General features: G+C 41.8%; 1 pseudogene; it reads right to left on the reverse strand.

The window, feature by feature from the left end:
• Positions 1 to 20,787: 20,787 nt before the first annotated feature.
• Positions 20,788 to 110,954, reverse strand: LOC132649981 (uncharacterized; annotated as a pseudogene).
• Between the last annotated feature and the right edge of the window lie 33,225 nt (positions 110,955 to 144,179).

Genomic DNA, 144,179 nt, shown 5'->3' on the forward strand with positions numbered 1-144,179 from the left:
TTCCATTGTGATGATGTTATTCTGTTATGATGTTATAATTCTTAGTACCATTGTGATGTCATAATACCCTTGCAATGTCACCATAGTAGCTTTGTGAAGTCACAATGTATTTGTGATGTGCGAATTGTACCATTGTGAAGTCATAATGCCATTGTGATTACATCATAGTACCATTGTGATGTCATAGTACATTTGGAATATCTCACTACTACCATTGTGATGTCACAATTAAAATGTAATGTCATTATTCTCTATTGATGTCAAAATCGAACCATTTTGAGGTCACGATGCTGTCATACTAGCACCATTGTTATGTCATAACACCCTTCCGATATCACAATAGCAGCACTGTGATGTCATAATAGTACCATTGTGATATCTCAAGTCAATGGTAATGTCAGAATTCTCTAGTATTGTCACAAACACAAAATTGTGCTTTCACAAAAGATCGTGATGTCCTACTTGTACCACCATTATGTCATAATACCCTTGTGATGTCCCAATACCTTTGCCTATATTGTGATGTCATAATGCCATTATGACTACACAATTGTACATTTTGATATCAAAATACAATTGTGATGTCACAATAGTACTATTGTGATGTAACCATTCAATTGTAATGTCATAATTTTCCAGGGATGTCACCATGAAACCAGTGTGATGTCACAATGAGATTGTGATGTCCTCCTAGAACCATTGTGATGTCACAATATGATTGTGATGTCTTACTGGTAATGTTGTGATGTCACAATATTATTGTGATGTCATAATTCACTTCTGATGTCACAGTAGTAGCGTGGTAATGTCACAGTTCAATTGTAATGTCATACTTCTCCAGGGATGTCACAATGAAACCAGTGTGATGTCACAGTGAGATTGTGATGTCCTCCTAGAACCATTGGGATGTCATAATTTCATAATACGTTTGTGATGTCCTACTAGTTCCATTAAGATGTAATAAACCTATTCCCATGTCACAATGTCTTTGTGATATCTTAGTAGTACCACTGTGATGTTATAATGCCTTTGTGACTACAGAATAGTACCATTGTGATGTCATTGTTCATTTGTTATAACACAATACTACCATTGTGATGTCATAATTCAATTGTAATATCCTAATTCTCTATTGATGTCACATTAGTACCATTGGGATGTCACAATAAGATTGTGACATACTGGTGGAATAATTGTGGTGTTATAATTCCCTTGTGATTTCACAATATTAGCATTGTGATGTCACAATATCGTTGTAACATCCTAATAGTATCATTGTGACATCATAATGGCATTATGATTAGACCATTGTACATTGTGATATCATTATACAATTGTGATGTCACAAAAGGACTATTGTGATGTAACCACTCAATTGTAATGTCCTAATTCTCCAGGGATGTCACAATGAAACCAGTGTGCTGTCACAATGAAATTGTGATGTCCTACTAGAACCATTATGATGTCATAATATCCTTGCGATATCTCAATAGTAGCATTGTGTTCTCACAATGTGTTTCTGATATCCCAATAGTACCATTGTGATGTCATCATGCCATTATGACTAGAGAATATTACCATTGTGATATTATAGTACAATTGTTATGTCACAATAATACCATTGTGATGTCACCAGTCAATTATAATGTCATAATTCTCAATTGTCACAATCGAACCATTGTGATGTCACAATACGATCGTGGTGTCCTACTAGTACCATTGTTATGTCATAATAAACTTACGATATCACAATAGTAACATTACGATGTCACAATGTCTTTGTTTTATACTTATAGTACCTTTGTGATGTCATAATACAATTGTGACGAATGAATAGTACAATTGTTATGTCACAGTACAATTTGGATGTCACAATAGCACCACTGGAATGTCACAATAGGATTGTAATGTCATAATTCTCTAGGGATGTCACAATCACACAGTTATCATGTCACAATAGGAACGTGATGTCGCACTAGTACTATTGTTATGTCATGATACCCTAGCGATGTCACAATAGTAGAATTGTGAGGTCACAATATCCTTGTGATATCCTAATAAGACCATTGTGATATCATAATGCCATTGAAACTAGAGAAGAGTTCCATTGTGATGTCATAGTAAAGTTTTGATGTCACGATAGTACCATTGTGATGTAACAATTAAATTGTAATGTCATAATTCTCTAGTGAAGTCACAATCGAACGATTGTGATGTCACAACGTGATTGTGATGTCCTACTAGTACCATTGTGATGCCACAACATGATTGTGATGTCTTACTGATAACGTTGTGATTCTCACAATATTATTGTGCTGTCCTATTAGTACAGTTGTGATGTCATAATTCACTTCTGATGTCACAATAGTAACATTGTGATGTCACAATTCAATTGTAATGTCATAATTCTCTGGTCTTGTCACAATCAAACCATTGATATGTCACAATACGATTGTGACATCCTACTAGTGCCATTGAGATGTCGTAATACACTTGCTATGTCATAACAGCAGCATGGTGACATCACAATATCTTTGTGATATCCCAATGGTACCTTTTTTCATATTAGAATGCCATTGTGACTAGAGAATAGTACCATTGTGATGTCATAAGACTACCATTGTGATGTCACAATTCAATTAAATGTCATAGTTCTAGAGTGATGTAAGAAGCGAACCATTGTGATGTTACAATACGTTTGTGATGTCCTACTAGTACCATTATGATGTAATAATCCTCTTGCGATTTCACAATATTAGCATTGTGGTGTCACAATGTCTTTGTGATATCCTAATAGTACCATTGTGATGTCATAATGACCTTGATATATCATAATATTCTCATTATGATGTCACAATGTCTTTGTGATTTCCCAATAGTACATTTCTCATATCAGAATTCGATTTTGACTAGAGAATTGTAACATTGTGATTTTATATTACAATTGTGATGTCACAATACTACCATTGTCATGTCACAAGTCAAATGTAATGTCATAATTCCCTAGTAGTGCCCTTGTGGTGTCCTACTAGTACAATTGCGGTGTCCTACTAGTAACATTTTGATGTCACAATATCATTTTGATACTTCACTAGTAGAGTTGTGATTTCACGGTATGATTTTGACGCCCTGCTTGTAGAGTTGTGATGTCATAATTTCCTTATGAGGTAACAATAGTAGCATTGTGATGTCACATTGTATTTGTGATATCCTAATATTACCATTGTGATGTAATAATGCCAGTGTTACTAGAGAAGAATACAATTGTGATGTCATAGTACAATTGTTTTTCACAATAGTACCATTGTGATGTCACAAATCAATTGTAATATCATAATTCTCTAGTGATGCCACAAGCAAACAATTGTGATGTCACAATACAATTGTGATGTTCTACTAGTACCATTGAGATATTATAATACCCTTGTGATATCACAATAGTAGCATTGTGATGTCATATTGTCTTTGTGATATCCTACTAGTACCATTGTGATGTCATAATACACTATTGATTTTACAATAGTAGCTTTTTTACTTCACAATATCTTTGTGATATCCTAATAGTACCACTGTGATGTTATATTGCAATTGGACCTAGAGAATAGTACTACTGTGTTGTCATAGTACAATTGTGATGTCACAATAGTACCTTTGAGTACCATTGTGATGTCACAATTCAATTGTAATGTCATAATTTTCTACTGATGTCACAGTCGATCCATTGTGACATTACAGTATGATTTTTATGCCTAATAGTACCTTCGAGATGTCACAATTCAATAGTAACATCATAATTCCCTAGTGGTGTCCCAATAGAAATATTGTGATGTCACAATACAATTGTGGTGTCCTATAAGTAACATTGTGGTGTCACAATATCATTGTATAATCATACAAATAACATTATAATATCACAATACCATTGTGCTATCTTGGTAGTACAATTGTGATGTCATAATTCCCTTGTGATGTCATCATAGTAGCATTGTGATGTCTCAATGTCTCTGTGATTTCATATTACCATTGTGATATAAGAATGCCATAGTGACTAGAGAAGAGTACCATTGTGATATCATAGTTCAATTGTCATGTCACAATACAATTGTGATGACTTACTAGTAAGATTGTGATGTCACAATAGTAGCATTGTGATATTACCATGTCTCTGCAATATTCTCATAGTACCATTGTGATGTCATATTGCCACTGTGACTAGAGTACAGTACCAATGTGATGTCAACGTACAATTGTGATGTCACAATAGTAGAATTATCTATTGATGTCACAATCGTACCATTGTGATGTCACAATATGATATTGACATCCTACTAGAACCATTGTGATCTCATAATACCCTTGTGATGTCACAATAGTAACATTGTGTCATTATATCTTTGTGATACCCTAATAGTACCATTGTCATGTCATAATGCGATTGTGCCCTGAGAATAGTACCATTATGATGTCAAAGTACAATTGTAATGTCACAATAGTACCATTTTGATGTCCTGATTCCATGGTAATGTCATAATTTTTTGTGAAGTCACAATCAAACCCTTGTGATGTCACAATATGACCACGTTATCCTATTTGTTCCATTGTGATGTCATAATACCCTTTCGATGTCACACTAGTAGCATTGTGAATTCACAATATCGTTGTGATATCCTAATAGTACTATTGTAATGTCACAATACTATTGTGACTTGAGAATAGTATCATTGTGATGTCATAGTACGATTGTGATGGGGCAATAGTACCATTTTGATGTACAAATTCAATTATAATGTCATAATTCTCTAGGTATGTCACAATCACAGCATTGTGATGTCGAAATATGATTGTGATATCCTACTAGTACCATTGTGATGTCATAATACACTAACGATATCACAATAGTAGCTTTTTGAAGTCACAATGTTTCTTTGATATCCTAATAAAACCGTTCTGATATCATAATGCCATTGGACTGGACAGTAGTACCATTGTGACATCATAGTACAATTGTGACATTGCAGTAGTACTGTTGTGATGTCACAATACCATTGTGATCTCTTAGTAGTATCATTGTGATGTCTCAATTTTCTTGTGATGTCACAATAGTAACATTGTGATGTCATAATGTCTTTGTGTTGTTCTAATAGTACCATTGTGTAGTCATAATGCCATTGTGACTAGAGAATAGTACCATTGTGATATCAAAGTACAATTGTGATGTGACATTGATGCCATTGTGATGTCACAAGTGAAATGTAATGTCATAATTCTCTAGTAATGTCACAATTGAACCACTGTGATGTCACAGTACGATTATGGTATCCTACTAGTAATATTATGATATCATAATATGATTTTGATTTCCTAAATGTAAATTCGTAATATCAAAATACCATTGTGCTGTCTTGGTATCACAATTTTAATGTCATTCTTCCCGTGTGATGTCACAATAGTAGCATTGTGATGTCACAATGTTATTGTGATAACCTAATAATACCATTGTAATTTCATAATTCATTTGTGATGTCACAATTGTACCATTGTGATGTCACCATTTAATTGTAACGTCATAATTCTCTAGAGAAGTCACAATGAAACCATTGTGATTTCACAAAAGGAATGTGACATCCTGCTGGTACCATTGTGATTTCACTCTTTCCTTGCGATGACAAAATGGTAGCCTTTTGAAGTTATAATATCTTTGTGATATCCTAGTAGTGCCACACAAACTCAAAGTGTCGTCTTTGTAGCATGACAATGGTCATGCTGCTAGATGGGAGATACGTTTCCCTTGGAAATAGGCTCCCTGGAGGGCTCTGGCAAAGTGTTGCCCCTGGCCACCTAAGCCAAAAAGACATACACCGAGATTCCTATGCTTCCTCGGTTGCGGGGTTGGATTAATGAGGTTTTTGTTGTTTCTCTACGATTCTTGGAATAGCACAATTAACTATTCAAGGAAACACATTTCTGATAGATTATTAAAAGCTTTAGCAAGAATAGAGTGGAAGAAAAATAAAATCTTAGGAGAAATAATGAATCAGATTCAGTATCAGGAATTGCTTGTGGAAAATCCAGATATTATAGGTAATGAAAGAGCAAGAGCTTTAGGTCTTTCTAAGGAAATATTTCATCAGGATCTGTCAAGATAAATGCTCTGCGTATTCCCACTGCAGTCATTCATGGCAGGAAGCATTACAAGATTAGGGGAAAATAGCGGGCTCCTCCTTTAGTGAGAGATAGCATGGGAAAGCACAAACCTACTGCAAAACCATTACCATACACAGGTGTTTATGATGAAGCAGGAAGAAGATGGGTAAACATAGGCAGTCAGAAGGTTTTATATTATACTACGTTTTATGGACAGACTGGCTCGAGCTCGTCTCCCTTGGTGCCTTATCTCTAAGGAGGATAATAAATCTTTAGCAAGACAAATGGGAGGAGACCCCCTTGGTGCCTTATCTCTAAGGAGGATCGTAAATCTTTAGCCGACTTGGCTTGGAGAACCATAACAGCCCCTGGCTTAGTTAGTAACAATAAAACTGCATAAATAACCACGAGTTTGAGGTTTTATGTCCTTTGTTTGCTTTAATTAAAAGCTTTTAGGCCAAGATTTCTTGTGGGCACTGGTTACACTTTCGATTTAAATGTAAACTTTGTATTGTTGGTAAAAGTCTAAATGATCCTGGAAGTATGCTAACTTCAAGGTGTTTCTTTATGTAATCACTATAAAAGTGTAAGCTTGACTTCAGTAAATTGCAGCAGATTCAAAGCCTTCTTGGTGTTGTGTCTGTCTGTCATCACCGAACCCGTGCCTTCCTGAATATCCAAATCCCTGATTCTCCCGCGGTTGTGGGACCCGACTGGGTCTGTCCGTGGCATAGTAGTACCACTGTGATGTCATTATGCCATTGTCACTAGAGAATAGTACCATTATGATGTCATAGTACAACTGTGATTGCACAATAGTACCATTGTGATGTCACAATTCAATTATAATGTAATAATTCACTTGTAATGTCACAATCACACTATTCCGATTTCAGAGTAGGACTGTGATGTCCTACAAATACGATTGTGATGTCATAATTCCCTTACAATATCACAATACTATCATTGCAATGTCACAATGTCTTTGTGATATACTAATAGTACCATTGTGATGTCACAATGCCTTTGTGACTAGGAAATAGTACCATTGTGATGTCATAGTACAATTGTGATGTCATAATAGTACCAATATGATGGCACAATTCAATTGTAATCTCATAATTCTCTAGTGATGTCACAGTTGAACCATTGTGATGTCACAGCATTATAATTATGATGTCCTTCTAGTACCATTGTGATGTCATAATACCCTTGTGATGTCACAATGTATTTGTGATATCTTAATAGAACCATTTTGATATCATAATGCCATTGTGACTGGAGAATAGTAATATTGTGATGTCATAGTACAATTCAGATGTCACAATGCTACTGCTGTGATGTAACAATTCAATTGTAATGTCATAATTCCCTAGTCATTTCACAATCAAACAATTGTGATGTCACAATATGATTGTGATGTCCCAATAATACCATTGTGATGTCATAATAAACTTGTGATGTCAGAATAGTAGCGTTATGATGCCTCAATGTCTTTCTGATATCCTAATTATACCATTTTGATGCAATAATGCCATTGTGACTAGCGAATATTACCATTCTGTTGTCATAGTACAATTGTGATGTGACAATACTACCATTGTCATGTCAGAAGTCAATTGCAATGTCACTATTCCTACTAAAGTCACAAGCACTTCATTGTGATGTCACAATGTTTCTGATGCCCTACCAGTACCTATGAGATGTCACAATTAAATACTATTGTCGTAATTCCCTAGTGGTGGCCGAATAGAAATATTGTGATGTCACAATATGATTGTGGTATCCTATAAGTAACATTGTGATGTCACAATACTATTGTGATACTCTACTAGTAGAGTTGTGATGATCGTCCTGCTGGTAGTTATGATATCATAATTTCTTTGTGATAGAACAATAGTAGCATTGTGATGTCACAATGTATTTGTGATATCCTAATAGTACCATTGTGATGTACTAATGCCATTGCGACTAGAGAAGAATATCATTGTGATGTCATAGTGCAATTGTTTTGTCACGATAATACCATTGTGATGTCACAATTCAATTGTAATGTCATAATTCTCTAGTGATGTCAAAATCGAACAATTGTGATATCACAATCTGATTGTGATGTTCTACTAGTACCATGTGATGTCATAATATACTTGCGATATCACAATAGTAGCATTATGATGTCATCTTGCCTTTTTGATATCCTAATAGTAACATTGTGATGTCATAATGCCACTGATAGTACCATTGTGATGTCATAGTACAATTGAATGTCACAATACTACCATTGTGATGTCACAAGTTAATTGTAATGCCATAATTCCCCCGTAATGATACAATTACACCATTGATATATCACAATAATATTTTGTTGCCCTACAAGTACCGTTGAGAAGTCAATACTAACGTCACAATTCCTGAGTGCTGGCCCAATAGAAATATAGTGATGTCACAAATCAACTGTGGTGTCCTACTTGTAACGTTGTGATGTCACAATACGATTGTGATACTCTACTAGTACCGTTGTGATGTCACAATAGGATTGTGGTGTCCTACTAGAACCATTGTGATGTCATAATACCCTTGTGATACCACAGTAGTAGCATTATGATGTCACGATGTCTTTGTGATTTCCTCATAGTACCATTGTGATGTCATAATGCCATTGTGAGTACAGGATAGTACCATTGTGATATCATAGAGCAATTGTGATGTCAAAATAGTACAATTGTGATTTCACAAGTCAATTGTAATGTCATAATTCCCTAGCAGTGTCACAATCATACCATTGTGATGTCACATTATGATTGTGATATCCTACTAATACCATTGTGATGACATAATACCCTATCAATTTCACAATAGTAGCTTTTTTGATGTCACAATATCTTTGTGATATCCTAATAGTACCATTGTGATGTTATATTGCCATTGTGACTAGAGAATAGTACCACTATGATGTCATAGTACAATTGTCATGTCACAATAGTATCATTGTGATGTCACAATATGATTGTGATGTCTTACTAGTAAGATTGTGATGTCACATAGTAGCATTGTGATATCACAATGTCTCGGTATTATACCATCGTGATGTCATATTGCCATTGTGACTAGAGTACAGTACCAATGTGATGTCAACGTACAATTGTGATGTCACAATACTAGCATTATCTAGTGATGTCACGATTGAACCATTGTGATGTCACAATTCAATTGTAATATCATAATTTTCTACTGATGTCACAGATGATCCATTGTGATGTCACAATATGATTTTGGTGTCTTATTGCTACGATGTCTTATTTCCATTGTGATGTCACAGTAGTAGCATTGTGATATCACAATGTCTTTGTCATATCCTAATATCACCATCGTGATGTTATATTGCCATTGTGACTAGACTACAGTACCATTGTGATGTCATAGTACCATTGTGATGTCACAACTCAAATTGTAATATCATAATTCTCTAGTGATGTCACATAGGAAGCATTGTGATATCACAATAAGATTGTGATGTCCTACTAGTACCATTATGATTTCATAATTCCCTTGTGATGTCACAATAGTAGCATTGTAAGGTCGCAGTGTCTCCGTGATATCCCAATAATATCATTGTGATATCAGAATGCAATTGTGACTAGAAACTAGTACCATAGGATGTTATAGTACAATTGGGACATCACAATAGTACCATTGTGATGTCACAATTCAACTGTATTGTCATAATTCTCTTGTTAGGTCACAATCGAACCATTGTGATGTCACAATACGAATATGTTATCCTATTTGTATCATTGTGGTGTCATAATACCATTGCGATGTCACAATAGTAAGTAGCATTGTGATGTCACAATGTCTTTGTGATATCCTAATAGTACCATTGTAATGTCATAATGCCATTGTTACTAGAGAATAGTATCATTGTGATATCATAGTACAATTGTGATGTCACAATTGTAATGTCACAATTCAATTATAATCTCATAATTCTCTACTAATGTCACAGTGATACCATTGAGATGTCACAAGACAATTGTGATTTCCTACTAGAACCATTGTGATGTCATAATTCCCTTGTGATGTCACAATAATAGCATTGTGATGTCACAATAACAGCATTGTGATGTCACAATATCTTTTTTGATATCCTAATAGTACCATCCTGATCTCATAATGGAACTGTGACAAAACAATAGTACCATTGTAATGTCACAATAGTACCATTGTGTTTTCATAATTCGCGTGCGATGTCACAATAGTACCATTGTGATGTCAATATTCAATTGCAATGTCATAATTGACTAGTGACATCACAATTGAACAATTGTAATTTCACAATATGATTGTTTTGTCCCACTAGTACCATTATGACGTCATAAAACCTTTGCAATGTCACTATAGAAGCATTTTGATGTCACAATAACTTTGTGATATCCTAAAAGTGATGTCATAATGCCATTGTGACTTGAGAAAAGTACCATTTTCATGTCATAGTACAATTGTCATGTCACAACAGTATAATTGTGATGGCACAAGTCAATTGTAATATCATAATTCTCTAGTAATGTCACAATCACACCATTGTGATGTCACAATACTATTTTGATGCCCTAATAGTACTAGTGAGATGTCACAATTCAATACTAACATCTTACTTCCCTAGTTGTGGCCCAATAGATATATTGTGCTGTCACAGTGCGATTGTGGTGTCATACTAGTAACATTGTGATATCACAATATGAGTATCATACCCTAAAAGTAATTTGTAATGTCACAATATCATTGTGCTGTCTTGCTAGAACAATTGTAATGTCATAATTCTCTTGTGATGTCACAATGTCTTTGTGATATCCTAATAGTACCATTGTGATGCCATAATGCCATTGTGACTAGAGAACAGTATCACTGTGATGTCATAGTACAATTGTTATGTCACAATATTACCATTGTTATGTCACAATTCAATTGTAATGTCGTAATTTTTACTGATGCAAAATCGAACCATTTTGATGTCACAATAAGATTGTGATGTCTTACTAGTACCATTGTGATGTCATAATTCCCTTGTGACATCACAATAGTAGCATTGTGATGTCACAATGTCTTTATGATATCATAATAGTACAACTATGCTGTCATAATGCCATTGTGACTACAGAATAGTACCATTGTAATGTCATAGTACAACTGTAATGTCACAATAGTACTGTTGTGGTGTCACAATTCAATTGTAATGTCAGAATTCTCTAGTGATATCACAATCCGACCATTGTGATGTCACAATATGATTGTGATGTCCTACTAGTACTATTGTAATATCACAATTCCCTTGTGACATCACAATAGTAGCATTGTGATGTCACAATGTCTTTTTGATATTTTAATAATACCATTGTGATGTAATAATGGCATTGTGACCAGAGAAAATTACCATTGTGATGTTGTAGTACAATTTTGATGTTACAATAGTACCGTTGTGATGTCACAACTCAATTGTGATATCATATTTCTCTAATGATGTCACAATCGCACCGTTGTGATGTCACAATACAATTTTGAGGTCCTACTAGTACCATTGAGATGTCCCAATTCAATGGGAACAGCATAATCCCCTAATGTGGCCCATTAGAATTATTGTGGTGTCATATTAGTAACACTGTGATGTCACAATACGATTGTGATATTCTAAAGTAATAATGTAATGCCACAACATCATTGTGCCGTCTTGGTAGTACCATTGTGATGTCATAATTCCCTTGTGATGTCACAATAGTAGCATTGTGATGACACATTGTTTTTGTTATATCCTAATAGTACCATTATGATGTCATAATGCCATTGTGACTAGATAATTGTACCATCCTCTTGCCTCATCCTTCCTGCCTTTTCCCTCTTCCCTCATCCCTCCTTCATCATCCCTTCTACCTCATTCTTCCTATCTCATCCCTACTCTGTCTCATACCTATCTTCTCTCATACCTCGTGACTCCTCCCTTCTCCCTCATCCCTCCTTCTTCATCTCATCCATACTGCCTCATCCATCATCTCTAGTCCCTAATATCTCCTCCCTTCTCCCTGCTTTCTCTTCCCTTCTCCCTTTCCTTCTTCCTTCCTTCACCTTCCATCCTCCCACTTCCGTCCTCCCTTCTCCCTCCTTTCTCCACGTTTCTTCCTCATCTCTGCTCCCTCTTTCCTACTCCCTCATCCCTCCTTCCTGATCCCTTCTCCCTCCTCCCTCCTCCCTCATCCCTTCTCTCATTTCCCTCCACCCTCAACCTTCCTCAAACCTCCTTTCTCTATCATCTCACCTCCCTTCATCCTACTGCTTTATCTCTTCTCCCTCTTCCCATCTCCCTCATTCTTCACCCTCATCCACACTACCTTATACCTCTTCCCTCATCCCTTCTGCATTTTCCCTCCTTCCTATCTCTCCTTCATCTCTCATCCATACTCTCTCATCCTTCATACCACTTCCCTCATCTCTCCTCCCTTCTCCTTCACTCCTCACTCATCCCTCCTCTTTCATCACTCCTTCCTCATACCTCCGCCCTCATACCTCCACTCTCATCAATTTTCCTTCATCCATCCTCCATCAGCTCTCCTCCCTCCTTCCTCATCCTTCATTCCTCCATTATCTGCCCACACCAATCACTCTTCCTTACTCCCTCTTTCCTCCTCCCTCCTCCATCAACCCTGATGCCTTTTCCCTCCTCCCTTCTCCCAACTTCCTCCGTTCTCATGCATCCTCCTGCTTACCTCTTCCCTCCTCCCATTGCCATCTTCCCTCTTTTTTGCTCCTCATTGTTCCTCCCTCATCCATCCTCCATCATACTTCCAACCTCATTCCTCCTCCTCCTTCCTCCCTCACCAGTCCTCCCTCATCCTCCTATTTCATTTCTCCCCCATCATCCCTTCTCCCTCATCCCTATACCCTTATCCCTCATCCAACATCCATCATCCATCCACCCTCACCCATCCTACCTCTTCTATCTTTCATCCTCTCCTTCCTCATTCCTCATTCCTCCTCCCTTCTCCCTCATCCCTTCTCCCTAATCTCTCCTCCATTCTCCCTCCTTCCTCATCCATTCTCTTTTTCCTCCTCCCACAACTCTCCCCCACATGCCTCCTCTGTGATCTCTCCTTCACTCTTCTACTTTATTCCTTCTCCTCCCTCCCTCATCTCTCAACCATACTCCTCATACAACCATACTCCCTCATCCCTTCTGCATTTTCCCTCCTCCATCATCCCAACTTCATTATTCCTCCAACCTCATCCCTACTGTCTCATCACTCCCTCATCTCTCCTCCACCTTACCTCCTCCCTCCTCCCTCATGCCTCCTTCCTCATCCCTCATCTCTCCTGCCTCATCACTCTTCCCTCATTGCTCCTCCCTCATTCCTCCACCCTCCTCAATTTTTCCTCATCCTTCCTTCCTCATCTCTCCTTGCTCATCCCTCACCCCTCATTCCTCTTCCATCATCCCTCCTCCCTCATCCCTCCTCCATCACCCCTCATCCCTCTTGCCTCCACCCACATTTCTACTCCCTCATCACTCCTCCCTCATCTCTCCTCTCTCATCCCTACTCCATCATTCCTCCTCCCTCATTCAACCTCCCTCATCCCTCCTCTCTCATCACCCTTCCCTCATCACTCCTCCATTCCTCAACCCTCATCACTTTTCCTTCATTCCTGCTCCCACATCTCTCCTCTCTACTCCCTCATCCCTCATTCCTCATCCATCATCTCTCTTCCATCATCTCTCCTTTCTCATCCATACTCCCTCATCCCTTATCTCTCCAGCCTCATCTATCTTCCCTCATCTGTCCACCCTCTTCCTTCCCCCTCATCTCTTCCCTCCATCTCTCCTCCCTCATCCCTCTTACATCTCCTTCCAATTTCATCCCTCCTTTATGATCCTGCTCCCCCATTTCTCCTCCCTCATCCATCCTCACTCATCTCTCCACCCTCCTCCATCTTCTCTCCTCCCTCATTACTCCACCCACTTCTCTCCTCCCTCATCCTTGTCCCTCATCCTTCCCTTCCTGCCTTATCCCTCCTCCCTTATCCCACTTCCCTCATCCCTCATCTGTCATTTCGCCTCCCTCATTCCTCCTCCCTCATCAATGCTTTCTCATCTCTCCTCGCTCATATCTCCTCCCATCTGCCTCAAACCTTGTCCCTCCTCCCTTCTCTCTCATCACTCCTCTGTCATCAATTCTTCCTTCTCCCTCATCTCTCCTCATTCATCCCGCCTCATCAGTCCTCCACTCCCCTCATCCATCATCCTTCCTCTTCTCTCCTCCCTTCTCTCACCTCCCTCTTATCTTGTCTATTTTTCTTCCTCCCTCAACTCACTTCCCACATCCAGCCTCCATCATCTCTCTTCCCTTCAACTTCTTTCTTTGTTCCTTCACTCTTCTCCCTTCTCCCAACCCCCTCACCCACATCCAAGCTCCCTATGTTTCTTGCTTCATCCCTCCTGCCTGTTTACTCCTCCTTCCTCCCTTATTCATCATACATTCAACCTCATCCTTCCTATCTCTTCCCTCCTCCCTCATCTCTCCTCTATTATTACTCTTCCCTCATCACTCCTTCATCATCTCTCATCCATACTCCCTCATCCATCATGCCTCCTCCCTCACCTCTCCTCCCTCATCTCTCCTCCCACCTCCCTCTACACTAATCACTCCTCTCCATCCCTCATCTGTAATTCCTTCTTCCTCATTTCTCATCCCTCATCTCTTTTCCCTCATTTCTCCTTCCTCAGTCCTTCTCCCTCATCCCTCCTACTTCATCTTTCCTCCCTCATCAATACTCCTTCCTCCCTTTTCTCTCATGCCCCTCCCTTACCCCTATTCCCTCTTCCCTCTGTCATATTCTTCCTTCATTCTTCCTTCTTCTTTATCCTTAATCCCTCATCACTCCATCATCCCTCATCCATACTCCCACATCCATCATACCAGGTCCCTCATCTCTACTCCCTCCTCTCTCCTCCTTCTTCCTTCCTCCCTCCTTTCTCATCTCACCTGCCTCCTTCCTCCGACTTCATCCTTCCTTCATTATCCCTCTTCCCACCCATCTCATCCCTTCTCCTTCATCACTCCTCCCTCATCTCTCCCCCTTCCTCCCTCATCTCTCCTCCCTCCTTCCTCATCTCTTCTCCATCTTCCCTCTTACCTCATCTTTCCTCCCTTATCTCTCTTCCATCTATCCTCCTCCTTCATCTCTCTTCCCTCCTTCCTTATCTCTCCTTCATATTACCTCCTCCCTCATCTCTCCTCCATCTTCCCTCATCACTCATTCCTCTGACCTCATATCTCCTCCCTCATTTGTCCTACCTAATTCTACATCCCTCCTCCTTCATACCTCCTCCCTCAACACTTCTCCCTTATTTCTCCTCATCCATCCTTCCTCCTCCCTCCTCTTTTATCCCTTCTCCCTCCTCACTCCTCCCTCATCTCCACTCCCTCCTCCCTGCTCCCTTCTCTCTCTACCTTCTTCCATGATCAATCCTTCCTCATCCCTTATACTTTCTCCCTCATTCCTCCCTAATTTCTCTCTCCTCCCTCATCTCTTTTCTATCCTCCATCCTCTGTCATCCTTCCAAACTCATTTATCCTCTCTCCTTTCTCCTGCTTCATCTTTCCTCCCTTTTCTCTCCTCTCTCATACTTCCTCCCTCTTCACTCATCTCTCCTCATCCCTCTTCCTCATACTTCCTCCCTCCTCACTCATCTCTCCTCATCCCTCCTCCCACATACCTCCTCCCTCATCACTCCCACTTGATCTCTCCTCTCCCATCTCTCCTCTCTCTTCTTTCCTCCATTATTCCTCCTCCCTCCTCCACCATCCCACCTTTATCGTCCCTGGACCCTTATCCCTCTTTTCTCATCCCTATGATCTCATCTCTCCTCCCTCATCTCTCTTTCCCCTATCATCCCTCATCTCCCTCCCTCCTCTCTCCTTCATCATCCTTCCCTGTCTTCTGTCCCCCCTCTTTTATCCTCTCTCGTGTCTCCTCCCTCATTCCTCCTTCCTCCTCTATCCTCCCTCATCTTTAATCCCAAATCTGTCCTCTCTCATATCTTGTCCCTCATCCTTCCTCACTCATCCTAACTTTCTAATCACTCCCCCTACACTGTTCTCCTGCATCGCTCCTCCCTCCTCTCTTCTCCCACATCCCTAATCCCTCCTCCATCCTCTCTTTTCACTCTTTCCTCATATCTTCTCCCTCATCTTTTCTCCTTCATTCCTCCTCACTTTTCCCTCCTCCCCATTCCTCCTACCTTACCAAATCTCCTTCACCCCTCCTCTCTCATTTCTCCTCCCTGAACTCTGCCCCCTCATAATTCATTCCTCATCCCTCTGCCATCCTCTCTCTTCCCTCATATCTCATCTCTTCTCCATCTTCTCACCTACTTCATGCCTATGACCTTATCCCTCCTCCCTCATCCTTCCACTCAACTGTCCTCCTTCATCTCTCCTCTCTTCCTTCCTTCCTAATCCCTCCTCCTTCATATTTCCTCCCTCCTCTGTCCTCCCTCTTTCCTCCTCCCTCTACTCTCCTCCATCATCTCTCCTCCCTCCTCCATCTTCTCTCCTGCCTCTTCCCTCATCTCTTGGCCCTCATCCCTCCTACCTCATTCCTCTACCCTCATATCTACTCCCTCATCACTCCTCCCTCATCTCTGATACCTTATTTGTCTTCCTTCCTCTTCTTCACTCATACCTCCTCCCTCATACCTCCTCCCTCTTTCTTCCTCCATCATCTCTTCTCCCTCAGTCCTCCTCCCACATCCCTCCTTCCTCATCTCTCCTCCCTTGTCCATCTCCCTCATCCCTAAACCCACCTCCTTTCTTCCACCTCCCTCATCTCTCCTAGATAATCCCTCTTCCCTCATTCCTTTTCCCTCCTTCATTCTTCTTCCTCTCTCTTCCCTTATCTCTCCTCCCTCATCCCTCCTCCCTCACATCTACCTCCTCCCTCTCATTTACCTCCTCCCTCTTCTCCCCTGTATCATTACTCCTCACCCCTCCCTCATCTGCCCTCATTCATTCCTCTGTTCTCGTTCCTCTTCTCTCATTCCTCCTTTTTTCTTTCTCCTCCCTCATCCTTTTTTCTCATCTGTCCTTCTGCATCTTTCCTCCTTAATCGATCCTCCTTCATGCCTTTCCCTCCTCCCTAACCCTAAACCGAATCTGAACCCTTACTACAACCCAAACCCCAACCTGAACGCTAACCCAAACATCAACCCTAATCCTAACCATAAACCTAAATTTAACCCTAATGCTTATCCTAACCCCAAACCTAACCATAAACGTTACCCTAACATTAATATTAATTCCAAACCTAATCCCAACTTGAACCCTAAACCTAACCCTGTCCCAAACCCTAACACTAACCCTAATCCATACCCAATCCCGAAACCTAACCTGGACCTAACCTGAACCCTAAACCTAACCATAACTATAACCCTAACACTAATGCTAAACCTAACCCTTATCCTAATCCTAATCCAAACCAGAACCCTAACCATAACAATAACCATATTACTAACCTGAACCCTAAACCTAACCCTAAATCTAAACCTAATAAGAACATGCAACCAAACCATAACCAGAACCCTAGCCTAACCATACCTGAAACTGAACCCTAACCATAACCTGAACCTTAACACTAAACCTACTCCTAACACTACCCCTAATACCAATCCTAAACTGAACCCTAACCTGGGCCCTAACAGAAACCCTATCCCTAAAACTAATCCTAACCCTAACCCTAAACCTAACCCTAACCCGAACACAAACCTGAAACCTAGACTTAACCCAAACCGGAACCCTAACCCTAACTTAAACAGAACATTAACCCTAACCCAAACACAAATCTGTACCCTAGCCCTAACCCTAACTCTAAAACTAAACCTAACCTGAAACCTAACCCAAACCCTAACCCTAAACCTTACCCTAAATAGGCACTTCCTAAATATATACTTGAACCAAACCCAAACACTAACCAGAAGTCTAAAAAGAAACTAAAACCAAACCCTAACCTTAATCCTAACCATAATCCTAATCCTAACAATAACACTAAAGCAATTCTTAACCCTAACTCTAATCTGAGCCCCAAACCCAAACACTAACCCAAATCCTAAAAAGAAACCAAAACCAAACCCTAACTCTAACCCTAACCCTAATATTAAGCCTATTCCTCACCCAAACACTAACCTTAAACTTAACCCTAACTGAAAACTTAACTGTAACACTAACCCTAAAGCTAATCCTAACCATATCCTTAACTTGAACCCTAACCATAAAAAGAGCCTAACCCAGCCCAAATCTGAACCCTAACCAAAAACAGGACCATACACATAAACCTAAACCTATCTCTATCCCTAACTCTAACCCTAACCCTGACTGGAGCCTAATCCAACCCGAATCCAAACCCTAACCCAAAATGGAACCATATCCATAAACCTAAACCTAACCCTAACTGTAACCCTAACCCTGACCCGAACCCGAACCCGAACCCGAAACCTAATTCTAACCCTAACCCTAACCCAAACCGTGAACCTAATGAGAACATGCACACAAGCTCTAACCAGAACCATGAACATAACCCTAGCCTAACCAAACCCGAATTTAAACCCTAACCTGAACCCTAAACTGTAACCTGAACCCTAACACTAAACCTACTCCTAACACTAATCCTAATCCCAATCCCAAAGCAAACCCTAACTGAGCCCTACCACAAACCAAATCTCTGACCCTAACCCTAAATGAACCCAAACCCTAAACCAAAAATCAAACCTAAACCTAACACAAATTCTAACCCTAACCCTAACCCTAACCCTAAACCAAACCCAAACAGGAATTCTAACCCTAAACCTAAACTTAACCCTAACCCTATCTGGAACCTGATCCCTAAACCTAAATGCTGCACCCTAATCACAAACCTAACCCTAACTGGAACCCCAACCCAAACCCTAACCCTAACCAAACCCAAAAACTTGACCTAACCCAAACCCAAACCCAAACCCTAACTCTAAACCTAACCCTCACCCTAACACTAAAATTAAGCCAAACCCTAACCCTAACCAAAACCTATCACTAACCCTAACCCTAACCTTAACCCTAATCCTAACCTTAACCTTAACCTTAACCTGAACCCTAACCCAAACCCTAACCGTAACCCTAAACCTGAATCTAACGCTAACCCAAAATCTAACTTAATCTTAACCCCCACCCTAAACCGAAGCCAAACTAGAACCCTAACCCTAACCCTAAACTGAACCCAATCCTAACCCTAACCCTAATACTAACCCTACCCTCAACCAAACCCTAACTCTAACCCTAACTTTTACCAAACCCTAACACTAATTCTAACCCTTATATGAACCCTAAACCGTAACCAAACTATAAACCTAGCCCTAACACTTACCCTAACCCGAACGTGAGCCCAAAACTGAACCCTAAACCTAACTCTAAATTTAAATGTAACCTTAACCCTAACCCGAACCATAACCCTAACACTAACTGTAAACCTACTCTGAAACCTAACTCTAACTCTAAGCCTAACCCTAACCTGAAACCAAAATCGAACCCTAACCCAAACCTGAACCCTAACCCTAACAGTAACCCTTACCCTAACCCTAACTCTCACCCTAATCTGAAACCTAAACCTTACCCTAACCCGCAGCCTAATGCAAACTCTACCCCAAACCCGAACCCTAACTCTAACCTAACCCTTACCCTTACACTAACCCTAAACCTAACCCTAACCCTAATCATCACCCTAACCCTAACCCTAATCATAACCCTAATCCAACCCTAACCCTAACCCTTACACTAACCCTAACCTGAACCCTAAACATCATTCTAACCCTGACCCTAACCCTAACCGTAAGATTCAGAAGTTCTCCTTAGAAACACAGACACTGGATTCCAGAAACCAGCTCCCTTCTCCGAGTCTCCAATAGGAAGAAGGTGTTTCATGCCTTCCATGGTCACACTTGTTTTCTCTTTTGGACTGAGTGGATACCAGGGAATACTTGTGGCTCAGCCATGCACAGTGGACTCCTAAGCAGAAGAGATCTTCCACACGCCAACATAATGCCTGCATCATACTCAGTGGATCCCACCAGGCATTAGAGTGTTCATGGGAGTAATTTTACTCATGTGCTAAGCATCCTCAGTGCACAATTGTCCTTCCTGCCCTCCACAAAAAGCAGACCTCTCAGCAGTGATGTGGTCGCACGTTCTGCTCTGCCCTCTGTACACATTGAGGCTTAAATGTCGGCAACCTGATGCACGCTCACATTCCAGAGTGTTGCTTTTCACTTTAACAACAGACCTCACACCTCAGATTTGCTTCTTTGATTTGAGTCATTTTCATTTCACCAGCATTTTTGCTGGTTATTGGGAGTTGGTGTGATTTGAACACATCATCTTAGGAGGCAGAGTTTGGGGTGTGAATATCTTTAAAGAAGAAACACAATGAACAGTCAGGGAAGATTTTATATTCAGACAAAATCTCAAAATCAAAGCTATTTTATTTTAAATAGAAAACTACATCAGTGTTGTGTAGGTGCAGGGCATTTGTGCATGGAGTCACCTGGCACACTTTCCAAACACTAACACTCTCTTCTCAGACCTTCTGATTGGCCTGTTTGGAAGGATGCTGCCATTCAGATTCCTCTGTGGTTTCAAGGATCATAATCGCACCAAGGAGTGACAGGGTGGTTGTCTGGTGACCTATTGGGGGCACATGAGCACTGTGCTCATTTATCAGCCTGCTTCCTTTCCTGGAAATATGGGTGGAAAGTAAAGGGTGGTTTTGCTGTAGAGATCTGCCACACAGTTCCAGATCACAGAAATAATTCTACACAGGCTACTGAGGACCAGAATGAAGACAGAGCCCTTGCAGCCCGGTATTGGAATCTCATGGACGGGGCTTTTTTGATGCTGACCCTAATGCTGCTGAGCAAAATTCAGGTGAGATGGTCTAGTTTGGGTTGACAGGGCTGTGCACCAGATTTCTCGTCACAGAAGTACAGATGTCAAACTCCTGATGCAATAAGCTTCCCAGAGTCCGATGTACAGAAGCTGAACAAGCTTATCTTCAAATTCCCACAGGTGCCAGAATCTGCTGCTCACAATGATTATCCCAAACCCCAAAGACAGGAGGCTACAGAGAAGTCAGCCAGTCTCCAGATCCACTCCTTTGCCCGAGCAAATCTGAACATGAGATAGAACAAGTGTAATATCAAGCTGGGGACATAACAAAAGTGTGGGAATACTTATAGATCATGGTGTACAGAGCACTTAATCCTCTCAGTGGTCCCTGCTCTTTCAATATTCTACTGAAGTGGTCTGTATACACTATTCAGGTCCTACACCATAGATAAATATGCATAAAAGGCCTTGATATATATGACTCTGGCAGGAGTCCCGACTGTAAGGGGGTTTGGACACTATTTGACTGTACACCTCACATGCTGCTCTGTTTCTATTTGATGACTAGGAACCTCAAGACTTAGAGCGAATGGTAGAATAAGCATTTGTAGTCTCATTGATGGTCACTCTTACTGCATCCTTTTTTGCAAAACACAACGATTTTAAATAACTTTAATGCATGTTCCAAAACGGGGGTATGTGCAAATTATTGTAGTGGATGATCGCATGACCTTAACTAGAACAGTTTCATATCTGTTTAACCCTTCAGAAGAAAGAAGCCAAAAGAAACCTAATGTTCACAGTCTGCTCATTTATGTAAAACACACACACACACACACACACACACACACACACACACACATACACGACTTCTTTAACCATCTGAATATATATCGTAATCATGCACAAAAAATGATGGTGGGTTGAGCAGGTAATGGGGATGGTACCATCATCATCCCTTTCCTATTTTCTCCACAGTGTTCATTTCTAGAGAGAGTTACGTGTGATAGTTCACAATTAAAACAGCCTGAGCACAAAATTAAACTTTTGCTTGTAACTGGACAGATATAAATTGGTATTGGAGTGATGATCACCTACTGTGTGTGAGGTGCCAAGTTCACAGCCCAGGGTCACAGAACAATATGTTAGTGAAAGATGAGGAATCATGGATATGGGCATTCTGTTTCTGCTCTTTATTCAGTGTTGCACCTTGATAAAATTGGCTTCATTTGGATGCAACACAGAATGTATGGAGAACCACCGACATCTTTGACGAAATACTTACACTTCACAATAATAGTATGAAACACTTAATTGGATCTTCCATCAATTCATATCTTTGACTGTAGCAATAAGGAAAATGATAAAATCATGCTGGATGTGCTGATAAGTCATTTACAGAAAGGAAGGGGTTGAAATTCCTCAGTAATTCTAGTATTTATTTGCATAATGCCATTACCCTTGCACAGGCAGAATTTTAAGGGGCCTACAAAGGAGATTTATTTGCAGTAGACACTATCTACCAGCTACCCAGTGTTCCAGAATCTTCTGTGTCTTGAGCTTCCTAAAAGGGGGAAGGCAGTAGATGCGTTGCTTGGGAAATTACATCAACAAGGTGGGTGTACAATAGATGGTGTCTTCGGTTCTCCCATGGGCCTTGTCTTGCTGAGGCAGGTCTGAGGCAGAAGACAGCAGGGGTAGTGTGCTTTGAATCAGAAAAGAAATTGGGGTGGAGAATGATTTCAGGTCAGACAGATGAGCTTCTGTGGCAGACATGGGGTCTGCCTTGGCTGAACCCATGCATTTTGTAAAGAACCAACAGAAAGTCTTCATACTTCATATTTTGTGTTTTTACCTTTTAGTGTTGTCACTGACATGATCCGTTGGGAGGATTCAGTCATTACCTCCTCTTCTAAGTCACGGGAAATCTGTGTCAGGGAGAGTGTCATCCAGAGAGTGGAAGGTTCTGAGTAAGAAGTTCTGTCAGTCACATGCTCCTGCCCAGCACCAAGCCGTGCTGCAGGCTCTCCACATTTTGAATTCCTATCTCATGTTTTGCTTCATTTGAAAATACTTTTTTAACAGTCCAGGAGATTAATGGCCATTCACAGTCACTCACACACTTACTAGCCCCACTTTATACAGCTAATTCTCATCATCAGTGTCAGTGAGTTACACACATATGTGGTCAATTCAGGCCCAGGAGCCTTAATATTCATACACAGGCTTTCCTGGCATCTATGATGTTCACCAGGATGTCCTCAAATGGAAGGGATGTTCAAAAGTAGCCCAATCTATACGTCACAGGTCATCTTTGGCATTTTCAGTCCTAGGATAGTGAAGGTGGTTAATGAAATCCACCTGGAATATATAAAAGCCTTACTTTTTATCTCTCTTATAGGAAGACCAAATATTAGTGACTGCCAACCTTAAGAGAACCAAGTTACTGTAAAGATTCTTTTTATTTCACATCATTGACAAAAACTTTAAAGATTTATCGAAATGTTGCCCATTTTCCCCAAAAACACTTATGGCAGTATATGTCAGATGCCAAAGCTGTATTGTATGCACAATATGCTCAAAATCCTTAAGATATAAATCCACTTTTTTATGCTTGTAATACACAGTTTCCCCCTCAGACCCAAGTTTACAATGTGTAGACTATGCTTATTCTCTAATATGTAAATGATACACTAAATATAAAAAACTGAGAAAGCTGATTAATTCAAGTTAATACGATGGTGTGCCAAAAAGACAAAAGAACATCACGCCTGAAGACAAAACACCCCCAAGAAGACATAAAAACCAAATCCTGCACAATCGACATTCCATGTAAAAAAAGCCTGAACAAAGTGTCAATGTGCTACACAATTCCATTTCTGTGTGGGAACGTGTAGATTTGATGCACCACTGTCATTTTTACAGTCTTTGGCACTCTCGTTTCCACATATCCCCTTGCTTTGAGATGATGAACAACTGCTACCAAATCACCAATCACCGAAATTCCACTGTAGCTTAGTCTGAGTAAAATCCATCATAGAAGTATTCCATTGTTCTGGGCATGATGACACCATGTCTCTCTTGCGAGGTTTCCTCCTCTGTGCAAACCACAGATGAAGGTGTAATTCTGGACTTGAACTGCATGGAAGAGACAGTGAGGTCTGCCTTTCCATTTTCTTCACATGCCTGCAGATCTTTCTCAGGCACTCAGACACTCATGTCATTGTGGCAACCAATCATATTTGAGGTAGAAGCGCTTTCACCATTGGCCCAAGTTGGTGATGTAGGGGACCCCACTGATCTTGATGGGGTCAACTGTGGACCATGTTTGATTGCGATGGTGAAGATCAAAAAGTTGACATCGATCCATGAACACTCTCAGATGTGGTAGTCATGAAGAACTTCCTCCTTGGATGGCTGCTAAGGTGGAAACTAAGGGATTGGTGGCTGAGCCTTACCCCTTTCTCCTGTTCTACAAGGGTTTCTGAGGTGCCAGTGTGTGAACACAGCCTCAACTTCAATGGCCTCATCGGAAGGAAGCTCTCCGGAGTCACCCAGGTCCAGCTGAGGACAGAGATCTATGATGCCCATCCCTGATACCCTCTTCCCCGGCCGCATACCACCTTTAATGTGCCCACAAAATGGAACTCATGAGAAGCACATGTGCCCTTGAGCTGGAGAGCCTGGGGAGCTGTTTAAGGGCCCATCATCAAGTTTCCTCAGGGTGTCTCTATCGGCCACCAACTCTGACATGTTCACACAGTGAGCCACAGTGAACAGGCTTATGTTGCCATGAGTACAAGGCCGAGGTGACAGTTCCAGAGCAATGACCAGGCTCCAATGGGCACATGTGAGATCTCAGAGTGAAGTCTTTAAGATCAGTTCATCATGTACCAAACAGCCGCTATGGCATACTAGAACAAGGTGTAGACCATTCGTGGTTGTCCACCTGACCACATCTGAAACTAAGGGACCAGTCACATCTCTGAGGATTTGGTTCCTTTATGAAATCCCTTGAAATACAAAGACTTATTTCTCATTAAGATCTCTGAGGTAAGGAGTTATGACGTTAAATAGACATCATTTGAGATAAGCAGCCCCCTTTAATCTAGACCACACATGTGCTGGTTGCCTACAGAAAGGACACAGACCGAAGCTTGTCATCGCTGTTTTCTTCTGCTCACTCCTATAGCAGTCCACTCCCTAACTGGCATTGATGCTCACTTTTTGATTGCAGAATATACTGCCATCTGGCTGTGACATGCAGCATTTTTTTTCCAAAACACCTACTGTGTTCTTAGACATTCTTTTGGTAGACAGCCATTGTTGGAAATGCTGAGCTACAAACTGTAAGTCACTCTAATAAATTGCCTTCATAGACAGATAGAGAGGTAGATAGATAGATAGATAGATAGATAGATAGATAGATAGATAGATAGATGAGACGTAGATATAGATAATAGATAGGTGACAAAATGAGAGATTATAGGTAGATGAATGATAGATGATAGATAGATAGAGATAGATGACAGATAGAATATAATAGATGGAGGATATATGATACTTGTAGATATTTGTAGATACTTGTAGATATTTGTAGATATATAAAGACTGATAGATCATATATGGAGGCATACACACATACCTACACAGACACACGACAGAGATCTAAATCCTGACATTATAAAGATCCCTGTCAAATAAACACGTGTTGATAGAAGTTATTCTAGAGTAAAAGTGAGATATTTTTTAACATCTAGCATAGGTTTTCCAGTTTGCTACAGCTGTAGCTCCTGCACACTTCTCCCGTCACTGAAGCAACTCAGGGAAGTGCAAAGTGAACTATAGGCCTGCAGTGTAGACTGTTCTACAAACATAAACAGACAAATACATTTGGTCATCCTGATTCACCAATGGTGAGGGACAAGGGATGCATGTAAAACAGAAAATGAAGGTGCTGGGGGATGGCTTTTTCCTCATCAGAGAAGGAACTTCGGGGAGAAAAGTAGCTGATCTTCTGAGGCCAGGGACATGGCAGGGGAGGGTGGGCAACCAATGACAGACCCGAGGAAGAGCCTCAGTCCCTGGGAGCAAGTGACAGGGTATGTGTGTGTACTTAAAGACACAGGGCTGCCAGTCATACACACCTCGAGCTCACCCCACCATTCTTATTGTTGGAGCTTCATGCTGATCCCTGACATGGCAGACGGGGTTCGGGGAATCGCACATCCTCATGTTCAGGGTAGAAGCCACAATGATGGCAACTGCAGGGCTGTCCTCACCACCACCCGGAAATTGTTGTGTTGTGTTGTATTGTATTGTATTGTATTGTATTGTATTGTATTGTATTGTATTGTATTTTACTTTACTTCATTTTATTTAATTTTACTTTATTATTTTCTTTTTTATTCATTTTATTGTTCAGTGGTAGCCTCACTCCTCCATTCCATCCCCCCTTGACTGTCCCTCACAGAAGGGGAGCCCCCTTTCCCACCCACTCCAGCTCATTAAGTTGCAGCAGGACTGAGCCAGGTGTGCCCACTACGGGAAGTTATCAAGAGGCTGCCAGTGAGTCCCTGTGCCATGCTGCCTTCTAGTCCACAAGCACAGTGAACACAGAAGGCTGAGGCTGCGACATCACATTAAGGGCCCTGGGTGGGGTCCTTGCCTGGTCCCTGGATGAGGCCACCAGCCCGGCCCCATCTTTACCCTGGTTAGGGGGCTCTCTTGACCTTCGTGATGAGCTCCTGTCATCTCTGTGTACTTTTCCCTTTCCTCTCACTGTCCCCAGGGCTCCCTGTGCCCACACCCACTCAGTATCTCTGCCCTGAGGTGCTAGGGGCAAAGTGTCTCAGAGTATGACTGACAGACCCCTGATTGCACACAGCAGGGAGATGTTGGTTTAAAGACTGTGTGGGAGAATGGCTGTTGCCTCCAGATGCAAGGAGACTGGTCTAGTTAGGGGTGTCCTCCTCAGTCTGTCCCATTTGCTGCCAGGTCACTCTAATCAAGGCCTCCTCACATCCTCCCAGGGGCCAGCCATGACGCTGGGGGGGGGGTCTCCAGCCTGTCAAAGGGACTACCCAAACCTGGGTTCTAATTTCTTCACAAGAATCTGTCTTCTCTACCTCTCTGCCCTCGATCTCCTTCTCTTTTTTCTCCCTCTTCCCTTTTTTCCTCTCTCCTCTCTCCCTCCCTTTCTAAACACTTTCTCTCTTCCTCTGTCTCTCCCTCTCTCCTTCTATCCCTCTCTTCCTCTCTCATTCTCTCCCTCTCTTCCTCTCTCCCTCTCTCTCCCTGTGTCTCTCTCCCTGTGACTCTCCCTTTCCCTCCTTCTCTCTCTACTTCTATTTCTCTTTCATGTTCTTCATCTCTCTCCCTCTCTGTTCCTCCTCCCTCTCTCCCTCCCTCTCTCATCTTTCCCTCAGACTCTCCCTCTCCCTCTCTCTTCCTTTTTCCCCCTCCATCTCTCTCCCCCTCTCTTTCACTCTTTCACTCTCTCCTGTACTCTCCTTTCTCTCTCCATCTCTCCCTATCTCTATCCCTCTCTCTCCTCTCTCTCCATCTGTCACTTTCTCTCTCCCACTCTCCCTCTTGCTCCCTCTCTCTTCCTCTCTTTCCCTTTCTCCTCTCTCCTCCCTCTCTCTCCCTCTCACTCCTTGTCTCTCTCTTTCCTTCTCCATCCCTACCACTTTCTCTCCCTCTTCCTCTATCCCTCTGTCCCTCTCTTCCTCTCTCTCTCTCCCTCCCTCTCTGTTGCTCCCTATCCCTCACTCTCCCTTTCTTCCTCTAGCTCCTTTCTCTCCCTCTTTCTTCCTTCTTCTCTTGCTCTCTCTACCTCTCTCCCTCCCTTGATCCCTCTCTTTCTCTCTCATTCTCTCTCTCCCCCTCCCTCTCTTTCCCTCTGTCCCTCTCTCACCCTCTCTCTCTCACTCAGTCTCTCCCTTTCTCCATCTCTACCTTTCTCCCTCTCCCATTCTGCAACTCTCTCCCTCTCTGTTCCTCTCTTCCCTTCCCTCTCACTCCCTCTTCTCTCCTCTCTCTCCCGCTTTTTCCCTCTCTCACCCTCTCTCCCTCCCTTTCACCCTCTGTCTCCCTCTATGTTTATGCCTCTCCCCCTCTCTCTCCATGTCTCCCTCTCCCTCCCTCAAACTCTCACTGTGTCTCTCTCCCTGTGACTTTCTCCCTCTCTCTTCTACTCTTTCCTTGTCCATCTTTCTCCCTCTATTCCTCTCTCCCTCTGTCCTCTTCGTGTCTCTCTCCCTCTCTTTTCCTCCTTCTCCCTCTCTCTTTCCCTCTCACTATCTCTCTCCCTCTCACTCCCTTTCTTTCTCCTTCTATCTCCCTCACATTCACTCTCCCTCTCTTCCTCTTTCTTCCTCCCTCTCTCTTTCCCTCTCTACATCTCTCCATATCTCTTCCTCTCCCTTCTCTCTCCATATTTGTTCCTCTCTCCCCCTCTCTCTCCATCTCTCACTCTCTCTTTCTCTCTCTCCCACTGTCTCCCTCCCTCTCTCCTTTCTCCCTCCCATTCTCCCTCTTTTACTCTCCCTATCTCCCAATCTCTCTCCATTTCTCTCCTCTATCCCTCTCTATATATCTCTCTTCTCTCTCACTCACTCTCCTTTTCTCTCTCCCACTGTCTCCCTCCCTCTCTCTCCTTTCTCCCTCCCATTCTCCCTCTCTTTCACTCTGTCACTCTCTCTCTCCCACACTCTCCTTCTCCCTCTCTCCCTCTGTCTCCCTCTATTTCCCTCTCTCTTGCTCCCTCTCTCTCACTCCCTCTCTCTATCCCTCCCTATACCTCACTCTCCCTCTTTCTCTACCTATCTCCCTCTCCCTCTCTCTTTCTCTATCCCTCCCTCTTCCCCTGCCTCATGCTCTCTCCCTGTCACTCCCTCTCTCCATCTATCTCTACCTCTCTCTGCCTCTCCCCATTTCTCTCCTTGTCTCCCTCTTTCTCTCACTCTCTCCCTCTCTCACTGTGACTCTCTTCCTCTCCCTTTCTCTCCCTGTGTTTTTCTTCCTGTGACCCTCTCTCTTCCACTCTCTCCTTGTCCATCCCTCCATCCCTCTCTCCCTCTATTCCTCTCTCCCTCTGTCCTTCTCTTCCTCTCACTTTCTCTCTCTTGGTTAAACTTCCCCCTCCTCTGCATCTCACTCCCCTTCTCCCTCACTCTCTCCCTCCCTCTCTCTCCATCTCTCTTCCTCTTTCTCTCTCCCTCCATCTCTCCCTCTCTCTTTCTCTCTCCCTATCTCTCCATTTTCTCCTCTCTTCTTCTCTCTTTCCCTCTCTTTTTTCTCTCTCTCCCACCATCTCCCTCCCTCTCTCCCTCTGTCTTTCTCATTCTCTGTCTCTTTCCCTCTGTCCCTCTCTCCTTCTCCCTCACTCCCTCCCCCTCTCTCTCCCGCTATTCCTCTCTCCATGGCTCACTCTATTCCTCTCTCCCTGGCTCACTCTGTTCCCCTGTCTCTCTTCATGTATGTCTCCCTCCTGCTTTCTCCTTCTATGGCTCTGTCTCCCTCTATTTCCCTCTGTCTCTCCCTCTCTTTTCCTCTCCCTCTCCCTCTCCATCTCTCAATTTCTCTCCTCTATCCCTCTCACCTTCTGTCTCTCCCTCTGTCTACCTCTCTCCTTCTCCCTCTCTCCTCTCTCTCCATCTTTCTCTCCCTCTCTTTTTCTCTCCCTCTCCTGTGTCTCTCTCTCTGTGAGTCTCTCTCTCCCTCTCTCTCTTTCACTCTCTCCTGTCTGCCTCTCTCTCTCCATCTTTCTCCCTCTCTCTCTTTCTCTCTCTCTCCTTATGTCTCTGTCACTGTGAGTCTCTCTCTCTCCCTCTCTCTCTTCCACTCTCTTCTTGTCCATCTCTCCCCCTCTCTCCCTTTATTCCTCTCTCCCTCTGTCCTTCTCTTCCTGTTTTTCTCCCTCTCTGTTTCTCCTTCTCCCTATCTCCTACTCTCTCTTTCTTTCTCCCTCCCTCTCTCTATACCTCAGTTCCTCTTTCCCTGTCTCTCTCTTTCATCCTTCTCTCCCTCTCTCTTACTCTCTCTCCCTCACTCTCCCTCTCTCTTTCTCTCCCTCTTTCTCCCTCCTATTGTCCCTCTCTTTCCCTCTGTCCCTCTATTTCTCTTTCCTTAGCTCCCACTATTCCTGTGTCTCTCTTCCTGTGTGTCTTCTGCCCACTTTCTCCTTTATGGTTCTCTCTTCCTCTCTCTCTCTTTCTCCCTTTCTCCCCTTATCTGCCTCCTCTCTCTCTCCCCCGTCTCCCTCTGTCCCACCCTCACCCTCTCTCTCACTCCCTCTCTACTTCTCTCTATCTCTCCCACTCTTTCTTTCTCTTCCTTGCAGCACCACCTGTTTCCCTCTCTCCAATTCTCTCCCTCTCCCTCTGTCCCCCCTCTCTTCCTCTCTGTTCCTCCCTATCCCTCACTCTCCCTCTCTATCCCTCTGTCTACCTCCCTCTCTCACTCTTTCTCTCCATCTCTCTCTCCATCTCTCTTCCTCTCTCTCCCTCTCTTTCCCTCTCTCCAAATCTCTCCCTCCTTATTCCTCTCTCTCTTTCTCTCCCTCTCACTCACTCTCACCCTGTGTCTCCCTTTCTCTCCCTCTCTCTTTCCCACTCTCCCTCTGTTACTGCCTGCAGCAACACCTGAATACTGCCTGAGTGAGAGCTGTGGGGGTGGGGTGGGGAGACAGACAACACAAGGAAGACACCAAGTCAAGGTTTCTGATCAAGGTGCCTTTTACCAAACATACAAGCAGCACTTATAAAGCAAAGGATCACAAGCAATTTTCTCATGGTAACAGCTCATCTTGGCAAAGCATCCGAGGAGTCACTCAAGGTTACACAAAGTTTACTGTCTGGTCCCAAGGGCTGCATGGAGTTTGTTATCTAGTTGTCATGAACAGAACACCCGCTAGAAAAGTTGCCAAGGTCAGTCTCTGAGAAACTGAACTTTAAGTGAGAAACATGTCTGCCAAGGCTAGGAGGCAAAACTCCATTAACCAGACTCCTTCATCCCTCTCTCCATATCTCTCCCCTCATGCCCTCTTTGTACATCTATCCTCTCTCTCTATCTCTCTCCTACTATCCACATCTCTTCACTCTCCCTTTCTCTCTCCCTCTGTCCTCCTCTCTCTCTCCAACCATCTCCCAACCTCTCTCTCTCTTTTTCTCCCTCCTTCTCTCGCTCCCTCTATTCCTCTCTCCCTGGATTCCTCTATTCCTGTGTCTCTGTTCCTGTATGTCTCTCACCCACATTCTCCTTTATGGCTCTCTCTTCCTCTCTCTTTCTCCCTCTGTCTCCCTCTATCTCCTTCTCTCTCCCTCTGTCTGCATCTTTCTCTCTCCCTCTCTTTCTCCATCTCTCGATTCCTCTCACTCTTTCTCTACTTAATGTATTTCCGCCTCTCTCTCTCTCCTTCTCTTTCCCTCTCAACCTCACTCTTCCTTTCCATCTCTCTGCCTCTCTTTCCCTCCAAGGTTCTCTCTAACTCTCCCTAGCCTCCTCTCTCCCTCTATCTCATCCACTCTCTCCCTCATTCCCTCTCTTTCCCTCTCTCCATTTCCCTCTCTCTCCCTCACTCTCTCTGTCCCTTCTCTCTTTCTCTCTCCCTATCTCTCCATTTTTCTCATTCTCTCCTCTCTCCTTCTCTCTCCCTCTCCCTCACTCTTCCTCTCTCCATCTCCCTCTGAGTCTGTCCCCCTCTCTCCCTCTCTTTCATGTGCTCCAGCTCTCTCTCTCTAGATACCTCATTACCTCTTTCCCCTATCTCAACCACCCTCTCTCCCTCTCTTTCCCTCTCGCCCCTCCTTCTCTCTCTAGCTCTCTTGCCCTGTTTCCCTCTCTCTGTCTCTCTCCTCTCTTTCTCTCTCCCTCTCAATTTCTTTCTCCCTCAACATCTCTCCCTCTCTCTTTCCCTCTCTCCCTCTCTTAATTTCTCTCCCTCCCTACTTCTATCCCTACCTATTTGTTCTTCTCTTCCTCTCTCTCTCCATATCTCTTCCTCCCTATCCCTCACTCTCCCTTCCTCTCTCCCACTTTCTCTACCTATCTCTCTCCATCTCTTCCTCTCTCCTTTTCCCTCCATTTCCCTCACACTTCCTCTCCCCCTCTTTCCTTCTCTCCCTCTCTCTCCCTCTTTCTAGCTCCCTCTCTACCTCTCTCTTGCACTATTTCTCCCTCAATCCCTCTCTTTCCCTCTCCTCAACACTCCCTCTACCTCCCTATTCCTCTCTCTCTCCCTCTCTCTTTCTCTCTCTCACTCTTCCTCTCTCTCTCTCTCCTTCTGTCTCTCCCTCTCTCTGTCTTTCTTTCTTCCCCCTCTCTATCTCTCTTCTGCTCTCTTCCTGTCTCCCCCTCTCGCCCTCTCCCTTTCTCTCCCTCTTTCTCAGTGTGTGTCTTTCTCCCACTCCCTCTCTTCCTGTGCATCTCTCCCTCTGAATAGGTCCCCCTCCCTCTCTTCCACCCTGTCTATTTCCATCCCTCCCTCTCTCTCTCTCTCTATTCATCTCTCACTCTGTCCTTCTCTTCCTGTGTCTCTCCCTCTATTTTCCTACTTCTCCCTCTCTCTCCCCATCTCTCCTACTCTCTCCCCCTTACTCCATTTATTTCTCCCTCCCTCTCTCTGTCCCTCTCTTCCTCTCTCCCTATCTCTCTCTGTCTCTCTATTTCTCCCTTCTCTCTCCCACTCTCTCTCTCCCTCCCTCTTTCTTGCTCCTATCCTGCCTCTCTTTCCCTCTGTTCTTCTCCCCTTCTCTCTACCCCTCTCTGCTCCCTCCCTCCCTCTCTCTCTCTATTCCTCTCCCTAGCTCCCTCTGTTCCTGTGTCTCTCATCCTGTGTGTCTTCTGCACACTTTCTCCTTTAAGTCTTTCTCTTACTCTAACTCTCCCTCTTTCTTCCTCTATCTACTTCTCTCTCTCTCCATCTGTCTGCCTCTGTCTCTCCCTTTCTCTCTCCCTCTCTCACTCTCTCTCCCCATCTCTCCCTCTTTTCCTCCCTCCTGCTTTCTCCCTTTCTCTAGTTCCCTCTCTCACTCCCTCTCCCCTTCTCTCTTCCTCTCTCTCCCTCTATCTCCCACTCTCTCTCCCTCTCTCTAGCTGCTGCTCTCTTTCCCCCTCTCCCTCTGCCCCTCTCTTCCTCTCTGTTCCTCCCTCTCCCTTACTTTCTCCCTCTTTCTCTCTCCTCTCTCTCTCTCTCTCAGCCTCTCACTTTTTCTCTATTTCTCTCTCCTCACACTCTCTTCCTCTTTACCGCTTTCTGTCCCCCTCTCCCTCTGTCACTCTCTTCCTCACTCTTCCTCTGTTCCTCCCTTTTCCTCTCTTGGTCTCTCCCTCTTCCTCCCTCTTTTTCCCTTCCTCTGTCACTCTTTCTCTCTCTCTCCCTCTCTGTCTTTCTCCCTCTATCTCACTCTCTCTTCCCCTCTCTCTCCCTCTCTCCCCCTCTCTTCTTCTCACTCCCTCTCACTCCATTTCTTTCTCCCTCAATCTGTCTACATCTCATCCTCCCTCTCTCCCTTCCTCTCTCCCTCTCTCCTTCTCCCTCCCTATGTCTCTCTCACTGTGTGTCTCCCTTCCTCTCTATCTCTCTCCCTGGCTCCCTCTCTCTCGACCCCCTCTCCCTCTCTCGTCCTCTCTCCTTCACTCTCCCTCTTACCCTCACTCTTCCTCTCCCTCTCTCTCCACCTCTTTCCATTTCTTTCCCTCCCTAATGCTCTCTCCCTCTCTCTCTGTCTCTGTCTCTCTCCCTTGCTCCCTCTTTCCATCTCAACCACTCTCTCTCCCTCATTCCCTCTCCTTCCCTCTCTCCCTCTATATCCATCACTTTGTCTGCCTCTCTCTTCCTCTCTCCTCTCTCCTTCTCTCTTCCTCTATCCCTCACTCTTCCTCTCTCCATCTCTCTATCTCTCTCTCCCTCTCTTTCCTGCCCTCCAGCTCTCTCCCTTTCTCTCATTCCCTCACTATCTCTCTGCCTCTATCTGAAACTCTCTCCCTCTCTTTTCTCTCTCCGTCTCACTCTCTCCTCTTCCTCTCTCCCTCTCTTCCTCTCTCTCCATTTCTTTCTCCCTCAACTTCTATCCTTCTCCCTCCCTCTCTCCTTCTATCTCTCCCTATTTATTCCTCTCTTCCTCTCTCTCTCCATATCTCTTCCTCCATATCCCTCACTCTCCCTCCCTCTCTCCCAATTTCTGTACCTATATCTCTCCCTCTCTCTATCTTTCTCCTTCTCTCTCCCTCATGCTTCCTCTCTTCCTCTCTCCCTTTCCCTCCCTAGCACTCTCTCCCTCTCTAGCTCCCTCTCTATTTCTCTCCCTCTACCTATCTCACCCTCTATCCCTCTCTTTCCCTCTCCTCAACACTCTCTCTCCCTTCCTATGCCTCTCTCTCCTTCTCTCTCTCTCACACACTTCCTCTCTCTTCCTCTGTCTGACCCTCTTTCTCCATCTCTCTTCTGCTCTCTTCCTGTCTCCCTCTCTCTCCCTTTTTCCCCTCTGTCTCAGTGTGTCTTTCTCCCACTCTCTCTGTGCCTCTCTCCCTCTAACTAGCTCTCCCTCCCTCTCTTCTACTCTCTCCTTTTCCATCCATCCCTTTCTCTCCCTCTATGTTCCTCCTTCTCTCTCTCTTTCACTCTCTCCCTTTCTTTCTCCCTCCCTCTCTCTATAGCTCACTTTCTCTCTCTGTCTATTTCTCCCTTCTCTCCCTCTTTCTTCCTCTCCCTCACTCTCCCTCACTCTCTCCCTCTTTCTCCCTCCTATTATCACTCTCTTTCCCTCTCTTCTTCTCTCCCTCCCTCCCTCCCTGTATTCCTCTCTCCATAAGCTCCCTCCATTCCTGTGTCTCTCTTCCTGTGTGTCTTCTGCCCACTTTCTCTTTTATGGCTTTCTCTTCCTCTCCCTCCCTGTCTCTCTCCCCCTCTAGCTTCCTCAGGCCCACCTTCACCCTTTCTCTCTCTCCCTCTGTCCCAACCTCACCCTCTCTTTTACTCCCTCTCTACCTCTATCTCTACCTCTCTCCCACTCTCCCTCTCTCTTCCTCACACCCCTCTCTTTCCCTCCCTCCAACTCTCTCCCTCCCTCTCCCTCTGTCCCTCTCTCTTCCCCCATATTGCTCACTCTCCATCTCCCTTCATCTCCTTCTCTCCCTCTGTCTCCTTCTTTCTCTCACTATTTCTCTACCTATCTCCCTGCCTCTCTCTCCCACTCTCTCCCTTCCTTTCTCCTCCTTTCTCTCCCTCTCTTTCCCTTTCTCTAACCTTCTCCCTCCCTATTCTTCTCTCCTCTCTGTACTTCTCTCTTTCCCTCTCCCTTTCTCTCCCTCTCTCAGTGTGTCTCTCTGCCACTGCCTTTCCCCCTGGCTCCCTCCCTTTGACTATCTCTCCCTCTCTCTTCCACTCTCTCCTTTTCCATCCCTCCTTCTCTCTCTCCCTCTATTCTTTTCATCCTCTGTTTGCCTCTTCCTGTGTCTCTCCCTCTCTGTTCCTCCTTCTGCCTTTCTCTCTCTTCCTCTATCTTCACTCTCCCTCTCACTCCATTTCTTTCTCCCACACTCTCTCTCTTCTCTCTTGCTCTCTGCATTTCTCTCCCACTCTCATTCTATCTCTCCCTCTCTTCTTACCTATCCCTCACTCTCCCTCATACACTCCCTCTCTTTCCCTAGTTCCCACTTTCTCTGTCTCTCTACCTCTCTCTCTCTCACTCTTTCTCTACTTATCTCTCCCCCTCTCCCTCTCTCTTTCTAACTCTTTCTATCTTTCTCTCTCCCTCTCTCTTCCTCTCTGTGTCTCTATGTGTCTCTTTCCCTCCCTGCTGCTCTATCCCTGTCTCTCCACCTCTTGCTCCTCTCTCCCTCTATCTCAACCACTCTCTCCTGCATTCCCTCTCTATCCCTCTCTCCCTATCTCTGTCTCCCTCTCTTTCTTTCTCCCTCTCTTCCCCATGCTTCCTCTCTCCCTCTCTCCCCCTCACTTTCCCTAGCTCCTTCTCTCCCTCTCCTTATCTTTCCCTCTATCCCTCTCTTTTCTTCTCCTCAACTCTCTTACTCTCCCTCTCTCTCCCTGTCTCCCCCTCTGTCTCCCTCTCTTGGTCTTTCTCTATCTCCCCCTCTCTCTCACTCTCTCCTTTTCCATCCCTCCCTCTTTCTCTCTCTCACTATTACTCTCTCCGTCTGTCCTTCTCTTCCTGTCTCTCTCCCTCTCTGTTCCTCTTTCTTCCTCTCTCCCTCTTTCTCCCTCTCTCTCCTACTCTCTCCCTCTCTATCTCCCTCTCACACCCTTTCTTTCTCCCTCCCTCTCTGTCCCTCTCTTCCTCTTTCCCTATATCTCTGTATCTCTATTTCTTTCTTCTCTCCAACTCTCCTCCTCTCTCTCTCTCTAATCTCTCCCTCTTTCTCCTTCCTATTCATCCTCTCTTTCCCTCTGTCCATCTCTCCTTCTCTCTCTCCCCTCTCTCCTCACTCCCTCCTTTTCTCCCTCTATTCCTCTCTCCCTAGCTCCCTCTATTCCTGTGTCTCTCTTCCTGTGTGTCTTCTTATGGCTCTCTCTTCCTTCCTCCCACTCTCTCTTTCCTTTCTCTACCTTTGTCCACCACTCACCCTCTCTCACCCCTGTCTTTCCTTCTGTCCCACCCTCACCCTCTCTCTCACACCCTCTCTACCTCTATCTCTTGCTCTCTCCCTCTCTCTTCCTCTCACCCCCTCTATTCCTCTCTCCAATCCTCTCCCTGTCTCTCCGCCTGTCCCTCTCTTGTCCTCCATATCGCTCATTCTCCCTCTCTCTATCCCTCTTTCTCCATCCGTCTCAGTATTTCTCTACCTATCTCTCTGCTTCTCTCTCCCACTCTCTCTCTTGCTTCCTCTCTCCACCTCTCTCTTCCTCTCTCCCCTCTCTCCCTCTCTTTCCCTTTCTCCAACCTTCTCCCTCCCTATTCCTCTCCTCTCTCTACCTCTCCCTTTCTCTCCCTCTCTCAGTGTGTCTCTCTGCCACTGCCTCTCCCCTGTCTCACTCCCTGTGTCTCTCTCTTCCACTCTCTCCTTTTCCATCCCTCCCTCCCTCTCTCCCTCTATCCTTCTCTTCCTTTGTCCACCTCTTCCTGTGGCTCCCCCTCTCTGTTCCTCCTTCTGCCTCTATCTCCCTCTCTCCTTCACACTCCCTCTCAATCCATTTCTTTCTCCCATACTTTCTTCTCTCTTTCTCTCCATTTCTCTCCCTTTCTCCTTCTGTCTCTCCCTCTTTGTTCCTCTCTCTCTTCTTATCTATCCCTCACTCTTCCTCATACATTTCCTCTCTCTACCTCTCTTTCCCTCTCTCCGGCTTTCCCCCTCTCTCTAGCTCCCTCTCTCCCTTTCTCTCTCCATCTCTCACTCTTTCTTTACTTATCTCTCCTCCCTCTCTCTCTTCCTCTCTCCCCTCTCCATCTCCTCCCCTCTCATTCTCTACCTGCTGTTCTCTCCCTCTCTCTGGGCCTCTTGATCCCTCTCTCCCTCTATCTCAGCCACTCTCTCTCCCTCATTCCCTCTCTTTCTCTCTCCCTCTCTCTCCGTTCCTCTCTCCCTCTTCCTCTCTCCCTCACAATCCAATTCTTTCTCCCACACTCTATCTCTTCTCCCTCCCTCTCTCCATTTCTTTAGCTCTCTTCTTCTATCTCTTTCTCTTTGTTCCTCTCTCTACCTTTCTTCTTACTATTCCTCACACTCCCTCATACACTCTGTCTCTCTACATCTCTTTTCCTCCCTCCCGCTTCCTCCCTCTCCCTTGCTATATCATAATAGTAGCATGGTGATGTCACAATATCTTTGTGATATCCCACTAGTACCTTTCTCATATCAGAATGCCATTGTGACTAGAGAATGGTACCAGTGTGATGTCATAGTACAATTGTGATGTCACAAAATGATTGTGATGTCCTACTAGTATCATTGTGATTTTATAATAGCCTAGTGATGTCACAATAGTAGCTTTGTGAAGTCAACATGTCTTGTGATGTCCGAATTGTACCATTGTGAAGTCATAATGCCATTGTGTTTACAGCATAGTACCATTGTCAGGTCATAGTATCTTTGTGATATCACAATACTACCATTGTGATGTCACAATTAAAATGTAATATCATAATTCTCTAGTGAAGTCAAATTCGAATGATTTTCATGTCACGATGGGATTGTGATGTCATACTAGTACCATTGTTATGTCATAACACCCTTTTGATGTCACAATACTAGCACTGTGATGTACTAATAGTACCATTGTGATGTCTCAAGTCAATGGTAATGTCATAATTCTCTAGTATTGTCACAAACACAAAATCATGCTGTCACAATTGATCGTGATGTCCTACTTTTAACATTGTCATGTCATAATACACTTGTGATGTCCCAATAATAGCATTGTGATGTCCCAATACCTTTGTGATATCCTGATAGTGCTATTGTGATGTCCTAATGCCATAATGATTAGAAAAGAGTACCACTGTGATGTTATAATCCTATTCAGACTAGAGAATAGCAACATTGTGCTTTCGTAGTACAATGATGTCCTACTATGGTGCCCGAAATGTTTTTGCTAGCCTCAACCCACCTCTTCAGGTTTTATTTTTAGAACTCAGTAACAGAATAGCTTGCTCAGCATTTCATGTGCATTTTCTCCCTGGTTCTTCTCACTAGCTGAATCCCATGGCCTTTTCCCCTGTTTAAGATTCTGTCCCTCTACCTTCATTGCTTATCTCCAGAGTCCAGTCAAAGTTCTCCCCAGCTTTATAAGACATATTTCAAACATGTAGGTTCCTGGAGAATATTTCAGTCTGTTTGAACTGCAAAAGTATTATAGCCCTTAAGCAACAGGAGATTTACTCTGTTTTATATTTTTTCTGGTGTGTGTGTACAAATACTTGCATACATGCACATATAAACACATATCAGAGAGAGTGCTGGAGTCAGGGGACAACTTCCTCTCCCTCCATGTATTTTTTCTTTTTAAAGATTTATTTATTTATTTACTTATTCATTCATGTATTTATTTATTTATGATGTATACAATATTCTATCTGCATGTACACCTGTACACCAGTAGAGGACACCTGCACACCAGAAGATCTCATACTAGATGGTCATGAGCCCCCATGTGGGTGCTGGGATTTGAACTCAGGAATTTAACCTCTGTGTCCTGTCTGCAGCCCCTCTACCATCCATTCTAGGGATCCACCTTTGTAGTCATGTTAGTGTGGCAAGCACTCTTATCCCAGGAACCATTTTGTCTGCCCTGTTTTGTTTTTGACACTATTTCTGCATAGCCTAGGATAGTCACCAACTTGTTTTGTAATCCAGGTTGACATCAAACTTTTGATCTTCTTTCCCTCTTTCACTTCAGTGCTAGGATTATAAATGTTGACAGCTGTAGTCAGTTTGATATTTGCCTTGTTTATCTATTTATATATTCAGTGTAATATATATGGATATTTTGCCTCAAGGTAGCTCTGTCCACCACATGCAAGTCTGGCAACCAAAGAGGCAGGAAAGGGTCTTAGCTTCTCTGGGACTGTAGATAAAATTGTAAGCCACTGAATGCTGGGAATTAAACCTGGGTCCTCTGGAAGAGCATTAAGCATGGAGCACTCTCCAGACCAATAGTGGCTTCTGTGTTATTTTGTTTGTTTGTTTGTTTGTTTGTTTAATGTTAGAGACTGGTTCTCCATGTAGCCCTGGTGATTCTGGGCTCAATTTGTAGACCAGGCTGGCCTTGACCTCACAGAGATCCACCTGTCACTGCCTGCCAGAGTGCTGGGATTAGAGGCATGCACCACCATACTTGGCAGTTTCAAGTCATTTTAATATCCCCCCTATTTCAAATCGGGGGTCTTGAACCCTATCAGAGAATTGGACAGTCTCCATTGTGGAGCCAGTAAGAGGACTCAGGCCTAGGAAGAACATGAACATCTTCTATGGAAAAAAAAGGCCTCTCTGGTCTTTATTATTTTAGAGACCAGTCCTCGTCAGCTTGGCTATCCTCTGCCCCTCAAGAGACTGGAGGTGTGTACTACTTCCTTTCCAGGAAGAACGCTGGAAAAAAGTATGCTTACATATACACGTGTGTCTGTGTGCATATATGTCACGTGTGTGCTGGTGTATATGGTGGCCAGAAAATGGTGTTGAATCCCAGGAAACTAGTTTCAGGTTGCTGTGAGCTGCTCAGCTGTGGCTGAGAACAGACCTCAAGTTGTCTGCAAGAACAGCAAGTGTTCCTCATCACTGAATTTTCTCTCTTAATGGGCTTTCCATTCAAAACAAGAGTGTTAGAAGTTTCAGACTCAGCAGCCTGAGAGTGGCTTATGGATGATTTTTCCTGAGAAACTCTGCTTAATCCAAGTGCTTCTTAAATCTGCCTCTTGTTCATCTTCATCTTATAGACAGTGCAACCAAATCTCTGAGAAACTAAAGCTCAAAATTCTCAGAGCTAGTCAGGATATTTTGTTGTTGGACCAGGTGCTGTGGTGCCCTTGGTATTCTAATCTTGAGGCCCAGCCCAAGCTTAGGGGCCTGCTATGGAGAACAAGGGATGGCCATATTCAGGGAACTCTAGTTTGCCTTGGAGACAAGTCATGATAGCATAGGGCAAAAGATACTGTCTTAGGAATTTAAGGGATATTCGGGGGCTCTGGGGCAAAAAGGGGCCACTATGTGCTGAGACTAAAAGCACAGAGGCAGGCAAGGAAACAAATACCATACCTTTGCCCTTCCCTAAGTGTGTGTGAGGGGATAAGTGCTGCCAGCTCAACAGAAAGGGTTGCTCAGGTGAGGAAACTGAGGTTGTCGGGCGCTCTAGCCTGCCAAGTTGATGGGAGCAGAAGCTCCACCACAGGGAAACCTGAGAATGGCGCCCATGCGTCAATTCTTTTGCCACAGTCACGTGTCCCAGGCATTCTGCTTGGTGCTTTCTATGATGGTGCCAGGCAACTTCTCCATCGGCTGGCAGCCCTCTTGTTGATCCATGCCCAGTGGGCAGCGCCAGGACCTGGACCAAGCTTGGTCAGTGTAGGGCTGCTACTGCTGTGGGGCTCAGCCACCTGTGCTGCCTACCAGGGCGGTGGGCCGAAACCTGGAGGGTCGGGGGCCCCAGTTCCCTTGGGGGAGGGGGGCTTGGGAATCCACTACCTGGGGCGGGCCACTGAGTGACAAGATTCAGGCAGAGAGACCTGCCCGACACCCATGGTGGGTGGTGGGGCTGCAGGAGCAGGGTTGTAGCAGGCTTCCATAGGGCAGGGTCAGGACTCTGGCTGAGCATCCATCTCGGGTGGAGGTCCAAGAGCCCTGTGTCCTGGGATTGGGCAGTGGGGTAGAAGTGAACCTGCCTTTCAGTCCGAATCCCTGGGTGCCTCAGATGCAGAGTCCTGAGATGTGCTCACTGCCTGCTTGTTCTCCCAGCCTAAACCTTGCTCCAAATCAGTCATAGGTCTAAGTCACGCTCATGCACCACAGCGTTGTGAGTCATTTTTGCTGGATGCCTGAGACAAAGGTTTGAGGAAAAAGGCCTACAATGCCTTCTGAGTCAAGCAGGGCGGTATTCAGGACCCTGTGTTATTGGTAGGGCGATGATCCTCCTCCTCTGTCTTTCCACGGAGACCCCTCTGAGCCTTCTGTGCTCTTCTGGACTCGCTGTTTACTGCTTCTCGAAAAACACAACTGCACCTGGGTATGGGAGCTCATGCACTCTACTGAGGCAGGAGGATTGCCATGTGTTGCCAGTCCAGCCAGAGCTATGTAGTAAGGCCCTGTCTCAAAAGAAAAGCGGTACTAACAGCTCTTGATTCTTAGAGAACAAATGGTGGCATGTTTATACAAACTTGAGACAGGTGATGCTAAACATGACAATTCATTGTCTGGATTGAAACCAGATAGTGGGGTAGAGCATTTGAATGAACAAGGGGAACCTGTATACATCCCAAAAGAACATTATACCAATAAGGAATGTTAAAAATTAAATGCAGATATAGCTCTGATAAAATTATGATCATTTTCTCAGGTGCTTCAAATCCAGAATAACTGAAGATTATAGCCTTAAGTTTCTCTAGTTTGGGAACCAGAGAGATGAGGCAGTAGTTCTTGCAGAGGATTTGGATTTGATTTCCAGTATCCACGCAGCAACCTCACAATAGCCTGTAATAACTGCAGTTCCAAGGGATCCAACAGGTTCTTCTGGCCTTTGGGCAGCAGGTACACAGGTGGTATACATACATGCTGACACTCATTCACTCTCACATAAAGAAAATCTTTTTAAAATCTTGAAAGAAAAAGCAGGGCCGTTGTCCATACTCAGATTGCTCAGATTCTTTTTTTTTTTTTTTTTCAATGCAGTTTATTCAGGAACCTTGAACAATCCTCGGACCCTGGGGAAAGCCAGCCCACAGCTTAAATAGCCTCTGGGTAGCCAACCCAGGCGTGCCACGTGGGCAATGCAGATAGGTCCACATACATGGAAGCAAGCCAGATCCTGGGCCTTAGCCAAATGTGGAGTTGTTCGTGACAGAGAGCATTCACCATCGGGAAGGTGGAAGGCGGAAACCAGCTCCATCTTTAAGGCATAGCATTCCGCAGCTCTCTACAGTTCCCCCTTTTTGTTTTAGACGCATCAGGCAAGAGTAGAGGTCTGATCTCTGATATTAGAAATAAATTGGGACTTTGTACCGATGTTCATTTAGGTGTCATCCACCCAAAGAGCATCAGACCCGTCCGATACCTTTTTCTCAGAGGCGGGACCTGGGGCATCAACCCGCATGCAATCAGACATGCTCTTCTCTGGGTCGAAAGCGGCTGACCCTGAGTGCAGTGCTTAGCCTCGCATCCTGAGTGTATCATTTTAGCTTTTTATGGTATCCAACCATGCTTGGGGAGAATGTTCTGCTTCAATGGCTGTAAAGGCCTGAATGATCATGGCTGCATCATACTGTTGTGAGACTCTAATCTTGCATATATACCACAGGCAGATTGCTTAGATTCTTAATTCTTTTTATCTTGAAAATGTTTGGGGTTTTTAGACAAGATATTACTGTGTAGCCCTCCCTGGTTTATCTGAAACTTACTCTGTAGACCAGGTTGTCTTCTAACTCACAGAGATCCGCCTGCCTCTGCCTCCCCTGTGCTGGAATTAAAGGCTTGTGCCACCACCACCTGGCTAGATTCTGAACTCTTAATACATCCAAGTAATAGTGTGAAGAGTCTTTTGGCTAGCTGCAGCTATTTTCCATGTTGAACTAATTGTAATGGTAAATGATTTGTTACTTCTTAAGTTACCTGAAATAATGAGAACTGAATTTAAATTCCATCTAAGTGCCCTATTTTTTTAATTGCTTAAGACTTTCACGTGAAAACCTCATTTGTCCTTTGATTTTCTAGTTTCACATGTAGGTCATGGTACATGCAGCATCTTAGATGCAGCATCTGTTCAAGCCATGCATCTGATACTAGCAGCTTGTGGGATTTATTATTTTGAAGTAGAAATTGTCAGTAAGGGAAGAAATGGGTAATTGTAAATTTTGGTTGCCATAACCATTTTTTATTCCTGGATAATTATATTTGAAATGTTTCATCAATACGTATGACATAATTTGAAAGGTATAATCTTGAAATCTTGGTTTTGGAAAAATCGACTGTAAATATTACAGTACAACAGATTGGTTCTGTTAAGTCATGGTTTAATAGTCTTTCTGGCAGGGTCATTAGTAAAACTGAGAGCTGAGGTTTAAGCAATAGAGTGGCTCATTTTTTTCTGAATTCTGCTGAGAAGCTGGATCTTCTAAAACTTGCCAAGCCAAAGCTGGTGCGTGGCTTATAAGTATTTGAAAGGGCTTTGGGTTCACAATCTGAGGTATAACTTGGAAGGTGGATTGCTTCTAAGTTCTTGAGTCAGAGCTTCCTAGGAGGTTAGTGTGTGGTATGGAAACTTCAGAATGAAAACTCTGGTTGATTGTGGAACCAAATTTCGTTTATTATTTAGTCTTAGAATTGATGTGCTGTGATATGGATGTGCATCAGAATCACTTATGGGACTATTACAGTTAGTTTTGGACCTTAACCAAAATATTCTCAATCAGAATTTTCTGTGGTAAAGCTTTTGTAATGGTGTAGGCATCTTGAGAAAGATCCATGAAGAATTTTGGTGCATATCCCTAGTTAAGAATTAATTCTCTAAATTCATAATATTTTCTGATACTTCATTGGAATATTAGTGTCATTTAAAAAAAAAAACAACATAGGATCATTTGTACAGCTACCAAAATATTGCACTCTTAAGGTAAGTTAACCTGCATTTGAATCCCTCTTGTTGAATTTTCTGTGTTTAATTAACCAAAGCAATTGTCCAATACATCATTGTTCTCTTTTCTGGATATACTTTGCCAGTAGTGTCAAAAGTAGAAGGGGAAAGTTTGGGCTATTCCCAACACTTCTTAACTGTTTTGCCAAGGTGATAAAACTAAACATAAAACTAGAGATTCCCAAGAGAAAGCCTAACCTTTTAGGTACATAAGAAACTCCTATTTATTCTGCTCCACAATGCTGGCACTGCTCATGATGATTCCTAGGTTTCTCTATAGCTTTCATTCTATGTGTTCCTTCTATGAAGGATTTCAACCTCATGTTTTCATGGCTACAAATACCCTGAGCCTTATATCTAATTTTATGTCTCATTAATTCCCTTGAGCTCCAGTCAGACAGATCTACGAAGATGTTTGCAATTGAGTCTTCCACAACCATTGAATATAGCCTGTTTGAAATGTTTTTTTTTTTTTTTTTTTTTTTTTTTAATGATGGTAGAAACTTGAGGATTTCTAATCTTTATCTTTTTCTTGGTGTGTCCACTGCCTGTCCCTTAGTTGGGTCTTGGTAATTTATCTCTGGAGTCCCAAGGTGGTTGATAATTGCCTTCCAGGTGCTCTCTGTTTGTAACTCTTAACAGTGTATTTCTCAGATAGAGCTGACTTGGGTCTGTCTCTCCCTTAAAATCATTTGGAAAAGATGCTTTGGGGCTAAAATATGAAACTTTTTACCAGAGTAATTTATGACGTGACCATCCTGTGTAATTTTTCATTCTCATATGTTTGTATCCATGATTTCTCATCCTTCTTTTCCTTTGATGTTTAACATTGTATGTATTTTGCATATAGTAAAATTGAACCCTTTTTGGTATAGAGTTCTGTGAATTTTTACAAATATGTGCAGTCCTAACCACTATACCTAGTGTACAAAATATTCCATCCCTCTGTCCCTTGGTAGATGGTTCATTCCAATCTCTAACCTGGCAACCACTGATGTGTTTTATCCCTATAACTTTGCTTTTTTTAGAATGGCATATACATGAAATCATAATATGTAGTCTCATAATTCTGCCAGAATCTGCTCTACATAATCCAAAATGAATTAAAGATTCATCCTTGTGAATCAATATTTTAGAGAATAGACTCATTTCTATTGCTGCAGGTATGAATGATCAAACCAATATGCTGGCCCACTCCCCAAATGAAAGGTAGGTTTCCACAATTACAAATATAATCATTAGCAACATCTATAAGTGCATTTTCTTTTGTAAATGTAAGTTTTCATTTCATTTGGGTATATGTGAAGGAACAAGACTGCCAAATTGTAGGTAAAAGTATTTTTAACTCTGAAAGGAACTGTGAGATCATTTTTGCAAAGCAGCTAGAGTGATTTGCCTTTGTGCCCACAGTGTGTGACTGTTCTTCTTGATCTGCCTCTTTGTTGTGTTGTCAGGGATTTTCCTTTTTTATTTCTATTTTTTCAGCTCTTTAAAAATTATTTTGGTGAAGTACACAAACTTCTGTGATATTTTTATGCACAATACCATTATTACTTTGTCCTTATTCTTCCTGCTCTCATGTTGTTTTTTCTGTTGTTCTTTTCTTTTTTTTTTTAATTGTTGTAATGATGTCTGGGTTTTCCAAATGGCTTGTTATAATTCTCATCTTCCCTTCATCTATAAGGTATTTTTTTCTCTCCCTGATTGCACATGTGGGCTTACGTTTCTGGTTCTTTGTACATGGTTGCCCTTTCCTTTTCCCCCAGAGTTAGCTTCAGGACCTCAATTCCTCTGTCTCAGTCAAACTAATCAGTTTTTAAGTCCTAGATATGGGGTATATTTCTGTCACTGCCTCTTCGCCAATATAGCATGTCTCCTTTACATTTTGATCAGGCATGTACCCTTGTAATTGGTGCATATACCCTTGTAATTGTCTGCAAATTACTGACTTTAAGGTAGGGAATATTCCAAACTAGTATTCAAGTGAGTGAAGAAATGAATGGTTTTCTGTCTCTACTTCTGCCACTTCTAAAATGGCACATAAACAGAATTATATTACCTTCTAAGTAGCCTCTTAGGTGTGGCATTTTCAACCAAGCATAATGCATTTTAGATGAAAGCTTGCAGCATCAAACAGGAGAACTGATCCCTTTTTTGGTGATGGCATATGTGCGCAAACTAATTATCTTACCACTCTGCAGTTTTCATGGAGAGATGTGTGCCCATCTGTTTATTTCACTTTAAATAGACTTTTCTTTAGATAATGTTTATTTAAGAATGGGACAGGTAAACTTTGGTTTCAGGATCCTAATTTCCACATGAAATGAAAAAAGTTTAGTGTGTTTACCTCTTTGGACAGTAAAAAAGAGCAGGAGGATCTTGTGTTAAAAGTGTTGCATGTAAAAATGTTGCCCTTATTCTGCCCTGTGTATGCTCTAGGTCTGTTGAGGAAAATTAGGAACATGACTAATGGTGGCTATTTTTTTTCTGTGTAGAAAATAAGGCTTAAAGGGAATTTGTTTTACTACATGAAAGAATGTTTAATTTTCTAAGTTACTTTTTCTTTTAAACTGAGCATAATTTTTATGTATATTCATAAAAGAGCATAATTTGTAAGGACTAGTTAGATGTTGTTTTTTTTTAGTTTAAAAATAAGTTGTACACATTTCTTTACAAAATACTAAGTTGTATTCTGTAATGACTATATTTTTAGGAGATAAATTAAGGTGTAGGTCTTTGTGTTTTTATGATTGATCAGTGACTGGTGAGAAATTTCTGAACATGACTTTATCTTATGAATGTAATTTCAGCTCACTTATTTCACTTAAGTTTTCAGTTATGCATGCTAAGAGATACAGAGGTAGTACAGAAAATGTTAATTGAAAATGTGAGAGATAATAACATTTTTTTTGAAAAATTTTAGTTATAATTTATGCATATGATGTTTTTAACTCTCCAAAGAAAATATTGATACCACTGTTTGACAGTGGTTATGGAAAGATTTGCCAGTTTTTCTGTTTGTATTCTATTCCACAATTTTTCTGTTGGCTGGTACTAATATCCCCTCAAAGTGTTCCTTTTATGATTATTGACTTTAAAACCTTTTTTTTTCTTTTTGATGGTTTTTTAAAGTCAGGGTTTCTCTGTGTATCCTTTGAACTCACTCTGCAGACCAGGTCGGCCTCAAACTCAAAGATGCTTTATTCCCAGCCTCATATGCTGGGAATAAAGCATGTGCTTGGCTTTAAAGACCATTTTTTTAATGAAGAGTAGAAAATAAAATTTCTAGCTAGCTTTGGCAAGATTAGAAAAGAAGGAAGGACTGGAGAGATGTCTCAGCAGTTAAGAGTGTATACTGTCCTTGTAGAGGACCCTACTGCAATCCCATCACCCATGTCAGACATCTCACAACTGCCTTGTAACTCCAAGTCCATGGGTTTCAGCACCCTCTTCTGGCCTTCTCAGACATTGACTCAAGTGCACAAACTCACTTTCAAGCATCCATATACACTGATTTCAGTAACAAAATTGGAAGGGCACCTTCAAGTTTCAGTTGGTTGTCATCAACAAATGAATGCTCACAGAGGTTCATATGAGTAAAGATAGTAATATAGCTAAGTAGCATGTTTATCAACTTAATGTGTTTGATGGATACATTGTAGGGTTAGATGTTTGTTGAGTCTAAGCAGCATTACATTTTTCATGGTTGTCTTATCTGCACTTCCCAGTGGGCTTTCTAACAGGCAGTAGAAACTCTGGAAACCTATCCAGGTTAGTATTCAAAAAGTGGAGTGGGTTAGGACAGAGAGAATTCATTAAGGAAAAAAAATTAACTCTAAATTAAAACAGTCTTTATTGAATGAATATTGAGATCATACGTGGGGGAACTGAAGAGTAGTTCTGGCTCAAGGAAGCACATGTATCAACAGAATAGAATATGCTAGTCCTTTAAGAGTAGTAAGAATTTGAGACACTTTGTTGGAAAAAATACTCCAGAAGATGGGAAATGACTAAGGCATTGTCAGGTAGAGAATGAACCCCCGTGCTCTTTGACAGAGGCATTATGGCTTAGTGTTACTGGGGATTGAAATGGAAACTGCCAGAAATAAGAATGGACTTAGATCTGGGAGAACCTTGATGGTAGTTGTAAACTCTATAGGCAACAAACAGAAAACTCTTATTATTTTTAATAAGAAAGTGAGAGGCCATCCATACTCAGCAATTCCAGCTGGTGATAGGGAAAGAGTAGCATGTGTGTGTATTGGCATTGTACAAGCAACTAGAAGAGTGTGGCCTAGGAGCAGATTGTGATAGAGATGAAAAGGAAGAGTGTTCGTGTGCTGATGACCTGTTATTCGTGTGCTGATGACCTGTTATGCATCACAAAGTAGGGAAGAATTAAGGCTTGATAAGGATGAACACAAGGTTGTAGACTTTGCTGAAATAGGATCTCTACTGTTTGGAAACTTATAGGAAAGAGAAGAGATAGACATGTAATACATAATCTAGTATAAAATAGTAGTAATACAGATGAACAAACTGAAGTACAAAGAAGAGGTGGTGACCATCTGTTGGAAGGCTGTGGTGATCAGGGCAGGATAGTTAACATTTAACAGTGCAGAATAGGAAACAGGTAAACATTGGGCTCTGACTGCCCTGTCCTTCAGCCTCCTTCACACACAGCTATAGACAAGGTACTCATGAATTTGAACTGTGTGTGGTCGTGATACCTTTGCCTTGAAGAGAGGTAGAGACTGAAGGAGTTCAAGGCTAGACTTCCTCTACATAGTGTCACTGCCAGCTAGCCAGAATACTATTGTAAGACTCTGCCTCAAAAAATAGTAAAACCAGCCCTTGGTTTCATTGATTCTTTAAATTGTTTTATTTGTTTCTAATTGATTGATTTCAGCCCTGAGTTTGATTATTTCCAGCTGTCTACTCCTTTTTGGTGTGTCTGCTTCTTCTTTTTCTAGGGTTTTTAAGTGGGCTATTAAGTTGCTTGAATGAGCTGTCTCGAATTTCTTCTTGAAGGCACTTAGTGCTATGAACTTTCCTCTTAGCACTGCTTTCATTGTGTCCCACAAGTTTGGGTATGTTGTGTCTTCATTTTCATTGAGTTCTAGGAAGACTTTAATTTCTTTATTTCTTCCCTGACCCAGCTGTCATTTAGTAACAAGTTGTTCAGTTTCCATGTGTGTGTAGGCTTTTTGCTATTTCTGCTGTTGAAGTCCAACTTTATTCCATGGTGATCAGACAAGATACAAGGGATTATTTCAATCTTCTTATGTCTGTTGAGGCTTGCTTTGTGACCAACCATATGGTCTATTTTGGAGAAGGTTCCATGAGGTGCTGAGAAAAAGGTAAATTCTTTTGTGTTTGGGTGTAAGGTTCTGTAAATGTCTGTGAGGTCCATTTGATTCATGACCTCTGTCAGAGATATTGTTTCTTTGTTTAATTTCCATTGTGTTGACCTGTCCTTTGTTGAGAGTGGGGTGTTGAAGTCTCCTACTATCAATTTGTGAGGATCTATATGTGGTTTAAATTTTATCAATGTTTCTTTTAGAAATGTGGTTGCTCTTGTGTTTGGGGCATAGATGTTCAGGATTGTGATGTCTTCCTGGTGGAGTTTTCCCTTGACGAGTATGAAGTGTCCTTCCCCATCTCTTTTTATTAATTTTGGTTGAAAGTCTATTTTATCAGATATTAGAATGGCTACTCCTGCTTGTTTCTTGGGTCCGTTTGCTTGGAAAGTCGTCTTCCAACCTTTTACCCTCAGGTAATATCTATCTTTGTGCCTTAGGTGTGTTTCTTGTATGCAATAGATTGCTGGGGTATGTTTACATATCCATTCTGTTAATCTGTGTCTTTTTACTGGAGAGTTGAGTCCATTGATGTTGAGAGAGATTAATGACCAGTGGCTGTTAGATCCTTTGATTTTGATGTTGGCTGTGGTCATCAGGTTGTGTGCTGGGTTGCTTTTTGTTTTACTGTAGTAAGGTTAATTATTTCCTGTGTTTTCTTGACAGAAGCTCATTTTCTTGGATTGTATTTTCCCTTCCAGTGTCTTCTGTAATGCTGGATTTGTGTGTAGGTATTGTTGAAATTTGTTTTTGTCATTGAATATCTTGTTTTCTCTGTCTATGAGGACTGAGAGTTTTGCAGGGTATAGTAGCCTGGGCTGACATCTGTGTTCTCTTAGGGTCTGCATGATATCTGTCCAGACCCTTCTGGCTTTCATAGTCTCTGTTGAAAAGTCAGGTGTGATTCTAATGGGTTTGCCATTATATGTTACTTGGCCTTTTACCCTTGCAGCTTTTAGTATTTTTTCTTTGTTCTGTATACTTACTAATATGATTATTATGTGGTGGGAGGATTTTCTTTTCTGGTCAAATTTGTTGGGTGTTCTGTAGGCCTCATGTATTCTTATTGGCTTCTCCATTAACTTGGGGAAATTTTCTTCAATGATTTTGTTGAAAATATTTTCTGGGCCTTGGAGAAGGGAGTCTTCTTTTTCCTCTATACCTATTATTCTTAGGTTTTGTCTTTTCATATTGTCTTGGATTTCTTGGATGGTCTGTTTCAGGAATTTTTTTGGATTTAACATTTTCTTTGACAGGTACATTGATTTCTTCCATTGTATCTTCTACACCTGAGATTCTTTCTTCCATCTCTTGTAATCTGTTGGTTATGCTTACCTCTGTAGTGCCTGTTTTCTTCCCTAAATTCTTCCTCTCCATTATTTCTTCCATTTGTGTTTTCTTTAATTTTTCCAGTTCTATCTTCAGGTCTTGATTTGTTTTGTTTACTTCCTTCACCTGTCTGATTGTATTTTCCTCTTTTTCTTTTATTTCCTTCAACTCTGTTCCTATTACTTCTTTCAGTGATTTAATTATTTCTTCTCTGAAGGCCGCAAACTGTTTGGGTGCTTCCTCCCGTATTTCTTCACGGATGGCCATAATCTCCTTGTCTTTAACTTCCTCCATTTCTTTACAGATAGCCATGATCTGTTTGTTTTTATCTTCCTCTATGTCTTTACATATTTTATTTGTTTCCTCTATTATCCTCTTCATTAGCATAGATGTAAGGTCATCTTCTTGATTTTCTATTGTGCTGCGTTGTCCAGGGCTGTTTGCTCCTGGATGGCTGGGTTCTGCAGATGCCATATTCCTCTGTCTTTTGCTGGTTGAGCTTTTATGCTGACCTCTACCCATTGAGCTGTTTTAGGTTTTGGCTGTTAGTTTCTGTGCTTCCTGGAGTCCTGAGGTAGGGAGAATCCTCTTGGCCGGAAGATGATTTTTCCTGAAGGTGTCCTCCTCTGCTTTTTTGGTTATGGGCACTGTATGGCCAGTGTTTCTTGGAATTGCCACTGCTCAACTCAGGTGTTTAGCCCTGAGTAGTAGCCACAAATGACATAAAGTACCTTGGTGTAACCCTAACCAAGCAAGTCAAAGACTTGTATGAAAAAAAATTCAAGTCTCTGAAGAAAGAATTAGAAGAAGATATGAGAAGATGGAAAGATCTCCCATGTTCATGGCTTGGCAGGATTAACATAGTAAAAATGGCCATCTTACCAAAAGCAATCTACAGATTTAATGCAATTCCCATCAAATTGCCAACACAATTCTTTACAGACCTGGAAAAAAAGAATTCTCAACTTCATATGGAATAACAAGAAACCCAGAATTGCTAAAACAATCCTCTACAATAAAAGATCTTCTGGAGGTATCTCCATTCCTGATCTCAAGCTGTACTATAGAGCAACAGGTATAAAAACTACATGGTTCTGGCATAGAAACAGAATGGTGGATCAATGGAACTGAACAGAAGACGCAGAAATAAACCCACACACTTATGGACACCTGATTTTTGACAAAGATGCCAAAACCATACAATGGAAAAAAGATAGCATCTTTAACCAATGGTGCTGGTCCAACTGGATGTCTACATGTAGAAAAATGAAAATAGATCCATACTTATCACCCTGCACAAAACTGAAGTCCAAGTGGATCAAAGACCTCAACATATAAGCAGACACATTAAATTGGCTAGAAAAAAAAAAGTGGGGAATACCCTAGAACTCATTGGTACAGGAGAAAACTTCCTGAACAGAACACCAATAGCACAGGCTCTAAGAGCAACAATCAATAAATGGGACCTCATGAAACTGAAAAGCTTCTGTAAAGTAAAGGACACAGTCATCAAAACAAAGCGACTGCCTACAGATTGGGAAAGATTCATCACCAACCCTTTATCTGACAGAGGACTCATATCGAGTATATATAAAGAACTAAAAAAGCTGAAAAGCAGCAAACCAAGTAATCCACATAAAATATGGGGAACAGAGCTAAACAGAGAATTCTCTGTAGAGGAATATCAAATGGCAGAGAAGCACTTAAAGAAATGCTCAACCTCATTAGGCATTAGGGAAATGCAAATCAAAACAACCCTGAGATTTGACTTTACACCCATGAGAACGGCCAAGATCAAAAACTCAAGTGACAACACATGCTGGAGAGGTTCTGGAGAAAGGGGAACCCTTCTCCACTGCTGGTGGGAGTGTAAACTTGTACAACCACTCTGGAAATCAATCTGGCGCTTTCTGAGACAACTACTTTCTCAGAGAAATAGCGTTTCCTCAAGATCCAGCCATACCACTCCTAGGCATATACCCAAAAGAGGCTCAAGTACACAAAAAGGACATTTGCTCAACCATGTTTGTAGCGGCTTTATTCGAAATAGCCAGAAGCTGGAAATAGCCCAGATGCCCCTCAACTGAAGAATGGATGCAGAAACTGTGGTACATCTATACAATGGAATATTACTCAGCAATGAAAAATAAGGAAATCATGAAATTTGCAGGTAAATGGTGGGACCTGAAAAGGATCATCCTGAGTGAGTTGTCCCAGAAGCAAAAAGACACACACGGTATATACTCACTCATATAAACATACAACATAGAATAAATCCACTAAAATCTTTACATCTAAACATACTAAGCAAAAGAGAGGACCCTGACTAAAATGTTCAATCCCCATCCTGAAAGGCAAAGAGGATGGACATCAGAAGAAAAAGAAAACAGGAAACAACCTAGGAACCTGCTACAGGGGGCCTCTGAAAGCCAGAAGAAAACAGGAAACTACCTCGGAACCTGCCACAGAGGGCCTCTGAAAGCCTCTGCCATGCAGACTGTGAAAACAGATGCTGAGCCTGATGGCCAAATGAAGGGCAGAGTGAATGGAATTTTATATAAGAAGTGGGAAATATTAAGAGCTGGAATGGACAGGAACTCCACAAGGAGAGCAACAGAACAAGAAAATTTGAACACAGCGAACTTCCCAGAGACTCATACTCCAACCAAGGACTATTCATGGAGATAACCTAGAACCCTGACAATGCATCCACTTCTGATGAGAACTGATAGACTAAGATCAGAAAGAAGGAGAGGAGGACCTCCCCAATCAGTGGACATGGGGAGGGGCATGCATGCAGATAGGTGGAGGAGGGTGGGGATGGGAGGGGAGGAGGGAGGGGAAAAAAAGTAAAACCATGTATTTGTTGTTTCAACAGTTTACATATACTTGGTGCTTGTCTGCACTCAGTTGGCAAGGTAAGAAGGCTGGCTTATGTGCTTGATACAGAATGAAATTTCAGTAAACTGGAAGAACAGACTCAGTTGAGTTTACTGGTGAAGGAATGGATTGTTTGAGTTCGGGCTGTGCAAGGAAGGAATAAGATCTATAAGATGAAAGACTCAGGCCAAATGAGAGATTTGTGTATTGTTATTTTTAGTAAGACTTAAGAAGAGGTGTGTGTGGGGAGGTTTGAAGTGGATTTGCTAAAGTTGTGAAAGGTAAATGACATGATGAAAGATGACTGAAGAGAAGGAAAACTTCTTGGGAGTGTTTGTGTGTGTGAACTATGTATCTGGTGTGTACAAAAATACAAAATGTCCTTGGCAAATACATTACCTGAGCCCACATGGACAAGAGTAAACTTTTCTTCAGTCCACTGCTAGAACTGTGAGGACTACAGAAATTGAATGAGTAAATTATAGGCTACAGGCTTTGGGTACTTCCTAGTCTGTTTTTAAGAAAGATTTTTTTTTATTGCATTTATGAACTCACAGGGACTGTTACAGTATGCACAAAACCTGCAAAAGTTATTGCTTGACAAAATTCAAGCCCAGAGAAGTAGATGTGGACACACCATCCAACTCCTAACCAAGAAAATGTTTGCAATTGATGCCTCCTGGGAAATGGGGAAAATCAGTTTTCATCAGTAGAGTGACAGTCAGTTTATATCAGTCACACTCCAAGGCAGGTTGCATCCTCAAGAGTAGTTGGGTAACATGAAAAGTACTCTGTGGTGTTTTGTTTTATTTTAAGAGATGCCCCGGCCAGCAGGGGTTCAATAGGTCCTAATGAAGGGTGAAATGAATGGGGTGGGAACAAGAGACTCGAAGAATGGGGACCATGACAGTTTGTCTGATCAAGGCCTCGTTTATTTGAAAGTTTTAAACAGTTTTATAGGGTGAAGGATAGTTTATTACTGCAGAAGATAGCAAAGTGGTTTATGGTTCAAGATTCATAAACTGCACCTGCAAGATACCGTAAAAATGTTTCTTTAAGATATCTCAAAGATGCTCCAAGCCTAACGAGCAGATGTTCTCACATAAATCTATCACCCTTGACCTTAGGTCATAGTGCAGCTGTTGGTAACTTTCCACTAATTGGCTTTGACTCCACTAAATGGCTTTGGCTTCACTAGTTGGCTTTGGCTCCTGGCAAAGAGAGAGAATGGGTACAGGAAAGGATCTGGGATGAGTTTGGGGAGGGAAATATATATGATCAAGTATGAAATTATTTTAAAATAATAAAATTATTTTTGTTGAATTTAGTCTGTGGCGTGTGTGCATGCACGTGCATTTGTGCCATGTCCTGTGTGTGGAGGAAGTCCTAGCACTTGAGGGAGTTTGTTCTTTCCATCACATGGGTCCTAGAGATCGAACATATATGGTCAGTATTGTGGCCAGTGCTTTGGTAGTCCACATTTTTAATTGGCCATCCAGCCCTTTTCACTGTGATACCTTTATCTTTTAAAATATTGCATGTATTTATAGTAATATATGCGTGTATGTCTATGTGGGCATACATCTACCACTTGATATGTGTAGAGACAAAAAGACAGCCTACAGGGGTAGACTCTCTTCTTTTACAATGTGGGACCTAGTGGTTGAGCTCAGTCATGAGGCCTAGTAACAAGAACCTTTAACCACTCACTAGCTTGTTGGTATAATGTTCTTTTGGAATGTATACACCTTACCCTTGTTCATTCAAAAGCTGATTTGTCTCCCCGACTCTCTGGTTTCAGTCAGGACATTGCATTATAATACTTATTCTAAGCATCACTTGTCTCAACTGTGTTTAAACATGTCAAAATAAGACAACCAGCCACAATGTTGAGCAATGCAAAGGAAGCAGGAAGAGAAGGAGGGAGAAACCAGTGGACAGGAATGTGTGGGAGTCAGAGGAGGAGAGCAGGGCAGGGGGCTAGCTGGGAGAGAGGTCTTGGACTGATGTGGAGAGATGGACCAGACCTAAGATATCATTAAAAGCAAGTATAATGTGGGAAACCTGAATGATACAAACTATGTGGGCTTGGAGGTTTAGGACTGAACAACTATTGCCCAGAATTATGATCTAGGTTAATTAAATAAATCCCAGTTTTGCGTGGTTATTTAGGTATATAGCTGTTTAAGATCAACAACAGCATTACTAAAAGTATATCAATAGTAAATAATAATCACCACATACAACACTAGCTCTGTTTTTATTTTTCCCCTTAGGGCCAGGTGTGGTGGTGCACACTTTTAATCCTAGCACTTGGAAGGCAGATACAGGCAGATCTCTGTGAGTTCAAGGCCATCCTGGTCCACATAGCCAGTTCTAGGCCAGCTAGGGCTACCTAATGAAACCCTATTAAAGACAAACAAACTCCACAAACTAAAACTGAAATAATTTTAATTAACACACCAAATATTTTCCATTACCATTATCCATTTTCATACATACTTAGTTTTGATTGTTGTCCCTCCATCACAGCTTTCTGCCCCCGCCCCCATACCCTTCCATACCCAGTAATCCCCCTTTTACTTTTGTAGCTTACATGCACTACTAAACTTGATCTTCTATTAAGTTTCTTCTTATGTCTCTCATTGGTCCCTTTCTGGCTTACATATTACCCCCACATAAGTGCATTATAAAAATCAAAAGATAGGGTTTGCATATGAAAGAGAGCAAGTGCTGTTTGTCTTTCTGAGCAAGAATTATCTTATTTAATGTAATTTTTCATTTCCATTCATTTTGCTTGTTTAAATCAAATTCCATTGTGTATTTGTACCATATTTTTAAAAATGTCTGTTCATCCCTGGAGGGATATTTAGCATGATTCTTCTTAATGGCTTTTGTGAATGTAGCAGCAATAAGCATGCACTGCTGCAGATAGGGTCACCTGGACAATACAGGATCACCTAGACATGACAGGTAGAGCAAGACATGACAAGCTCAGCTGGAGACAGCCTCAATAGAGACTAACTCAGCAGGACATAAAGGTAAGCTGGAGACAGGCTCAAATGGACATGACAGGCACAGCTGGACATGACAGTCTCAGTGGGACATGAGAAGGTCAGCTGGACATACCAGGCTCAGCTGCACCTGACAGGTTCCACTGGACAAGACAGTGGACAGTGGACAGTGCTCAGTTGGTCATGCAGGCTCAAATGTACATGACAGGCCCAGCTACAGACTAGCTCAGCTTGAGACTGGCTCAGCTGGAGATAGGCTCAATTGGTCATGACAGGCTCTTCTACAGATGGGCTCACCTAGACATGACAGGCTCAGCTGGACATGACAGGCTCAGTGGGATATGACAAGCTCAGCTGGAGATAGCCTTAATGTGATAAACCCAGCTGGACAAGGCAGACTCAGCAGGACATAAGATCAACTGGGCATGACAGGCTCTGCTGGATGTGAAAAGCTAAGCTGAAGACAGGCTCAGCTGTACCTGACAGGCTCCACTGGACAAGACAGGCTAAGTTGGACATGCAGGCTCAAATGTACATGACAGGCTTAGCTAGAGACAGGTTCAGCTTGAGACTGACTCAGCTGAAGACAGTCTCACCTGGACATGACAGGCTCAGAGGGACCTGACAAACTTAGCTGGAGACAGCCTCCATGGTGACAGACTCAGCTGGAGGTGACAGGCTCAGGTGGACATGGCAAGCACACTGGACATGAGAGTCTCAGGAGTAGTGAGGATCTACTGGACATGACAGGCTCTGCTGGATGTAAAAAGGTCAGCTAGAGATATGACAGGCTCAGCTGGAAATGACAGTCTCAGTTGGACATGCCAATCTCAGCCAGACATTTTATGCTCAGCAGGAGATAGGCTCAGCTCTACAGGACAGGAGGCAAAGCTTGACATGAGAGCTCACCTGGAAAGTTCAGGCTCACGATGTACAATTGAGTAATCAAAATGGCATGATAATATCACAATCAAACTGTTAGGATGTCACAACCATATTGTGACATCACAATGCTATTATTGTGAAATCACAAGGCAATTATGATATCACAATTGTTCTACCAGTACGTCAAAATCTTATGTGACATCACAATGGTACTAAGGTCACATAGATAGAGAATTATGATATCACATTTGAATTATGACATCACAATGGTAGTATTGTGACATAAAAATTGTAAAATGACATCACAATAATACTACTCTGTAGTCACAATGGCATTATATCATCACAGTGGTACTATTAAGAAATCACAAAGACATTGTGACACCATAATGCTTAGATTATGACATCGCACCAGGATTATTACATCATAATGGTACTAGTAGGACATCACAAATGTATTGTGACATCACAATGGTTCAATTCTTACATCACTCTAGAATTATGACATTATAATTCAATTGTGACATTACAATGGTAGTCTCATGACATCACAATGGTACCATTCTCGAGTCACAATGGTGTTCTGATATGAGAAAGGTACTAGTGGGATATCACAAAGATATTGTGACGTCACCATGTTATTATGACAGAGCAAGTGTTTTATGACATCTCAATGGTACTAGAAGGATATCACAATCGTATTGTGACATCACAATTGTTCGCTTGTGACATGACCAGAGAATTATGACATTACAATGGAATTGTAACATCACAATGCTACTATGGTGACATCAGAAGTGAATTATGACATCACAACTGTACTAGTAGGATATTGCAATAATATTGTGACATCACAACGTTACTAGTAAGACATCACATTCATATTATAACATCATAATGGTTGGAATGCGACATCAGTAGAGAATTAGGACATTATAATTGAATTGTGGAATCACAATGGTACAATTGTGATGTCACATAAGAAAGCACAATTGTACTATTCTCTAGTCAGAATAGGATTATGGCATCACAACGGTACACTTTTCTAGTCATAATGGCATTATAACATCACAATGGCACAATCAGGATATCACACAGGTATTGGGACATCACAATGCTATTATTGGGAAATCACAAGTATATTATGAAATGGCAATCATACAAGTAGGACATCACGATCAATTGTGACAGCACGATTTTGTGTTTGTGACAATACTAGAGAATTCTGATATTACCATTGACTTGAGACATCACAATGGTACTATTAGTACATCACAATGCTACTATTGTGACATCGGAAGGGTGTTATGACATAACAATGGTACTAGCATAACATCACAATCCAATCGTGACATGAAAATCTTTATAGTGAATAAAGATTTTATAATGAATAATTTTATAGTGAATTTGACTTCACTATAGAATTATGACATTATATTTTAATTATGACATCAAAATGGTAGTATTGTGATATCACAAATGTACTATGACCTGACAATGGTACTATGCTCTAAACACAATGGCATTATGACTTCACAATGACTTCACATTGGTACAATTCGGACATCACAAGACATTGTGATTTCACAAAGCTACTATTGTGACATCGCGATTGTATTATGACATCACAATGATACTAGTCGGACATCACAATCATTTTGTGACATCATAATTGTTCCATTGTGACTTCACTAGAGAATTGTGACAGTACAATTTGATGGTCTCATCAGAATGGTACTATTGTGACTTCCAAACAATATTATGATATCACAATAGAACTCTTCTCTCGTTACAATGACATTATGACATCACAATCGTCCTATTAAGATATCACAAAGACATTGTTCCCTCGCAATTCTACTATTGTGACATCGCAAGGGAATTATGACATAACAATGGTACTAGTAGGACATCACAATCATATTGAGACATCACAATGGCATGATTGTGACATCACTAGAGAATTATGACATTTGATTGAATTGAGACATCACAAAGATACTATTGTGATGTCACAATTGTACTACGGCATCACAATGGAATTATTCTGTACTGACAATTGCATTATGACAACACAATGGTACTATTAAGATATAACAAAGTTATTGTGACATCACGATGCTACTATTTTGACATCACAAGGGTATTATGACATCACAAGGGTATTATGACATCACAATGGTACTAGTAGAACATTAATTTCGTATTGTGACATCATAATGGTAGGATTGTGACATCCCTAGAGAATTATGACATTACAATCTTATTGAGACATCCCAATGGTACAACTATGACATCAAAATTGGACTATGACATAACAATTGTACTATTCTGTAGTCACAATACTATTTTGACATCACAATGTTACTATTCATATAAAACAAAGACACTGTGCCATCGCAAGTGTATTATGACATAACAATGATACTAGTAGTACATCACAATTGCATTGTGACATCATAATGGTTTGTTTGTGACCAAAATAGGGAGTTATGACATTATACTTGACTGGTGACATCACAATGGTATTATTGTGACATCACAATTGTACTATGACATCAGAATGGTAATATTCTCTAGTCACAATGCCATTATGACAATACAACGGTACCATTATAATATCACAAATGCATTGTGACATCAGAATGCTACTATTGTGACATAGTAAGGGTTATATGACATCACAAGGGTACTAGTAGGACAGCGCAAAGATATTGTTACTTCGCTTTCCTACAACAATAGAGAACTATGACATGATAATAGACTGGTGACATCACAATGGTATTATTGTGACAAAAAATTGTACTATACCTTCACAATGATAATATTCTCTAATCATTTTTGTATATGACATCACAATGGTACTATTCTGTTATCAGAAACACATTGTGACAACACAATGCTACTATTGTGATATCGCAAGGGTATTATGACATCACAATGGTTCTAGTAGGACATCACAGTCACATTGTGACATCTCACTGGTTTTATTGTGACATTGCTAGAAAATTATGAACTTACAATTGAATGGTTACATCACAATAGGTCTGTTGTGACATCACAATTGTATTATGATATCACAACGTACAATGGTCTAGTCATAATGGCATTATGATATAACAATGATACTATTAGGATGTGACAATCATATTGTGACATCACAATGCTACTATTGTGATATCACAAGGGAATTATGATATCACAATTGTTCTACCAGTACGCCAAAATCTTATGTAACATCACAATGGTACTAAGGTCATATCGATAGAGAATTATGATATGACATCACAATGGTAGTATTGTGACATAAAAATTGTACAATGACATCACAATGGTACTGCTCTGTAGTCATAATGGTATTATAACATTACAGTGGTACTATTAGGATATCACAAAGACATTGTGACACCACACTGCTACTATTGTGACATCGCAACAGGATTATTACATCATAATTGTACTAGTAGGACATCACAAACTTATTGTGACATCACATCACAATGGTTCGATTCTTATATCACTCTAGAAATATTACATTACAATTGAATTGTGACATTACAATGGTAGTCTTGTGACATCACAATTGTATTATGACATCACAATGGTACCATTCCCTAGTCACAATGGCATTCTGATATGAGAAATGTACTAGTGGGATATCACAAAGATATTGTGACATGACCATGCTACTATTATGACATAGCAAGGGTATTATGACATCTCAAAATTACTAGTAGAATATCACAATCATATTGTGACATCACAATTGTTCACTTGTGACATGACCAGAGAATTATGACATTACAATGGAATTAGGACATCACAATGCTACTATTGTGACATCAGAAATGAATTATGACATCACAACTGTACTCTTAAGACATCACAATAATATTGTGACATCACAACATTACTAGTGATACATCATATTCATATTGTGACATCACAATGGTTCTAGGAGGACATCAGTATTGATTTAAGATATTACAATTGAATTGTGACAGCACAATGGTATTATTCTCTAATCAGAGTAGGATTATGACATCACAATGGTACTATTTTCTAGTCATAATGGCATTATGACATCACAATGGCACTATCAGGATATCACACAGGTATTGGAACATCACAATGCTATTATTGGGATATCACAAGTGTATTATGACATGACAATGGTACAAGTAGGACATCACGATCAATTGTGACAGCACAATTTTGTGTTTGTGACAATACTAGAGAATTATGACATTACCATTGACTTGAGACATCACAATAGTATTAGGATATCACAATACTATTAGGATATCACAATGCTACTATTGTGACATCTGAAGGGTGTTATGACATAACAATGGTGCTAGTATGATATCACAATCCCATTGTGACATGAAAATCTTTCGAATTTGATTTCACTAGAGAATTATGATATTACATTTTAATTGTGACATCACAATGGTAGTATTCTGATATCACAAATGTACTATGACCTGACAATGGTACTATGCTCTAAACACAATGGTATTATGACTTCACAATGGTACAATTCGGACATCACAAAGACATTGTGACTTCACAAAGCTACTATTTTGACATCACGAGGGTATTATGACATCACAATGATACTAGTAGGACATCACAATCATTTTTTGACATCACAATTGTACTATGACATCACAATGGTACCAGTGGCATTCTGATATGAGAAAGGTACTAGTGGGATATCACAAAGATATTGTGACATCACCATGCTACTATTATGACATAGCAAGGGAGAGGGAGGAAGCGGGAGGGAGGGAAAGAGATATAGAGAGACAAACTGTATGAAGGAGTGTGAGGGATAGGTAAGAAGAAAGAGAGAGAGAGGCACAAAGAGAAAGAAATAGAAGGAGAGAGCTAGAGAAATGGAGAGAGGGAGGGAGAAGAGAGAGTGTGGGAGAAAGAATTGGATTGAGAGGGAGAGTGAGGGAGTGGGGAATAGAAGAAGAGAGAAAGGAGGAAAGATTGGGAGGGAGAGAGAGAAAGAGTGGGAATGAGGGAGAGAGAGTGGCTGAGATAGAGGGAGAGAGGGATCAAGGGGTCCAGAGAGAGGGAGGGAACAGCAGGTAGACAATGAGAGGGGATGAGATCGAGAGACAAGAGAGGAGAGAGGAAGAGAGAGGGAGAGTGGGAGAGATGAGATGGAGAGAGAAAGGGAGAGAGGGAGCTAGAGAGAGGGAGAAATCAGGAGAGAGGGAAAGAGATATAGAGAGAGGGAATGTATGAGGGAGATAAGAAGAGAGAGAGGAACAAAGAGGGAGAGACAGAAGGAGAAAGGGAGAGAAATGGAGAGAGAGGGAGAAGAGAGTATGGGAAAAAGAAATGGGTTGAGAGGGAGAGTGAAGGAGAGAGGAAGAGAGAGGGAGATAGAGGCAGAAGGAGGAACAGAGAGGGAGAGACACAGGAAGAGGTGGACAAAGGAAGAGAAGGATAGAGAGAGAGAGGGAGGGAAGGATGGAAGAGGAGAGAGTGGAACGGAGAGTCACAGGGAGTGAGACAGGGGAGAGGCAGTGGCAGAGAGACACACTTAGAGAGGGAGAGAAAGGGAGAGAGAGAGAGAAGTATAGAGAGAAAGAGAGAGGAATAGGGAAGGAGAAGGTTAAAGAGAGAGAGAGAAAGAGAGGAGGAGAGAGGAATAGAGATGTGGGGAGAGGTAGAGAGAGGGAGAGATAGTCAAAGGGGGAGACAGGGGAGAGGAGTAGCAGAGATACACCCTGAGAGAGGGTGAGAGAGGGAAAGGGAGAGAGAGAGGAAAGAGGAATAGGGAGGGAGAAGGTTAAAGAGAGAGAGAGAGAGGAGGAGAGAGGAAGAGACAGATGGAGAAAGGAAGAGAGGGAGGGGGAGCTAGTCATAGGGAGAGTGGCACAGGGAGAGTGGGAGAAAGACACACTGAGACTGAGGGAGGAAAAGAGAGAGAGAGGGAGACAGGAAGAGAGCAGAAGACAGATGGAGAGAGAGGGAGAAAGAGGGTGAGACAGAGGAAGAGAGAGGGAGAGTGTGACAGAGAGGGAAGGAGAGAGAAGCATAGGGAGGGAGAGGGAGAGTGTTGAGGAGAGGGAAAGAGAGGGATAGAGGGAGAGATAGGGAGAGGGAGAGAAATAGAGAGGGAGCTAGAGAGAGGGAAAGAGTGCTAGGGAGGGAAAGAGAAAGGGAGGGAGAAAAGGAGAGAGATAGGTAGAGAAAGTGGGAGGGAGGGAGAGTGAGGGATAGGGAGGAAGAGATATGGAGAGAGAGAGGAAGAGAGGAACAAATGGGGAGAGATAGAAGGAGAGAGGGAGGGAGAGGGAGAGAGGTTGAGGGAGAAAGAAATGGAGAGAGAAGGAGAGAGAGTCTGAGAGAGGGAGACAGAGCAAGAGAGAAATGGAGGGGGAGAGAGAAAAGAGAGGGAGAGAGTTTCAGATAGAGGCAGAGAGGTAGTGAGGGAGTGAGAGAAAGGGAGAGAGCTGGAGGGCAGGAAAGAGAGGGAGAGAGATAGAAAGAGATAGAGAGAGAGAGAGGAGAGAGAAGAGAAGGAGAGAGAGGAAGAAAGAGTGATGGAGACAGAGGGAGAGGGAGAGAGGGAAAGAGAAGGAATGAGGGAGAGAGAGTGGTTGAGATGGAGAGAGGGAGCAAGGGAGAGAGAGAGAGAGAGAGAGAGAGAGAGAGAGGGAGAGAGAGCATTAGGGAGGGTAAGAAAAGGAAAGAGGTGGAGAGAGATTGAGAGGAAGAGTGAGGGTGAGAGGGAGAGAGAAGGAGAGAGGACGAGAGAGGGAGAGGGGGTCCAGAGAAAGAGTGAGCCAGGGAGAGAGATAGAGAGGAAGTGGGAAAGACATAGGGAGGCAGAAGGAGAGAGGGACAGAGAGAAAGAGGGAGGATGAGATGTAGACAGATTGAGCGAGAAAGAAATGGAGTAAGAGGAAGAGAGGGGAAGAGAGGGGGAGAGAGGGAGAGAGAGGGGAAGAGAGAGTGAGATAGAGGGAGAAAGAGAGAGAGGGAGAGAGATAGAGAAAGAGTGATAGAGGATGGGAAAGAGAGGGAGGAAGAGGGAGAGAGAGACAGGGAAAGGGAGGAACAGAGAGGAAGAGAGTGACAGAGGGAGAGGGGGAGAAAAATTGGTAAAGAGGAAGAGAGGGTGAGGAGAGAGAAATAGAGAAAAAGGGAGAGAGAGGCTGAGAGAGAGAGAGGGAGAGAGAGAAAGAGGGAGAAAGTAAGGGAGAGTGGGAGACGGAGGAAGAGAGAGGAAGAGAGGGACAGAGGGAGAGAGGAAAGGAGAGCAGCAGCTAGAGAGGGAGAGAGAGTGGGAGATAGAGAGAGAGGAAGAGAGGGAGAGAGGGAGTGAGAGAGGGAGCTAGAGAAAGGGAGAAAGCAGGAGGGATGGAAAGAATGGGAGAAAGAAAGGGAGAGACAGAGGCAGACAGATGGAGAGAGAGATAGAGAAGTAGATAGAGGGAGAAAGAGGGAGAGTTAGAGTAAGAGAGAGCCATAAAGGAGAAAGTATGCAGAAGACACAAAGGATGAGAGACACAAGAATAGAGGGAGCTAGGGAGAGAGGAATAAAGGGAGAGAGGGAGGGGGGGAGGAGAGAGGGGGAGAGAGAAGGAGAAAGAAACAGAGGGAAAGAGCGGCAGGATAGGAGCAAGAAAGAGGGAAAGAGAGAGAGAGGGAGAGAGAGAGGAAGAGAGAGGAGGAGGGTTGGACAAGGAGAGAGTGGAAGAGAGAGAAGAGAGAGAGGGAGAGAGAGACTCACAGGGAGAGAGACACAGGAGAGGGAGAGAGAAAGAGAGATGGAGAGAGACAGAGGGAGAGACAGAAGGTGGGAGGGAGAGAGGAGAGATATTGAGAGATGGAGAGGTAGAAGGAGAGGAAGAGAGAGGGAGAGACAGAGGCAAATAGAGGGAGATAGAGGGAGACAGAGCCATAGAAGGAGAAAGCAGGAGGGAGACATACATGAAGAGAGACAGAGGAACAGAGTGAGCCAGGGAGAGAGGAATAGAGTGAGCCAAGGAGAGAGGAATAGCAGGAGAGAGAGAGGGAGGGAGAGAGAGAGAGAGAGAGAGAGAGAGAGAGAGAGAGAGAGAGAGAGAGAGAGAGAGAGAGAGAAAGAGAGAGAGAGGGAGAGAGGGGAAGAGAGGGACAGAGGGATTGAGAGAGAATGAGAAAGACAGAGGGAGAGAGGGAGGGAGATGGGAGAAACAGAGGGAGAGTGAGGGAAAGAGAAGAGAGGCTAAGAGAGAGAAAGAGAGGAGATAATGGAGAGATAGGGAGAGAGGAAGAGAGAGGGAGAGATGGAGGGAGAGAGAGGAAGAGAGAGAGAGGGAGAGAGTGAGGGAGAAGGGGAGTGAGATGCAGAGAGAGAGAGAGGGATGGAGGGATGGACAAAGAGAGAGTGGGAGAGGGTCACAGGGAGAGAAAGGGAGAGGAAGAGAGAGTCAGTGAGAGAGAGGGAGAGAGAAAGAGAAAAAGAGGGAGGTGAAGAGAGAGAGACAAGGAGAGAGATAGAGAGATAGAGGTAGAGATAGATGGAGAGAGGGAGTGAGAGAGAGGGAGAGAGCGTGAGGCAAGAAAGAGGGAGGGAGAGAGAAAGAGAGGGAGTGAGAGGGAGAGCGAGATAGGTAGAGAAAGAGGGAGAGTGAGGTATAGGGAGGAATAGAGAGAGGGAGTGAGAGAGAGGGAGCGAGAGCAAGGGAGAGAGGGAGATAGAGGAAGTCAGAGGGAGAGAGAGAGGAGGCGAAGGAGAGTATGGGAGAGAGAGAGTGACAGTGAAAGAGAGGGAGAATGGGAGGGAGAAGGAAGGAGAGATACAGTGGGAGAGAAAGAGAGGGAGAGTGAAGGAGAGAGAAGAGAGGTATATAGAGAGAGATAGAGGAAGGAAATGGAGAGAGATAGGGAGATACGGAGAGTAAAAGAAAGGGAGAATGGGAGGGAGAAAGAAGGAGAGGGAGGGAGGGAGACAGTGGGAGAGAGAGAGGAAGAGAAAGGGAGTGATAGAGGGAGAGAGGGGGGAGAGAGGGAGAGAGGAACAATGACAGAGAGAGAAGGGAGAGGGAGAGATATGGAGAGATGTAGAGAGGGAAAGAGAGAGGGAGAAAGAAAGAGGAAGAGAGGGAGAGAGAGTGTGAGGGAGATAGAAGGAAAAAGAAAGGGACAGAGAGGGAGAGAGGTAGTGAGAGGGAAAGAGAGAGGGAGAAGGAGGAACCAAGAGGGAGAGAGACAGGAAGAGGACAGTGGGAGAGAGGAATAGAGGGAGAGAGATGGACAAGGAAAGAGTAGAAGAGAGAGGGAGAAAGTCACAGGTAGAGAGACACAGTGAAGAGTTTGAGGGAGGGAGGGAGACATAGAAGGAGAGTGGGAGAGGGATAAACATAGAGGGAGACAGAGGGAGAGACAGAGGGTGAAAGGGAGGGAGAGAGGGTGAGAGAGGGAGAAAGCAGGAGAGAGAGAAGGAGAGAAAAGGGAGTGAGAGGGAGGGGAAGAGAGGAACAGAGAGGGAGAGAGTTGCAGAATGGGAGAGGGAGAGAGGTAAAGATGGAGAAAGGGAGAGACTGAGTGAGAGAGGGTGAGAGAGGGACAGAGGTAAAGTGAGGCAGGGAGAGAGAGTGAGAGGGATCAAGGGAGAGAGAGAAAGAAAGAGAGATCAAGAGAGAGTGAGAGAGGTGTAGAGAAAGTGATCGAGGAAGGAAGAGAGGAGAGAAAGGAGCTACAGAAAGAGAGGGAGAGAGGGAGAGAGGAAGAGCGAGAGAGAGTGGTAGGGATGGAGAAGGAAAGAGATAGAGGGAGTGAGAAGGAGAGAGGAGAGAGGAGAGAGGGGGAGGAGAGAGGGGCAGAAAGGGGAAGAGAGGGAGAGAGGGAGCAAGTGAAGGAGAGTGGGAGAGAGAAAGGGACAGATGGAGAGAGAGGAGAGAGGAGAAAGAGGGAGAGATGGTTGGGGTTTGGGTTAAAGTTAGGGTTAGGGTTAGTGATAGGTTTTGATTAGGGTTAGGGTTTGGCTTAATTTTAGCGTTAGGGTGAGGGTTAGGTTTAGAGTTAGGGTTTGGGTTGCAGTGCGGTTTAGGTCTAGGTTTTGGGTTTGGGTTAGGGTTAGGGTTAAGGTTAGGGTTGGGGTTTGGCTTAATTTTAGTGTTAGGGTGAGGGTTAGGTTTAGAGTTAGGGTTTGGGTTCGGGTTAGGTCTAGGTTTTTGGTTTTGGTTAGGGTTAGGATTTCGGTTGGGGTTCTGGTTAGGGTTAGGTTTGTGGTTAGGGTTCAGGATTTAGGTTTAGGGATCAGGTTCCAGATATGGTTAGTGTTAAGGTTAGGTTTAGGGTTAAAATTCCTGTTTGGGTTTGGTTTAGGGTTAGGTTTGATTTTTGGTTTAGGGTTTGGGTTCATTTAGGGTTAGGGTTAGGAATTTGGTTTGTGGTAGGGCTCGGGTTAGGGTTTGGTTTGGGATTGGGATTAGGATTAGTGTTATAAGTAGGTTTAGTGTTAGGGTTTGGGTTACAGTTGAGGGTTCAGGTTAGGGTTCAGATTCGGGTTTGGTTAGGCTAGGGTTATGTTCATGGTTTGGGTTAGGGCTTGTGTGCATGTTCTCATTAGGTTCACAGTTTGGGTTAGGGTTAGGGTCACAGTTAGGGCTCAGGTTTGGGTTCGGGTCAGGGTTAGGGTTACACTTAGGGTTAGGTTTAGGTTTATGGGTATGGTCCCATTTTTGGTTAGGGTTCGGATTCGGGCTGGGTTACGCTCTGGTTAGGGTTAGGGTTCGAGTTAAGGATATGGTTAGGATTAGCTTTAGGGTTAGTGTTACAGTTAAGTTTTCAGTTAGGGTTAAGTTTAAGGTTAGTGTTTGGGTGAGGAATAGGCTTAATATTAGGATTAGGGTTAGAGTTAGGGTTTGGTTTTTGTTTCTTTTTAGGGTTTGGGTTAGTGTTTGGGTTTGGGGTTCAGATTAGGGTTAGGGTTAAGAATTGCTTTAGTGTTATTGTTAGGATTAGGATTATGGTTAGGATTATGGTTAGGGTTTGGTTTTAGTTTCTATTTAGAGTTTTGGTTAGTGTTTGGGTTTGGTTTAAGGATATATTTAGGAGGTGCCTACTTAGGATTAGGTTTAGGGTTAGGGTTTGGGATAGGTTTCAGGTTAGGTTTAGTTTTAGAGTTAGGGTTAGGGTTAGGGTTAGGGTTAGGGTTAGGGTTAGGGTTAGGGTTAGGGCTAGGGTACAGATTAGTGTTTGGTTAGGTTAATGTTCTGTATAAGTTAGGGTTAGGGTTCAGGTTCTGGTTAAGTCTAGGTTTCGGGTTTGTGTTCGGGTTAGGTTTAGGATTAGGGTTAGGATTAGGTTTAGGGATAGGGTTTCTGTTAGGGTCCAGATTAGGGTTCAGTTTAGGATTGGTATTAGGGTTAGTGTTAGAAGTAGGTGTTGTGTTAAGGTTCAGGTTATGGTTAGGGTTCAGTTTCGGGTATGGTTATGCTAGGGTTCTGATTCTGGTTACGGTTTGGTTGCATGTTCTCATTAGGGTTAGAGTTAGGGTTAGGTTTAGGGTTCAGGTTAGTAATACGGTTATTGTTATGGTTAGGGTTCTGATTTGGATTAGGATTAGGATAAGGGTTAGGTTTAGCATTAGTGTTAGGGTTATGGTTATGGTTAGGTTTAGAATTCAGGTTAGGGTCCGGGTTAGGTTTCGGGATTGGGTATGGGTTAGGGTTAGTGTTAGGGTTTGGGACAGGGTTAGGCTAAGGGTTCAAGTTGGGATTAGGTTTGGAATTAATATGAATGTTAGGATTATGTTTATCGTTAGGTTTGGGTTTAGGATAAGCGTTAGGGTTATGTTTAGGTTTATGGTTAGGATTAAGGTTGATGTTTGGGTTAGGGTTCAGGATGGGGTTAGGGTTATAGTTAGGGTTCAGATTCGGTTTAGGGTTAAGGAGGAGGGAAAGGCATGGTGGGGGATCGATTAGGGAGGAAAGAAGCAGGAGGACAGGTGAGGAAAAAAGATGAGGGAGGACAGAGAAAAAAGGAAGAATGAGAGAAGAGGAATGAGAGCAGAGGAATGAATGAGGGCAGATGAGGGAGGAGTGAGGAGTAATCATAGAGGGGAGAGGAGGGAGGAAGTAGATGGGAGGAAAGAGGGATGAGGGAGGAGATAAGGGAAGAGAGAGGAAGGAGAAGGAGGGAGGGAAAAGGAATGAGAGAAGAGGGATTAGCTAGGAGAGATGAGGGAGGTGGGAGAAATGAGGTGGTTTATGAATAAGGGGGATGGACAAGTGAGGAGAGATAAGGAAGGAGGGATATGGTAGGAGGACTGAGGGAGAAGAGATGATGAAAGAGGAAAGAGGGAGGAGGTATGAGGGAAGAGGTATGAAGGACAAATAAGGTATCAGAAATGAGGGAGGAGTGATGAGGGAAGAGGCAGGACAGAAGATGGAGGAGGGAGGAGAGATGATGGAGGAGAGTGGAGGGAGGAAGAGAAGAGGGAGGACAGAGGAGGGAGGAAATATGAAGGAGGAGGGATTAGGAAGGAAGAAAGAGAGGAGAGATGAAGGAGGACAAATTAGAGGAAGGATGAGGGAGAGGGGATAAGCTCATAGACATGAATTAGGTGAGAAGATGGAGAAGAGATGAGATATGAGGGAAGAGAGAGGATGGCAGAGGGATGAGGAATGAATTATGAGGGGGCAGAGTTCAGGGAGGAGAAATGAGAGAGGAAGGTTGAAGGAGAGGTGATGAGGTAGGAGGCATGGGGAGGAGGGAAAAGTGAGGAGGAATGAAGGAGGAAAGATGAGGGAGAAGATATGAGGGAAGAGTGAAAAGAGAGGATGGAGGAGGGATTAGAGATGTGGGAGAAGAGAGGAGGGAGGAGCGATGCAGGAGAACAGTGTAGGGGGGGAGTGCTTAGAAAGTTAGGATGAGTGAGGAGGGATGAGGGACAAGATATGAGGGAGGACAGATTTGGGAGTGAAGATGAGGGAGGATAGAGGAAGAAGGAGGAATGAGGGAGGAGACATGAAGGAGGATAGATGAGGGGGAGAGAGGACGGTGAAGGATGATGAAGGAGGGAGGAGGGAGGAGGGAGGGGGATGAGGGATGATAAATCATGAAGGAGAGATGAAGGAGGAGAGATAAGATCATAGGGATGAGAAAGGAGGGATAAGGGTGCAGGGAAGATGAAGGAGGGATGGTGGAGGAGGGAGGAGGAATAATGGAGGAAAGAAGAGAGAGGAGAGATGGAAGAGGAGAGATCAAGTGGGAGTGATGAGAGAGGAGGTATGTGGGAGGAGGGAGGAGGAGAGATGAGTGAGGAGGGAGGAAGTATGAGGAAGAGGGATGAGGAGAGATGAGTGAGGAGGGAGGAAGTATGAGGGAGGAGAGACGAGGGAGGAAAGATGACGCAGGAGAAAGGAGAGTGGATAAATGAGTTTGGAAGGATGACAGAGGATGGAGGATAGAAAAGAGATGAAGGAGGAGAGAGAAATTAGGGAGGGATGAGGGAGAAAGGATGAGGGACAAGGAAGGATTGATCATGGAAGAGGGTAGAGAGAGAAGGGAGCGGGGAGGAGGGAGTGGAGATGAGGGAGGAGTGAGGAGGGAGGAGGGATAAAAGAGGAGGGAGGATGGATGAGGAGAGATAAAGGAGAAGTGGTAAGGGAGGAGGTATGAAGGAGGAGGGATGTGGGATTAGCTAGGACAGATGAGGGAGAAGATATGAGGTCAGAGGGATGAATGATGAGGGATGAGAAATGAGGGAAGAGGGAGGAGAGATGAGGGAGGAGGAAAGATGGAAGAGAGATGAGGGAGGAAAGATGAGGTAAGAGGGAAGATGGAGGAGAGATGAGGAAGGAGGGAGGAGAGATGAGGGAGGAAGGAGGAGAGATGAGGGCGGAGTGATGAAGGAGAAGGGATGAGATGGGTGGGAAGAGGGATAATGGAGGAAGGATGAAGTCGGAGGAATGAGGTAGGTGAGATGAGGGAGGAGGGAGGAAGGAAGAAGGAGGAGAGAGGAGGGAGTAGAGATGAGGGAGCTGGTATGATGGATATGGGAATATGCATGAGGGATGATGAAGGAGTGATGGGGAGTAGGGATGAGGGATTAAGGATAAGGAAGAAGGGAGAATGAAGGAAGAATATGACAGAGGGAAGAGGGAATAGGGGTAAGGGAGGGGAATGAGAGAAAAGGGAGGAGGGAGTAGAGATTAGGGAGCTGGTATGATGGATATGGGAATATGCATGAGGGATGATGAAGGAGTGATGGGGAGTAGGGATGAGGGATTAAGGATAAGGAAGAAGGGAGAATGAAGGAAGAATATGACAGAGGGAAGAGGGAATAGGGGTAAGGGAGGGGAATGAGAGAAAAGGGAGGAAGGAGTATTGATGAGGGAGGAAAGATGAAGTAGGAGGGATGAGGGAAGATTGAGGGATGAGAAATGATGGAGGAGGAATTAAAGATGAGGGATGGAGAGGAGTGATTAGTGTAGAGGGAGGTGGGAGGAGAGATGAGGGAGGAGGCATGATGGATAAGGGAGTATGGATGAGAGATGATGAAGGAGTGATGAGGGAGGAGGGATGAGGGAAGAGTTATAATAGAGGAGAGATGAGGGAGGAGGGAAGAGATAGGAAGGATGAGGTTGAAGGTATGACGAAGGAGGGAGGAAGGAGGAGGAAACAGGCAGGAGGGATGAAGCAAGAGGTATAGGGAGCTTGGATATGGGTGAGGGGGTTGGGAGAAGGGAGAAGAGTGAAGGAACAAAGAAGGAAGTTGAAGGGAAGAGAGATGATGGAGTTTGGATGTGGGAGGAGAGTTGAAGGAGGAAGAAAAAGAGACAAGGGAGAAGGGATGTGAGAGAAGGGAGGAGAGAAGAGGAGGGATGATGGATGAGGGGAGTGGAGGACTGATGAGGAGGCAGGATGAATGAGGAGAGATGAGGGAGAAGGAAGAATTGATGACAGAGGAGTGATGAGAGAGAAGGGAGAGGGACAAGGTTTGAGGCAGATGGGAGGAGATATGAGGGAGGAGAGATGAGGGAAGTGGGATAAGGGAGGAGGGATAAGGGAGGAAGGGAAGGATGAGGGAGAAGGATGAGGGAGGAGAGAAGTGGGTGGAGGAATGAGGGAGGAGAGAAGATGAGGAGGGAAGAGAGATGAGTGAGGATGGATGAGGGGGGAGGTATGGGGGAGCAGGATCATAAAGGAGGGATGAAATTGGAAGGAGATGTAAGAGGGATGAGGGAGGATAGATGGGAAGGAAGAGATGAGGGGGAAGGAAGAGGGTGGACAGATGAGGGAAGATGGAGTAGGCTGGAGAGATAAGGGAGGAGGGAGTATGGATGAGAAAGGAGGGATGATGGAAGAGAGATGATGGATGAGGAATGAGGGATGAGGGAGTATAGAGGAGAGATGTGTGAGCAGGAATGAAGGAAAAGTGATGAGGGTTGAGGACTGGAGGAGTGATGAGGGGAGGGTGATGAGAAAGGAGGGATGAGGGAGATTGAATGAGGGAGGAGGAATGATGGAGTAGGGATGAGAGAGGAGAGATGAGGGAGGAGTGATGAGGGAGTAGAAATGTGGGTGGAGGCAAGAGGGATGAGGGGTGATGAAGGAGGGATCAGGGAGGAGGGATGATGGAGAAGGAATGAGGGGTGACGGATAAGCAAGGAGAGATGAGGGAGGAAGGATGAGGAAAAATTGAGAAGGGTGGAGGAATGAGGGAGGAGCAATGAGGGAAGAGTGATGAGGCAGGAGAGATGAGGGAGGAGGGATGATGGATTAAGGAGTCTAGATGAGGGATGAGGAAGGAGGCATGAGGGAGAAGAGAGGAGGGAGGAGGTAAGGTGGAGGAGAGATGAGGGAGTGATGAGATAGGAGGGATGAGGTTGGAGGAATAATGAAGTTGGGATGAGGGAGGAGGGAAAATGCAGAAGGGATGAGGGAGTATGGTTGTATGAGGAGTATGGTTGAGAGATGAGGGAGGGAGGAGAAGGAATAAAGTAGAAGAGTGAAGGAAGGAGAGATCACAGAGGAGGGATGTGGGAGGAGGGTTGTCGGAGGAGGAAAAAGAGAATGGATGAGGAAGGAGGGAGAATGGAGGAGAGATCAGGTAGAAGGGATGAGGGAGAAGGGAGGAGGAATGAGGAAGGAGGAAGGAGAGGACAAAAGAGAGAAGAGGTAGGATGGGTGAGGGTGGATGGATGATGGATGAGGGATGAGGGTATAGAGATGAGGGAGAAGGGATGATGGAGGAGGGATGAAATATGAGGATTGGGGAAAGAGGGATTATGGAGAATGGATGATGTAGGAGGGAAGATTCTGGAGGGATGGGGAGGAAGGAGGAAGAAAGATGAGAGAGGAAGGAAGAAGAATGAGGGATGAGGAAGGACCATTGAGGGGGCAGAGAGGAGCGAGGATGGTGGGGGGAGTAGGGAAAAGAGAGGAGGGAAGTGGGAGGATGGATGAGGGAGGAGGGAAGAGAGACCAGGGAGGACAGAGGAGGGAGGATAAAAGAGGGAGTATGGAGGAGTGATGAGGGTGGGATGCTGAAGGAGGAGGAATGAAGGAGGATGGAGGAGGGATTAGGTAGGATGGATGACTGAAGGAGGATGACAGAGGAGTGATGAGATAGGAGGAATGAGGTTGGAGGAATAATGAAGTCGGGACGAGGGAGGAGGGAAAATGCAGAAGGGATAAGGGAAGAAGACTGAGGGAGCATAGTTAAGGGTCAGGGATGAGGGAGGAGTGAGGAAGGAGAAGGGGTAAAGTAGGAGGATGAAGCGAGGATAGATGATGAAGGAGGGCTGTGGGAGGAAGGCTGTGGGAGGAGGGAAAAGAGAGAAGGGGTGGGGAAGGAGGGAGAAAGGATGAGGGATGAGAGAGGAAGGATGAGGGAGGAGGGAAGAGGAATGAGGAAGAAGAGAGGAGGGAGGAGAGAAGAGGAAGGAAGGGTGAGGGTGGATGGATGATGGATAAAGGATGAGGGAAGAGGGATTTGGGAGGAAGCATGAGTGAGGACTGATGAAGCAGAGAGATATGGAGTGATGAGGGTGGAGGTATGATGGAAGACAGATGATGGAGGAGAGATGAGGGAAGAGGAATGAGAGAGAAGGGAAGACAGAGGAGGGAAGAAGGATAAGGAAATAGGGAGGGAGAAGGGAGGAAAGAGGAGGGAAGAGGGATGAGGAAGTAGGGAAGAGGGAGGAGAGATAAAGGATGTGGCATAAGGGAGGAGGGAAGAGGGATAATGGAGGAGGGAGGAAAGATGAGGAGGAGGGAAGAGGGAGGAGGTGTGAAGGGGATGAGGGAGGAAGAATGAGGGAGGACAGGTGAGGGAGGAGGGATGAGGAGGAATGAAGTTGGAAGTACGATGGAGGACGGATGCAGGAGGAACAATGAGGGAGCAGAAAGGAGGGAAGATGGCAATGGGAGAAGGGAGGAGGATTCATGAGAAAGGAAGAAGTTGGGAGAAGGGAGGAGGGAAAAGATATCAGGGATGATGGAGGAGGGAGGAAGAAAGAGGGAGTATGGAAGAGTGATTGGTGTGGGCAGATAATGGAGGAGGAATTAGGGAGGAGTGATGAAGGAGGAGGGATTATGGGGAATGGATGATGTAGGTGGGGACATTCTTGAAGGATGGGGAAGAAGGAGGAGGGTGGAGAGATGAGGGAGGAGGGAGAATTGATGAGAGGAGTGAGGATGGATGAGGGAGGAGAGAAAAGGGAGGACAGATGATGGAATACAGATGAAGGAGGAGAAATGAGGGAGGATGGTTGAGTGAGGAGGAATGAGGTGAGAGAGATGAAGGAATATGGACAAGGGAGAAGGGACAATGGAGGGAGGATGAAGTTGGAAGAATGATAGAGGTGAGTTGAAGGAGGAGATATGTGGGAAGGAGGGAAGAGGGAGTATGGAGTATGGAGGAAGGAAGAGGGATAAGGGTGGAGAGATGATGGAAGAAGGATGAGGGAGGAAAGGTGAGGGAGGAGGGAAAATGGATGAGGGAAGATGGGTTGGTAGGAGGGAGGTGGGAAGAGAGAAGAGGGAGGAGGGAAGAGAGAAGTGAGATGGAGGGGTAAGGATGATGGAATTGATATGAGGAAGGAGAAATCAGGGAGGATGGATGAGTGAGGAGGGTTGAGGGAGCAGACATGAAGGAGTAGGGATGATTGAGTAGGGATGATGGAGGAGAGATGAGGGAGGAGGGATAATGGATGAGGGAGTGTGGATGAGGGATGAGGATGGAGGAATGAGGGAGGTGGGATGAGTGAGCAGGTATGATGGAGGAGAGTTGATGGAGGAGGGATGAGATAGGGATCAGGTTGTAGGGATGATGAAGGGATGAGGGAGGAAGGAAAAGGCAGGAGATATGAGGCAAAAGGTTTGAGTGAACCTGGAGGAGGTTGAGGGATGATGGTCAAGGGAAGAAGGTGAAGAGGTAAAGCAGGAAGGTGAAGGGGGCGAGATGAGGGATGAGTGACATTACTAGAGAATTATGATGTTACAATTGACTTGTGCCATCACAATTATACGGTTGTGACATGACAATTGTACTATGACATCACAATGGTACTTTTCTCAAATCATAATGGCATTATGACTTCACTATAAGGATATCACAAAGTCATTGTGATATCAAAATGCTACTATTGTGACATCACAAGTGTTTTGTGACATCATAATCGTACTAGTGGGATATCACAATCATACTATGAAATTACAATTGTTCAACTGTTTCATCACTCGTCAATTATGACATTACAATTGAATATTGACATCACAATGGTACTATTGTGACATCACAAGGGAATTATGAAAACACAATGGTAGTATTGTGACATCACAATGGTACTATTCTTTTGTCACAATTCCATTATGAGATCAGAATGGTACTATTAGGATATCAAAAGGATATTGTGACATCACAATGCTACTATTATGACATCACAAGGAATTATGACATCACAATGGTTCTAGTAGGAAATCACAATTGTATTGTGACATCACAATGGTATCACTGTGATATTAGTAGAGAATTATGAGATTACAATTGAATTGTGACATTACAATGGGACTATTGAGAAATCACCATTGTACTATGACATCACAATGATGCTATTCTCTAGTAACAATGGCATTATGACATTACAATGGTAATATTAGGATATCACAAAGACATTGTGACATCACAATGCTACTATTGCAACGGTATTATGACACCACAATGATACAAGTAGGATAACACAATCGTACTGTGACATCACAATGGTTCGATTGTGAACAAGAGAATTATGACAATACAGTTGAATTGTGACATCACAATGGTACTATTGTGATATCACAATTGTACTATAACATCACAATTGTACTAGTCTCTAGTCACAATTGCATTCTGATATCACAATGGTATTATTAGGATATCACAGAGACACTGCGACCTTACAATGCTACTATTGTGACATCACAAGGGAATTATGAAATCACAATGGTAGTAGTAGTATGTGACATCACTAGAGAATTATGATATGACAATTTGAGTTGTGACATCACAATGGTACTATGACATCACAATGGTACTGTACTCTAGTCAAAATGGCAATATAACATCACGATGGTACTATTAGGATATAACAAAGATATTGTGATATCACAATGCTACTAATGTGACATCAGAAGGGAATGACATTATGACATCACAATCGTACTAGTAGGACACCAAAATCGTATTGTGAAATCACAATATTTTTATTGGGACAACACTAGGGAATTATGAATTTACTATTGAATTGTGACATCACAATGGTACTATTGTGACATGACAATTGTACTATGACATCACAGTGGTACTATTCTCTAGTCCCAATGGCAATATGATATCACAATGGTACACTTACGATATCGCAAAGATTTTGTGACGTCAAAAAAGCTACTATTGTGAAACTGATAGGGTATTATGTCATCACAATGGTACTAGTAGGCTATCACAATCATAATGTGACATCACAATGGTATGGTTGTGACACTACTAGGGAATTATGACATTACAATTGACTTGTGAAATCACAATGGTACTATTTTGACATCACAATTGCTCTATGATATCACAATCGTAACATTCTGTACTCACAATGGCATTATGACATCACAATGGTACTATGAGGAAATCACAAAGACATTGTGATATCATAATGCTACTACTGTGGTATCACAAGGGTATTATGACATCCCAATGGTTCTAGTAGGACACCACAATCCCATTGTGACATCACAACGGTACTAGTAGAGTATCACAATCGTATTGTGACATCACAACATTACAAGTAGGACACCACAATTGATTTGTGACATCACAATATTTCTCTTGGGCCACCACTCAGGAATTGTGACATTAGTACTGACTTGTTACATCTCAACGGTACTTGTAGGACAACAAAATCTTATTGTGATATAACAATGGTGTGATTGTATCATTATTAGGGAATAATGGCATTACAATTGACTTGTGACATCACAATGGTAGTATTGTGACATCCTAATTGTACTATGACATCACAATGGTACTATTCTGTAGTCACAGTGGCATTATGACATCACAATGATACTATTAGGATATCACAAAGACAATATGACATCACAATGCTACTATTGTGACATCACAAGGGTATTATGGCATCACAATGGTACTAGTAGAACATCACAATCAGATTGTGACATCACTAGAGAATTATGACATTACAATTGAATTGTGCCATTACAATGATACTATTGTGACAAAACAATTGTACGATGATATCACAATTGTATTCTTCTCTAGTCACAATGGCATTTTTACATCACAATGGTACTATTAGGATATCACAAATACATTGTGACATCACAATGCTACTATTGTTCCATCACAAAGAAATTAAGATATCATAACTACCAGCATGTTGATATAATCCTATTGTGACATCACAACTCTACTAGTAGAGTATCACAATAGTATTGTGACATCACAATGTTACTCGTAGGATACCACAGTCATATTGTGACATCACAATATTTCTATTTGGCCACCACTAGGGAATTATGACAACAGTATTGAATTTTGACATATCATCGGTACTGGTTGGGCATCAAAATCATATTGTGACATCACAGTGGAGTGATTGTGACTTTAATAGGAATAGTGACATTGCAATTGACTTCTGACATGACAATGGTAGTATTGTCACATCACAATTATACTATGACATCACAATGGTAATATTCGCTACTCACAATGGCATTATTGCATCAAAATGGTATAATTAGCATATCAGAAAGACATTGAGGCATCACAATGCTACTATTGTGACATCGCAAGTGTATTATGACATCACAATGGTATTAGTGGGACATCACAATCATATTGTGACATCACAATAGTTCGATTGTGAAATGACTAGAGAATTAGGACATTACAATTGAATTGTTATATCACAGTAGTAGCATTGTGACATCTGAATTGTACTATGACATCACAATATTACTATGCTCCAGTCACAATGGCATTATGATATTAAAATGGTACTATTAAGATATCACAAATACATTGTGACATCACAAGGGTATTATGACATCACAATGGTACTAGAAAGACATCACAATTATAATATTGTGACATCACAATGGTTCAATTGTGACATCACTAGAGAATTATGACATTACAATTGACTTGTGCCTTCATAGCGGTACTATTATGACATCACAATTGTACGATGACATTACAATGGTACTATTCCCTCGTCACAATGGCATCGTGACTTCACAATGGTACTATTAGGATATCACAAAGACATTGTGACATTGCAATGATAGTATTGTGACATTGTAAGGGAATTATGACATCACAATCATATTAGTAGGACATCACAGTATGATTGTGACATTACGAGAAAATTGTGACATAATTGAATTGTGACATCACAATGGTACTATTGTGCCATCACAGTTGTCCTATGACATGATAATGTTACTATTCTCTAGTGACAATGGCATAATGACATCACAGTGGTACTACTATACCATGGACAGACCCAGTTGGATCCCACAACCGTGGGAAAATCAGGGATTTGGATATTCAGGAAAGCACGGGTTCAGCGATGACAGACAGACACAACATCAAGAAGGCTTTGAATCTGCTACAATTTACTGAAGTCAAGCTTACACTTTTATAGTGATTATAGAAAGAAACACCTTGAAGTTAGCAAGTTACTTCCTGGATCATTTAGACTTTTACCAACAATATAAAGTTTACATTTTAACTCAAAAGTGTAACCAGTGCTCACAAGAAATCTTGGCCTAAAAGCTTTTAATTAAAGCAAACAAAGGACATAAAACCTCAAAGTCGTGGTTATTTATGCAGTTTTATTGTTACTAACTAAGCCAGGGGCTGTTATGGTTCTCCAAGCCAAGTCCGCTAAAGATTTACGATCCTCCTTAGAGATAAGGCACCAAGGGGGTCTCCTCCCATTTGTCTTGCTAAAGATTTATTATCCTCCTTAGAGATAAGGCACCAAGGGGGATGAGCTCGAGCCCGTCTGTCCATAAAACTTAGTATAATATAAAACCTTCTGACCTCCTATGTTTACCCATCTTCTTCCTGCTTCATCATAAACACCTGTGTATGGTAATGGTTTTGCAGTAGTTTTGTACTGTTCCCATGCTATCTCTCCCTAAAGGAGGAGCCCGCTATTTTTCCCTAATCTTGTAATGCTTCCTGCCATGAATGACTGCAGTGAGAATACCCCGAGCATTTATCTTGACAGATCCTGATGAAATATTTTCCTTAGAAAGACCTAAAGCTCTTGCTCTTTCGTTACCTATAATGTCTGGATTTTCCACAAGCAATTCCTGATACTGAATCTGATTCATTATTTCTCCTAAGATTTTATTTTTCTTCCACTCTATTCTTGCTAAAGCTTTTAATAATCTATCAGAAATGTGTTTCCTTGAATAGTTAATTGTGCTATTCCAAGAATCATAGAGAAACAACAAAACCTCATTAATCTAACCCCTCAACCAAGGAAGCATAGGAATCTTGGAGTACATCTTTTCAGCTTAGGTGGCCGGGGCAACAGTTGCCAGAGCCCTCCAGGGAACCTATTTCTGAGGGAAACATATCTCCCATCTAGCAGTATGACCACTATCATGCTACACAGACAACAGTGGAGTTGATGGTAATATTAGGATATCACAATAACACAATAACATTGTGATATCACAAATGCTACTATTGTGACAATGGTATTATGACATCACAAAGACATTGTGACATTGCAATGTTACTATTGTGATATTGCAAGTGTATTATGACACAACAATGGTACTAGTAGGACAGCATGATCGTATTGTGACATCACAATGATTCGATTGTGACAACAAGTGAGAATTATGACACTATAATTGACTGGTGACATCACAATCGTATTATTGTGACATGACAATTGTTCTATGACATCACAATGGTAATATTCTCTAGTCATAATGGCATGATGACATCACAATGGTATCATTGGGATATCAGAAGCACATTGTGAGAATACAATACTACTTTTGAGATATTGCAAAGATATTATGACATCACAATGGTTCTAGTAGGACATCACAATCTCATTGTGATATCACACTGGTTTCATTGTGACATCCCTGGAGAATTAGGACATTACAATTGAGTGGTTACATCACAATAATACTGTTGTGACATCACAATTGTATAATGATATCACAATGTACAATTCTCTAGTCATAATGGCATTATGATATCACAATGATACCATTAGGATGTCACAACGATATTTTGACATCACAGTGCTAACATTGTGAAATCACAAGGGAATTATAAGACCACAATTGTTCCACCAGTATGTCACAATCTTATTGTGACATCACAATGGTACTATCGTGACATCAAAACTTTAGTATGATGTCACAATGGAACTCTTCTGTAGTTTCAATGGCATTATACATCACAATGTTCCTATTAGGATATCACAAGGATATTGTGATCTCACAATTCTACAGTTGTGACATTGCTAGTGTATCATAACATAACAATGGTACTAGTGGGACATCACATTCGTATTGTGACATCATAATGGTACTATTATGTCACTATTGTGACATTCCTAGAGAATTATGACATTACAATCTTATTGTGACATCCCAATGGCACTATTGTGACTTCCAAATTGTACTGTGACATATCAATTGTACTATTCTCTCGTCACAATGGTATTATGACATCACAATGGTACTATTAGTATAAAACAAAGACATTATGACATTTCAGTGTTACTATTGTGATATTGCAAATGTATTACGACATAACAATGTTACAAGTAGGACATCACAATCATATTGTGACATCACGATGGTTCCATTGTGACAACAATTATTACACTATAATTGACTGTTGACATCACAATGGTATTATCGTGACATGACAATTGTACATGACAATGGTACTATGATGTAATCACAATGGCATTATGCCTTCACAATGGTACAATTCGGACATCACAAAGACATTGTGACTTCACAAAGCTACCATGGTGACATCGCAAGTGTATTATGACATCACAATGATACTAGTAGGACATCACAATCATGTTGTGAACTCACAATGGTACTAAGAATTATAACATCATAACAGAATAACATCATCACAATGGAAGTATGACATTACAATGGAATTTTGACATCACAATGTTACTATGCATTCATTGTGGAATTATGACACTATAATGGTAGTATGATATCATAAGGGAATTACGACATCATAATGGTATTATGACATCCGAATGGAATTTTAACATCATAATGGAATGTCTTCATAATAAAATTATGACGTTATCATTTCATTATAATGATATTATGATATCTTTATTCTCTCATGATAACCTTATGGATTCTGTGATATCACAAGTCTATTTGACTTCACAAATGCATTATTTCTTTAATTATGACAGCATCATGGGAATATGACATAATGCAATGATGTCATCTCAATGGAATTTTGGCATCAGAAAGGAATTATGACATCATTATGGAATTATGACATCATTATGGAATTATGAAATTACATAACAGGATTATGACTTCACTATGGAATTATGTTATGACATCATAATGGAATAATGATATCAGAGTGGAATTATGACATCATAATAGAATATGAAATCATAAAGGGATTATGACATTTCCATGGAATTATGACATCACTATCATATTATGATATCATAATGGTATTATGACATCATGATGGAATTAGGACATGACTTTCTCCTGAGTTCCTAAATACATAGGGACTGGACATTACATATGTAGATTTTACCTAAGAGTTTTCATAATTTCATAATTATTATTGTATTGAAAGAGAAGGAGGCTTTTATTGGACTTAAAGTGGAAAATGTTGGTATAATGTTCTTTTGGAATGTATACACCTTACCCTGGTTCATTCAAATGCTGATTTCTCTCCCCCAACTATCTGTGTTCAAACCCAACATTTCCTTGTGATGTTTATTCTAAGTATCACCTGTATCAAGTTTGTGTAAACATGCCACCATTTGTTCTCCAATTTGTCAATTAAAAACCAGCCACAATGCTGGGCAATGTAGAGGATAGGGTGGACATCCTGGTTCAGAGTGGGAAAAGAGGAAACAGTAGGAGGGAGAAGGGAGGAGCCAAAGGAGAGGAGGAGGAAAAGTGGCAGGAGCAGAAGCTGGGACAGAGAGGTCTTGGAAACCATGTGCAGAAATGAACTGGACCTAAGGTATCACTAAAAGCAAGTACAAAAGGGTAAAATCTGAATGGTAGGAACTACGCGGGCTGGGAGGTTTAAGATGGAGTAACTATTGCCCAGCATTGTGTTCTAGGTTAACAAAATAAATCCTAGTCTCTGTGTGGTGATTTTGGCTAAACAGCTGTTTAGGACTAAAAGCAGCTTTACTAAAGGATAAATAAATAGTAAATATTAATAACCTGATACAACAAATGTGCTATACAACTGAACAGAGTTCTAAAATAATACAAAAGTCCAATAAATACTTTTAGAAAGTGTTCAAAATTCCTAGTCATAACTCTGGTTTTATGTTTGGTTTGATCACCTTGGCAAAACAGGCAGTTAAGAAGTGTTGGGAGTAGCCCAAGCTTTCCCCCTTCTATTTTTGGTACTATTGGCAGAGTATAAATCTAGCAAAGAGAAGAATAATATAGTGGACACATACTTTTGTTGATTAAACACAGAAAGATCAACAAGAGGCATTCAAATGCAGGTTAATTTACCTGAAGTGTGCAATAATCTTGATGGATGGACAAATGATCCTATGTTTTTTTTTTTTTAAAAATGAGTCTTATATCCCAATGAAGGATCAGAAAATACTGACTTTAGAGATTTAGTTCTTAAATAGGGATATGCACCAAAATTCCTCATGGACCTTTCTCAAAATGCCTACACCATTACCAAAGCTTTCCTACTGAATATTTTGGTTAAGGTCAAGGACATACTTTAATAGTCGCATAAGTGATTCTGATGTACAGACATATCACAGCACATCAATTCTTAGACTAAGCAAAAACCAAAGTTGGTTCTATAGTCAACAAGAGTTTGTACTCTGAAGCTTTCATACCACATACATAACTTCTTGGAAGCTCTCAATCAAGAACGTAGAAGCAATCCACGTTCCAAGTAATACCTCAGAACCTGAACCCCAAGCACTTTAAAATACACACAAGCCACGTACTGGCTTTGGGTAAGCAAGTTTTAGAAGATCCAGCTTCTCTGCAGAATTCAGAAACATGAGCCACTCCATTGCTTAACTCTCAACTCTCAGTTTTAATAATGACCCTGCCAGAAAGACTGTTACAACCATGAGCTCAAGCTTTAATTAAACTAGTACTTAAAATCACCAATCTTTTGTACGATAACAGTTAGGGCCTACTTTTCCAAAAGCAACATTTTTTAGATTAAAACTTTCTAATTACATCATATACATTTATGAATCATTTCAAATATAATTATCCAGGAAGAAAAAATGGTTAGGGCAACCAAAATTTACACTTACCTGTCTCTTCCTTTCCTGACAATATTTACTTCAAAATAATAAATCCCACAGGCTGCTGGTATCTGATGCCTGGCTTGAACAGATGCTTCAACATTGGGAGTTTTACAACCATCTACATGTGAAACGAGAAAAACAAAGGACAGATGTGATTTTCAAGTGAAAATTCTTAAACAGTTCAAGACAATAAGGCCCTTAGATGAAATTTAATTTCTGTCCTCATCATTTCAATTAACTGAGGAAGTGACAAAACATTTAATATTGCAATGAATTGAATGTGCAAAATAACTTCAGCTAGCCAAAAAACTCTTCGCACTATCTCTTGGTTGTATTAAGACTTCAGAATCTAGCCAGGCGTTGTTGGCACAAACATTTAATCCCAGCACTGGGGAGGCAGAGGCCGGAAGATCTCTGTGAGTTGGAGGCTAACCTGGTCTACAGAGTAAGTTCCAGGAAAGCCAGGGCTACACAGAAAACTCTTGTCTAAAAAAAGTTTTCAAGAAAAAATGGTCAGAAGCTAAGCAAGGAGGTCCCTGGATAAGATGATCAACCCTTTCTCAGAAAAGCCAACAGGATAGAAATCGAAAAGGGAGAAAACAGGGAACAGGATAAGAGCCTACCACAGACGACCTCTGACTTTACCCTGCAGGGCATCGAGGTAGATGCTGAGACTCATAGCCAAACTTTGGGCAGAATGCAGGGAATCTAATGAAGGAAGGGGGAGAGAGAAAGACCTGGAGAGGACAGGAGCTCCACAAGGAGAGCAACATAACCAAAAAATATGGGCAAAGGAGTAATTTCTGAGACTTATACTCCAACTAAGGACCAAGCATGGAGATAACCTAGTACCTCTGGCAAAGATTTAGCCAATGGCAAGTCAGTCTCCAAGTGGATTCCCTAATAATGGGAATAGGAAATGTCTCTGACATGAACTCAGTGGCTAGCTCTGGAGTCTCCTTACCAGGCCACAGAGGAAGACATTGCAGCCACTCCTGATGAAACCTGATAGACTACAGTTAAATGGAAGGAGAGGAGGACCTCTTCTATCAGTGGAAATGGGGAGCAATATGAGAGGAGATGAGGGAGAGAGAGTGGGATTGGTAGGGGATGAGGGAGGAGGCTACAGCTGGGTACAAATGAATAAACTGTAATTAATAATAAAAAAAGATCAGACTCTGAACACAATGAGTATGGGCAGTGGCTGTTAATTTTTTAAGATATTTTAAAAAGATTTTTTTCATGTGTGAGTGAATGAATGTCTGCATATATGTATCCCACCTCTGTGACTGCTGCCTAAAGGCCAGAAGAACATGTTTGATCCCTTGAAACTTCAGTTATTATAGGCTATTGTGAGGTTGTCTTGTGGGTGCTGGGAATGGAACCCACATCCTCTGCAAGAACTATTGAATCATCTCTCCGTTTCATAAACTAGAGAAATTTAAGGCTATAATTTTCAGTTATTCTGCTTTGGAAGCACATGAGAAAATGATCTTAATATTATCGTATCTAAATCTGCATTTAATTTGTAACATTCTTATACATTCTTTTGCAAAACAGACCACTTTTTAAACTGGGGATATTTGTATGATGGCATACTATTAAATAAACAACATTAATAGGCAAATCTCATAAATAAATTATAATACTGTTATTTGATATATTCTTATCTTTTGTGAATAAAGACTAATCTACAATTATTTTGGTTTAGTTGTTTTTTTGTTGTTGTTTTTTTTTTTTAAGAGAGGGTTTCTCTTTGGAGCCTTGACTGTCCTGGATTCACTTTGTAGACAAGGCTGGCCTCGAACTCAGAGATCTACTTGCTTCTGTCACCTCCAGTGCTGGGATTACAGGCATGTGCTACTATGCCTGGCTTGATCCACAAATCTTGAGTCAATAACAGTCTATTGAGAAGTACAGGTCCGACCGACTTCCAAGATGGCGGCTAGTGACCAGCTTAGCTGAAGGGGAGAGGGCACGCAATGCAGAAATTGGTGAGTGAAGGGGCTGATCAACCCAGAACAGAGTTATCTAGACTTCCAAGAAGAAAGAGACTAGCCTTGATCTGAGTCCTTCTAGAATCAGGTCACGGCAGACTCCTCCGGGAGGAGACACCCCGAGAGGTGATCCCTGGGCACTTCCCCACACCCAAAACCCTACTCCCTCTTCAGAGGAGGCAGGAGGCATCCAGCAGAATCAGCCACGGACCACACTGTCTGTACCCCAGGCCCAACGAGAGCTGCAGCTCCCACCAAAAATAAATAAATAAATAAATAAATAGATAAATAAATAACCCGAGATTGGGGCTGAGAAATCCCAATCCTTTCGGGCACTCCCCAAACACCACCATAACCCTGTCATGGCGGAGCGGAGGGATAGAGAGGTGCACATCGGATTCGCAGTGCCCTGACCCCAGTGCTGCTGGCTGCTCCTAGCAAACAAACTTAAGCTCGGGATCAGGGACTGTGGTCATTCCACATGTCCTGAGATTCTCCCGGGTCCAGCACAATAAGAACCAGAATACCACCATAACCCTGCCTCAGCGGAGCTGAGGTTTAGAGAGGCGCACAGTGGCTTCACAGCACCGGGACCCCAGTGCTGCCGGCTGCTCCTAGCGAACAAACTTCAGCTCGGGATCTGGGACTGTGGTCATTCCACATGTCCTGAGACTCTCCTGGGTCGAGTGCAATAAGGTCTAGCACCAAATCCTAGCACTGGTGGCCCCCCGAACCCTGGCAGAGAAACCCTGGCTCAGGATCGGACTGAGAAGTCTCAACCCCTTTTGGCACTCCCCTGAGAGCTCCGCCATAAGCTTGCCTAGCGTAGGAGAAGGTCAGAGGGGAAGGACAGAGAGGCAACCTGCCACAGGACAGGGCACCCCCTCTCCAGCTCACCCAGCGCCACCCCTGGCAGAGAAACCCCGGCTCAGGATCTGGGGACACTCAACAATACCTAGTACTCTCTCGGAATCAGCGAACATAGGGTCTATTGCCAGGCTGCTTCTGGCAGAGAGATCTGGGCCTGGGATCTGGTATTGAGAACACTCAACCCAAATCTTTCCCACACTACCCTGGGACCAGTCAACATAACCCCTCCTGGCAGAGGGAAAGGACAGAGAGGCAGCACACAGGAAAGGTGGACACCAAGTCCTGCGGCCACAGTGTCACAGAGCTGTTAGTCTCCCCGCGCATTTACCGCAGCAGGACCAAATCAGAGAGTAGAGATCAAGAGGAACCCCTGTGCATTCCAACTGGTCCTGCAAGAGAGTGAGTGAGCCTTCTAGGGAGAGTTTTCCCCAGACCCAGGGCCTCTCCACAGAAGCAACCAGAGATCCCTGCCACCCACACCCCTAGTGTGGGCATCATAGGGATTCTTGGGATAGCGACCACAACGTTGAAGCCTCTTCCTTGTGGGTCCACCAGTGTAATCCAGGCAAACAATCCCTGGATCTCAGACAGAAATACATAATAGTGGCCTGCAGGCCACTGCAATAGTCAGAGAATCCACGCATGCACACTGTGCCCACTAAAAGTGCATGCGAATAGCACCAGCATCACAATCCTTACTTAGGCAAAACTGAAACCACAATGCACACTCCCAAACCAGTGAACCTCTCTCATCTTCCTGAAAAAACAGTCCAGAAAACATAAAGTGACGATGATCATAGCCCGAACTACAAACTCAAGGAACAAACAGTGAGGGTTATACATAACCAGATGGCTAGAGGCAGACGTAAGAACACACCCAACAAAAACCAGGACATAATGACCTCACCAGCAACCCCACAAAACAATGGACACTTCAATTCACTAGATATACAAGAAAATGACCTCAAAACTATGTTTCTCCAGCTATTAGAGGCCCATAAAGATGAAATGAACAAAGCCCTCAGAGAAATAGCCAAAGAAATAGAGTCGAACCAAGAGGAAACAAATCGAGCTTTCAGAGAAATGACCATGAAAATTGAGGCAAACAAAGAAGAAATGAACAAAGCTCTCAAAGGAATGTCCACACAAATGAAGGCAAATAAAGAAGAAACAAACAGAGCTCTCATAGAAATAAAGGCAATTACAGCCAAAGAAGTAGAGGCACAATTAGTGATATAGAGAGAGGAAACGGACAAAAATTTAGAAGCTGACATTGAAAAGCAGGACTCCACATTGAAACAGATGAAGGAAATGGTGCAAGACATGAAAACAGAATTAGAATCAATAAAGAAAACACAAATAGAGAAAAACCTGGGGCTGGAGAACATAGAGAAAAGATCAGGAACTACAAAGGTAAGCATCACCAACAGAATAGAAAAGATGGAAGAAAGATTCTCAGGAGCCGAAGATACACTTGTGGAAATTGATACGTCTCTCAAAGAAAAAATAAAATCAGAAAAGTTCCAAACACAAAACATCCAAGAAATCAAGGACACCATGAAAAGAAAAAACCTAAGGATAATAGGAGTAGAAAAAAAGAAGACATTAGGCTCAAAGGTCCGGAAAATATTTTCAAGAAAATTATAGAAGAAAATTTTCCCAACTTAAAGAAAGAGATCTCAATAAACATACAAGAGGCCTACAGAACACCAAGTAGACTAGAACAGAAAAGAAATTCTTCACGTCACATCATAGTCAAAACACTGAACCTACAGAACAAAGAAAAAATTCTAAAAGCAGCAAGGGAAAAAGGCCAAGTAACATGTGAGGGTAGACCTATCAGAATCACACCAGATTTCTCAACAGAAACTATGAAAGCCAGAAGGGCCTGGACAAAAATCATACAGTCCTTATGGGACCACAGATTCCAACCCAGACTACTATCCCCAGGAAAACTTTCAATCAACATAGATAGAGAATTCAAAATATTCCATGACAAAACCAAATTTAAACAATATCTACATAGTAACACAGCTCTACAGAAGTTACTAGAAGGGAAACTCCAAACCAAAGAAAACAACTACATCTAAGGAAACAGAGGAAATAGATAACTACACAACACAAAAACCAAAAGAATACAAGCACTGAAACTCAGTGACACCACCGACCCCACATCAACAGTAAGTAACAATTGTTGGTCACTAGTATCTATCAACATCAACAGACTCAACTCCCCAATAAAAAGACACAGACTAACAGAATGGTTGCATAAACAGGATCCAACATTCTGTTGCATCCAAGAAACACACCTATGCAACAAAGATAAACACTACCTCAGAGTAAAGGGCTGGAAAACTGTTTTTTCAAGCAAATGGTTCCAGAAAACAAGCTGGAGTAGCCATCCTAATATCTAATAAAATAGACTTTCAACCCAAGTTAATAAAAAAAGATAAGGAGGGCCACTATATTCTCATCAAAGGAAAAATCAACCAAGAGGACATCACAATCTTGAATATCTATGCCCCAAATACAAGAGCACCTACATTCCTAAATGAAACAATATTAAAGCTTAAATCATACATTGATCCTAATACCTTAATAGTGGGAGACTTCAACAATCCACTCTCACCAAGGGACAGATCAACTACACAGACACCAAATAGGGAAATAAAAATACTTACAGACTCCCTAAAACAAATGGATCTAATAGACGTCTACAGATCTTTTCATCCAAACTCAAAAGAGTATACCTTCTTTTCAGCACCACATGGAACCTTCTCCAAAATAGACCATATAGTTGGTCATAAAGCAAGCCTCAACAGATACAAAAAGATTGAAATAATCCCTTGTATTCTATCTGACCACCATGGATTAAAGCTGGACCTCAACAACAACAGAAATAACAAAAAGCGGACACGCACATGGAAATTGAACAACTTGTTACTCAATGACAGCTGGGTTAAGGAAGAAATAAAGAAAGAAATTAAAGACTTTCTAGAATTCAATGAAAATGAAGGCACAACATACCCAAATTTATGGGACACATTAAAAGCAGTGCTCAGAGGAAAATTTATAGCACTAATTGACTTCAAGAAGAAATTTGTAACATCACATACAAGCACCTTAATGGCCCAACTGAAAACCCTAGGAAAAAAAGAAGCAGATACACCCAAGAGGAGCAGACGGCTGGAAATAATCAAACTCAGGGCTGAAATCAATCAAGTAGAAACAAATAAAACTATTCAAAGAATCAATGAAACAAAAAGCTGGTTCTTTGAGAAAATCAACAAGATGAGACAAACCCTTAGCAAAACTAACTAAAAAGCAGAGAGAATCTATCCAAATCAGCAAAAACAGAAATGAAAAGGGTGACATAACTACAGACAATGAGGAAATTCAAACAATCATTAGGTCATACTGCAAAAGCTTATATGCCACAAAATTTGAAACCCTAAATGAAATGGACAATTTTCTTGATAGATTCCATCTTCCAACATTAAGTCAAGATCAGGTAGAAAGACTGAATAGCCCTATATCCCCCAAGGAAATTGAAGCAGTCATTCACAGTCTCCCTTCCAAAAAAAGCCCTGGGCCAGATGGCTTCAGCACGGAATTCTACCGGAACTTCAAAGAAGTGCTAACACCAATTCTCCTCAAACTATTCCCCAAAATAGAAACAGAAGGAACATTACCAAACTCATTCTATGAAGCAACAGTCACCCTGATACCTAAACCACACAAAGACTCAACAAAAAAAGAGAACTTCAGACCTATCTCTCTTATGAACATTGATGCAAAAATACTCAATAAAATACTTGCAAACCGAATCCAAGAACACATCAAATATATCATCCACCATGACCAAGTAGGCTTCATCCCAGGCATGCAAGGGTGGTTCAACATATGGAAATCCATCAATGTGATCCACCACATAAACAAACTGAAGGAGAAAAACCACATGATCATCTCCTTAGATGCCGAAAAAGCATTTGACAAAGTTCAACATCCATTCATGTTTACAGTATTGGAGAGATCAGGGATACAAGGCACATATCTAAACATAGCAAAGGCAATATACAGCAAACCTATAGCCAACATCAAACTCAATGGAGAGAAACTTAAATCAATCCCACTGAAATCAGGGACAAGACAAGGCTGCCCACTCTCTCCATTCCTCTTCAACATAGCACTTGAAGTCCTAGCCAGAGCAATAAGACAACTAAAGGAGATCAAGGGGATACAAATCGGAAAGGAAGAGGTCAAAGTGTCACTATTCGCAGATGATATGATAGTATATATGAGCGACCCCAAATATTCAACCAGAGAACTCCTCCAGCTGATAAACACCTTCAGCAAAGTGGCCGGATACAAAATCAACTCAAAAGATCAGAAGCCCTCTTGTATACCAAAGACAAAAGGGACAAGAAAGAAATTAGGGAAACAACACCCTTCATAATAGCCACTAATAACATAAAGTACCTTGGGGTGACACTAATGAAGCAATTGAAACACCTGTTTGAGAAAAACTTCAAGTCTCTGAAGAAAGAAATTGAAGAAGATATCAGATGGAAAGATCTCCCGTGCTCATGGATTGGTAGGATTAACATTGTGAAAATGGCCATCATGCCAAAAGCAATCTACAGATTCAAAGCAATTCCTATCAAAATTCCAACTGAATTCTTTACAGACCTTGAAAAAAAGATTCCCAGCTTCATATGGAGAAACAAAAACCCAGAATCTCCAAAACAATCCTGTACAACAACAGATCATCTGGAGGTATCTCCATCCCTGATCTCAAGCTGTACTACAGGGCAACAGTAATAAAAACTGCATTGTATTGGCATAAAAACAGAAAGGAGGATCAGTGGAACCGAACAGAAGACACAGAAATAAACCCACACACCTATGAATACTCGATTTTTGACAAAGAAGCCAGAACCATTCAATGGAAAAAAGACAGCATCTTCAACAAATGGTACTGGACCAACTGGATGTCTACATGCAGAAAAATGAAAATAGATCCATATTTATCACCCTGCACAAAACTAAAGTCCAAGTGGATCAAAGACCTCAACATAAAACCAGATACTCTAAATCTGTTAGAAGAAAAAGTGGGGAACAGCCTAGAACTCATTGGCACAGGAGACAGCTTCCTGAACAAAACACTAATAGCACAGGCTCTAAGAGCAACAACCAATAAGTGAGACCTCATGAAACTGAAAAGCTTCTGTAAAGCAAAGGACACCGTCATCAAAACAAAACGACTGCCTACAGATTGGGAAAGAATCTTCACTAACCCTTTATCTGACAGAGGATTAATATCCAGTATATACAAAGAACTAAAGAACCTGAAAAGCAGCAAACCAAGCAATCCAATTAAAAAATGGGGAAAAAGCTAAACAGAGAATCCTCTGTTGAGGAATATCGAATGGCAGAGAAACACTCATTAGCTCAACCTCATTAGCCATCAGGGAAATGCAAATCAAAACGACCCTGAGATTTAATTTCACACCCATCAGAATGGCCTAGATGAAAAACTCAAGTGACAACACATGCTGGAGAGGTTGTGGAGAAAGAGGAACCCTCCTCCACTGCTGGTGGGAATGTAAACTGGTACAACCACATTGGAAATCTATCTGGAGCTTTCTCAGACAATTAGGAATAGTGCTTCCTCAAGACCCAGCTATACCACTGCTAGGTATATACCCAAACATTGCTCAAGTACACAAAAGGGATACTTGCTCAACCATGTTTATAGCAGCTCTATTTGTAATAGCCGGAACTTGAAAACAACCCAGATGTCCATCAAGGGAGGAATGGATACAGAAATTGTGGTATTTTTACCTAATGGAATACTACTCAGCAATCAAAAAGGAGGAAATCATGAAATTTGCAGGCAAATGGTGGGATCTAGAAAAGATCATTCTGATTGAAATATCCCAGAAGGAGAAAGACAAACACGGTATATACTCGCTTATATAGACCTATACGATATGATAAACATTATGAAATCTATACACATAAAAAAGATAATCAAAAGAGAGGACATGGTATAAGATGATCAATTCTCATTTAGAAAGACAGATGGGATGGGCAGTGAATGTATGACAGGAGTCTACTGAAGGCATCTGAGAGACTCTAACTAGCAGTGTTTTCAAAGCAGATACAAAGACTCATAACAAAACCTTTGGTAGAGTACAGGGAATCATATGAAAGAAGGGGAGTTAGTATGAGGGGGAAAGGATAGGAGCTCCACAAGGACCAGATATACATGGGCACAGGGTCTTTTCTGAGACTGACATTCAACCAAGGACCATGTATGGATATAACCTAGAACCTCTGCTCGGATGTAGCCCGTGGTAGCTCAGTAACCAATTGGTTTCCCATAGTAAGGGGAACAAGGACTCTTTCTAACAGGAACTCAATGGCTGGCTCTTTGACCTCCCCACCCCCGAAGGGAGGAGCAGTCCTGTTAGGCCACAGAGGAGGACATTGTAGCCAATCCTGAAGATACCTGATAAAACAGGATCAGATGAATGGGGAGGAGGTCACACCCTATCAGTGGACTTGGAAAGGGGCAGGGTGGAGAGGAGGGAGGGAAGGTAGGAGTGGGAGTGGGAGGGAATGAGGGAGCAGGATACAGCTGGGATACAGAGTTAATAAAAAGTAACTGATAAGAAAAAATAAAAATTTAAAAAAAAGAGAGAATTACAGCTCCATATTTTTCTCTTAAGAAATGAGATAACACAATGCTACTGGTAATATTATAGAGCACCTGATGAGTAAGGCTTTTAACCTTTCTTTGTTTTGAAAACATATTTTTAGATTAATTAGGTTTTTTTCACTTTATATCCCAGCTGCAGCCCCTTCCCTCGTTCCCACCCAAGCCTATCCTCCCTCCCATTGACTGTTCTTCCAGAGGACCAGTTTTCAATTGCCATCAACCACATGGCAGCTCACAACTGTCTGCAAATCCAAGATCTGTCAACATCACACAAACACACATGCAGGCAAACACCAATGCACATAGAGGAAAAACAACAACAAAAAGGTGAATATGTATCAGACGACAACACCCAGGACTCAATTCTTCCCTTTCACTGTCAATTCTTAGACTAAGTAAAAAACAAAGTTGGTTCTACAATCCATAAGAGTTTGTACTCTGAAGCTTCAATACCACATACAAACCTCCTAGGAAGCTCTGAATCAAGAACTTTGAAGCAGTCCACGTTCCAAGTAATACCTCAGATCCTGAACCCCAAGCCCTTTAAAATACACACAAGCCACGTACTGGCTTTGGGTAAGCAGAGTTTAGAAGATCCAGCTTCTCCACAGAATTCAGAAAACATGAGACACTCCATTGCTTAACTCCCAACTCTCAGTTTTAATAATGACCCTGCCAGAAAGACTGTTACAACCATGAGCTCAAGCTTTAATTAAACTAGTACTTAAAAGAACCAGTTTTTGTATGGTAACAATTAGGGCCTCTTTTTCCAAAACCAACATTTTTAAGATTACAACTTTCTAATTATATCATATACATATATGAATCATTTCAAATATAATTATCCAGGAAGAAAAAATGGTTAGGGCAACCAAAATTTACACTTACCTGTCTCTTCCCTTCCTGACAATATTTACTTCAAAATAATAAAACCCACAGATTGCTGGTATCACATGCATGGCTTGAACAGATGCTTCAACATTGGGAGTTCTACAAAAATCTACATGTGAAACGAGAAAGACATAGGACAGATGCGATTTTCAAGTGAAAAATCTTAAACAATTCAAGACATTAAGGCACTTAGATGAAATTTAATTTCTGTTCTCATCATTTCAAGTAACTGAGGAAGTGACAAAACATTTACTATTGCAATGAATTGAATTGAATGTGCAAAATAACTTCAGCTAGCCAAAAAACTCTTTGCACTATCTCTTGGTTGTATTAAGAGTTCAGAATCTAGCCAGGCGTGATGGCACAAACATTTGATCCTAGCACTGGGGAGGCAGATGCAGGCAGATCTCTGTGTGTTAGAGGCTAACTTGGTCTACAGAGTAAGTTCCAGGAAAGCCAGGGCTACACAGAAAACTCTTGTCTAAAAAAGTTTTCAAGAAAAAAAGGTCAGAGGCTAATCAAGGAGGTCCCTGGTTAAGATGATCAACCCTTTCTCAGAAAGGCCAACAGGATAAAAATCGAAAAGGAAGAAAACAGGGAACAGGACAAGAGCCTACCACAGAGGACCTCTGCCTTTACCCTGCAGGGCATCGAGGTAGATGCTGAGACTCATAGCCAAACTTTGGGCAGAATGCAGGGAATCTAATGAAGGAAGGGGAGAAAGACCTGGAGAGGACAGGAGCTCCACAAGGAGAACAACATAACCAAAAAATATTGGCAAAGGAGTAATTTCTGAGACTTATACTCCAACTAAGGACCAGGCACGGAGATAACCTAGTACCTCTGCACAGATTTAGCCCATGGCAACTCAGTCTCCAAGTGGGTTCCCTAATAATGGGAACAGGAAATGTCTCTGATATTAACTCAGTGGCTGGCTCTGGAGTCTCCTTACCAGGCCACAGAGGAATACATTGCAGCCACTCCTAATGAAACCTGATAGGCTACAGTCAGATGGAAGGGGAGGAGGACCTCTTCTATCAGTACACATGGGGAGGGATATGAGAGGAGATGAGGGAGAGAGAGTGGGATTGGTAGGGGATGAGGGAGGAGGCTACAACTGGGATACAAATAAATAAACTGTAATTAATAATAAAAATTCAGACTCTGAACACAATGAGTATGGGCAGTGGCTGTTAATTTTTTTAAGATATTTTAAAAAGATTTTTTTCATGTGTGAGTGAATGAATGTCTGCATATATGTATCCAACCCCTGTGCCTGCTGCCTAAAGGCCAGAAGAACATGTTTGATTCTTTGGAACTGCAGTTATTATAGGCTATTGTGAGGTTGTCTTGTGGGTACTGGGTATCAAACCCAAATCTTCTGCAAGAACTACTGAATCATCTCTCCATTTCATAAACTAGAGAAATTTAAGGCTATAATTTTCACTTATTCTGGATTGGAAGCACATGAGATAATGATCTTAATTTTATCGGATATAAATCTGCATTTACTTTGTAACATTCTTATACATTCTTTTCTAAAACAGACCACCTTTTAAACTGGGGATATTTGTATGATGGCATACTATAAAATAAACTACATTAATAGGCAAATCTCATCAAGAATTTATAATTCTGTTATTTGATATATTCTGATTATTTGTGAAGAAAGACTAAGCCACAATTATTTTTGTTTGTTTGTTTGTTTGTTTGTTTTTTAAGACAGGGTTTCTCTTTGTAGATTTGGCTCTCCTGGATTCACTTTGTAGACCAGGCTGGCCTCGAACACAGAGATCCACTTGTCTCTTCCACCTCTAGTGCTGGGATTACAGGCATGTGGCACTGTGCCTGGCTTGATCCCCAATTCCTGAGTCAATTACAGTCTATTGAGAAGTACAGATCCATATTTTTCTCTTAAGAATTGACATAACACAATACCTGTAATATTATAGAGCACCTGATGAGTAAGGTTTTTAAAATCTCTTTGTTTTAAAAAATTATTTTTACATTAATTACAGTTTTTTTCACTTTATATCCCAGCTGTACCCCTTCCCTCATTCCCTCCCAATCCTATCCTCCCTCCCAATAACTGTTCTTCCAGAGGACCAGTTTTCAATTGCCATCAACCACATGGCAGCTCACAACTGTCTGCAAATCCAAGATCTGTCAACATCACACAGACATACATGCAGGCAAACACCAATGCACATAAAGGAAGAAGAAGAACGAAAAGGCGAATATGTATCAGAGGACAACACCCAGTACTCAGTTCTTCCCTTCCACTGTGGGTTCTAAGGACTGAACTCAATTTCTTTGACTTGCAGTGAGCCATTTCACAAGTTCACCATGAAAACATTTTTATAAAGGCAAAAGCAAGACTCAGCCCTAAGACCACAGAGAGCCAATGAAGTCAGCTAGTAAGACAAAACTGTAAGCAGAAAAATGCAGCCTGCCCCACCACATCCCAATAATTTTAACATATGTAGGTAAAAGAATTATGATGAGTTGAGAAAAAAGAAAAAAAATAACTGCACAAATATGCCAAACAGTCACGTGTATATGTGTGTGTTTGTGGGATGCATGTGAGAAGATGTATGCATATGTGTGGAGACCAGAGATCACCACAGATATTGTTCAGAAGATATCACCAACTTTGCTGAGAAGGAAGAGGGAAGACTCTTACAAGCCTGGAATTCAACAGAGTAGGATACACTGGTTACCAGGGATGTGCCAATCTCTGTTTTCTCAGGACAGGAATTACATGTTCATGCCACCATCCATGAAATTGTTTTTGAAATGTATGCCCTGAGGCTCAAACTTAAGTCCTCATGCTTGTGTAGTAAGCACATTACAAGCAGCTGAGCTATCTGTGGCCCCAATCCTTTTATGCATAATAACCACTTAATAAGTAGACATTTATTGAATTGTAGTAACAGTGAAATAGATTTTCAGTAAACTGTATTCAAATAATTAGGTTAATTGACCATGCAAAATTGATGCATTAAAAATTAGACTGTCATAGTTGGGCCTACTCCGTGTGAGCTGTTGGTTCCCAAAACAATACATGCTATTTGCCATTGCTTTTGGTTGCTCACCAGAATGAGATGGTTAAGACCCTAATGACAGACACACTTTAATCATAGTACGTAGAGAAAACAAGCAGGAGCTGAGCTGGAAACTTCCTCACTGATAGCTATTGTTCATAGTGCCAAAAGGTGCTTTGCAGGCCACTAGGGAAGAGCAGTCATCAAGAGTCTTCCTCAACTGTGGACACTGTGTGTTACTATACTACTGACCCACCAAGCAAGTTGTACCTACAGGTAAATTAAATAGTGGCATGACCAACAGCACTTTGATTGTATTTAAGGTCCACTCACCTCTCATTCTATAGACCTGGCTAGAGCTCGTATCTGCGGAGGGACTAATGGGGAATCTACTTCTGTTGTTTTGCCAAATAGACCCATATACCCTGATGAGCTTGTAAAGTGGCTTCTAAGTGTTTATGTTTATGCCCATAGGTTAATGCTGTTATTAGCTTTGGTCAAAAGAGTTTCTTTCTACAGTGGGTGGCAGCTAGTAGTCAAGTGTGGAGAATAAGTGATCTCTGAATGTTCAACCCAAAATAGAAATCTATAGTACCTTCTCCAAGGCTCAGGGAACATCACAGAGGAGATGTAGAGAGAATGTTGAGAGCTAGAGGAAGGAATGGAGTACTATAAAATGCTGTCTTCCAATCATGGCAGAGCAAATGTACTCTTGAACTCTAACCAGATAGGATTATCTGCACAAGCTTAGGTCTGTGAACATTGTGCTTCATGTAAAGGATCTACAAGTAAGAAGTTAATGGTTATTAGGTCAGGGAGATACATTTTCTTCAGTGATGTAGGCACTGATAAGATGTTCTTGCTCCTGTATCAATCATCACCCATGATTTGTAAGCAACCCTAATGAAACTCAATGGGTTAAACACACACACACATACACACACATGGGGAGAGGGTAAAAGAAAGAGATTAGTTGTAAAGGAAATTGAATCAGTAGGAATAAGACAGGAAAGAAGAAATTATTGACTGGACATTTTAATTGGAATTCTAAATCAATTATTTTATTATTGGGCTTTTTTAAAATAATAAACAGTAAATTTTGGCAGTAACCAAAACTTATTTTAATTTACCAAAATTTTTATCCTAACAACAAATGATAAAGTTTCTGGTACTAACCACAACTTCTATGATTGATCTCAAGCTATAAATGAGAAGTAATATCTAACATATCTAGTACTATAGGAAAAGCCACATTTTAAGTGAACTGTATTTAGTAAATCCGTTAATATTCAAAACAACCCAATGATTAAAAGTACTATGTAGCCTCATTTCATAACTGAGGATAAAGTGAAATAAACCATGTCAATTTTAGAAACCTACTGATTGAAAATTCCAAGCCAGCATAAGTGCTGCAAATTAAATTCAAGAAGCCTGCTCCAGCAAGAGTCCTGGCCCCACATGAAAGATTTAGGGACATTGAGAATTCTGGGAGTCATGCCATATCTATCCTCATCTATTTTTTATCTGCTTTAAGGCAGAAGAAAAAGAGAATGAATCATGTAAGGTGTACAACTTCTGAAAGTACCATGAGGTCTTGCATGGAATTTTCTCATTCAACATTTGTAACATTGGTTATATACCACCATTTTTAAAAGTCAACCTTTTACAGAGATGGTATCATTTGTTCCAAATTGGTAGACTCATGCTAAATCCATGCAAATTAAAATCCTATACATGTTTTCATCACATAAAATATCCAAAAGTTCTTCACAATTTTAAATCTATTAAGAGCCTTTGTTTATTATGCTCTTGTAAAACATTTTAGAAAATTTGGTAAATGTGAAAATGTAAACAAGTTGATTCATTATTAAACTTAAAAATCACAGAGGGAATGGAGGTGTAGCTTAGTGGTAGAATATTTGCCTAACATATACAATGCACTAGGCCAGTTCAACCTTTACATAGCTATGACCCTTTAATACAGTTCCTTATGTTGTGGTGACACCCCAACCATGGGCTTTTTATTCCCACTTAAAGCACTCCTTCCTAGGCCCACAGTCTATATTTGGTAACTACCTGCAACTATTCCACCTCAGAAATACTAAATTCTAACCAGGCCTGTCCTACAACAGAATATATTACTTAAATATGACTTAGTTCACTTACATTTGAATATGGGAATGGTGGTAACAGAATCAAGATGTCACTTGGTCTATAACACAGCTTTTCTCAATACTATGATAAATGTTAAAAGGTTAACAATATGGAAAGCCCTTAAACAGAAAGATCTGATATTTTAACAGAAGCATATCTCAAAGGACACAGTATGCCACTATGTTAAGCCATCAGGGCAACAAGGCAAGGGACAGAGGTTAGAGGTTTTAAGAAGGTTTCCTATATGAGTAGAGATTCACCCATTCACTTCCACCACATACGTCCAGCAGTATGGGAAGTTAACAGAATCAGAATTGGCATTAGAAAATTACCCACAATCCCATAGGATATGACGTTTATCAACTAGAGTTCAAAATGTAGTTTTCTTTGCCTTTACTTAAAATTCATTAATTCAAAAGTTACTGAGATCAATACTTTCTCCCTTTCCCTGAGGCTATTTCAAATGTTATGCAATGAAGATTGTTTTATCAAGTTGGGTAGGGTGGTTTACATCTACAATCTCAGCACTTGAGTTAGAAGCAGAAAATTAGGAATTCAAAGTTGCTTTCAGCTAAACATAGTGACTTCAAGGACAGCCTGGGCTACAGGAGACCCTATCACAGTGGTTCTCAAACTTCCTACTTCGGAGACATTTTAACAGAGTTCTTCATGTTGTGGTGAACCCCAACCATAAAATTATTTCATTGCTGCTTTGTAACCATATTTTTGTTACATTTATGAATCATAATGTAAATATACATGTTATGTAATATGTGACTCCTGTGAAAGTTTCATTTGACCCTCAAAGGGGTTGTGACTCACAGTTTGAGAGCTGCTGCCTTATCAAAAAGAACAAAGGAGAAAGGTGATTAGAGAGTGCAAAGAAAATGAAAAAGGGTGGAAAGTGCCTAGATTATTTTGTCAAGGTGGGCCTGGTAGTGTTGACCTGTTACTCAGTACACACAGTGTACTGAAGGAGGCAGCTTGCAAAATGAATGACTACATGGGCAACTTATATAGACCCCGTCTAAAAATATTAAAACAGGCTAGGAATGTAGCACAGCATTAAGCCATTTAGCCAGAATGCATTGAAATGCTACTTAAAAAAATAAAAATCACATTCTGCATTCTACCCTGGAGTTTTTGCCTCTCTCCTAAATGATTTTTTAAATCTGTGTTCATTACAGTTCTTGGTATTATAAAGTTCTATAGTTTGCCTAAGACACAATGCCATGTATCCACACTACAGTACCACAAGCACACAAGATATTTTTACTGTCTGAAAATACCCTCTATGCTTAGTCTATTTGATCCCATTCCTTGGACAATCACACTTTTTCACTGCCTCTACTCTTTTACCCTTTCTACTTAGTCCTTTTAGACAGGTTGCCTTCACTTAGGAATACGGAGTTCAAATTCGACATGTCTGCATGATGACCTGATGGCGCACTACATTGTTCCTTGATAACATCCCATTACATCAAACTTCTTGGGTCTCTTGATCCCATCTGTCACCAATTACTGAAAGATATCTTGGTTGCTACCACTTTAAAGATCATCAGTAAATTTGGTACAAATATTGACCAGCAGAGAAGGTTTAGGTATTCAGATGAGCTAGGTAAATATTTGGGTATACTGCTAATGGGAAGTAGGATGAACACATCGTTTGTTGTATTAGTACAGCCAACCATATCCAAAGTGGCTATACCATTGTGCATCCCCACTAACAATAATTTGAGGTTTTGTTGTTAGGTAGCCACACCAACACCTGGCAAACTCTCAGGTTATGGTTAAAATTTAGCCATTCTAACATGTGTATTTCTTGTTTGGGGTTTTGGGTTTGTTATGTTTTTAAAGAGGCTTTTCATTTCAATTAATTAGGTGTCAAGAACACCTTCAAGAAGAATCTAAGGCTGAAGTGTCAGACATGTGCAATGCTAGTACAAATACCAGTGGGGACTCACCAAGGCTTGCATCTCATTAGAACTGTGACTGCTGTGTTGTTACAAAGTTCCACACTCCTAAGTAATTATCCCAGCCTCACCCTTCCAGGGTCCTGTTATTTCTAATGCACAGTTGTATGGAAAACAAGGTTTTCTCCACAATGCATTTGTGGCATTGCAACAGAAATGCCTGTTGTCTTCTTATAGAACACACTATCTGAAGACTTCACTTTTACAGGTTATCTAATTTTCTGAAACTTTCCTTGGGATTTTTTTTTCTTCTTCCAGGACAAGCTTAATGGAGAATCTCTTAAAAGGCCTCAAATGCCCTTGATTTCCTTCATAAGCCTATACTTCCACCACCCTTACCAGCAAAGCCGTATCCATGGCCTTTCATCAGTATCACAAACCACTTACAATTCTACTACCCTAGCAGTCAATGTGGTAAAAGATCACTGCCACAAATTCATCACCTGGTCTTTCTCAGTGTCACCTACTTTATGTTCAGAAATCTTCAGTCAACCTGTTTTAGTTATTCTAAAAGGATCATCCACTTCATATTCATTCATGTTAAGCTTTTGAAGCTTGCTGAGTTTATTTAATGAAGAAAATGAGAGGCCATTAGATGTAGTCAAAGTCAGTTCTCCACTCTGCTATTCCAATGTGATCCATGTCCACACCAGTCTGCCTCCCATGGTCTATTTCTCCTCTCCAGGACCTACTACCTGTGTTCTGCAAAGACTGCTACTGGTCTTTACCTCATCAGCGCTCAAACAAAATATCTTTAGCAAAATCTTCTTCAATTTTACCTCACCCTTTGAGAACACAAAGTCCCCACAATTTATTCACTTTTATCATTAGTTCTGTGCCTCTGTGTGATAAACAATTGTCCCTGTTAGTATTGTATTCAGGTTGGTATTGAGTAACAAATTTACCTTTACCTAAAATCATAGTCTCATACCAATTTGAACATCACTTCAGTTTTACTTACAAACTGAATGAAGACTGATGCAGAACTAATACAACTGCTGTCACATTACTTTCAAAAGTCTTGATCGTGGGATTTCTATCTACCCTGATGATATCAGAATCTAGCCCTCAGCTAAAATGTAACCAAATATTGGCCATTAAAAACAGAGATGTTTTTCCCTTACCTTATAAAGATAATCTTGCTATGTTCCTCAAGAGTGCCCTCTCTGCCACATCATCTCTACTTGGAACCTCCACTTATCCTTTCAACTCCTGACAGCTGGGTTTTATTTCCATCATGAAATACAGACTGCTATCCCGAAGGCTACAATGGTCTTATTACAAAACCAGTGATCAATTTTCCAGGTCTATCCACTACACACTACACTATCCACTGTATACGGGACCTCTTCCTCCTTTCTAATTTCCACAGCTCAGGTCCCATGACACTGCTCTCCTTTCCACCCAGGTACCTCAAAACAGTTTCTTCTTGTGCCTGCATCTGCCTGTTAATGACCCATTAATGTTCTGCCTCTGCCATAGCTCTCTCCCTCCATACAGTAAAACACTGTCAGTTCACCTACCTCCTCAGGATAAGTCCCAAAACAGTGTTAACAGTAATCCCTCTTCGCAGGCTTCAGATGACTTAAAACCCTTCCCAGGAGGAAGGTCCTCACATTGTCCCTAATGAAGAAAGCAGGGCTCAGACTGTGTGTTACCACAAATACTCTGCATTTTATTACTACTCCCATTCTAATCTAAGCCAACACATGTGTTATGATTTTACTTGTGAACTGTCCTTCACAAGCACATGTTTAAAATTGGTCCCTGGCCGTTAGATCAATCAGGGAAGTATGTTGGAACCTTTAAGAGGTGGTATCCATTGAGTTGCAATAAATGAGTTGTTGAGGGTGGATCAGAGGTATTATTTCCTGATCCATAGGACAAAGGAAGTAGCCTCAGAGTCCTGTTGCATCCAAGAACCCCAACATGCCTTCCCCTACTATGGAGGACTGTGTAACCTTCAAAAGGATGAACAGAAATAAACCAATCCTCCTATGATGTTTCTGCAACTCATTTTCTTACAGCGTTGAGAAAAATAACTAATCCAACATGTTAGCAACCTGTGTGAAGATTACTAACTCATATAGTAATACCCGTGAAAGCTCTAGACAATAAACTGTGTAGTAGCTCAGCAGGCATCATACTTCCACAGAGCTTCAAATGAGAAGGAAAGATAAGCCAGTCATGGAGCAAAGATCTAAAATCTGCAGCTGTAGCTGAGTCTCAGCTCCAGAATTGGTACAGCTTTGTGAATTTCCATGGGTGAGTTCACTTAAAAACCCTTGATTCCAGTACAGTTACTCAGCTCCTTTGTGAGGCTTTTTTTTTTCTTTCAGCATCTCCTGATTTCCATGAAAATCTCTTATTAAGATTCCAATTTCTAGGGCTTGGCATGGTGACACACATCCTTAATCCCACCATTCAGAAAGTTGAGAGGTAGGTGGATCTCTGATATCAAAGCCAGCGTCGTCTATATAACAACTTCCAGGCCAGCCAAGGCTACACTGTGAGATCCTGTTTCAGAAACAAACAAAAGATTCTCATTTTCAATTATCCTCAAGGATATTATAATGCAGTGCTGACATCTTCCAAACCTATTTGATTCAAGGTTTACTTTGTGGAGATGAGGGAGGGAGGGAGTGACTGGGAGGGAATGAGGGATCGGGACACGGCTGGGATACAGAGTTAAAATGTAACTGATAAAAAAAATTAAAAAAAAAGGAAAACTCAGATTGACCATAAAAAAAAAAGAAATCTATAGAGCTAGGTATGTAATACTTCTTTATTTCTCACATTATTCCTCATATTTCTGTGTTACCTTAAAAAAATCTCAGAAATATATATGCATTTCTCTGTCCCTTCCCACTCTCCATGTTACATTCTTTAAAGCAACAGATTCCTAAAACAATTGGCATTTTTTCCTTGTACACTTGAATCTATCTTTCAATCAATGTGTGGTCTTAAATTAAAATGAGTCAGGCACTTCCTTTTGAAATCTCTTGATGATTCTCTACATCCTACAGAATAAAGTCTAAGCTTACAGATCCAACTTAGAATAACTGTTTACTCCATGCTTTTGACTTTCATACACTCTGCCCTAGACCTTTCTCTCATCGTTTAAGCTTGGCTACCGAGCTTAACTTTTCCAAGCAACAGCAGTGGTTCTCAACTGTAGGTTGAGGTCCATTGGGGGCGGGGTCAAATGACTCTTTCACAGGAGTTGCCTAAGACCATCAGAAAAACAAATGCTTACACTGCAATTCATAACAGTAGTAAAATTACAGTCATGAAGTAGCAACAAAAATAATTTTATGGTTGGAGTCACCAAAACATGAGGTCACAGCATTAGGAAGTATGAGGTTCAGCCTCAGTTAGTGGCTCCTATCTTCCACAATATCATTCTAAAATTTCCCCCACTACTTCATTTTATTTTCTTTGAACACTGTGTAGTCAAAGATGGTATTTTAATTTTCTTTACGCCCAGAAACTAGCACCAAGTAAACATGGAGTTTACAGGAAAGAATGAATGAGTTGAGTAGACAAGGCGACAAACTTAACAGAATTTTCTGCCCCATACCTAGCTAGTTTTTTCTGAGTATAATTATTAAGTTCCATCAAAGCAAATTTATCAAATTTTAACAAAGAGATCCAAGGGAAAACTCAGTTCACTTCCAACTCATTTGATTTTTTGCTTTGATACAAGATCTTAGTATGAAAGACAGGCTGGTAAAATGAAACTCTGTGTCTTCAACCTCCCACACATCCTGAGATTACAGGAACTCACCTCCATGCCCATTATAAATTTCTTATTTTAAAGATCTCTTAAATTACCCTTATATAGTGTGTGTGTGTGTGTAAGTGTGTGCACAGTAAATGAGTTATCTTCCTCAATCACTATTAGTCTTGTTTTATGATCTCTCCTTGAACCTGGAACTGGCTGTTCTCTGGCTAAAAAGTCCCTAAGCCATACCTGGGCTCATCTGGCCAACCAATCAACCCCCCCACACACACACACCAAGAGTTTCAGGTGCACACTGACACAAACTGCTTTCATGTGAGTGGTGGTGATCTGAACTCTTGTCCTCATGCTTGTAGAGAAAACACTTTACCCACTAAGCCACCTTCTTATCACCCCTATAATCCTCCTTTGTCTTTGTAAGCAAACATTTCTTAAGATATTTGATCAGACTTAACAGACATATTTTTAAGTCACTGAGATGGCTTAGTGAATAGGAGTACCACAATGACCTAAACTCCAGGCCATAGGACCCACAAGATGGAGAGAAAATAAGCATTTTAAGTTGTTCTCTGACCTCCACATGTACGTGCTTATAACACACAATAGCACATAAGCCTGCATGTACATTCCTAATTACATTAAAAATATAATAAGGAAACAGTACAACATTTTCCGGGAATTATATTTAGTAAGGGTTAAAGACTAGTAACTGCTGTGACTTGGGGAGATTGCTCTGCAAAAACACAACTTGACGCTCTCCCAGGACTTGAGTTTGGTTTTTGGCACCAACACCAGGTGGGTCACAATTGCTAGTAACTCCAGCTCCAGGGGATCCAATGCCCTCTTCTGGACACCAGGGCACATGCACTCAGGCATGCATACCCGACACCCACACATAAAAAGAATAAAGATGCTACAATTAAAAGGTGCACTTCACCATTTCATCACTTCTTCAGGCTCCCACGTTCCAATTCTCTGTCATCTGTTCAAAGCACTGCAAGGCAGGACTACCAAAGTGTCCCAAATTTTCTGAAGCATTACTGAATTTCAGTTACCTCTTCCCCTAATGAGAAATACCTTTGATGGCAACTGTCTTTCACTAAAGTGAAAATAAATCAACACAAATGAAATGAGTTATTACAAATAAAGCAGAAATCACAAAATTTGGAGACAGAAAAATTAGTTTTATTTTTGATTTTTTTAAATTTATTTATGTATAGAAGTGTTTTGCCTGCATGCATGTGGGTGCTAGAAATTAAATCCATGTCTTCTACAAGCTCAATAAGTGCCCTTACAGCTGAACCATCTCTTTAACCCCACAAAATTGTCAGCCCTGGCTGACTTAAACAAGACTGTGAAAATCTAAACTTCAGGTGCTCCCACTTGCCAAATCTACTTGTGTCAGATCTGTTTGTGTCTCTTTAAAGAGTCCTGATAGTGTGTGTGTGCATGCTTGGACTCAAAAGAAAGAGAGAGTGGATCTGTAATTGAAGCATTTATGCTAACTGAACCCAATGTCATATTCATTAAATGATTCTTTAATATTCATCAAAAATAAAATAAAGTTATTATAATAAATTCTAAACATGTCACTTTAGAAATTAATCAACTGACAATTTTTTAAGAGGGCTAGTCTTGAGTGTTTCAATAATAGCTTGTTACATAAAATGCCTCAAAAATTTATCGTAAGACCAGCAAGGTGGCTCAATGGGTAAGGACACCTGCCAACAAGTCTGATGACCTGAATTAGATCCCTATAATTCACATGGAGGAAAGAGGGAATCCACTCCCACAAGTTGTCATCTGAGCTCCACAACTGTACCATGTCAAACTGATAGGAGCAAACACACACACACATGTACACAGTTAAAAGAAAAAAAAATAACATACACTATTCCACATATACCATAACTCTCCTGCAATTCAATCCATTTTTATCTAGGTATTTGTCATTTTTAACGTGGAACCTTCCCATCTCTGAAGATACTGCTTCCAATTCCAATTCTAAATTGGATCAGCATTTCCAGTTTAGAAGAAAATTTTAAACACAGAATGTGTGCAGACCAAAATCAATATCATCATTTTTGGAAAACAAGTTTGATCAATCTTTTACAGTTTTGTAATACAGAAAAATGCAAAGAGTAATATTTCACGTTAAAAAAGCAATGCAGCACAAGGATACATCACATAAAACATCTACTCTTGCTTGTGAAATTTACCTTTTATTTATTAATCTACATTTCCTTTTTGCTCTTGAGTTAAAGTTGTCCAGTACATTTGGTGTCCTTCAAAACACAAACAAATAACAAAAAAAAAAAAGCAACACCAGAAAAGACACAGACTTTAAAATAGCAAGACTCCATGAAGGTTTAGAAGAGAGACACTGTCTTTGTAACATGGGGAAAGGAGAGACAAAGGAAATAAAAACTGGAGAAAAGAATGACAACCACTCTGTTCTTCCAAAACTAATGGTTCATGTTTATCAAACAAGAATGTTTCCAGAAAGTGAATATCAGTGTTACACAACAGAAAGTAAGAAAAAGGCCACCACAAATCTTGCCTGATGCGTCTAAAACAAAAAGGGGGAACTGTAGAGAGCTGCGGAATGCTATGCCTTAAAGATGGAGCTGGTTTCCACCTTCCACCTTCCCGATGGTGAGTGCTCTCTGTCATGAACAACTCCACATTTGGCTAAGGCCGAGGATCTGGCTTGCTTCCATGTATGTGGACCTATCTGCATTGCCCCCGTGGCACGCCTGGGTTGGCTACCCAGAGGCTATTTAAGCTGTGGGCTGGCTTTCCCCGGGGTCCGAGGATTGATCAATGTTCCTGAATAAACTGCATTGAAAAAAAAAAATAAAATAAAATAAAATATCTCATCAAAAAAAAAAAAAAAAAAAAAAGAAAAAGGCCACAGGAAAACTGTGACATTCAAAGCCCAACCACGTAAGCATGCATTTGTCTCTGGCCTAGATGATTAATTTTACATAAAAGAAGTAAATACAACCAATCAAGGAATGTTACAATGCCACATTAGCCACAATCATGAGAGCTAAGCTCCCACAGAAATTTTCTTACTGACCATCCAGGTCAAATACCACAGCACTCAGAAGACTCTGATGCCCACTCTCCTAACAGAGCTAATACCACCAGTGACTGCTGGGATTCACAAAAGATGGGATTCTTTGCTCACTAACCTCCCCTACACAATCTCTGCCTTTAAATGTAAAATGAAGTTCTGTCAAATCTAACAAAAGCATTCTGGCAGCCAAAACAGAAATGAACATAGCATAGCACTTACTGTTCACACCAATTTAAAACCAAAATTAAGTAATAATCCACAAGGAAATCAACAAAATGTCCTAACTAAAGGGGAAAAAACCCTTTGGTATTTTGAAAATTTCAGACACTTATATAATGGAATATAAAGGAATATAATGTTCGAAAAAGTAAGTACTTCTTTGGATCTATGACAACAAGAAGAAATGTAAGAAGGCCCATCTTTGGGTAGATTCTTTACAACCAAATCATTCAGCAGATTTCTGTTGCCATACTCATTTAAACAGTAGCTGATTTTTCAAGGTTCTTCTCAAACCCCAGTTGTTCATTCTTTCTGAATATTGCCACAGGTTTGTATACTCTACCTACATATCGCTAGGATCTGAAGACCCCCCCCCCCTTCCTTTATAGCCAATCAAAAAGAGCCTGCTTAGAATGTAAACACTCCTCTGCTTTAGATTCAAAGCCACCGGGATGTGTATCAAAAATGATAGCACTGCATTGTTTTTTGACTGTTCCACAAAAGTAAACATGATGAAGGCATTTAATCTTAGGTACAATTCAACCCTGCCCCTGTCATTTATAATTTTCTATACAACTGAATTGTTTAAAGCTTTGTTATAACCTCGGAAAAGTGAGGATGGGAAGGAGCAGAAGCCTAAGGTGGCTAAGTATGTTAGCTGAGGGGCAAAATATAAGCCAATTTTCTTCAAAAGGCTAATTGGTATCTTTGAATACCCTTGTTTTCAACAAAACTTCATGTAACACCACCTGGAAACACAGGACATTTCCAATTTGGGATAGAGGAGGGGGCAGTTCTGCTCCCTGAAGAAAACAGGGAATACAGAGGTTCCCCTCTCACTCTCCCAGTTGCATTCAGTAAGATACAATGATGGCCAGCTTGGGTCCCTTCTCATTTTCTACTCCTACACAATCTCAGGCATAATTTGGGACAAATAACACACTGATTAGGCCTCTCTGTCCCTCCTGTGTATCTTGGGTCTCGATTAATTAGAAACTGTACCTCGGAATCCTGTCTCGCACCCACCACTGCATAAGAGGAGATAACCTCACCTTCGCTACCTGGAGAACAATGTAACCCAACTCTGGCCAGTAGATTTATCTCAGGGAAATAGGAAGGGGCAGTGTATCCCGTCATCCTGGATTCCCTCAAACCATCCCACTCTGGGCCTAAGAAGCCAAGCTCCTTCCCTAGCCCAGAGCCTCACCCAGCACTGTCTGATCTCTAAGTGAGACCTGGAATCCCATACCTCTGTAGTGCACCCTCAGGTTGTTCTGTGAGATGCCAATGTACCTGAACTTGTCCTTCAGGCTCCAGGACCTGGGCAGTGAAGTCTTCTGCTCATCCATGGCCAGGTATAGGCTCTTCAAACGCTCTGTGGCTCCTGCTCATAAAGAGGTCTCCAAACTCCTCGAGGTCTCCAAGGCTGGGACCTGAACACCTGCAGCTGATCCCAGAATGCCTGCGGCCCAGCCAGGGACATGGCCAGGCCAGGTGGAGCTCTGGCGGGGTTGGCCGCTGAGGCGGTGCACAGGGGCGGCATGGGTGGCGGCAGATGGGGCAGGATGGAGGCCACCTCAGTCCCTAAGCCTCCACAGGGTTTACCAGCCTGGGAGGAGTCGATGCTGGAGGCCATGGGCGCGGGCAGGGCGTCTCAGGAGCCAGAGGACCCATTGTCAGCTGGTGGCAGGGGCTGCTCAGACATCCCTGCAGCGACTCAGAGAGCGACTCCTCCATTAGTCACCGCTTCCTTCTGTGCTTCCCTGGGCGCTGTCACTGTGACGCCTAGTCTGCGCGCCCCGGAAATCGGGGCGCAGCGGTTGAGGAGACCCGCTTTGGGTGGGCCAGGCTGCGCGAGGAACCCTCCGCCAGTCAGTGGCGGCCAGGTGACCCCGGGTGGTGGGAAGGCAAGGGGCGCTGGCGGGCGGGCCTGGGTGAGGTGGGGAAAAGAAGCAGAGACTCTGCGAGGCGCGCTCCTCTCCCGTCTGTTTCCGGCGGGCAGACAAGCTGTGGAGACGCTGCGCGGGGGGGGGGGGGGGGGGGGGGGCGCCAGCTGAGGGAGTGGCGACAGGTGCGCCTGCCTGCTGGCGGTTTGGCAGCTTCTCAGGTGCAGGCTCAGCCCTGCTTCTCCTAGAGCCATTCCCTCAGACTCAGCGAGCCTGCTTTGCACCCAGGGAGAGCAATTGAGCCCTGCTGGGCCACAGGGAGCTGAGCGAGGGGTTCCCCAGTGAGTCGATAAAGGACTGCAGGAAACCATTTCTGAAGAAGTCTCTCTCTTAAAACAGTTGCTCTTTCGTTATTTAATTAATGAATGAGGAGTCCCTGTGAACTTCATGGAGGGAAAAGGAGCCACTTTAGGAATACCAACCAAGACAGGCAGATGGTCAAAGGGCAGGAACAGGAAATGCTTGTGCATTCAAGAAGGGCTTCTGGAGATGTCTAAACATTTTAGGAGCGCATTAATTCTCATCATAGGCCTCTTTATTATTTAGAAAAAAATTATGCCCATTTTTTAACATGGGAATCTTTACTTGCTGCATAGCAAACTCCCCCAAACTCAGTGACATAAGATTTATAATTAAAGATATCTGTGGAGCAGGATTCTTCTGACTTTGTAACTTCTATTGCTAGAAAAACAAAACAAAACAAAACAAAACAAAACAAAACAAAACATGATTAAGGTGACTCGTGTAAAAGAACGCATTTACTTAGAGGCTTACTTATAGTTGTAAAGAGTTAGTCCATGATCACCAGGACAGCAGACAGTTAGACCTTGTGATGGAGAAGTAGCAGAGGAGCTCACAAATTGATCTGAAAGTTGCAGGCAGAGAGCCAGAGACCTAGAGAGCAAAAGAGAGAAAGAGAAAAAGAGACAGAGATTGGGGCTGGTGTGAGTTTTTGACACCTCAAAGCCCAACACCAGAGATATGCTTCCTCCAATATGGAACCTCGTAATCCTTTTCAAACAATTCCACTAACTGGAGACCAGTTAAGTATTCAAAGATACGAGCCTATGGGAGCCATTCTCATTCAAACCACCACACCTTCCCTGTGTCTTCTGCTTGAATGACCTTCTCTCGGGCATTCAAAGTGTATCGGCTGTGGCTGTGAGTCACCTTACCACTTGACTTAGGAAAGATCTGATGACAAGCTCACAGATACTGGCGGGATTCCTTTCCCCAGGAATAATAAGGACACCACATCATTACTAGCTATTGGCCAGAAGTGGCCCTCAGAGTGGACCTCTTCAAAATGGCAGCAGATTTTACCAAAATGTGCAAATCAAGAAGACAACAGCACCAGAAGAAAACCCAGGATGAGGTGACACGTTGTCACTTTTGCCATAATGTCTATTAAAATAATCTGCTAATCCAGCTCACTTTCATGCAGAGAGACTTTGACAAGGCCATTTACAACTGCATTTGACATCTGTGAAAAGCTCTGGTTCCTTTGACTCCAGGAGACTGCGCTTGCTCCAACCTTATCACATCACATTTCTAAACCAGAGGCTGACAAACCTCTTCTGCAATAAACTATGTACTTGGTATGTTAGGTCATGTGGGCCATATGTATCCATTGAAACTACTCATCTTCACCATTGTGGATGAAGTTAGTCACTGACAACATGTAAACAAATGGATATGATTTTATGTCACCAATACGTTTTTTTTCCAAAAATATACAATAAGCTGGACACTACAAGATATGGTTAGTGATACCTGCTCTATATAAGACCAGACCACTGGGAGTACATTCCCAGATGTCAAGAAGTTCAGTTTGTTACCCACAATATATATGGCACCCCTAACCTGGATGACCTGTGCCACACCTAAAGAGGTTTTGGATGCTTCTGCAGGTAGCCTGTGACAAATAAAAATAAATGCCCATAGTTATCCCAGTGTAGTGAACTCCAGCAAGAAGAGGTCCAAGCTGGGGTTAGTTTTCAGTTTGTTTTTAATTAATCAACCTTTATACATATCGAATGCTCTGTTGGGTGCAGGAATAAGAAAGGAAGGGGAATTACAGGCAACATTGAAGTCAGTCAGGGCACCAGGTTGTGAGAAAGAAGGACTGAGAGCCAGCTGCTGCTCTTTAGAAACACATGCTTCTAGTTCAGGGGCAGATAGACCAAGGTCTGAAAAGGAAGGGTTCTGCATCTGAATCAACATGTTGTCTTGGACAGAACATAAAGGTTGCACTGCTGGTGATTGCCACACACAAAAGTAGAGTGTTCCTGAAGTCCAGGGTTAAGGGGCAGAAATGACCTACTGAATCACATGGGACAATATACAAACAAACATACTACTTTATATCATGTTTTTTTTTTTTTTTTTTTTTTTTTTTTTTTTTTTTTTTTTTTTTTTTTTTTAGAAATGATTACAATGCAGTGTTCATGAAACAAAACCCATGTAGAAAACCAGTTATTTAAGAGGAAACTGCATGTTTCCTTCATTTGTTCTTGATGATTTTGGACAAAAAAAATCACAATTTTGGATGGGATAGTCTTCATTAATGATTTGACAAGTTAATACAGTGTCAACTTTCTTCTGAGTTCCCTTTTAACATTTTTTTTTCCTTCCAAACTCCTGTGGCCTTTCTTTTAATTGGAAAAGTAACATCCTCTTTTCCACACTGATTTCTATGTCCCTCTTGTTGATAGCTGCTGACATGCAGAATGAATGATAATGGAACAACAACAGAAAACGTTCAGGAAAAACTCATCTTTTCCCTTAGTGTTTCTGGATCAAAGGTCAAGTTCAGGATGAAATTCTAGATAAGGTAGGCTGAATCAGAAAATCTCTGTCTCATTGAAGGACACATGGAGACCTGAAGGTGCTATAGTTAAGTGGATGCTCCCTTGTGCAAGCAGCCAAAGGCATAGTTAGGAATGATGACTCAAGAAGGGACAATAGGATCCAAAATTAGACAGTTTATGGAAACAGAGGAGAAAATGATAGTCCTTTAGGATGATGATAAATAGCTCTCTAAAGTGTCAAATATCATGGGGCTGCAACTTGCCTATGCACTGTGGATTGGCCCCAAAAGTGGCCTGCATGTTTTTCATCAACTCTTCAGAAACAATTGGATGAAACACACGTTGCTAGGTTACACACAGATTGGTCCACTAAAAATTGGACCCAAGGCCTGGTACATGTTCTACCCCTGGGCTACAATCATAGACCCCAGGGGGAAAATCTGTGCTTGAAGTAGCACTATTTGAAGTGATTTAGTGAACCTGCTTTAGAAATCACTTATTTAATTATGGCTAATAATGCTTGGTAACGTTTTAATATTTTTGGTTTGCTTCCTTTAAGCACCTTCAAACATCCACAAGGAGAAGTATGTCCACCAATCTGTGGGACTTTCTAAACCTTAGTATTTCAAAGATGTTAAAATATCTGTACCTTTCAAATGATAAAGCTCTTTCAAAAACTTCAGTCATTTTCCTTCTTCATCTACAAGTATCTAACTTAGAAACAGACATCAACTATTTAAAGGTCCACAGAACTTGCTGTTACTGGCTGCCAATAGTCCCTCAGGCACTCCCTTTACCATAGTACAAATGGAAACTCACTATAGGTAATATATTTTCCCTATAGGTAAAATTATAGGTGATAGTAACTATAGGTAAATTTGCTCCACACAGGCTTTGAGGTTCATGAGAAACCCAGGTCTCACTGAGTCCTATGCCACCATACAACATTCACTCAATGTGAAGGGTGCAGTCTGACACAAATTCACACTGGCATTGGGTGTCAAATGGCTGGCTAGTTGACTCAACAGCCAAGGACATGCTTCCATGTACTGTCCCATCCTCTGTGCTCATGGGACCCTTAGTGCTTGGCAAAATTATGTCAAGAACATGCTAAAGTTAGTGTGAATATAGGTGTTCCTAGTGTGAGCCTCTGTATTCACCCTAACATGTGATTACATGTGTGCAAGTACTGCCCTAATCAGATTTGGGGGTTTTGTAGTTTTTGGTTTCTTTTTTTGTTTCCTTTGTCTAGACAGAGTTTCTCTGTGTACTCCTGGCTCTCCAGGAACTTACTATGTAGACCAGGCTGGTCTCAAACTCAGAGAACCATCTGCCTCTCCCTCCTGAGTGCTGACATTAAAGGCATGTACCACTATCACCTGGCTAGTCTTTTTTTGTCTTGTTTTGTTTGTTTATTTGTTTGTTTGTTTGTTTGATTTTTTAGGGGAGGGGAAAGGTATTGTGTTATATGCTTTTGTTTGAACCACCCTTCTGGTGTAGCCTGGTTTGAAACTTTGGTTTCCTCCTGCTTTCAACTCTCAACTGCTGGACTTACAGGACTGCCTACTTTCCTCATCTCTCTCTTTCTCTGATTGTGTGTATGGGATCGTGTGATTATGTGTGTATACGTGTGTGAGAATCTGCATGTGCTTGCATGTGACAGTCTGAAGGTGAGCCTCACCACCTTTAATTGAGGCTGGGTTGCTCACTGACCATGAAGGGCAGCTATTCCAAAATGTCTACTAAAGTGCTTGCTCAGCGCATCCCATATCTCTGGTTCCTGAGTAGTGGGATTAAATGTCGACACCAGGCCTGCCCAGCTTTTGTGGGTTCTAAGAATGCAAACACTGCTCTTCATGCTTATACAGAGTCATCTCTCCACCCCACCTCTATTTTATTCTTCAATTATGTAAATACCTTTTTCTCTTAGTGTCATCATCATACACACACACACACACACACACACACACCCTTTGAAGTTTTTCCCCAAACAATGTTCATAGCCAATGCTGAGAACCTATGTCAAGGGGCCTGGTGGATGTGCTCATGCTACAGATCTTGAAAGAGAACAATCATTGGGGAAGGCAGAGGCAGGTGGATCTCTGAGTTTGAGGCCAGCCTGATCTACAAATTAAGTACAGGACAGCTAAGGCTACACAGAAAAACCCTGTCCCCCAACTTCCTGCCCCCTGCCAGTGAAACACCTTCTCCAGCAAGGCCACACTTTCTAATTCTTCCCAAAACTGTTCCACTAATTTCAGAACAAGCATTCAAATACATGAGCCTGTTGGGGCCAGTCTCATTCAAGCCACCACACAGAGAAAGTAAGGTCACAGCAAGGTGATGCAGACAGAGACCTGACCATAGCTAATAAATGCTCTAGCCACCCAACACAGAGGAGGCAAAGAATAGTTTCTGTCTTTGGAGCTGGAGTGAGTATAGCTCTGTGACATCTTGATTGAAAGTTCAGCCTTTTTTACTATAGTAGTGAAGGCTTCTATTACAATAATCTATTAATTCGGGCATAAAAACCTATATACAGACAAGTACACCACATGTTGTGTAGGTTCAGGGAGAGGGTGCACAAAGTTGTGAGAACATTAAGTATACTATGTGTTGTGAAAGGCAAAGATAAATAGTAGGCATAGTTTCAACATCGGAATTGTAATGCTTTTAGCCCAGCAATGGTGGCACTCACCTTTAATCCCAGCATTCAGGAGGCAGAGGCTGGTGGATCTAGTCTACAGAGTGAGTTTCAGGACAGCCAGAGCTACACAGAGAAACCCTAACTTAAAAAAAGAAAAGAAGTGTAATGTAATGGTTTTAATTTAAATGTACTTTTTTAAAGACACAGAGCACAGTATGCTACATAAATTTTACAGCTTGATAAGGCAAATCAAGTTTTCTTACTAGTCTTCATAATATTCTTTCTTCTCTCTCTCTCTCCCTCCCTTCTTCACTCTCTTTCAGCTCTGCCACATTTCAGTAAAGAGATAGGTTATATAAGTATCTGGGTTAGTGGCAAAATTAAATTTCGGATTGAGATTTGAGCTGGGATGTCCTAAAAACAGAAGCCCAAAAGCCATAAATGATCTTTCCAGATGCCATTAGAAGATCACCAGGGATGCTGAATCTCATGCTGTTACATCTGAACCATTAGATGCCTCACAACACACCTACCCACTTACAAACCCAACATCATCAGGTGCTCGTCTTGTGCTGCCAGGTGTTCCAGGCCAGCTTTCTAGAACACCAGAGTCTGCCACAGGGTGTCTGATAGAAGAGGTTGAGGGCGGTCTCCCAAATTCATTTGAAGGGAAAGGAAGCAGGAGAGTAAGGTGTGGGGAGGAGCGTGTCTAGGCCTTGATGAACACTCAGGAAGTCTGCCTCCAGCTTCCCCTAGGGAGATCATGAGCACATATAGATCACATAATTGTCTCTTCCCCCTGAGTAAGAGCTCAAATCCTTATAATCTGTACTACTTACTTATTATCTGCAAGCCATATCACTCACATGGTGGAACAACATTCTGCATGGGTGGCTAAGGAGCCACTGGCAACCAGCACTCCCAGAAGCCCTCAGGTGGGCACTGCTTAGAGCACTAAGACATTCAAAGTGGTACATGCCTCCTACTGAAAACATTTTTTACATCGATGGGTAATAACTAATTTCATCTCAAAGAGTACATTGCTTAAGAAATATCTGAGTGAGAAATGAAAAGAGACACAAATATTACCGAACATACTTGGAATTTCATGATTCTTCCAACTCATATGAGGGACATACACACAGCAAATATGTTCACATTTTCATATGGGAATCAGCTTTTAAAATCCAGATTTAAAAAGGACCCCACGTCCATAAATATGTGTGATGGCTCATCTTGGCTCTCAACTTCACACACCTAACAAGAGGGAATCTCAACCGAGGAATTGCCATCAGGTTGGCCTGTGGGCATGTCTGTGGGGCATTTTTCTTCATTTCTAATTGATGTAGGGTGGCATAGTCCATTGTGGGCCTTTGGCATGTTCCTCAGGCTAGAGAACTTGGAACTATATAAGAAAGGTGATTGAACCTCAGCTGACGTGTGGACGAGTAAGCAGTGTTCTTCTGTGGTCTCTGCTTCAGTTCCTGCCTTCTGCATCCTCCTTTGACTTCCCTCAAGGCTGGACTATAACACAGAAGTGTAAGACAGATAACCTTTTCATCCACCAACCACCTTTTGGTCATTTTATTTATTTACAGCAACAGAATGCAAACTCAGACAGCCAGGCTATGCCTGTACTCTTCACCCTGACCCTGCCATGTTTGGTTCTGAGGTCTCTATGCCTTGCTCAACTCAGCTCTGTCGGCCAAGTACCAGTTTGTCTGTGCCTCCGTGGCTTGTCTCACTCTGTACTGACTCAATAGGTACAAATCAAATGGATTTAATGTTTTGTGAGTATGCTGAACAAGTATTCAGCTTCTATTTCTTGTGGTACAAACAAGTGTACCACACTGTGGGGGAGAAAGTGCTCTCCTGTTTAATAACTGCTGAAGCTCTAGCAATGTGGCTAAGACATCTTCTCAAACAGAAATTGCAAAGGCAAATACCCCAGACAACCACTATAGGAGAGTGAACAATGCCAGGTAGAGAATAATAACAAACTGATGGGCATGAAATTGCAATTCAGAGTGCTTATAAATACTTCACAGGACAACTAAAATACCTGTGTGAGGCAGGGTTTGTCAGTGGGTCACCAGTAGGTGGTCTGAAGGGTCTGAATTCCCAGAGCTGAAAGTGCCAACCGATTACAGATGTCCTGGATCTATCTCCTTTTTGCCTGAGTCTCCAAGGAGCCCAACACTGTTGTTGATTGTCTCTACCTACATTGGGTAAAACAAAGCACCAGATATGCCAGACATGTTACATAAATTAATGTGTGAATTATATGTCAATCAATCAGTAAATCTTATGAGATGGAGAATATATCTGCATTGTTAGTGTTTGTCTATCTTACATGAAGCCCTTAGTTTGATTCCTAGTACTGCATAAATCAGGCATAGAGGTAAATGCCTGCTAGCCCACAACTGGTAGGTTGATTGCAGGAGTATCAGAACTCTGCATCATCTTCAGCTAAATAGCAAGTTTGAAGTCATCCTGAAATACATGAAACCCTGACAAAAAAAGCTGGGTGGTGGTGGTGCACAACATTAATCCCAGCACTCAGAAGGCAGAAGCAGTTACATCTGTGAATTCAAGGCTAGCCTGGTCTACATATTGAGTTGTTTACAGCCAAGGATACACAGTGCATTTCCCAGCAATAAATGGTGGCTCACAACTGTCTATAACTTGTTTGAAGGATTTTGATGCTCTTTTCTGGCCTTAATGCAGGCAAAACACACATACTCATAAAACAACAACAACAAAAATAACAACACATATTTTTATGTTTTAAATGTCTTTAAAATGATTACAAGGCTGGAGGCATAACACTTGCCTTGTACATGTGAGATCCTGAGCTTTCTGTATGGTGATTTGAATGAGAAATGCCCCCAAAGTCTTGGTTTCCTATTGATGACTTTGGCTGAGGAGGTTTGGGAGGAAGTATATTTCTAGGAGTGGGTGTTGAGTGCCTAAGGCCTCACTCTACTTCCCAGGTCATTCTTTTTGCTTCATGCTTGTGGTTCAGGAAGTGTGTTCTCAACTTCCTGTTCCTGCTGCCATGCTTTCTGCTTGTGCTCATGCCTCTGCTCTGCCATCACAGACTCATAACCCTTAAGTTAGGTAAGGTAATACTGGAGCGCTAAACCCAAATAAACTCTTTCTTCTGTAAGTTAGTATGGCATCATGTTGTAGCACAATAGAAAAGTAATTAATATTGGCTCTCAAAAAATGACACGTTAAGGTAAGCTTTTACAATGGCTAACAATCACTGCTGTGCTTTCCCCACTTGTAACACAAGCAAGTGATTCCTAGATACTAGTACAATGGATTTGTGTAAATCTAGACTATTCCATAGATTGGAATAGAGAATTCTGGTCAGTTCAATACCCTGAAGTCCCAGAGGCTGTCTGGAATGTTGTGGGTTTTCTTTCCTATAGCAAATAAACTACCACAAAGTCTGGAATATGGTATACTCTAAATAAAATAGTTTCATCCTTTCTCCAAAAGCAGTTCTAAGGGTTTGCAATATATATATGTAGGTATTTTAAGGTTTTAATATATATTAATATATGTATGAAAAAAAAATATATATATATATATGCTGGGCAGTGGTGGCACATGCCTCTAATCTGGGAGGGAGATCTCTGCGTTAGAGGCCAGACATCCTGTATAGAGTGAGTTACAGGATAGCCAAGGCTACACAGAGAAATCCTGTTTGTTTGTTTGTTTGTTTGTTTGTTTGTTTTAAAGGGTGGTCAATTTGTTTTTTTTTTTTTCAATGCAGTTTATTCAGGAACCTTGAACAATCATCTGACCCTGGGGAAAGCCAGCCCACAGCTTAAATAGCCTCTGGGTAGCCAACCCCAGCATGCCATGTGAGCAATGCAGATAGGTCCGCATACATGGAAGCAAGCCAGATCCTCAGCCTTAGCCAAATGTGGAGTTGTTTGTGACAGAGAGAACTCACCATCAGGAAGGTGGAAGGCGGAAACCAGCTCCATCTTTAAGGCATAGCATTCCACAGCTCTCTACAGTTCCCCCTTTTTGTTTTAGACCCTTCAGGCAAAAGTAGAGGTCTGATCTCTGATATTAGAAATAAATTGGGACTTTGTACTGATGTTCATTTAGGTGTCATCCACCCAAAGAGCATCAGACCCGTCTGATACCTCTTTCTCTGAGGCGGGACCTGGGCCATTAACCCGCATGCAATCAGACATGCTCTTCTCTGGGTCGAAAGCGGCTGACCCTGTGTGCAGTGCTTAGCCTCTCATCCTGAGCATAACATTTTAGATTTTTATGGTAGCCAACCATGCTTGGGGAGACTGTCCTGCTTCAATGGCTGTAAAGGCCTGAATGGTCATGGCTGCATTATGCTGTTGTGAGACTCTAATCTTGCATATATACCACAGGCAAACCAAGGAGACCAACACCAGAAGGCCTGCTAATGCTCCCATGCCCGCCCATTCCTTCAGATGATTCATGGCTGCAGCAATCCATGATGATAATACTGTGGCTAGTCCTGCGTCCACTCTGGTAGAATTTACCGTGACAATGGCCACTCTCAGCTGCTCCATCGTAGTATCGAATTCTCCAGTCCAATTACCTAAAATATAGCTCGACAATTATTTAGACAGATTTGCAGCACAGGGAAAATTCTCATGTTGTATGCTAGTGACTCAAAGTCCAGCATACTTTCATTGACAGCCAAGTTGAGCAATTTGCCATAGGGTATCAATTTGCTCCTGCACGAGGTCAATCCTCTGATTGAACACCATCAAGCCTCCTTTTAGTTGAGCATTAATTCCTTTTTGTACATCTAAGGCATAAGCTACATTGGCTAAAAGGTTGTTCAGGGTCTGAGCAGTCTGCACAGTATGACTTCTGGCTAATGCCGCAGTGGTAGCTCCAACAGCCGCCAATGAGATGGCAGTAACAGTGGTGGCTGTAATTCCAAGATCTCTTTTCTGTCTGAAGAGAGTCATAGCGTGAAGGGCATCAATGGGCACAGGCACCCAGCGAGGCATGTGAGTAACCAGCTAGTAAATTTACTAGCATTCCAGCATTGGACAAAAAAGCAAGTATCATTACCACAATTACTTGGCTCTATCTGGCTAATAATGAATAAAAATGGGGGATACAAGAAACAGGTATGGGCTTATAGGATATATTATGAGAAGCCTTAACCCCCTCGTTGGAACATCCTGCATCAGTTGTAGAACTAGCAGTGGTGGTGTCCGAGGTCTGAGTAGGTTCAGGAGACCATTGCCCCCAGGGGTGAGACGTGCTCTATGTAAATTGACTAACTCCATATTTTCCTCCACTTTTGAAAGTCATTTAAGGTTCTTAAATTGTTTTTGCCCTTTTTTTTTTTAAATTTTTCATCAGTTACACTTTATTCATTCTGCATCCCCCCATAAGCCCCTCCCTCCTCCCCTCCCAATCTCACCCTCCCTCCTCCCTCTGCATGCATGACACTCCCCAAGTCCACTGATAGGGGAGGTTCTTCTCTCGTTTCTGATCTTAGTCCATCAGTTCACATCAAGAGTGACTGCATTGTCCTCTACTATGGCCTGGTAAGGCTGCTCCCCCTCAGGAGGAGGTGACTAAAGAGCAGGCCAGTCAGTTCATGTCAGAGGCAGTCCCTCTTCACATTACTATGTAACCCAATTGGACTCTGAACTGCCCTGGGCTACATCTGTGCAGGGGTTCTGGGTTATCTCTATGAATAGTCCTTAGTTGGAGTATGAGTCTCTGGGAAGTTCCCTGTGTTCAAATTTTCTTGTTCTGTTGCTCTCCTTATGGAGACCCTGTCCTCTCCAGCTCTTACTATTTCCCAGTTCTTACCTAAAATTCCATTCACTCTGCCCAACAGTTGCCCATCAGGCTCAGCATCTGCTTTGATAGTCTGTAGGGCAGAGGGTTTCAGAGGCCCTCTGTGGTAGGTTCCTAGGTTGTTTCCTGTTTTCTTCTTCTTCTGATGTCCATCCTCTTTGCCTTTCCAGATGGGGATTGTACATTTTAGTTAGGGTCCTCTCTCTTGATTAGTTTCTTTAGATGCACAGGTTTTGGTGGGTTTGTCCTATGTTGTATGTCTATATGAGTGAGTATATACCATGTGTGTCTTTTTTGTTCTGGGACAACTCATTCAGGATGATCTTTTCCAGATCCCACCATTTACCTGCAAATTTCATGATTTCTTTATTTTACATTGCTGAGTAATATTCCATTGTGTAGATGTACCACAATTTCTGCATCCATTCTTCAGGAGAGGGGCATCTGGGTTGTTTCCAGCTTCTGGCTATTACAAATAAAGCTGCTACAAACATGGTTGAGCAAATTTCCTTTTTGTGTGCTTGAGCCTCCTTTGGATATATGCCCAGTAGTGGTATGGCTGGATCTTGAGGAAGCCCTATTCCTAGTTGTCTGAGAAAACGCCAGATTGATTTCCAGAGTGGTTGTACAAGTTTACATTCCCACCAGCAGTGGAGAAGGGTTCCCCTTTCTCCACAACCTCTCCAGCATGTGTTGTCACTTGAGTTTTTGATCTTGGCCATTCTCATGGGTGTAAGGTGAAATCTCAGGGTTGTTTTGATTTGCATTTCCCTAATGGCTATTGGGGTTGAGCATTTCTTTAAGTGCTTCTCTGCCATTCGGTATTCCTCTACAGAGAATTCTCTGTTTAGCTCTGTTCCCCATTTTTTAAGTGGATTACTTGGTTTGCTGCTTTTCAGCTTCTTTAGTTCTTTATATATACTGGATATGAGTCCTCTGTCAGATAAAGGGTTGGTGAAGATTCTTTCCCAATCTGTAGGTGGTCGCTTTGTTTTGATGACAGTGTCCTTTGCTTTACAGAAGCTTTTCAGTTTCATGAGGTCCCATTTATTGGTTGTTGCTCTTAGAGCCTGTGCTTTTGGTGTTCTGTTCAGTAAGTTTTCCCCTGTACCAATGAGTTCTAGGGTATTTCCCACTTTTTTTTTCAAGCCAATTTAATGTTTCTGGTTTTATGTTGAGGTCTTTGATCCACTTGGACTTCAGTTTTGTGCAGGGTGACAAGTATGGATCTATTTTCATTTTTCTACACGTAGACATCCAGTTAGACCAGCACCATTTGTTGAAGATGCTATCTTTTTTCCATTGTATGGTTTTAGAGTCTTTGTCAATGATCAGGTGTCCATAAGTGTGTGGGTGTATTTCTGGGTCCTCTGTTTGGTTCCATTGATCCACCATTCTGTTTCTATGCCAGTACCATGCAGTTTTTAAAACTGTTGCTCTATAGTAAAACTTAAGATCAGGGATGGAGATACCTCCGGAATATCTTTTAATGTAGAGGATTGTTTTAGCAATTCTGGGTTTCTTGTTATTCCATATGAAGTTGAGAATTTTTCTTTCCAGGTCTGTAAAGAATTTTGTTGGTAATTTGATGGGCATTGCATTGAATCTGTAGATTGCTTTTGGTAAGATGGCCATTTTTACTATGTTAATCCTACCAAGCCATGAGCATGGGAGATCTTTCCATCTTCTCATATCTTCTTCTAATTCTTTCTTCAGAGATTTGAAATTTTTTTCATACAACTCTTTGACTTCCTTGGTTAGGGTTACTCCGAGGTACCTTATGTCATTTGTGGCTATTGTGAAGGGTGTTGTTTCACTAATTTCTTTCTCAGCCCTTTTGTCTTCTGTATACAGGAGGGCTACTGATTTTTTTGAGTTAATTTTGTATCCTGCCACTTTGCTAAAGGTGTTTATCAGCTGTAGGAGTTCCCTGGTAGAGTTTTTGGGGTCACTCACGTATACTATCATATCATCTGCAAATAGTGATAATTTGACTTCTTCCTTTCCAATTTGTATCCCCTTGATCTCCTTCAACTGTCTTATTGCTCTAGCAAGGACTTCCAGCACTATGTTGAAGAGATATGGAGAGAGTGGGCAGCCTTGTCTTGTCTCTGATTTCAGTGGGATTGATTTAAGTTTCTCTCCGTTCAGTTTGATGTTGGCTATAGGCTTGTTGTATATCGCCTTTACTATGTTTAGATATGTGCCTTGTATCCCTGATCTCTCCAATACTTTGAACATGAATGGATGTTGGATTTTGTCGAAGGCTTTTTCAGCATCAAGGGAGATTATCATGTGGTTTTTTTTCTTTCAGTTTGTTAATATGGTGGATCACATTGATGGATTTCCGTATATTGAACCACCCCTGCATACCTGGGATGAAGCCTACTTGGTCATAATGGATAATATCTTTGATGTGTTCTTGGATTCAGTTTGCAAGTATTTTTTATTAAGCATTTTTTTTTATCAATGTTCATAAGGGAGATTAGCCGGAAATTCTCTTTCTTTGTTGAGTCTTTGTGAGGTTTAGGTACCAAGGTGACTGTGGCTTCATAGAAAGAATTTGGTAATATTCCTTCTGTTTCTATTTTGTGGAATAGTTTGAAGAGAATTGGTGTTAGCTCTTCTTTGAAGGTCTGGTAGAATTCTGCGCTGAAGCCATCTGGTCCTGGGCTTTTTTTGGATGGGAGACTTTTGATGACCGCTTCTATTTCTTTGGGGGATATAGGTCTATTTAGTTGATTTACCTGGTCCTGGTTCAGCTTTGGTAAGTCAAATCGATCAAGAAAATTGTCCATTTCATTTAGATTTTCAAATTTTGTGGCATATAGACTTTTGAAGTAAGTCCTAATGATTGTTAGGATTTCCTCAGTGTCTGTAGTTATATCCCCCTTTTCATTTCTGATTTTGTTGATTTGGGTGGTGTCTCTCTGCCTTTTAGTTAGCCTGGCTAAGGGTTTGTCGATCTTGTTGATTTTCTCAAAGAACCAGCTCTTGGTTTCATTGATTCTTTGAATTGTTTTATTTGTTTCCAATTGATTGATTTCAGCCCTGAGTTTATTTCCAGCCGTCTACTCCTTCTTGGTGTGTCTGCTTCTTCTTTTTCTAAGGTTTTTAAGTGAGCCATTAGGGTGCTTGAATGAGCTGTCTCGAATTTCTTCTTGAAGGCACTTAGTGCTATGAACTTTCCTCTTAGCACTACTTTCATTCTTTCCCAATCTGTAGGCAGTCGCTTTGTTTTGATGACGGAGTCCTTTGCTTTGCAGAAGCTTTTCAGTTTCATGAGGTCCCATTTATTGACTGTTGCTCTTAGAGCTTGTGCTGTTGGTGTTCTGTTCAGGAAGTTTTCCCCTGTACCAATGAGTTCTAGGGTATTCCCCACTTTTTTTTCAAGCCGATTTAATGTGTCTGGTTTTATGTTGAGATCTTTGATCCACTTGGACTTCAGTTTTGTGCAGGGTGATAAGTATGGATCTATTTTCATTTTTATACATGTAGACATCCAGTTGGACCAGCACCATTCGTTGAAGATGCTATCTTTTTTCCATTGCATGGTTTTGGCATCTTGTCAAATATCAGGTATCCATAAGTGTGTGGGTTTATTTCTGGGTCCTCTGTTGGGTTCCATTGATCCAACATTCTGTTTCTATGCCAGTACCATGAAGTTTTTAAAACTGTTGCTCTATAGTACAACTTAAGATCAGGGATGGAGATACCTCCAGAAGATCTTTTATTGTAGAGGATTGTTTTAGCAATTCTGGGTTTCTTGTTATTCCATATGAAGTTGAGAATTTTTCTTTCCAGGACTGTAAAGAATTTTGTTGGTAATTTGATGGGCATTGCATTGAATCTGTAGATTGCTTTTGGTAAGATGGCCATTTTGGCTATGTTAATCCTGCCAAGCCAGGAACATGGGAGATCTTTCCATCTTCTCATATCTTCTTCTAGATCTTTCTTCAGAGATTTGAAATTTTTTTCATACAAGTCTTTGACTTCCTTGGTTAGGGTTAATCCGAGGTACCTTATATCATTTGTGGCTATTGTGAAGGGTGTTGTTTCCCTAATTTCTTTCTCAGCCCTTTTGTCTTTTGTATACAGGAGGGCTACTGATTTTTTTGAGTTAATTTTCTATGTGGCCACTTTGCTGAAGGTGTTTATTAGCTGTAGGAGTTCCCTGGTAGAGTTTTTGGGGTCACTCATGTATACTATCATATAATCTGCAAATAGTGATAATTTGACTTCTTCCTTTCCAATTTGTATCCCCATGATCTCCTTCATCTGTCTTATTGCTCTAGCAAGGACTTCCAGAACTATGTTGAAGAGATATGGAGAGGGTGGGCAGCCTTGTCTTGTCCCTGATTTCAGTGGGATTGATTTAAGTTTCTCTCTGTTCAGTTTGATGTTGGCTATAGGTTTGCTGTATATTTCCTTTACTATGTTTAGATATGTGCCTTGTATCCCTGATCTCTCCAATACTTTAAACATGAATGGATGTTGGATTTTGTCAAAGGCTTTTTCAGCATCTAGGGAGATTATCATGTGTTTTTTTTTTCTTTCAATTTGTTAATATGGTGTATCACATTGATGGATTTCCGTATATTGAACCACCGCTGCATACCTGGGATGAAGCCTACTTGGTCATGGTGGATGATATCTTTGATGTGTTCTTGTATTCGGTTTGCGAGTATTTTGTTGAGTATTTTTGCATCAATGTTCATACGGGAGATTGGCCTGAAGTTCTCTTTTTTGGTTGGGTCTTTGTGAGGTTTAGGTACCAAAGTGACTGTGGCTTCATTGAATGAGTTTGGTAATGTTGCTTCTGTTTCGATTTTGTGGAATAGTTTGAAGAGAATTGGAGTTAGCTCTTTTTTGAATTTCTGGTAGAATTCTGTGCTCAAACCATCAGGTCCTGGGCTTTTTTTGGATGGGAGACTTTCGATGACTGCATCTATTTCCTTGGGGGATATAGGAGTATTTAATTGATTTACCTGGTCCTGATTTAGCTTTGGTAAGGGGAATCGATCAAGAAAATTGTCCATTTCATTTAAATTATTAAAATTTTGTTCCATATAGACTTTTGAAGTAAGTCCTAATGATTGCTTGGATTTCCTCAGTGTCTGTAGTTATGTCACCAGTTTCATTTCTGATTTTCTTGATTTGGATGGTGTCTCGCTGCCTTTTAGTTAGCTTGGCTAAGGGTTTGTCGATCTTGTTGATTTTCTCAAAGAACCAGCATTTGGTTTCATTGATTCTTTGAATTATTTTATTTGTTTCTAATTGATTGATTTCAGCCCTGAGTTTCATTATTTCCAGCCGTCTGCTACTTCTTGGTGTGTCTGCTTCTTCTTTTTCTAGGGTTTTTAAGTGAGCCATTAAGTTGCTTGAATGCGCTGTCTCAAATTTCTTCTTGAAGGCACTTAGTGCTAGGAACTTTCCTCTTAGCACTGCTTTCATTGTGTCCCACAAGTTTGGGTATGTTGTGTCTTCATTTTCATTAAGTTCTAGGAAGATTTTAATTTTTTTCTTTATTTCTTCCCTGACCCAGCTGTCTATTAGTAGCAAGTTGCTCAGTTTCCATGTATGTGTAGGCTTTTTCCTATTTCTGTTGTTACTGAGGTCCAGCTTTATTCCATGGTGATCAGACATGATACAAGGGGTTATTTCAATCTTCCTGTATTTGTTGAGGCTTGCTTTGTGACCAACTATGTGGTCTGTTTTGGAGTAGGTTACATGAGGTGCTGAGAAGAAGGTAAATTCTTTTGTGTTTGGGTGTAAGGTTCTGTAAATATCTGTTAGGTCCATTTGATTCATGACCTCTGTTAGAGATATTGTTTCTTTGTTTAATTTCTGTTTTGTTGACCTGTCCTTTGTTGAGAGTGGGGTGTTGAAGTCTCCCACTATTAGTGTGTGGGGAATTATATGTGGTTTAAGTTTTATCAATGTTTCTTTCACAAATGTGGGTGCCCTTGTATTTCAGGCATAGATGTTCAGCATTGTGATGTCTTCTTGGTGGAATTTTCCCTTGATGAGTATGAAGTGTCCTTCCCCATCTCTTTTGATTAATTTTGGTTGAAAGACTATTTTATCAGATATTAGAATCGCTACTCCTGCTTGCTTCTTGCGTCCATTTGCTTGAAAAGCCGTCTTCCATCCCTTTACCCTCAGGTAATATCTATCTTTGTGACTTAGGTGTGTTTCTTGTATACAACAGATTGCTGGGTTTTGTTTATGCATCCATACTGTTAGTTTGTGTCTTTTTTTTTGGAGAATTAAGTCCATTGATATTGAGAGAGAGTAATGACCAGTGGCTGTTAGATCCTTTGAATTTGATGTTGGCTGTTGTCATATGGTTGTGTGCTTGGTTGCTTTTTGTTTTACTGTAGTGGGGCTATTTATTTCCTCTGTTTTCTTAAATGTAGCTAGCTTTCTTGGGTTGTATTTTCCCTTCAAGTGTCTTCTGTAATGCTGGATTTGTTTGTAGGTATTGTTGAAATTTGGTTTTGTCATTGAATATCTTGCTTTCTCCGTCTATGAGGACTGAGAGTTTTGCAGAGTATAGTAGCCTGGGCTGACATCTGTGTTCTCTTAGGGTCTGCATGATATCCGTCCAGGCCCTTCTGGCTTTCATAGTCTCTGTTGAAAAGTCAGGTGTGATTCTAATGGGTTTGCCATTATATGTTACTTGGCCTTTTTCTCTTGCAGCTTTTAGTATTTTTTCTTTGTTCTGTATACTTACAGTTTTGATTATTATGTGGCGGGAGGATTTTCTTTTCTGGTCTAATTTATTGGGTGTTCTATAGGCCTGTTGTATTCTTATTGGCCTCTCCTTTAAGTTGGGGAAATTTTCTTCAATGATTTTGTTGAAAATCATTTTCTGGGCCTTGGTGCAGGGAATCTTCTTTTTCCTCTATTCCTATTATTCTTAGGTTTTGTCTTTTTATGTTGTCTTGAATTTCTTGGATGGTCTGTGTCAGGAATTTTTTAGATTTAACATTTTCTTTGACAGATACATCTATTTCTTCCATTGTATCTTCCACCCCTGAGATTCTTTCTTCCATTTCTTGTAGCCTATTGGTTATGCTAACCTCTGTAGTTCCTGCTTTCTTCCCTAACTTCTTTCTCTCCACGATTTCTTCCATTTGTGTTTTTTATTAATTTTTCCAATTCTATCTTCGGGTCTTGAGCTATTTTGTTGGTTTCCTTCCCCTGTCTGACTGTATTTTCATGGTTTTCCGTCAATTCCTTCAGCTGTTTGTTTGAACAATCGACTGTTTCTTTTATTTCATTCAGTGATTTAAGCATTTCCTCTTTAAAGGCCACATACCGTTTGGCTGCAGCTTCTTCTAATTCTTTTCGTATTTTATTTGTTTCCTCTGTTATCATCTTCTTGAGCATAGATGTTAGGTCGTTTCCTTGAATTTCATTTATGCTGGGGTGTCTAGGGCCATTTGCCCCTGGATAACTGGGTTCTGGAGATGCCATAATGCTCTGGCTTTTGTTGGTTGAACTTTTACGCTGTCCTCTACCCATTGGGCTATCTTAGTTGTTTGAATTTAGTTTCTGGTTGTTCCTGGACTGTTGTAGTGGAGGGAATCCCTTTGGCAGGAAGATGGTTTTTCCTCTAGGAAGCCTTCCCAGCTTTTTGGGTATAGTCCCTGGATGTCCGGTGTTTTTCAGGAGTTGCTACAGCTCACCTCAGGCATAGAGACCTGGGTGGTAACCATGGTCCTGATTTGTCAAGAGGGCTCTCCTCTCACTGGGAGAAGTCCTGGAGACAGCTGCCCTCCTTCTGGGTTTCTTGCTGTAAATTTAGTGATCAGCTGCTGTAACCTGTGTGTCCTGTGGTTTGGTCGGTTTTGTTAGGGATAACTGGTTGCCCCTTGGAGCAGTATCTGGGGGTTGATCTCAGGGTTCCCGGTCTTTTGTAGGTCTGAGGTTGGGGTTCTGTGCCCCAGAACCCAAGAGGTAATCTGTGGCGGGTGAGTACTGCTCTGGTGTCTTGGGGCACTCAGTTCTGTCTGTAAGGAGTAGTTGGTACGAAGCAGGCCTCTGAGCTGGTGGAGCGTGGGCTCACCTGCTAGTCTGCGGGAGCTGAGTTTCCAAACACTCTTTGCTCCCTGTTTGGGCCCATATCTGTGAAGGCTGGCCGTACTGACCTGTTTGTAATCTGCAGTCTGCTAGACTTTCCCTAGGTGACCCCAGCAGCACAGTTTCTTTCTTCTCTGTGGGGTCCTCTCTGGACAGGGGTTCCCAGTCCCTGTTGTACTGGGGTGCGCAGCTTGTCGGTACTGCTGAGCTGAGCGCAAACCTCTCCGAGCATGGCAGGAGCTCGGCTGCGATGGTGGCAGAGACCTTCTAGGGAAAGACTGGGTGACCTGGATCAGACCCGTAACCCTGCTTCCCCGTGGGGTCCCCCCGTGACTGGGACTCCCAGTCTCAGGTATCCTTGTGCCCATGGATCAGCCTGGGAAAGTGACTGGGACACGCCCACGTGCGGCTCCAGCCCAGAGACCCAAAGCCTGCTTTACCCAGGATTTCTTCCGGGTTCTGGCTGTGTAGCCGGGAGTGGACCGGACCAATTCCTACACCGTGGGAGCCTCCCCTCACCTGGGAAACAGGATCGATGTAGTTTCAGGGCCCTGAGTTCAGTCTCCTGGTCTCTGCACAGAGAGTGCTGTCCTGCTTCTCAGACATGCTGTTCTCCCGGCGCCGCCATCTTGGCTCCCCTGAGAAATCCTGTTTTAAATAACCAGTATATATATATATATATATATATATATATATATATATATATATATATATAGAGAGAGAGAGAGAGAGAGAGAGAGAGAGAGAGAGAAATTGTATCAACTTCTTTATTTTTATTAATTACACTTTGTTCACTTTGTATACCCCCATAAGCCCCTCCCTCCTCCCCACACGATCCTACCCTCCCAACCCGTTTCTTCAGGCATGCTCCTCCCCAAGTCCACTGATGGGGGAGGTCCTCCTCTCCTTCCTTCTGATCTTAGTCTATCAGTTCTCATCAGGAGTGGCTGCATTGTCATATTCTGTGGCCTTGTAAGGCTGCTCCCCCCTCAGGGGGAGGTGATCAAAGAGCAGGCCAATCAGATTATGTCAGAGGCAATCCCTCTTCCCATTACTATGTAACCCACTTGGACACTAAACTGCCATGGGCTACATCTGTGCAGGGGTTCTAGGTTTTCTCCATCCATGGTACTTGTTTGGAGTATGAGTCTCCGGGAAGACCCTTGTGTTCAAATTTCTGGTTCTGTTGCTCTCCTTGTGGAGTTCCTGTTCTCTCCATATCTTACTGTTTCCCACTTCTTATGTAAGATTCCATGCACATTGCCCAACATTGGGCCATAAGTCTCAGCATCTGCTTTGATAGTGTGCAGGACAGAGCCTTTCACAGGCCCTCTGTGGTGGGTTTCTAGCTTGTTTCCTGCTTTGTTCTTTTTCTGATGTCCTTCCTCTTCGCCTTTCGGGATGGGGATTGAGCATTTTAGTCAGGGTCCTCTCTCTTCATTAGTTTCTTTAGATGTACAGATTTCAGTAGGTTTGTCCTATATTACATATCTATATGAGTAAGTATATATCGTGTGGGTCTTTCTGCTTCTGGGACAGCTCACTCAGGATGATCCTTTCCAGGTCCCACCATTTACCTGCAAATTTCATGATTTTCTTATTTTTTGTTGCTGAGTAATATTCCATTGTGTATATGTATGACAATTTCTGTGTCCATTCTTCAGTTGAGGGACATCTGGGTTGTTTCCAGCGTCTGACGATTACAAATAAAGCTGCTACAAACATGGTTGAACAAATGTCCTTATTGTGTACTTGAGCCTCTTTTGGATGTGCCTAGGAGTGCTATGGCTGGATCTTGAGGAAGCACTATTCCTAGTTGTCTGAGAAAGTGCAAGATTGATTTCCAGTGTGGTTGTACAAGATTTTATCAACGTTTGAAAGTTTGAAACAGAGGTAGGAATTTAAAAAATTTTTGTTCAGTAGTGGGAGTCACAAATTTAAGAAACACTTCCTGGGCTCTGATGCCTTCTCCTTGCCTTGGTTTGGGTATGGCACAAGTATTATCCCAAAAGACCACATGTTGGAAGTCTGGTCTCATTGTGGTAGTATTAAAGAGAGGTGGAATGTTTAAGAGAGTCTTGTAAAAGGTCAATATGTCATTGTTTTATGCACTTAGGTGGGATTAAAGACTTTATCATGGAATCCTGGTACATCCCCTTGAGAATGGGCACTAGTCCAAAGAGAAAAACTGGCTTTCTTTATGTGCTCCTACTATACTGTCTATCATTTCCAAGTATAGCCAGAAAGCTACCCAAGAATTGAACAGAAAATCCAAGACCATGCACTTGGACTTCCAGGACCATGAGCTAAGTAAATGTATGTTCTTTAAATTTTCCCAGCCTCATTACCTTATTGCCTCATTGTCTTAGAGCAAAATGGACAAATACATCCCATATATAAATGTCTCTGTCATCTGATCTGGGCACTGACACACGTTTTTTGGACCTGTATGTCCATATATGCCTCCCACCTTGTGGGGACTGGTCCCACATATCAGACCTTGCTTGAGGTGCAGGCCCCATCAAACCTTTTGGCTGTTGTACACTAAATCGCACTCTCTGGCCCTGCACAGAAGACATTTTCCTTGCACCCTCACGTGCTCTCACCCCTTCTAACATTTTCCAGCCAAGTAATTCAGTAAGAAAGTGAAGGGGAAGAAAGAAAAGTAACACATTTCTTTTCAATGTTTTCATTTCTCTTCAGTAAGTACTACAATTCCCTTCTCTTCCCCTAGACATGACAGAGAGTATAAAACATTCCCTCAAGAGGGACTGCCTCTGACATAATCTGATTGGCCTGCTCTTTGATTACCTCCCCCTGAGAGGGGAGCAGCCTTACCAGGCCACAGTAGAGGACAATGCAGCCACTTTTGATGAGAACTGATAGACTAAGATCAGAAAGGAGAGGAGAACCTCCCCTATCAGTGGACTTGGGGAGTGGCATGCATACAGAAAGAGGAGGGAGGGTGGGATGGGAGGGAGGGGCTTATGGGGGGATACAAAATGTATAAAGTGTAATTGATAAAAAATTTAAAAAAATCCCTCAACAAATGGTGTTGGGTGTGAATGGCTACTCTATGAATTTATAGCTAACTGTCTAAACTTGAAGGACTAAGTCTAATATATGAAGTAAAAGGAAGGGATTGGGTATCCCCAGTCCTTGCTTTCTTTCTTCATACATTGATCAGGCTTTTCCATATTTAGTGTCATAAGCCCAATTTTCTCTTTATTTGCACTAAATTTCTTCAGAGATGCACTTCATCCATGTTCTGAGTCTCCTTCTTTGGAAGTCTCTTCACTGCCCAGCCAGCTCCAGGCTCCTCTTTTACAATCCAAACACCTTTACATCTACCTTGTAGATCTTGATTCCATATGACTTGGTATATTGTCATGGTTTGAATAGGTATGGCTCACATAGAATCCTGTGTGAGGAATTTTGGATGCTTAGCCTAAGGGGAGTGGCACTATTAAGAGGTGTGGTCCTGTTAGAGTAAGTGTGGTTTTGTTGGAGAAAGTGTGTCACTGTGTGGGTGGGCTTTGAGGTCTCCTGTGCTCAAGCTCAAACCAATTGTGGAGTCCAGATTCCTCCTTGCTGCTTGTGGATCAAAATGAAGAATGCTCAGCAACTTCTCCAGCACCATGTCTGCCTGCACACTGCCATGCTTCCCACCATTAAGATAAAGGGCTAAACCTCTGAAATTGTAAGCCAGCCCCAATCAAATATTCTCCTTTATAGGAGTTGCCATGCACATGGTATCTCTTCACAGCCATAAAACCCAAACTGAGACAGCATTGATCACTAACTTTCTCATGTGTACAAATTTTACCTTCTGAAATAGAAGTTCCTTGAAGATATGCTTCCCAGTGATTTCCAAGATCTGTTGAGCAACAGACACCAGCCATTCTCTTGAATAGGAAGTGAGCATACTTCCAGAAGTGTGTCCACTAGACAGTTAATGTTTTTTTTTCTTTTCTTGAGCTCACTATGTTGAGGGTAAACATAGAGAAAAAACGTTCAGTAACTGTGCAATTGAAGTCAAACTGCTGTGAATATCAACTATGATCTCCACAGAACAACAGACCACAGATACATGAGTGATACATGACACCCATTACATTGGAATGTGTGCAAGCTTATATGGATAGCTTCATTTAGACTCCTGTGTTTCTGTCTCCTGTACATCATACTAACTACTAACCCTAAATTAGAGAGTTTCACTGAACATGTATGTGCAATTACATTTATAAACTACAGAAAGATACCAAGTATGATGATGCACATCAGCAATCCCAGGACTTCAGATATAGAGTCAAGAGGATCAGGAGTTCAAGGCCAGCCTGTGCTTCATAGCAACTTCAATTTCTCCCTGAGAGACATTAGACCACATCTCAAAGAAGAAAAACAACTAAACAGAAGCTGGAGAGATAGCTCAGTGGTTAAAAACATGTATCACTCTGTGGGGCTCTCAAGTTCAGTTCTCACCACAAATACCAGGATGTTCACACTGTCAATAACACCAGCTCCAGGGTATCTGATGCTCCCTGCTGAACTCCACAGGTACATTCTCTAACAGGTGTACAAATGCTTATGCACACATACACACATACACATAATTAACAATAAGATATATCTTTTGAAATAAAGAAATCTTAAAGTGAACCATAGAGATTTAGATGGTCTTTTGTTACAGGATTGCAGTTTGACAAAGGCATGCCACTTGCTGCAAAGGTAGAGGAAGACTAGCTTCCTCGTGTAAGCCTTATTGTACCACAGTGATGCTGTTTAAGAATGCTGCTCTTCAAAGAATGCAGCTTTGAGTTATTCAGTATGTGCAGTAGCATGTGCTTTGAGTGTTTGAGCTCCTTATAATAACTAATAAGAACTGTGTCAAATAACATAATCTCTAAGTAACAGAGGTTGGATATTTTTACAGGTTGCTTTCAGTTGTTCTTGATCTTGCTGTTATTTATTTTGAGACAGGACCTCATGCATGTAGTTGAAGCTGGCCTTAAACTGATCCTCTTACGTCATCAATGCTGGGATTACAGGTGTGAGCCACCATGCCACCTGAGATACCATATAGTAAGCAGGGTGGGCAAAGAGTGACCCTTAATAGGTAGACCCAAGTCACAGAAAGTATCAAATGTGGGGAATCTTGACTGTCAGACCAGTGTGTTTTCTTACAGTCCTATAGATATCATCTATTTTTCCCTCTCTTTGGTGTTCACAATCACAAATAAGATAGTAGCTTTGAGTTGCACCCTATATCCAGGTGCTTTAAAATCGCCCTGATGGGACATCCTCCAAATAGATCCATAGCCTAACAACATCACACAGTCAATCCCCACCCTCATTGCATCCATAACCTGCTGCCAGCATAACAGTTGTGGCTCCACTCAGCTGAGCTCTGTTCCTTTAAGGATGGAAGCAGGGAGGAACGCATGCAGGTCGACAGCACAACATGCGAGCTGTGAACATGATCCTGAGCTCTAGCATGGACAGTGGGGTGATGAGAAAATGTACACAGTGCTCTTTCCTTCTAGCAAAGAACAAGAGGAGACAAAAGATACCTCATATAGAGAAGAGGGGAAGGGAATTTTTAAATCCTATCTTTGAAGCCATTTTTAGGGAATTTTACCCTATCAAATATAAAGGTTGTTGTTGTTGTTTCTTAAATAGATCATCTGAGTCCTGTTCTATAAACAATTGAACACAGGTGTGTACATATCCAGGCACTTGTCTGGTTAGTTTCCCAGGGAATGGCAAACCTCTATCCTTACTTTCATTTTTTGGGTTGAGGCTTTGCTGTGCTTGGTCCCGAGTTCTCTTGTTCCCTTGAAGTACTCAAAGGAAAGTACTCTGGTGCCAGCACAGGGTAGGCCTATAGAGAGAACCGTTTGTGCAGGTTCTCCTGGTCTATTGTTTGCTTGCCACCACCCTATGAAAAGTATAAAACCCAGGGATGAGGGTGGCCCACCACTGTAAACAAGGCTGGAGGGCTGCGGCTGTAGCTCAGGGTGGTGGTGCACTTGCTCACATACATGTTTATGCGAGACCCTGGGTTCAACCCCAGCACTGCAGAAAAAGAGATTGGACAACCGCAGGCAGGATCAGTCAAATGCACATTTGGTTAAAAGTTTTTTTTTTTTTTCTGCAAACTGAGTAAGAAATGAGTGTGTCTCTGTGTATGTGTACATGCACTTGCTACCTTTGCGTGTATAGAGGTCAGAAGACAACCAGATTGAAAAAAAAAAAAAAAACAGTAGTAGAAGGCGGGGCAAGATGACAGCGTCGGGACGACTCTCATTCTGACCAGCAGCACAGAAGGATCAGCACAGTGACCAGCAATCAGAACTCGTGGCCATAAAACACAAGTGATTGTATTTTCCAGGTGAGAGGATACCTCACCGTGGGGGATTCATTCAGCTTTAACTCATCCTTCTAAACTGCGGAAAGTATCCCGGTTCCACCAGGTGCTTGGTCTCCAGTCGAAAGCCACACACCAGCGTTCTCTGGTCACTGTTCCAGACTGAACTGTGGGCACCACAACATCAAAGATTGGAATTTCCAGTCGAGAGATAACTCCACAGTGCAGGAAACGATTGGGACTGACCTTAGGTCACCCAGACATCCTCTGGAAAAGACTTGGGTTCTGAGGGCACCCCAGGAGCCATCCCAGAGTTGGAGCAGCGAACTCAGGCACCAGCACAGAGCTCTGCCTGTGCACCTGATTTGCTGCCTCAGATAGAACTGTGGGTCCCAGGGCACCAGAGACTGAGTTTCACTGTCTGGCCCAGAGCCAGATGGTTTCAGCACCGAATTCTATCAGATCTTCAAAGAAGAGCTAACACCAATACTCGTCAAACTATTCCACAAGATAGAAACAGAAGGAACACTACCAAACTCATTCTAAGAAACCACGGTCACCTTGGTACCTAAACCTCACAAAGACCCAACAAAGAAAGATAATTTCAGGCCAATCTCCCTCATGAACATTGATGCAAAAATACTCAACAAAATACTTGCAAACGGAATCCAAGAACATATCAAAGACATCATCCACTACGACCAAGCAGACTTCATCACAGGCATGCAGGGGTGGTTCAATATACGGAAATCCATCAATGTGATACACCACATAAACAAACCGAAGAAAAAAAACCACATGATCCTCTCCTTAGATGCTGAAAAGGCATTTGACAAAATCCAATCATCCATTCATCCATTCATGTTTAAAGTATTGGGGAGATCAGGGATACAAGGCACATACCTGAACATAGTAAAGGCAATATACAGCAAGCCTATAGCCAACATCAAACTCAATGGAGAGAAACTTAAATCATTCCCACTGATATCAGGGACAAGGCAAGGCTGTCCTTTCTCTCCATATGTTTTCAACATCATTCTTCAAGTCCTAGCTAGAGCAATAAGACAAGGAGATCAAGGGGATACAAATTGGAAAGGAAGAAGTCAAAGTATCACTATTTGCAGATGATATGATAGTATACGTGAATGACCCCAAAAACTCTACCAGGGAACACTTACAGCTGATTAACACCTTCAGCCAGGTGGCTGGGTACAAAATTAACTCAAAAAAATCTGTAGCCTTCCTGTATACAAAAGAAAAAAGGGCTGAGAAAGAAATTAGGGAAACAACACCCTTCACAATAGCCACAAAGGACATAAAGTACTTTGGTGTGAATCTAACCAAGCAAGTCAAAGACATGTATGAAAAAAAATTTCCAGTCTCTGAAGAAAGAATCAGAAGATATCAGAAGATGGAAAGATCTCCCATGCTCATGGCTTAGCAGGATTAACATAGTAAAAATGGCCATCTTACCAAAAGCAATCTACAGATTCAATGCAATTCCCATCAAATTACCAACACAATTCTTTACAGACCTTGAAAGAAAATTCTCACCTTCATATGGATCAACAAGAAACCCAGAATTGCTAAAACAATTCTCTACAGTAAAAGATCTTCAGGAGATATCTCCATCCCTGATCTCAAGCTGTACTATAGAGCAAAAATACTAAAAACTGCATGGTACTGGCATAGAAACAGACTGGTGTATCAATAGAATCGAATAGAAGACCCTGACATAAATCCACACACTTATGGACACCTGATTTTTGACAAAGATGCTAAATCCATTCAATGGAAAAAACACAGCATCTTCAGCAAATGGTGCTGGTCTAACTGGAAGCCTACATGTAGAAAAATGCAAATAGATCCATACTAATCACCCTGCACAAAACTAAAGTCCAAGTGGATCTAAGACCTCAACATAAAACTAGACACACTAAACCACTTAGAAGAAAAAGTGTGGAATATCCTTGAACTCATTGGCACAGGAGACAACTTCCTGAACAGAACACCAACAGCACAGGTTCTAAGAGCAACAATCAATAAATGGGACCTCATGAAACTGAAAGGCTTCTGTAAAGCAAAGGATAAATGTCCTCAGAACAAAACGACAGTCTACAGATCGGGAAAAGATCTTCACCAACCCTATATCTGCCAGAGGGATAATATCCAGTATATATGAAGAACTAAAGAAGTTAATCATTAAAAAAATCAAGTAATCCAATTATAAAATGGGGCACAGAGCTAAAAAGAGAATTCTCTGCAGAGGAACATCGAATGACAGAGAAACACTTAAAGAAATGCTCAAGCTCATTGGCCATCAGGGAAATGCAAATCAAAACGACCCTAAGATTTCACCTTACACCCATCTTGGCTAAGATCACAAACTCAAGAGACAACACATACAGGAGAGTTTGTGGAGAAAGGGGAACACTCCTCCACTGCTGGTGGGAATGTAAACTTGTACAACCACTCCGGAAATCAATCTGGCGATTTCTCAGACAACTAGGAATAGCGCTTCCTCAAGATCCAGCTATACCACTCCTAGGCATATATCCAAAAGATTCTCAAGTACACAATAAGGACATTTGCTCAACCATGTTTGTAGCAGCCTTATTTGTAATAGCCAGAAGCTGGAAACAGCCCAGATGCCCCTCAGTCGAGGAATGGAGTCACAAATTGTGGTATATCTACACAATGGAATATTACTCAACAATAAAAAAAACAAGGACATCATGAAATTTGCAGGTAAATGGTGGGATATGGAAAAGATCATCCTGGGTGAGCTATCCCAGAAGCACAGGGATGCACACGGTATATACTCACTCATATAGACATATAATATAGGATAAACCTACTAAAATCTGTACACCTAAAGAAACTAGTCAAGAGGAAGGACTCTTGCTAAAATGCTCAATTCCTATCCAGAAAGGCAAAGAGGCTGGACATCAGAAGAAGGAGAAAAGAGAGAACAAGTCAGGAGCCTGACACAGAGGACCTCTGAAAAGCTCTGCCCTGCAGATTATCAATGTAGATACTGAAAATATGGGCAACCTTTGGGCAGAGTGCAGGGAATCTTAGGAAAGAAGTGGGAAACAGTAAGATCTGGAGAGAACAGGAACTCCATAAGGAGAGCAACAGAACCAAAAAATCTGAGCACAGGGGTGTTTCCTGAGACTGCTATTCCAACCAAGGACTATGCATGGAGATAACCTAAGACCCCTGCACAGATGTAGCCCATGACAGTTCAGTATCCAAGTAGGTTCCATTGTGATAGGAATAGGGACTGTCTCTGATATGAACTGATTGGCCTGCTCTTTAATTACCTCCCCCTGAGGGGGATGCAGCATTACCAGGCCACAGAAGATGAAAAAACAGCCACTCCTGATGAGACCTAATTGACTAGGATCAGAAGGAAGGAAAAGAAGTCCTCCCCTATCAGTGGACTTGGGGAGGGGCATGCATGCAGAGGGTGGAGGAAAGGAGGGATTGGGATGGGAGGAGGGAGGGAACCACTGGGGTGGAAGGGATAAAAAGTGAGTAAAGTGTAATTAATAAAGAAAAATAAAATAAAAAATAAAAAAAGAAATTTCAATTTGTTAAACTTTCAACAAAAATAGAAGATTATAGTAAAAAAAAAACAGTATATTATGGAAATCTATACAGGAGTCTGGCCTCTAACTCAGAGATCTGCCTGCCTCTGCTTCCCAGATTAAAGACATGTGCCACCACTGCCCAGCATATATATATATATATATATATATATATATATATGTGTGTGTGTGTGTGTGTGTGTGTGTGTGTCACCACTGCCCAGCATATATATATATATATATATATATATATATATATATATATATATATATATATATTTCATACATATATATTAATATATATTAAAACCTTAATATACCTACATATATATATATTGCAAACATTTAGAACTGCTTTTGGAGAAAGGATGAAACTATTTTATTTAGAGTATACCATATTCCAGACTTTGTGATAGTTTATTTGCTATAGGAAAGAAAACCCGCAACATTCCAGACAGCCTTTGGGATTTCAGGATATTGAACCGACCAGAATTCTCTATTCCAATCTATGGAATATCCTAGCTTTACACAAATCCATTGTACAAGTATCTAGGAATCACTTGTTTGTGTTCCAAGTGAAGAAAGCACAGCAGTGATTGTTAGCCATGATAAAAGCTTACCTAACATGAGCCATTTTTTGAGAGCCAATATTAATTACTTTTCTATTCTGCTAAAACATGATGCCATACTAACTTATGGAAGAAAGAGTTTATTTGGGTTTAGCAATCCAGTTCAACCTTACCTAACTTAAGGTTTATGAGTCTGCGATGGCAGAGCATAGGCATGGGCACAAGCAGAAAGCATGGCAGCAGGAACAGGAAGTTGAGAACACATTTCCTGAACCTCAAGCATGAAGCAAAAAGAGTGACCTGGGAAGTAGAGTGAGGCCTTAAGCACTCAACACCTACTCCTAGAAATATACTTCCTCCCAAACCTCCTCAGCCAGAGTCATCAACAGGAGACCAAGATTTTGTGGGCATTTCTCATTCAAATCACCATACAGAAAGCTCAGGATCTCACATGTACAAGGCAAGTGTTATGCCTCCAGCCTTGTAATCTTTTCAAAGACATTAAAAACATAAAAAAATGTGTTGTTCAGGCTCTAAGAGAAACAATTAATAAATGGGACCTCATGAAACTGAAAAGCTTCTGCAAAGCAAAGGACACCATCATCAAAACAAAGCGACTGCCTACAGATTGGGTAAGAATCTTCACCAAACCTTTATCTGACAGAGGACTCATATCCAGTTTATATAAAGAACTAAAGAAGCTGAAAAGCAGCAATCCAAGTAATCCACTTAAAAAATGGGGAACAGAGCTAAACAGAGAATTCTCTGGAGAGGAATATTGAATGGCAGAGAAACACTTAAAGAAATGTTGAACCTCACTAGCTGAGATCATTTAAAGACACTTGATTCCAGAACACTTACTCAGCTCCTTCTGTGAGGCTTTTTTTTTTTCTTTCAGCATCTCCTGATTGTCATGAAAATCTCATATTAAGATTCCAATTTCTAGGGCTTGGCATGGTGGCACACATCCTTAATCCCACCATTCAGAAAGCTGAGAGGTAGGTGGTTCTCTGAGTTCAAAGCCAGCCTCGTCTATATAGCAACTTCCAGGCCAGCCAAGGCTTCGTTGTGAGATCCTGTTTCAGAAACAAACAAAAGATTCTCATTTTCAATTATCCTCAAGGATATTATAATGCAGTGCTAACATCTTCCAAACAATTTGATTCAAGGTTTGCTTTAAGAAATCTATAGAGCTAGGTATGTAATACTTCTTTTCTTTTCTTTTTTTTTTTTTTAATTTTTCATCAATTACACTTTATTCATTTTGCATCCCCCCATAAGCCCCTCCCACCTCCCCTCCTGATTCCCACCCTCCCTCCTCCCTCTGCATCATGCCACTCCCCAAGTCTACTGATAGGGGAGGTTCTCCTCTACTTTCTGATCTTAGTCTATCAGTTCACATCAAAAGTGGCTGCAATGTCCTCTACTATGGCCTGGTAAGGCTGCTCCCCCGCAGGAGGAGGTGATCAAAGAGCAGGCCAGTCAGATTATGTCAGAGGCAGTCCCTCTTCACATTACTATGTAACCCAACTGGACTCTGAACTGCCCGGGGCTACATCTGTGCAGGGGTTCTGGGTTATCTCTAAGAATAGTCCTTGGTTGGAGTATGAGTCTCTGGGAAGTTCCCTGCGTTCAAATTTACTTGTTCTGTTGCTCTCCTTGTGGAGACCCTGTCCTCTCCAGCTCTTACTATTTCCCAGTTCTTACCTAAAATTCTATTCACTCTGCCCAACAGTTGCCCATCAGGCTCAGCACCTGCTTTGATACTCTGTAGAGCAGAAGCTTTCAGAGGTCCTCTGTGGTAGGTTCCTAGGTTGTTTCCTGTTTTCTTCTTCTCCTGATGTCCATCCTTTTTGCCTTTCCAGATGGGGATTGGACATTTTAGTTAAGGTCCTCTCTCTTGCTTAGTTTCTTTAGATGCACAGGTTTTAGTGGGTTTGTCTATGTTGTATTTCTATATGAGTGAGTATATACCATGTGTGTCTTTTTGCTTCTGGGACAACTCACTCAGGATGATCCTTTCCAGATCCCACCATTTACCTGCAAATTTCATGATTTCCTTATTTTTCAATGCTGAGTAATATTCCATTGTGTAGATGTACCACAATTTCTGCATCCATTCTTCAGTTGAGGGGCATCTGGGTTGTTTCCAGCTTCTGGCTATTACAAATAAAGTTGCTACAAACATGGTTGAGCAAATGTCCTTTTTGTGTACTTGAGCCTCTTTTGGATATATGCCCAGAAGTGGGATGGCTGGATCTTGAGGAAGCGCTATTCCTAGTTGTCTGAGAAAGCGCCAGATTGATTTCCAGAGTGGTTGTACAAGTTTACATTCCCACCAGCAGTGGAGAAGGGTTCCCCTTTCTCCACAACCTCTCCAGCATGTGGTGTCACTTGAGTTTTTGATCTTGGCCATTCTCATGGGTGTAAGGTGAAATCTCAGGGTTGTTTTGATTTGCATTTCCCTAATGGCTAGTGTGGTTGAGCATTTCTTTAAGTGCTTCTCTGCCATTTGGTATTCCTCTACAGAGAATTCTCTGTTTAGCTCTGTTCCAAATTTTTTTAGGGGATTACTTGGTTTGCTGCTTTTCAGCTTCTTTAGTTCTTTATATATACTGGATATGAGTCCTCTGTCAGATAAAGGGTTGTTGAAGATTCTTTCCCAATCTGTAGGCGGTCGCTTTGTTTTGATGACTGTATCCTTTGCTTTGCAGAAGCTTTT

The sequence above is a fragment of the Meriones unguiculatus genome, chromosome X, assembly GCF_030254825.1.
Source record: "Meriones unguiculatus strain TT.TT164.6M chromosome X, Bangor_MerUng_6.1, whole genome shotgun sequence".
Taxonomy (NCBI): Eukaryota; Metazoa; Chordata; class Mammalia; order Rodentia; family Muridae; genus Meriones; species Meriones unguiculatus.